Raw genomic sequence first — 144,179 nt, forward strand, 5'->3', positions numbered from 1 at the left:
ATTACTAGTGCTGCACAAATAGGAAAATGTCTTTTTTCAGCAGATGAAACACCTGGAGTACCAATATGTCTGAGAACTCTTTTTAAAAGGTTGTAGCGGTTCGATGTCTCTGCTCTCTCTGCTTGTCTTCACTCAGTCTCATGATAAGATGAAGCCCCTGTGTTCTCACGTGGAAGTGGAGGGCAATGCCAGTTTCTGTTAAAGGAGTAACATGGTGGTTGAACGTGACACTTCCCAGTTGTCTTTAGGCAACAACAAAACAAATGTGCATAATTTTTTTTATTATTCAGTCATTTCAATGTACTTTAAAACGTATTTTTCTAAGATTAAATTTCCCACTATAAAAGTTCACCCGAACCGTCTGGGCGTGGTAATGAGAACTGTCAGTTAGCTATGATTGACAGACCGTGCCCCGTTACCATAGCTACCCCCATGATAAGCACTCTTTTTGGGAGACTTTTCACAAGCTAGCTAGCTTAGTAGTATATCAAGTATCGATAGATAGCTAAGATAAGGACGTTGACTTATATCCAGCTATAATTTTTGCTATCTAGCTAGCCAAGTTAAGATAAAAGCACAACTATAACGTCCTCATAAAAGCAAACTAGCTAGCTAACGTTATCGATAACATTGCCTTATGAAAGCAAACTACCTAGTTAGCTAACATTAGCTAGCTAGCTAGCAAAATGAATATAACCAGAAATAATCTAATAGTCCTTAAAAGGCACTCTAATTTAAGTGAACCTACGTTAGTCAAATATTTGCATTGTCTTGCCCGTAAGCCAGAGGCGCAAACTATGGGTCTTGAGTTATCCATGGGTTTACGGGGCGTGGAAAGGGGAGTGGTTACTGTGTTCGTGACGCACCAAGTTGACAACTTTCTCAACCGGTTGAAAATAGGACGATAAATTTAAAACGCATATTTCTCCAAAAATACAGAACGGACATATTTAATACTTTACTCATTGTGTTTCTTCAATGCCTCTTGTGCAAATAGCACATAAAACCGAGAAAGTGTGAAAATCACCATGGTACTCCTTTAAACTGCACCTTTCTTGGAATGGAACACACATTCCAGCAGGAGGAAATGTATGCTCATGGCAAAGGTGAAAGTTCACAAGTTCAAAGGAGGCCATTTGTAATTATGCTGGAAAACTCCACAACACATGACATTTTTCCACCCGTTTAATATTTGACTGTATTTTGTGTACAGTAGTTATAAATCCTAATTAGTTTCTGATGTATTATTTAAAAAGAGAAAAGTCTCACTACCAGATGAACAGGAAAGCTGCCATGTTGTGTGATGCATGACACATCAATCGTGCATAGCTTATGTTCACATTTTTGTGACAAATTCATGTAATATTTGTCACACTGAATGTTTTCAGATCATTAGACAAAATTTTATATTAGACAAATGGAAACTGAGTAAACACAAAATACATGTTTTATTATTGTTTCTTTTTTTTAATGAAAGTGAAAATGATCAGACACCCATATCACCCACGTGAAAAATTAGTTACTTACTATAGTTATTTTGTTGATCGAGTACCTAACTGAATTGATCATTAGATTCAGCTGATTGAACACAGCCAGGATTGATTGCAGCCAGCCCTGTTGAATCTAAACCTCACTCACCTTGATCCTTACCATCAGAGTGAAGATGTCATCACAAGGTTCCTACAAGAACACTATGCCACAATCAAAAGAAATTCCAGAAGAGTTGAGAAATTGTTGAAATACATCAGTCTGGAAAGGGTTATAAAGTCATTTCTAAGTCTCTCTGACTCCACCAAACCACAGTGAGAGACAAATATACAATAATAGTGGAAATTCCGGAAGGGGGGGGGGCAAATACTTTTTCACAGCTCTGTAATTATAATTCTGTTTTCCCCTCTGATTTAATATAAATCTTTCTATGATTCTACAAAGTCAAGGTTCGATCCCGGAGGGATCTAAAGTTTCCAGCGCATCCTCAGACAGTTAAGCCTCATTGTCCACGTGATGGGACTTGGCTAATTCTTGTGATGCAGTATTTGTTTCCAGAGAAAACACCAGGGTGTCATTACAGTGTGTGATGACGCTCGATGTCTCCGAACATTTTATCTTTCCCAGTTTCCCAAAGGACAAACAGCAATGAGCTTTCGACAAACATTTCTACAGTTTTTCCCCTCTTTTATCTGGCCTGCGTTAGTTATTATTTGGCAGACAGTGAAATCGGGCCTGTTTTAGACAAAGTGCCATTTTCATTAAGATGGCTCCCTCAGACTCCTTTAAAAGATGGTATTAGAGGAAAAATCAGCAAGAGGAAGGAATGTCTTCGCATCTACAGAACACATTGAAGGTTATGTGCTTAGTTTTCTTTATTACATTTATGGGGAAATAGACACCAGTCAACAATGAGTTAATTGGAACTGCCATCTTTAGCATTACATTACAGGCATTTAGCAGACGCTCTTCTCCAGAGCGACTTGCACAATGTTTTACATAGCATTTATTTATTTATATTGCATCCATTTATACAGCTGGATATATACTGAAGCAATGCAGGTTAAGTACCTTGCTCAAGGGTACAACGACACTGCCCGACCCGGGAATCAAACCTGCGACCTTCAGATTACAAGACCAGTTTCTTACCCATTATACTACACTGCCGCCCTGATATTTCCAGACCTGATCATAGAAATTTGGGGTTCTGTCTGTCTGCGGTTGCAAATGCAGCGTGGACATTTGTCAAAAGCGATTGTTTAATTTTGCTCACAGTACGATTTCAGAGACTGGATGCCCTGGTGGCCGACCCCATGGTCTGTCCCATCTAACAGTGGGACCCCTGTGTATGTCTGCTAGGAGCTGAAGTGGGGGGGGGGGGGGTCACTGTTTAAAACCTAATGCGGGTCATCCTGTGGAAACAACTCGCCCCCCTCCCCCCCCCCCCCCCCCCCCAGAGGGAGCCGTTCTGAGACCGTTTTCTCTTTTTTCCTTGAACTTTAAACTGGAGTTCATCCGAGGTCAGCATTGCATTACATTTATTTGGCAGACGCTTTTATCCAAAGCGACGTACAATAAGTGTGCATGCCAAAGGTCGTTGGAACGACTTCAAAACACGTCTTTGTTTTGGGATACCAGCCTTATCGTTTATATGTGGATGTGCGGGAAGTACTGAGCTCCTTTTAAGGACAGAAACGAACTACCATACTGGAATCAATAATAATAATAATAATAATAATAATAAACTATGGTTATAATTACTTATAATTACATGAATTTGGAATTGTTCTATTTCCCTTTATTGTCCAAAATGTACTGTCCTGCACAGGGTCACTGCAGTAAAATCATATGCGTGATGATCTCTGTGTGAACTGACTATCAGCAGATCATGAATCCTTGAGTAAACAGGAAGTAACGGCCGAGGGTATTCTACAAGGGGGAAGAAGAAGGAAAAATCTTTAAATTTTTTTAGTCCCCCTTTGTGTGGGGCGAAGCAGGATGCGCCGCCCAGCGGAGCCCCCGATTCTGCGCGCGGTCCATAAGTAACGTCCCGCGCCTCGCCTTTCGGTGGCGCTGGAGTTAATGCACTCGCCTTTCTCCGGCGCGAGAATGGGTCTGAGGAAGAGAAACAAGGCCAGGTCAACACCCTAGTGTATGGCTGGACCAGGCCGACCAATGGCGTAACTTCATAACTCGGCCGACCAATGGCGTAACTTCATAACTCGGCCGACCAATGGCGTAACTTCATAACTCGGCCGACCAATGGCGTAACTTCATAACTCGGCCGACCAATGGCGTAACTTCATAACTCGGCCGGCCAATGGTGTAACTTCATAACTCGGCTGACCAATGGTGTAACTTCATAACTCGGCCGACCAATGGCGTAACTTCATAACTCAGCCGACCAATGGCGTAACTTCATAACTCGGCCGACCAATGGTGTAACTTCATAACTCGGCCGACCAATGGTGTAACTTCATAACTCGGCCGACCAATGGTGTAACTTCATCACTCAGTCACTCAGTCAGTCAGTCACAGACATTCACGTTTGTAGGGCCGGCCCCGCTGTTGCGGTCCAGCCAAAAAAGAGCAGACGTTGTGACAGCGAATGTAGCACCGCCCACTGTTTAACCCACTATCGCGTCTCTAACTGCTGTTGACCCGCGAGGCGGTGGCTGAGACGGGATTTCCATAGTGTTTACCGCTGGTACGCTGAGTACAGAAAGTCATTCAGCAACGCGCTGCTCTTTAGCAATGAGCTAATGGTTCCCACCATAAATAAACGCTCGCATAAACCAACCCAGCTGGGGTACTGTTCCCACAGGAATGTCTGGATGTAACTTGTAACTAATGAATATTTTACCAATGATGCTCCAGCCTTCTGGGAACAACAAATCCTCTCTACTGCCCAAACACACTCACCACCCCCCTCCCAAATAAAAAAATAAAAAATAGGAGAACCCTAAGTCAATGTGAATTGCTGCAGTACGTAGGTACAAGATTTGAGTTTCTGTTACCAGAAACTGGTTTCATTCGATACAGCAGGTGTCTAGCTTCCAGAGTACTGGACAAAGACTAACACTAAGTCAACAATGTGTGTGTGTGTGTGTGTGTGTGTGTGTCAGGTGTATGTAAGAAAAGCCACTGCCCATAGGAACTTGGGTTTAGCTACAGCGCAGGGCAACGAACTCACACACATGCCCATACACAAACACACACACACACACATATGCACATACACAAAACATACACGCACGCACACATACACACACACGCACACATGCACACAGAAAGACAGGCTCACGCACAGAACTCATTTCGGCAATTATACATTCTTTGAGGCCCATGTGCATCTATTTAATCTCCTGCGTTCGCATGCAAAACTGGAGGAGAGGACACCAAACGGTGCTGTCACTCAGAGAGAGCGGAGGGCAAGGAAAGCTCCGCCCCTCCCCCAAAGCCCCGCCCCTCCCCCACAGCTCCGCCCCCCCCCCCCCCCCCCCCCCCCCCCTCCCCTCGGCAGGCAGCGGCACAGTCGGCCCATTTCCGCTGATTCTTCACCCCCCGCCCTGGGAAAGGAGCCGGCATCCTTCCTGCGGTCGGGCCTCCGATACAGCGGGGACCCTCGGGGTCATCCTGTGGGGGCACCGAGCAGGGTCCCTGCTATTCCAAAAAAACCCGCTATTGTCTCCTGTGTTTGTCTCTCCGCAATGTTTACAGAACCGAGCCACTTCTCTGCTCTCTGTGGCGCTTTTTTGTTTTCTTTTTTTTAACCCCCCCCCATGTAATTGAAAAAGATCTTTAGGATTTTTTTTTTTTTTTTTTTTTTTTTGCATTTCCCTCAATTTTTTCCCCCGCATTCCAATCCTTAAGAGAATTCACAGAATGTTGGGAGTTGGTGTGTCAATGAGAGCTGATAAAGATTTAATTCCCTTAAAAGCAGTGACCATAAAAATTTAAATGTTCCTTTATCGTTCATCGGGAGCTACTTTCTCCTGGCGGTAACAGGGATGGTGAGGGAGAAAACATCCTTTCACTGCCATGGATTGTGACTTTGTTTTTCTTAAGCAAACCCCCTTTTCCATGGAAAGCCTATTAAAGATGCCTGGGCTTGCATATCTCCTAAACGTTGCATGTTCTTGACCTTACATTTAACATATAAAGTTTTCCTTGGTTAGGTCTGCAATTCAGCATGATACACATTGGGTAATTAAGAACTTGTTCGGTTGGATGCCCCTTGCGCACCATATAGATCACCCTAAAGGGTGTGCTTCATGAATGCTAATAACTTTCACTTGTTTTGCAGATTTCATATGCCCCTGAAGCAATTCTACAACGAGGAATTACTTCCTTATAATACAATTTGCAGCACTCATGAATTTTCAGGAACTGCAGTGACGTTTTTCATTTTATTTAATTTTGAAGAATTACAGTCAAATGTAAATACACTGTTCTCGACGCTGAAGATCGCACTTTGATACAAAGCTTTGATTTTTTTTCTGTTTTGATTGCGCACACAAATATTTATATTAATTGCATTTCTACAGGCTTTTAGTGTGCACACTTTTGCTATATCTGAATGTAACTACTAGTACTGTTTCGATAAACCTCCTTGTCCTATTCTGTTAACTCTGAGCATGCTCCATGATCTATGACCTCTAGTGCCATTATGTCACTGTACACTAGGGTGGGGGGGCCAAAATTTGGCCCCTTTGATCAGAGAAATTCAGATGTATCCTTGTGACTATTGAGACTATATCCAGATCTGTATCTGCATCATGTTAACATACCTCCCACTAGTGACAGAATAGTAAGTATTAACTATGCATATTTTAACTATGGTTTTACTTTGTATACACACATATACAAAACATCTTGTTCATATATTGTTTTATAAACAGCATATGAAAAATGTTTGGCCCGTTTGCACAGTTTAAAAAAAAAAAAAATACAACCTCTGGAAGAAAGAGTTGAAAACCCTGCTCTACAAAATTTACTCATAAGAGAAATACGGTACTAGGTTACACAGTGACATCCCTTATATAACTCTGCAATACAGCAGCATTGTAGCATAACAGACAGGCTATCCATCAGTGCCCTGAAGCAAACTTCAGTGGGAACTCAGATTCCATTGGGTGGTGACATCAGTCCTGTCCTGTCAAATTTTAAGTCCCCAATGTGCAGAGCCGAATCTAGGATTTTGGTGGGCCTAAACGAGAACGAACTGGGGGGAAAGGGGGGGAGGGGGGGGCGGCGAAAGCAATCGCAAACCATTTTGTGGACTGGACCCCCCCCCCCCCCCCCCCCGTGTTGCTAGTCATGTACACTGTCTGGGATCGTGCTGCGTCCTGGCAAAGTTTGGTTAAACTTTAAAAAGTGACAGCCATTTTGTTTCATAACCCATAACCATGGACCATGCTCTTATTTTAAAACATGGGGAACACATTTTCTCTTGCTCTTCTGGTCAATTCTAACCTCTGGTTTACCTTTCCCTGCATGCACTCTGTCCGAGCGTTTGTTTGAGTGTTTGGAGGCATGGAAAGTTTATTATTCTAACACTAATATTTCAGAGTGTGTCCAGAGTCAGAGTAGTTTGATAAGAGTACTTGAAATTTTAGGATGTATGACCCCCCCCTCCCCCCCACCTCCCCCAGATGTACAAATACTGGAATGGAACAGCCCAGATGTACAGAAACCCAGAGAAACCTCGTCAGCCTCGATTCATATTTCTTGGGAGTGGGTAATCACGTTGCACTACATCATTAAATACCGATACAAAGCATGACTCAATGCCATATCATCCGTTACTGCCGCCGGCGCACGTTCGAAATGAGTCCTCGTGACGCTGACTGCCGTTCCACGCTGCGTTCCTCCGCACGTCTCCCGGTGGAGACGTTCCTGATGCGTACGCTCACGCAGCGCTGCAGGTTACAGTCATTATTGGAATGGTTCTTGCGGTGCAGTCTTTTATGTGGGCGAGCAAAGCGCTAAAGTTCCAGGTCGGTTACGGTCGAGAATGTTCCGGAACATTCAGGTTTCCCGGTTGCCCCCGGCATCACCGTTGTGGATGTCAGAACTTACGAACACAAAGCTGCAGATTCCAATTCGCTGGTGAGGGCATGCTAACCTGTTTCAGTAAGAGAGTCCATCTAAATAAATGTACAAAATCTGGTACAACCCAACCTGGAAACGAGGAAATAAATAACGACAGATTAAATAATGTTGGTGAATAAATGTTGGATGTTGGTCTGATACATCTGGTCAAAGCAGGTCTGGCAGAGTCAGTATAATGTCTTCATTTTGTCTTTTTTTTGGGATGTGTACTGAAAGGGTCACTGACCATCAGCTGGAGCACAGAGGAGACTCAGAGAGGGGTCATGGTTCAGAGGTCATGGTTCAGAGGTTATGGTTCCCTCGTCTCACAGGACCGAACAGCTCAGATCAGGAGTGTGTGGTGACATCAACTGGTCTCATCTCTCTTGTACAGACACACAGACACCCCCACACACACACACACTACACACCCACCCCCACACAAACACACACACACTACACACCCACACACACACACACACACACACACCACACATACACACACACCCACACACCCACACACACACACCCCGCCCCACACCCCTACACACACACACTACACACCCACCCACACACAAACACACACACCCCCCCCACCCCACCCACTCCCCCCCCCCCACACACACACACACACACACACCACAAATGCACACACACCCACACACACACACACACACACACCCCGCCCCACACCCCCACACACACACACACTACACACCCCCCACCCCACCCACTCCCCCCCACACAAACACACACACACACACACACACACACACTACACTCCCCCCCCCACACACACACCCCCCCACCCCACCCACTCCCCCCCCCACACACACTACACACCCACCCACACACATACCCCTACACACACACACTACACACCCACCCACTCCTCCCCCCACACACACACACACACACACACCCCCCACCCCACCCACTCCCCCCCACACACACACACACACACACACTCTCTCTCTCAGGCCAGGATGTCGCTGCGCTTGCTGCGCCACACCACCAGGGTGATCATGAGCAGCGTGAGCAGCACGGGCACGGCGATGAGGACGGTGAGCGTGTCGTCGGGCGGGTCCACCAGGACCGCGTGGTCCACCGTGCAGTTGGAGAAGAACCGCCGGTGCACGTGGATGATGTAGCCCTCCACCTGCGGGTTGGGCCAATAGCAGCCCATGAGCACCGCCTTGGTCTCCGTGCAGGCGGAGAAGTAGTTGTACTCCCTGTGTGATTGAATGGAGAGAGAGAGAGAGAGAGAGAGAGAGGGGGGAGAGAGAAAGAGAGAAAGAGAGAGAGAGGGGAGAGAGAGAGAGAGAGAGAAAGAGGGAGGGAGAGATAGAGTTTTTACCCATCCTTCATTTCTGCAGTCAATACACCAATGACATTACATAAATGACATTACATAAACAATAAAACAAAATTCAAATATCAAAAAAATATGAAAAACACAGAAAAATCAGATTGAATTCCCTCATCCTATTCCATGTGCAAACAGTGCCTCATTTCCCTCCACTGAAACATGAAACACCCTTAAGACACCGCACACTTCGAAACACATTCAAACTCTCATTACTTTGTGATACTGAAACATCTGCTAACACTCTGAGAGAGAGATAGAGAGAGAGAGAGGGAGAGAAAGAGATCAAGCTTATTTATCCTGAAGATATATTCTAAAAAGCATAGCAAAAGAACCGTGATGGTTTTACTGAACGTCCTCTCCATTATTCCAAAGTTTTTTTTTCCCCCAACATCAGCAGTTTCCATTAAACTCTTCAGCAGACTCATATGACCTTTGAAACGGGGCCATTGCAAGCTTTCCCATTAGCATTTACCCAGTGACAAGCCTCAAAGCAAGGCAAAACAATCCCGACACATTCCAATTAACACAAGTCAGACAATAAACCAGCGGCTTGCTGACAAATAGTCTTCATTTCATCTTTCACTCCACATACTTTAGCGAGAGCTCAGTTCCTTCGCATCCACTGCTTCCGCTGAAAATTCACTCCCCCGGCCCCAAGTTTGTCTAATCAGACGAGGCCCAATATCTGTGTTTCCCTGCAGCTGTCAATCAGCGGTACTGCAGCCACAGGACGAGGTTACTGTGACACACACCACTGACTCCCAGAGGGCTCTGTAATCCAGTCCAGTGTTAACTCAACTCTACTAGAGTGCACATAAGTCCAACTGGGACTGTATGTACTAGATAAGAGTTGATTTAACACTGTGACACTTTACTGTTCGCCGTCAGTGCCAATGCTAATATTGTTTTCAGAACACTGAATGCGTTTACATTCTAGGAAATAACTCTAGGGCACCATATTCCACAAGACTGTAGTAAAGAAGTCGAGAGATGGTTACTTCACTCAGGAAATCTCTGGTGGCCTTATGTTTTTTTTGGGGGGGTTTTTTTGGCTTTAAGTTAAAGAAAGCCCCCCCCTTATCCCCGACAGACCGCCAAATTAACTGTCGTTCGCTTTCTTATTATTCCTGGCCTAGTCCCAATGACTTTTGCGTAAAAAAGTGCTTCACAGAACTGACGCAAAAAAAATCACAGGAATGTTACAGAATCCTGGGAAAGGGAGCGCAGCCTTTCGAAACCCCCATTTCAAATTTACAGCCGAGAATTTCATCATCATCATCATCATCATCATCATCATCATCAAAAAAAAAAACTAAAAAAAAAACTTCATACTGCCCTGGGAATCTCCATTACGGGCTCTCCACACAGGGACAGGTGCTGAGCGCTCAGAGGAAACTTCAAGGGTTAATTGCAGCCTGCTTTTAAAAAACCCCCAGACCACATAATTGTATTACGACTGGAAAGCGTAATCCTTATTTCACAGATTCGGTCAGCAGTTCTGCGGTTCCAGGGGTTTAAATGCGAGGTTTAATATCCAGCTAAGCAACGCTGCTTTTGACCCCCAAATGCCCAGCGCTTGGACGTCATGTACAAGGGCTCAAACTACTCTCGCTTAAAATTTACGGCATCCCACAAATCACGCGCATGTTTATATTTCTCAAGCCAAAATTGATTACTGCTTATCAATCAGCGATGCCAAAGATTCATGTAAATTGCTTGGCTTGGGACAGCGCCAAAGATAACACCCCCTCCCCCAGATAAAAATAAAAACTGGTTTAAAATGTTCCCTTGCTCCCCCCCCCCCCCCCCCCCCCACCCACCACGGAACTTTCGGTACTGTGATCCCATCTGTTTCTGTAACCTTCTCCGCTTTCGCCCCATCTTAATAAAAGTAAAACAAATAATAACAATAATAATAATAATAATAATAATAATACATGAAAGGAACAGACTGTCCGTTTTCCTCTCTTTAAAAAAAAAAAAAAAAAAACAATGTTCCCTTGAAGTCGTCATAAATTAGTTTGCTCCTTGTCTGGCCTCCAGGCTCTGTCACTCCCTCTTACGCTCACGCATCAGTCCAGGGAGAGTACACTCCAGCCTCGTTTCTCATATGGGAACTCGGGCTCTGGGCCTCGAGGACGGATCGCTCTCTAGCAGGGAGGGCAGATGGGTCAGGCCATTGCATTCCTCAGTAAAGCGTTCGTTTAAAACAAGAGCCAGAGTCCGCCCTGGCAGTCATCCTACTGGGCTCTGCGGCCTAGCTCCGCAGTTTCATTGTGGAATCTGATTTGTCCAATTGCTCTGTTGAGCGTGAAATGCTAACACGCTGAATCCTGCCCCACCGCAGTAGATCATAGGGGCGATATATGGGGCGATATAGCTCAGGAGGTAAGACCGATTGTCTGGCAGTCGGAGGGTTGCCGGTTCAAACCCCGCCCTGGGCATGTCGAAGTGTCCTTGAGCAAGACACCTAACCCCTAACCTCTAACTGCTCTGGCGAATGAGAGGCATCAGTTGTAAAGAGCTTTGGATAAAAGCGCTATATAAATGCAGCCCATTTACCATTTACCATCATAGAGGGGGGCAGTGTAGCATTATGGGTAAGGAGCTGGTCTTGTAACCTAAAAGGCATTGGTTTGATTCTCAGGTAGGACATTGCCGTTGTACCATTAAGCAAGGTACTTAACCCGCATTGCTTCAGCATAGCACGTGTAAACGGATGCAATGTAAATGCTGTGTAAAAGTTGTGTAAGTCGTCGCCCTGCTTCTGCCGAACGCCTGTAATGTAATCCCTTCTTTGGCACAAAGACAAACTGCAGGGACTGGACTGTTCAGGGACTCTGGCACTTTTAGGATGATAATCCACAAACAGGGTTATGTGACACATAAAATGCGTGCGGAGTTTGGTGGGGCCCGCAAGAGATTGAACCCCCCCCCCAGTCTTCATTAATTTGCAGAGCCCGTACTGAAGCAGCGATTGGCTGCTGCTATCTGTGAGCTGCCAGACGAAATCAATACAACAGAAAGTCCATTCGAAGAAAGCTTAGAACTGGGGTCATGGAATAATCCACTTTATTTAGACGGAGACCAAGGCTCTCTAATACTAATATTAAATGTAGCTCAAGAATGAGGAAAGATTTTGGGAGGACATTCTTCAGAGGACAATGACCCAGAGAGTGATCCCATTAGGAGGAGATGAAAGTGGCATTATCTATTTTCCAGTTTGGCAGAAATTAGAAAAACAATAATGTATTTCATTTAATGAGATTTACAATAAATCTTCCTTTTCAAATTCGGGGGGGGGGGGGGGGGGTGACTAAATTAAAAATGGTGCGGGTGATCCTTTTTCACATACATTTTTAACGACCGCAATTCTGCAACGAAGCATACAAATATGTCTGCACTTTCATGTTTCGCAGCCAAACAAAAACAAGCTCGCTCCATGTTGCAAACTGCAACGCCGAGCCGGAGGAGTCGTTCTTGCGCAACGACGCGTCGGCGACGGCGGGCGGGCGAATCCCCCCACCCCCCCGAAGGAAAAAGGCATTCGCCAGGCTGTCAGCCACGATTGGTACCGCCCGCGATCGGGAGCTTAAAAAAAAAACGGCCCGCAGGCTGCTTCGTCACCGAGAAATCCGGAATCTTCCAGCCGGCCCCCGTCGTCAAGCTTAATTTGATTAGCACAACGCACGGTTCTCCTTGGTCGTCCGTCAGATTTTCTAAAACGTGGCCCTTGGGCATTGTCGGCCCATGAAGAGCGTTGTGCAATCGCAAGATTGCAGTCTACTTCTGTAGTGAACTTTTCCTTGTATTATAGAATAAGCTAAGAAAGAAAAGAAAAAAAACCCTTGAAATTGGGAGTGGTTGTGATATACGAATAAACAGAAGGCAATATTTCAAAGCTCCGCGTTTCATCATTTGCCTTGGGCCTTTAATCCAAAGCAATATTACTTTCACAAGCGCATTTTTCACTCCACCCACTGCTCTCAATTTAAATTCATAAACCAGCACAAGCTGGAAGTTACTTTAAAAAGTTCCCCGGAAACATTAATCATTTGGTAAGTATTGCAGACGTGCAGATTGCAGACTGTAGACACGAAGTGTCTAATTGGATGCACAACGCCAACACTAAAGAAAAAGGGACCTTAAAAAGCCAATTTGTAAACGATGTTTGGAACATGAAACCAAGCACTTTCTCTCATTTTAATGAAGCCTCTGAAGAACAGGTTTTCTGAAATGTTAGTGTTATAGAACTCCATTGCTTTCAGTTTGCCAGCAGCGATTGTGACTTCAGCATTAGAATGTTCAGTTTAAGAGCATTCTGATCACACATTTGCGATCTCACAGCTTATAAAGGGTTAAAAGACAGGAGGGTTGTAAAGGAACAGCAGGGACTGTGACAGCTTTGGTGTCGCTCCAGTTGACTAAACACAGGGGCCAATGTAGCCCAAAGCCACGAACTGAGGAAAGTCAAGATGGCACCCCCTCTGCCATCCTCCCCCCTCCCCCTCCTGTCCTCCCCATCATGTGATGTCATAGACTTCTACGCGACAGCTTGTAAACATGGGGTGACACATTTGGTTTTTATTTTTTTTAATTTTTTTTATTTAAAATCTTTTACGCCAGGCCAAATAAATGCTCTCCTCTGGTCCTCCTGTGCAGTTCCAGGTAAGAATTTAAAATTTAGACACCTGGGGTTTCTCTCCTGTCATGCAGCATCATACATTCCTATCCAAATCCATATCCTCTGAAGACCTGGCAGTTCATTTTTGTCCTCTGTAGGGGACAAGAGCATCCGGTCTTAATATCAAGAGCCAAATATTCAGCTATGCTGAAACATACACTATAAGAAACACTCAATAAAAAAACATTTTTGAAAATCGTACGAAGGATGTATACACTCTCAAACAGCATTGTTTTTGTGCATATGAACATCTGTGGTTGCAGACGATTGGCCATTCCAAATTGGGGTGGAGATTGCATATACTCTCCCACATACTGGGCCCCAAATTACAAAAAAATTAAAAATTTAAATTAAAATCCTTAAACTTTTTTTCTTCTGGGTCTGAGGAGGATACACATTTGCTAAAGATTTAAAATGGTCACTGTTAAATCAACTCTAACTGAGTTCACCTGAGTCCACTGGGGTTCAAATGTAGGCCCCTACTCTCCCAGAATTCATTGTAAATCAAGCTTGATTTAAAACTGAACTTTTTGCTCTGTATATATAAAGCATGCATGGTTATTTGGAAATTGCTGGTTCTTCGTCTTTGCCGAAAGATATTTTGGCATGTTTTGTTTCTCGCGGACGAAATAAAAAAAGAGATAGTTTATGAAGCGATTAATATCTTTTTGAATAAAGAAAGTAATGTTTTATAGTAACGTAAATTCCCACTTGACATTATCTGAAAAATCCAATACATACCACATTGAATAAGAGAAACTCTACATAGCAAGGGAGGTGTGAAATTCAACAGAAACACAGATAAACTGGGGAAAAAACGATGTTCCAAGAAATGTAATGCATTTGTGTGGTTTTCTGCCAACACATATTTGTTTGAAATATATGTGCCACATGAGCACAGCTCTACGGTTACAGCTTATGAAATTACTGCAACAGAAGATATTGCTCATATGAGTTTTCATATAGATTTCTTTTCGATGTATATATTTATGTGTATATATTAATGTATGCTCCTTATTTTACTGCAACCTTTATTAGAACTAATATTAATCATACCTGAGTACTATGCCAATAATCTGAACACATCTCATTTGCAGGAGTAGTGGATGTTTCTCTACACATGCGTAACCGAAAGGTCATAGGTTCGATTCCTGGGTAGGAACTGCTGTTGTACCCTTGAGCAAGGTATTTAACCTGAATTGCTTCTGTATATATTCAGCTGCAATGTAAATCCTATGTTTTAAAAAATCCTGTGTAAGTCGCTCTGGATAAGAGCGTCTGCTAAATGCCTGTAATGTAATGTTTCTCTACACCAATACATTTCTGCACTGTCTAATACTTCTGGTGTTCAGGTCCAATTGACAGACTTGTTATTTGCACTTGGTGTACTTTGCTATGATAGCTTTATGGCTACACAGCTGGGATGCAGTAATCCCAGTTCATAGTGCACACTCATTTGATTTTCCAACCATGAAAGAGTCACATTCGTCCTCAGGAGGTTGTCTGCGCCGGTTGTTAAATATCCAGTGAAGTGGTTCTGTCTCTATGGTTTTGAATCGTGCAGCGCGCGCGCGCGGAAAGCTCTCGCAGTAGGGACCGTTCAGAATAGCGTGGGGGATTCCGTTAAAAGACAAGAAATACCATGTGGTACAGTGTCGAAACGCAGTTATGTAATTGTTCTTCTTAAGTACTCCGTGGGCAACGGAACAGTTGCCGGTTTATCTGAAGCAGTGAAGAGCGTTATACGTGACAACTGGGGCGGAATGCAGATGAACTCTACCGCGATAGTGGAATACGTTATCTTTGGTTTTGGTGGAAAGGGGCAAGGGGAGTCTTTACCTGATGAAGTGCGTGAGGTTGCACCAGTTCCGCGGATCGATCAGCGCCATGTCGCCCTTGAAATCATCCGCGCACTTCTCCATGTCGCCCAGCAGAGCCGACTCGTTGCACCGGTCAGCTGGAGCCCTCGCCGGGTCCTCTATCTTCGTGTTCTCTGTGGCTGGTTTAGGCAAATAAATAAATAAATAAATAAAGTACTTTTAAAAATGCCTTATGTGGAGAAAACACATAAATTGTCTATAGCAGTGTCAAGATCAGAATTATTGTCACTGAATTAACTCAGTCTAAAGTAAAGAATTCATACAGTGCATAGTAACAAAAACACAATTTCATAATTTTATTAAATAGTAGAATGGAACATAAGAGGTACATAAAAACATGACTATAATGCAATGAAGAAAATGTAATGTGTTCAGTATTACTGCAATAATATTTCTTGGCTGAAATTCGTGTTGGACAAATAACTATTGTAAAATGGTATAATACTGTAAAAAAAAAAGAAGTTTTAGAAAAATGTGATACTTGATAAAACTACATTACAAAGAGGATCTATGCAGCTGAGACTGACAGCTTATTTTATAATGCTTACCTGACAACCCACTTGTCATCACAGTAGTAACTGAAAAGAAAGAGTACAGAATCAGCCTGTAATTAACATTAAAGAGTACAGAATCAATCTGTAATCAACATTAAAGAGTACAGAATCAGTCTGAAATCAACATTAAAGCCGCTGTGTTTGAGGTTTAATGCACACAATGTAGTTGCACGATAACTATTACTTAGTAACTATTTTTCTGTAATAGATTGATTCAATGATTCTTTAAAATGAATTTCTGTGAATGAATCTTGGTATTGAGATACAGAGTAGGGTATGAGTTGCCAAGAAGAGATTATCATTTTCATTGTAACTGAATTACAGAATGTTAAATCTGTATTGGGATCAAACATACTGCTAACATGCATTTCTCCATCTAAAATATGCATGTCTGTGACATATAGGCTAATGCATTTAAAAAGCAGGGGCATCATATTGTAGAGTTGTGATTCTGTATATTTACAGATTAATTTCATTATCAGCATCCTTCTTTTCTGAGTGGACAAAAAAACACACAGCACATACTGTAATATGCTGTGTCTAGGGGATATCTATAAACCAGGCCATCTTGTGGATTTTTTTACTCCAACCCTAACAAAGCACATCTCATTCGACAGCTAGGGATCTCGCTGAGCTGCTAATTAATAGAACCAGGTGTAAAATTAGGGTTGAAATGAAAACCTGCAGTTTTGTAGATCTCTAGTAACAGGGCTGGGCAGCCCTGCTGTAAACAGACAAACAGCTTATTGATAGGCCTACTATACTGTGTGCACAAAGGGTAAATATACATTCAGCTCAGGAAGGTTTGTGTGAACAGCACCCCATAGGGGTCCCAGTGTTCCAGGGGTGTGATTGGTGTGGGAGGGGGGGTCCCAGTGTTCCAGACACTGGGGGGGGGGGGTGATTGGTGTGGAAGGGTGAAGGTGATTATAAATGGGAGTGACTGCATTGGAGCATGACAGTGTTGGCCTAGCATGTCTGGGAGTGTGTGAGCAGGGTACAGAATATTTGGCTGTGAGGGTGAGGGTGGTGCAGGAGATGTGTTGAGGGGGTAGGGGGAGGGGATGGTTAGTTTGACTGGCAGTGGAATGTTGGTGGTCAGAACGGTTGGGATTGGGAATGCTCTGGACTGCAGGGAATGATCTGAGCCACAGCTCGGGACCTATCACAGCTGGCCAATCTCCCCCCTCCTCTGTCTGCATTAACCCTTTTGAAGGGGGTAGGGTTTTTTTTTTGTTTGTTTGTTTGGAATGTTTTTCAAAATTCTGAGTCAGGGTTCTAGAGCTCCACTGCTTTCGCTTTCAATCACCAGCTGTGATTGTTACATCAGAATTAGAACGTTCAACTACGAGCATTCTAATCACATATCCGACACCTTGAAGGGTTAACGAAGTAATTTTTAAAGTTAATTCCCACTAATATTGACACCATTATGCATAGCAGATGTGCAGCGTACGCTACCTCACAGAAGCCCAGGCTGGTGGAGCGCTTATACCAGCCGTGGACTGGCATGGAGAGGCTGGTATAAAAGCTCTAATCCACAGGCACGGGCTCCAAACGGAAGCAGGAGTCGCACCGCGACCCACGATGCTCCTGGTGCAAATCAGCCATTACGAGGTCTGACAGGTGTCTTTGTGCAACAGCGGGAATAATAACGTCACCCCCAATATCGTCACTGCGCCGCCCAACGGGCAGACGTGGGGTGGGGTTCGTTTTTTTTCTGATTCGTTTTCAACAGCGCACGGTGACGGTGGTGGGAGGGGCTAGGGGTGCGTGTTGCTTGGCCCAGACCCAGTGGCCAATGAGAAAGCTTTTAAATCTCCTTCCTGGTACTCTGATGAAAATGCGTCTTTCCCATTCTTCCAATGCTGGCAGCACTTTAAGCCAAGAGAGGGCGTTTTCCCCGAATACAAAAACTAGCCAGACTAGCCAGGGTGTCAAAATCAAACATAGGAAATGCACAATCCCAAAACAAGACAGTCAGTTCTACGCCCTGGAGGACTAGCCGCTACTGTGACGCGCTAAATATAGTAGCATCCTGTGTCAGGATGCGGGGCCGTTCAAAGCAGAAGCCCCTGTTATCCTGCAGCTCCATAAGGTTCAAACGCTTCTGCCTTGACGCTCCATTGGGAAGAGGTTGGGAATATAGGCTCCCCAGAGACGGTTTCCCAGAATTCCCAGAGATCCCCCCCCCCCGATCATCCCTGCCTGATGAAGGGCATTGATGGCATCTGTAATTTCAGCTTTCAATGAATTAGAATTTTTTTTTTTAAGGAATGCATTTGTATTTTGCATTAATAAGAATAATAAATAAGTTTTTTTTTTTTTTAATTGACCTCCTGGAAGCTGGCAGTACATAAGCAGATGTAAAACCTATATTTAACCAGCCAGATCGACTGAGGTTCAATTTGTCTTCACACTGACAACTTGAGAAATAAAACTGCACAGGGAATGCATGTGATTGTGCAGCCAGTCTGATGTAGGGGACGATTAGGCAGCCACATGTACAGAGCCAGGTTGTGGGAAAAGGGCCACAAGATCGTTTATGACCACAGAGAGTCGGGAACTGTTTAAGATCTCACCTGAAGTACAGCACCCTCTGCAGCACAGTGCTGACACCTCAGTACCATGGCAGTGGGTTTAATGGGGTCTGAAGGGAACCTGAGCCGCTGCTGTCCCACTGTCCCGTCTCCCCTGTGATCATGGGGGTGTGGACGTTCTGTGGTGCATCATGGCCTTGAACTTTAACCCTTTTTTTTTTTTTTTTCAAAATTCTAAGTCAGTGTTCTAGAGCTCCATTGCTCTACGTTACCAGTGGTGATTGTGACATCAGCATTAGAATGCTCAGTTAAGAACATTCTGATCACGTTTGTGATCTCACACCCTTATGCCTGATTTAAAGGGTTAATAAACAGCCTCACTGTGAAATGTCAGTGTTCTGCTGCCGTTAAAGACCTGTAGCGCTTCTGCTGGGTCAGAGGTTAACCAGTGAGTGACTACAGCCTCGGTCAAGACTAAGGAGAGGGGACACAAAACCTAAAAAAGTGCAATACGTTCATAAGTATTTTTTGTCGGGCATTAATTGGATGAGAAAACTCAATCAAAATTGTTATTATTGCTTTGAAGATAAATTCATGTTCTTGCACAGTACGGGCTCTAGTGAAACTCATAAATTTAATAACCAGGATTAATCTCCAGTAAACCGCCTTCATTAAGCTTGCTGTTATTCTAGATTTGCCATTAGGCCACAGATCTCAAATGGGGTTTGAAGAATAAAAATAAGTAAAATCAGGCCACTGGGTACGTGGGGTGATCTAGTGTCCAGCAGCCCAGCAGGGAAGCATGCAATTCACCACATTGAGACATGCTGTTTTTCCAACCATAACATGTACAGTAACAATGCAAAAATCAACCTGGTCCCATTAGAAACCGACAGGCACCTAGAGTGATCTATGTCGAAGTCTGATGTGATTGTTATGCAATGTAATGTAATTGTATACAATAATGCATTAGTGCGCATTTACATTACACTAATGCACTTTTGTGTACATTTTCATTACATTAAGAGGAAACTAGGCAGTTGCATACGCTTGGAATTAAAACATTTGCTTTTGCAAGCGAGTTGACTTATGTGTTCCTTCTGCATGGCTTCTACTTTGGCTTAGTTCTAATACATTTCATAGCACTAAAGTGCATTAACAACGGAGTAAATTCATAATAATAGATTGTGTCCTTACCAATGAATGATGTGAACCACATGGGCTGTAGATCAGTGTCACGGTCAAGATATTCCCAATCCATAAACGATTCAACGGTTAAGTATATACTGTACAATATCCCTTTCACAAACTATGGCCCACTTCTGCTCTGACAGAAAAATGTGTCACATTACAATTATATAAACAGTAGCATTAAAACTGCATTACACAAATACAATTTTTCACATAATTAGCTCAAGATACTCTTTAAAACATGCCAATGAGCAACTGAGAAAACACATGACATAGATGCAATGGGGTCCATCCATCCATCCATCCATCCATCTGTAGCCTGTAAGAATTCTCTACTCGTCTCTGATTCACCAGCTTGCAAATATGTATATTCATCCACCTATCATTCATTCATTCATTTATTCATTCACTCACTCACTCAAGAATAAAATGGAGCAAATGCGGGAGGGGTGGTTGATTGACGCGTTATAAGGTGTTTGAAAGATGGGACGTAGAACCTTCTCCAGGACATGCGTCAGTCAACTGGAACTAAATGCAAATTATTAATGCTAAATAGAAATGGTTTATTTAACACTGACACTAATCAGCAGTCCATTACAGAAAGAGATGCGTGCATGAATAGCCAGCCAGGATGTGTGTTGGTGTCAGAAATCCCCCATGACTAAACTCATAACATAAGGGTTGTTACAGGCCAGATATGCTTTTTTATATATTTTATTGTTACTGGCTAGATTTGCTTTTATAATTTTCCTGGCATGAACAGTGCAGACAGAATTATATCCCTGTGTTTTAACGGTTGAAACTTGCAATATTTATATTTGATCTGATTTACTGGATGTAAAAAAAAAACATCCAGTGCAATTAAGCTTATAACAATAATTGTCACGTAATTCAAAATAAAAAGCCAAGTTGTGATAAATGACCTGTTTACATCATTACAATGTTTTAAACTGCAATTGCCTAATGCACATCACACATAAGAAACACTATTATTTATTAATGTGGGATAGCATACAATTAGAACAGAGATTTGGCATGTAATAGGCTGCCTGACAGATAAACAAGTCTTCTGAAAGTTCAAAGATGCCCCATCTTTCTGACCAACTATCTGACAACACCAATTTTCTTTAACGTAACTCTTTAATACTCTTATGACTAATTTTGGACAAACAGTGAGATATTCTGCACCTTTACACTCACAATGCCAATGACGGTTTTCAATAGCCAAGACTGATTTAACATTTTCCTTCTCCCTTGACCTAAATTTTCCAGTTTGTCAGTTCCAATGTGTGTGCAGATCATTCCAGCCAAGAGAAAACAATTAAGGTGACAACGTGTTATCCCTCGAATCAAATGTCGTCAGTCAGACCGAAAATTAGCTCACGCGGTCTGGCAAATTTGTAGGCGGGCCGTCTGCGTGTTGCAAACGAAAACCTCGCCCTGCAAACTGCTCGGCTCTAATGAAGCTTGGCTTCACTTAATTTCACATTACGCTGCGGGAGTCGTCTAACAAAGCGCTCACAGCATTAAAAGTTTACGGAAATATTAATCACAAAAAATAACTCTGAAGAGATGCTGTAATGCTTAATATTACAAAAATAAAATACTAAATAATTAATAATATAATATAAATTAATAATAATAATAATTATTAATAATAATATTAATTATTAATTATTAATTATTATTAATTATTATTAATTATTATTAATTATTATTAATTATTATTAATTATTATTATTAATAATATTAATAATAATATAAAGGTGCAGAATATCTCACTGTTTGTCCAAAATTAGTCATAAGAGTATTAAAGAGTTACGTTAAAGAAAATTGGTGTTGTCAGATAGTTGGTCAGAAAGATGGGGCATCTTTGAGCTTTCATAAGACTCATTTATCTGTCAGGCAGCCTATTACATGCCAAATCTCCATTACGTAATACTCAGTCTTCTCGTGGTGGAAGAGAAGTGAATAAAATGAGAGTATTTGTTGAGTAAAGGCATTTCCATGCGAAAAGCACTCAATCTTATTTCACAGTGCTCGTACCCCAGAGCAAGACACTGGACCTGCATAACTTCAGTATGTACAGCCACCTGAGAAAAGTCAATTTCTTTGGCTGGTCAAAACAGTGCGGGTGGCCGTTGCAACCTTGAGCAAGGTACTTAACCTGCATTGCTTCAGTACATATCCAGCTGTACAAATGGATGCAATGTAAATGCTTTGTAGAAAGGCGTGTAAGTCACTCTGGATAAGAGCGTCTCTTGAAAATGCCTGTAATGTAATGTATTGGATGGTATGCTGCATTGTGGCCTAATATTTGTAAGTCCTTCCTTCATAAGAATGTCCGATTAATTAACGTAACACAGCAATCTTCATTACTGATCCTGGGAAGCCGCAGGGTCAGCTGGCCTTAGTGTTCACCTTGATATCTGAGACCCGATTCAGACCCAAGAAACCAGGTGAGGGGAGTTACCTGAGTAATCGACTGCTCTAATCGATCAAATAAGTGTCGAGTAACAACAAAAACCAGCAGACCCTGCAGCTCTCCAGGACCAGAAATGAAGATCAGTGATGTAATGTAATGTATACCAGTTGTAATACTGAATGGCTGTCTCATTATTCAAACCATCTTTGACTAAACTGGCATCTACGCGGCATTAAACTCTGAATGCTGATTGGTTGCGAAGGCCAGCAGGGCTAACAGCAGCATACATACTGATTGTGGACGTCGTCTCTTCTGAAGGTATGGACACTATGGACATTTTTCTATGTGAAGGGCAGAAGGTGTCCGGGGCAAAATCAATCATGGCATCGCCAAAGCCGCCAGCGGGCCGTTATGATGATGTCACTGGATGGAAAGCAATTCGAGGAAATGAGCCGGAAAAAATAAAAATAAAAATCCAATCTGTACGGTTACCGCTGTCAGGTTCGCTGACGGCCAGCACCCCACTTCGCCAAATGAAGTGTATCAATTCATCTTTCTATTTCCAGACAGTAGTCTGTCGACAAACAAAACTAGACAAAAAAAAAAAAAAACGGGACCTCTTAGCCTCACCGGGGAGAGCAGCATTTTCCATTTTAAACAGACACGCTGAAAGCTCGGCTTGGCAGTCAGGAGGAATTCGGCTAGCCAGCAAACAGTAAACAATGGGAGCTCGCTTTCTACGTCAAAAGACAAGATTATGTGATCAGACTGCATGATCTGTTTTGAATAGCATACGCAAAATTGATCCACAAATGTAAATGTGATTTTATATAAACACTTCTATGCATATGAATTAAATGAAAACGTAATTTTTGAAAACATATTTAGGATACTAGGCTACTTGAATGCTGGACTATAATAATAATAATAATCATCATCATCATCATCATAATCATAATTATTATTACTATTATTATAAATACATTTTTATTTGTTAAACATATGCTAAATACGCTAAATAAAGGTGATAGCATACAGTTAAGAGCAGAAATGAAAAAGGTGTTGAGGAGACGGGTTTTTGGATGGGAGTTAATTGCAGAGGTTCGTATGGCTGAGACATCCTCAGGCAGTGAGCTCCACAGGGCAGGACATGCGAGCACTAAAGAAAGCCGGGTGACCTTTTCTTTACGAACCGGCCGTCAAAGAAGACTATCATTTAAGGACTGGGGATTATTCAACAGATTTCGTTAATTCTAATGAACTGGCCATAGAATACTTTAAAAGTATCACACAAGGTTAATGCAATTAATATCAGTTTTATATCGTACTAGTGGCCGGTTGAACAATGGCCAGATCGGAGTGAAAAGCGTCCTTTTTTTGTGTTTAATTAACTGCGGTTGTGTTTAATTAACTGTCTCGCAGTGGCTTTCTGTACCAGCTGCAGACGCTGAGATGGGCCAATACAAGGCCAATTAGGCAAAAACTAGTGAAAAGCCTTACAGTTGTCTTTTCCTGCAGATAATGCTGCCTCAGTGACTTTATCTGAATCCGCAAATTATGATAGTGCAGTGTTTTGTAAGGGGCAATGAGAGGTAAGAAAAACATGCTTTTTTTAAAGGCTAGGAAAGGTATCAAAAGTTGCAGCAAGTTTTTTCATTTGAGATTTAGACTGGTATGACTGTTTGATGAGTGTTTCCTTTCAATTAGCAGCCAGTTAGTAGCACCCTGAGAACAACCAATGATTTAAATGAATCACCCGAGCTGAAATTCACCCAGCAGACACTGCAGTCCCCTAAGGACTGGAGTATCACACCCGTGCTATAGAGTGTGGTGAGTGACTCCCTTTTTATTTAAATAATGGGAATTATCTGCATGATGAAAAACTATGTGTTTTTTTTTCTGACCTGGAAAAGGGTCGACGTATTCCAGAAATACCTGCAGATGCCGCAGCCCTCCAAGTCTTGAGTCTCTGGTACCACTGCTCTATGGTATGGCAGCATCTAAATTTTATGTATGAATAGTAGCCTATAAATACTTCATTTTTATCAATAAAGGTCAATAATGAACTGTGTGAATATACACTCCCTCCACCATCAACATTAAATCAACAAACCAGCAGCCACCCATGCATTTTTTATTATTACCAACTAAACAGAATCACTGCAAGACTGCATTCTGTTTAACCCATTACCCCTTTAAGGGGTCACTAAGATCACAGATACGTGATTAGAACGTTCTTAACTGAACATTCTAATGCTGATGTCACAATCACTGCTGGTGATTGACAGCAATGGAGTTCTAGAACACTGATTTAGACCGTTGAAAAAAAGCACTTGGATAAACCTACTCTTCAGAGGGCTAATAAACGAATCGCCATGCTGTGACTGTTAATTAACTGTGGCATGAAGCTGTTTCTCCTCCTCTGTGTCCCCCTCTCCCCCCCTCTCTCTCTCTCTCCATAAAAACAGCTGTTCAAAAAGAGGGGGGTGGGATTCTGAACAGACCAGGCTACGTGGGGCATCTGTCCTTGGATGCACCGCGAGGAAAAGGGAGAAAATCCCGTGGGAATCGGCCTCTACAGCTGGAAAGGCTTTACTCCCTCTCCTCCTTATTGTCTGATGACAGCACAGGCAGCCTTAGTCAATCCAGGCGGGTGAAGCAAACTTACATCATAATACACATTCACACATGAGCAGAAGGCCTGATCACGCTCGTATGTTGACAAGTGCACACGAGTCTGAATCGCAAGAGGTCTCGTGATCGCACTGAGATTTTGAGACCCACAGACTGGTTGATGCTGGCCAAACTTTCAGGAAGGCACATTTACACCAGCAAAAATCCCAGGGAAAAAAAGTGAAAGAACAGCAAGACTCAACAACAATAGCCGTTAAGCAAAGTCAAATCTATTACACATCTATATTGTTAAGATGAAGCTTCTATTGGCCAGTGTGATGTGGTAAACAAATTCAGTTATGGGTATCCTTCAAGCAGTACGTAGGCGGTCGAGAACAACCCGCATATCATATCAAGTATCCAAAAATATCTGCCACATTTCTTCGCCAAAATGATACCCAGTTCAATGATTACACTGCTCTGTGTTCCATAATCTCAGCGTGATGACTTAGCTATTGTGCCTAAGGCCCTCTGTGGGTATAAATAAATCTCTTTAAATGGCCATTTCCTTATAAATATTGCCAACCAGTCTCGTAGGATTTTTAACGAGGGAATTCACAATGTGCCAGACGATGTTTGGTTTCCACATTGCCACATTTCCACATAGCTAATCAGGCATCGTATCAACCACACCTCTCCTACAAGCGTAAGCACAGGGTGTGGGAAAGGAAACAAGAGTATGGAGGAAGTCTTGATACTGATGTGAGGTAGAACAAAAAAAAAGAAGAAAAAAAACAGCTCCACACTGACCTTGCCAGTCATAATCAACAAATGAGAATCTAGGCTGCTGCTGGTAAGTTCAATCTAACCGCAGCGCTCTCTGATATTAGCGACGAAAACAGCGCCACTGGAGGTCTCTGTAGCCAGCGCGGAGTCACCGCACTCGCTAAAAATGAAGTTCAAGCACCTGCTGGGCTAATACGGCGTTTTTTGACGCTCCGCTGTACGCGCAGCTGGGCGTAGACTAAACGAAACAATGGGATGATTCTGACGCCGCCGTGGAAACAATCCGGACTCTTCCTCACGCCGGACGCTCCCTGCGAGGAGGACGGTGACTCAGGGAGGGAGGACAGCGGTCTGTTTGTTTTTGTTTGTTTCTTCCTCCAGACACCCCCCCATCCCCCCCCCAGTCCCCATGTCCCCTCGGTTATCCCTCAGGGAAGAAGGCAGGGGGGTTGAGAAAATGGCGCCTCTCCTTCGCGGGGTGTCATGGCGGGCCCCTGCTGTGCTCTGTCCTCATTTGACTTCTCTGAGATTTATTAGGTTTTTTTTTGTTTTTCTTTCAGAGAAATAGGCCGTTTGTCACTTTCATCTGACCACACACTTAATAATAATAATAATAATAATAATAATAATAATAAGAGTGGCACTTGTGTGTTTTCATGTGTACACAAGGGTCTAGTCTGTGTATAGACTGTATGTGTTCATATTATGCTGTATGTGCATGTATTCATTTGTGGATGTACAGAGAGAAATATGATATTCAGATGTGAGTCATCTCACACTGACTTCTCCTTGGAGATTTATTTGGGTTTTTTTTGTGTGTTTTTTTTTAGAGAAATAGGCCTTTTGTCACTTTCACCTGACTACACACTTAATAATAAGAATAAGAGTGGCACTTGTGTGATTCCATGTGTACACAAGTGTATATTCATTAGATTACATTTATTTGGCAGACGATTTTATCCAAAGTGAGGTACAATATGTGCACACTGAAGGTCATTAGAGCAACTACAAAACACAGGTTTGATAAGGTACAATACTCATCATGTAACAGTTATTCATAGCCATAAACATGTTAAGCCTAGTTCACACAGTAAGCATAGGCTAGGGTAGAGAGTAATGTTAAGTCAAACTAGGAGGCGTGACAACAAGCTACAGCATCAAGATAACAATATGCAATATAAGCGCTGGATGAAGGTACATGTAACATGAAAGTGCTACAGGAGGTAAATGTGTAACATGAAAGTGTATATACTGTATGTGTTCATATGCTGTATGTGCATGTATGAATTTGTGGATGTGCACAGACAATGAACATGATTCATATATGAGTGATATCACTGATATCCCACATGTGAATGTATATTTGTGTGCAAACAGACAGTACTGTATAAGCATGTGCGTGTGTCTATGTTGTAGCTGTCCGTCCGTACTAGTGTGCATGTGTGTGCCTCCACGCATGCTGAAACATTTTTAAACTCTACAATTTTAAACAGGCTTTTCCAACGCCTCTGAGGACCAGCGGTGCTGACGCGCGTTTTTGTGACTCACGGCCCGATTCGTGAAACATTTGGAGCGAGCAGCGCAGAGCTCGTTAAGTCGTAGCGTGCTGCTAATTGACCTGGTATGCTTGAAATGCTTTCCGTGCCTCGAATTTAGTCAAGGCCAGAGACGGCATCGGCGAGAGAAAAAAAGCACGAGCGCAGAGCTGTCGTGTGGCACGCAGGCGGGTCGCAGGCCTCCTCGTGTTTTTTTTCCCAGTTATTTATTTATTTATTCATTCATTTATTCATACCGTCATTACACCACCCGGTGGCTTTCGCTCACCCGACGGTAGCAGCTAAATGAGACTTCAGCTTAGTTACTTCCTGGCTGAGAAAAAAACACCGGTGACCCACTAGGGGGCGACCTTCCCACTGGATCACCTAGGAAACCTCTTCCAATGATGGGGACACTGTGCTACGGGCAATTCTGTTCCTGGATGACCGGGGCTTAGAAAAGTTTTTGGTTGCTTCTGGTTACCCTGGTTTAGTTAGCTAATTGGCCAGATACACCAACGCCTGTTCACGTGCGGAATTATACCACAGTAGAGCCCTTCACATAACAGATGTGGGCAACGAGGGGACGTATCTGTTTCTAGTTTCAATGCCATCTTCTGGCCGTAATGACTTAATTAGCCCTTCACATTTGCACCATCTGGCATTTTAGCTGCATTTCCCGATAAGCAGCATGAATAAGAGCCGAGTTCTTGTGTGTGTCCTACAGGAAATATTTCACTCTGATCTAGTCGACAAGTGGGGCAGCGTTGGCGTGCACAGCCAATCATCTCATTTTAGCCTGGGTAATTGGCAGAAACAACAAAAAAGCTGCACGAACACCGGCCCCCCCTCCAGGACTGGAATTGCCCACTTCTGCCGTACAGGGACACAAGAGCAGTTTTCAAGTCTCGCTTAATGAGGCTGTGAAAAAATATGGATGAAATGTCATAAATGGAAGGGTTGATTAAGAGTGCAGGCTGCCGTGATCTCTAGAGAAAGAAGTGTCACTCCACAGCACCGGTGCTATAGGAGGGGCACCTTTGGAATGATTACTTCAAATAAAAGGGGGTGTACCCCGATGTCCTGGTTTAGTTACTGGTCTGGCCATGTGACGATGCCTAGATTAAGTGGATAAATAAGCTGCTTCCTTGTCCACCTGAACCAGTGCATATTAAAATTTCTGGCACAAGATGGCCACTGTGAATCCGTCAACCATGGGCCACAGAACAGCTCAAGGCAAAAGGTGGTTTAAGACGGCCAACAGATAGTAATTAAGCATGCATCTCCATCTACTTCAGCTGACAAACCAATATTCTTAAACTGTGTGTCCAATCGCGCAATCCGTATCAAAAAGTGAACACCAGTTTCACAACATCTGGGAATATGCTATTTCACAGAAGGGATTCCCGATTTCATCCTTTAAGCAGAAAGTTGAATCCAATTCCAGCTCTTCCAGTAACGTGAATTAAAGTCTCAGTTAAACAGAAGATAATCGGAGAATGGAAGAGGCTGTTATAAGGCTGTTATACCAATACGCTGCAGGCCATCTGAAACCAGTCAACTGTGATGTCACTGTATGTCTCTACTCCGACCCTAACCCCCCCCCCCCGCCCCCCCCTTTGCTTTTGCAGTTAGAGGTAGAGATCTCCTTTCTATGCTTCGCTTCCACAGACAAGAAATATTACAAGACATGCTCGGTTGGGCAGGGAAGTGAATGATATTTTGTTCATTCATTTACCTTCTAAGCAAGAGATTCACATCAGCGATGCCTCACTTTATCACAATCATAACTGCAAAGTGCTGAGAAGCAATTGAGATACTCACTCTAAAGGGAACCTTGGGGACTGACTTCTTTCTCTATTCAAACCCTTTAAGGTGTGAGATCACAAATATGTGATAAGAATGTTCTCAGCTGAGCATTCTAATGCTGATGTAACAATTATCGCTACTGGTAAATGAAAGGAATGGAGTTCTAGAACACTGACTTAGAGTTTTGAAAAGACATTCGAACAACCCCCCTCCACCCCCATTTTGTGTGTCCCATGATGTGTGTTCTGACATGCCCATAAGCACATCTTCATGCCTTTCCCCTTCAAGTTATATGTTCTGTAAATCATTTATAAAGCTGGATTTTTTTCCCCTGCAGCACTGGCCAGTCTAGTGCTTGAGCCCAGCTCTCCCACAGAGGGAGCAGTGAGTATGCGCTTCAAACAGACATGTACAGGAAGTGTTTGTATTATTGACTTTACTTACTGACCCCTCTCAACTACATTTTCACAGGGGGGGGATGGGTATTTTGCTGTGTTGCCATAGTAAACTCCTGATGGGGGGTGGGGTGGTGTTATGTTGTCCATTCCCCTCTCTGTATTTTTCTCTTACATCCACAGCTTTTCCCTAACCCCCTATCTCACTCCCACCAGTGGGGCAGCTGCCCCATTACCCGAGTCACCCCAAAGCCTGCCGCCTGCCCCCTGCCTACCCCCCGCTCCACCCTGCCACCTGACCCCAGGACCGCCACCTCCGCATGCTTCACACAACCCGCCCCTAAGTGATCAGATGCTTGCCCTGACCGTGTTTATTTAGCTTGTTCCTGTGAACCCGTATCCTAAGCTGACCAGAGGAGGATGGAGTCCCCCCTGTTGCATGGATACTCACATCTGGCCCTTATATCGAAATCCGGCCCTGGTTTTCCTTCCTTCCCAGGTGATTATCTGTACAATGAGTGCTACTGCTTGGCCAGTCTATCTTCACACCTGACTCCCAGGTAAAGGGAGGGTGGAAAACCAGCAGCTCTCGGCCCTTGGAAGACTGTGATTTCAGAAACAGAGCCCTACTGAGACCTCCCAAGGTTTCTTCCTACAGACCAGCCAGGATACCCCTGCTAGCCAAAATACCCCTGCCTTTACCTTGCAACTGTTACCCCTGCTATATAAACAAAATATGACTGACTGACTGACTGACTGATTGGTTGATGATCAATTGATCAATCATGGTCAAATGCTGATGGAAAACTCTTGCTTCTTTTTCAAATAACTTCAATAGCTATACCTTATCCTTACGTATATCTCTATAGCCTACCCCTTCAGGTACATGAGTACATACATACTGTAGTCCCTAAAATTGACACATAGTCAGATATATCGCTTTGGCTGACGTTAAACTCGCCATATTTTGCTTGACAGGAATTAATAAAACACATCAAACGTTAGGTTCCACATTTACGTGAAATGTGCGCCCCTTATAATCGGAACGTTGTAATCAGAAAATTACCGTTTGTGCCGCTATTGTTTTTGAGATGTTAAACGTTAGCTGTATTTTAGGAGCTGTTGTTTTCCACCCCAAGCAAATCTGATTTGCTTCGAAGTGGACTCTATCGTTCGGTATCGGGTTGTGCTGACTAGTGTCGTTAAAACGTACATTTGTTTTTATTTCAATTATTCAGATATCAAGCAGTGGGCTACTTTTCAGACACGTCGTTCTCCACTCCGTCATCGTCCGGATCTCCCCAAACTGGTCTCTTTCGATTGTGCGGGAGATAAATCTCTTGTAAAGACTCCTGCCTCTTTTCCATAAAGGCACATTATTCGCTTATCCCAAGAGAGCTCCGAGCAGCAGCACAGCGCTCTTTCCGAGAATCCGGCACCCACTTCGCACTTCTTAGGCTATCTATTATCTTCTGAGAAGACTTGAGTTGTGCAGCCCAGTTGCTCTAAATTGCGCGACCAACAGAAGGGTATTTTTTCCCCCCACATCAAATTGATGTGACTCGCACCATTTATTGTAAAATGGTAATGGTAACACCGTGTCATGCCTTAAATGTAACATTTCAGACATATTAACATTTTACTGACGCCTACGTTATTTGCATGATTATGAATGACACATGATTTAATGCACTTACAACGTTTAAAGCGCTATATAAGTAACCTACTTCTAGATACTGCTGCGTGCTCCGTTTTCAACACACACGCACACACACACACACATATATATATATATATATATATAGCCTATGTATATATGCACTCATTCATTCGCCGCGTCTACCTTGATTCGTGGATGCCCAATCGAAACGAACATCATTTAAAAACTATATACTTCTAAAACTCGTTCGTACAGTACATATAAGCAATAAGGGGTGACCACAACCGGTCACGGAAATATAAAGGTAACTCATATTCAATCAGATTTTTTACCACTTCATTACGAATTGCTTCAGTGGCTAAATATTGAGCTATAGGTTACAATACTGAAAGGAAGTTAACCGGCATTAAGTATTCTGTATGTTATTGGGTCTGAATGAACAACCCAGAAACCCTTTTGCTGAGAGTGATTTTACATTCATCGGGCGGTTTCTTATAATAATAATAATAATAATAATAATAATAATAATAATAATAATAATAATTACACGTTGTTGTTTTAACCTCACATGTACAAAATATATAAGAATGTTTTACTTACTTAAGATGCCCACGATGAACAGTTTGGACACAAGGAGAGCATTTTCATCCATAACGATTTGCCACGATTTGGCACTCATGCGCTGCGCTTACAATGTTGTTTCAGCTGGACAATAAATGTCTGTAGTAAAACATTATTAATTCCAAACGTCAGCCACTCCTTTATATTCCAGCTGTGGCATCGCAATCATATGCCCCTTTCCAGACGCTGATCACGAACCGATATAACCCGTTGCGCGCGGACCACAGCGGTACCCCTGGCTATCCCCCAACGAAGGAATTTCAACTGGAGATGCTGAGAATTCGCAAAATGCCTGAACGCGCGCTTTCCTCCACGCAGATGAGGTCGTCTCTCTCTCTCTCTCTCTCTCACGCGCAGAACTGAAAGAGGAAATCTCACACCTTTGTAGAACACTCCAAAGCACGTCAAATCTATTTGTATATTAAACCCATTCAATGTTTATTCAGAAGAATCTTGCGCCAGAGGATTCTGGACCCCAAGAGAAGATCGCAAATTGGGCCCTACCACCCCAGAACATCCTATGTCACGGTTTACTGAAGCGTGGACTAATAATTTGTGGTAGCAAGGCAAACAGTCGTTACGCTATCTGTTAACCATTAAAAAAAAAAAAAAAATCTAACTCTAATAACTGCGTCAGTATTTAGTCATTTAAGAACTGCAGACGACACCTGGTTGTGGATATTTTTTTTTTTTAAAGATTGAAAGATTTCATTCGGGAAGTAGCGGAGAATAAATTATCGATAGGGAATAAAAATAATTAATTATGGGGAGACGTCTTAAAAGGGGCCAATATAAGTTGGAGAAGAATACTTTTTGGGAATAAAATCCTATGCATCTGGTAACATTGCATGCATGCACAATTAACCGTTTCCAAAAAAGACAGCATTTGCAGTGCTGCTACAATTTAGCTGAGACAAAAGATGAGTTAATTTCTCCAAACTGTACATGTTTAACTCACACAAATTTACATATAAACTATTAAAAAAATATGCCCAAACTGTGTAACGACCACCCAGCAGTTCAATCTATTCAGTGAAAGAAAACAGTTTACAGACAACTCTTATCTTATGTGTATACGCACTTCTACCATTTGTTTAGCAGCGTTATCAGTACATGGTTTTGCTTTATTATTATTATTATTATTATTATTATTATTATTATTATTATTATTATTACTATTATTATTATTTTAGCACATTTTACCATTTGTTATTTGTTTTGCAACGCTCCAGTGAAGTTCCCACGATGAAATTAATTGAAAAGGTCTGCAGCACCCTCTCGTGGAGATGTTGAAAATAACGCGCTAAAACTACACGGTACGGTATAGCTAACCCATGTCTTGTTTCTTGGGGACAGTTAATGACGCCGTACTTCAAGCGCCACAGTTTGAACTTTCCTCACAACACAGTATCGGACGGAATTGTTAAAATATTAACTGAATTACAGACACAATCAACTCAAAATGAAATTCCGAGCGAAGATGGTAGACGTAGGCTGCCTTAATCACTTTACTCGTGAGTGTGATCTTTCATTTAGTCTAGCTATCTATTAGTACCTAACTTAGGTAACGTTAAGTAAGGTTCATATGATACGGTCTGATGTTATACTAGCTATTTAACGGTACTTAGCTAGCTAGCTAAGTTGGTTAACTGTCTAAGTTAATTAAAATTATCTACGTATAACCTGACGTTAGTCTATCTGTCGTGTTAAATAGCTAGTACACTTGCGCTGGTACGAGTGAGGTAAAGATCTAAATAGCACTTCCGAGTTGTCGAATTTGGCGTCAACAATCGCTGAGTACAATTCCCTGCTATGTCAGAAAAAGTAAGAGCTAGCCAAATCGCGTTTGCAAGCGTTAGTATGTCTTGTTTTGCCAACGTGAGTGACAGGTCTGTCCCTTTACTACCCAGGTGTGGTGAATACAATATCGAAATTGACGAAGACTTGCACGCTGCGACTCACCACCGACAACCTCTTTTTCATGCTTTCTGACAAAGTGGCCAATGGTGGCGTCAGTATGTGGTGCGAGTTATCTCAGGTAATGTCCATATTCATCGTGGAACGTTTTGCTAAGTTATAACTGACGTTTATTTCGAAAAGTACTTAACGCAGTGACTATACATGGTTAGTAATTCTGCTAGGTGGTTTATATTTGGCAGGTTTTTAATAAAAAACAATATCCAGAGCAGGCAGTATAATGTTAATACATGTGCTAAATCGGTTCAGTGTATTTCTACCCCGTAACACCTCTTGGATTGTAGGTCTCTATGATCCGTTATTCTAGCTCTGTTATCAATGACGTCACTCTCAAACATCTATGCAGGCGAACTTCTTTGATGAGTTTCAACTGGAGGGAGTGTCGGCGGAGGCTAACGAGATCTACCTGGAGCTCCAGCCCGAGTACATGTCCAGGGCTCTGAAAACGGCCCAGAACGCCAAGTCCCTGAAGATCAAGCTAACCAAGAAGCACTGTCCCTGTCTCACCGTGGCAGCTGAACTGGTAAGAGGGCCACATCCTTGTACTGCTTATATTTTTATTTCAGTTTTTAAAATGCATGTCCAGTGTAGAAATCGTCTGAAGCCAGTTATCATCAGAAGTGCTGCTTGACTTTTTCTGACAGACGAACACTTTAGTGTGATGGAGGCTGTGAAGAGGGTTAGGTATGGTTGGGTCAGGAGACAGAACTGAGACCCAAAACTGCTTGGAGGAGAACATTTGCTTGTCTGAGCTCTCCTGAATCAATAGCCCGGGTCCAGTTGTGTATGCCTGTACGTGACTGAAAAATTGGGAGGAAACACACATACACATACACACACACACACATACATTTGTCTGTGGTCTGTGGATCAAGAACAGCTTCTCCCACAGTACATGCAGGGGTTTGGTTGACAGAAGGCTAAATAAAAGTATACGATAAAAGGCCATGTGAATAGCCGATGGTGTTATATTTAACATTTCTCCATCTAGATATCTTTGGAATATGAAATGAGAGGCAGACATAGAACCTGACTCATTACTGATTGGTATCTGTTTTCATTAACCCGCACTCCCCCCCCCCCCCCCCCCCCCAAACTCCTGAAGCCCTCTGTGTCCAGCGTCAGTCGACTTGTCACGCACGACATTCCCGTAGACGTCATTCCCAGAAGGCTGTGGCAGGACTTCAAGGAGCCCAGCGTGCCTGACTTTGACGTGAGTCGCACGGTCCTTCCCCACTGGGCTGTGTTTGAAGCCATTAGCAGAATCTCCTTTTGATGGTGACGTCTGAGTTTTTGAAGTGAACGTCTGAGATTTCAGCGGGTGCTTTATGATGCTCTTTTGATTTAACAGCTTTGTCGTAATTTAAGACAAAACCTTAACCTGCAGGTGTAGCCACCAAGGCAACAAGGTGGGACTGAGCGAATGTCCCTTGGACAAAAAAAAAATGCTTTAAAATAAATTTTTGCCTTTGGTGGATCCCCTTTGAGTTACTCTTCAAGTCTCTCTTGTCAATTTGTCTGTGACTTTCAATAGGTTAGTATATACCTGCCACCTCTGAAGACAATGAAGAATGTGGTGGATAGAATGAAGAACCTTTCAAACCAACTGGTAAGTCGGAAGGAAGTAAAAAAGCAAGACACAGTTCATAAAGAATTCAGTCCTTAGGGGTTTTAAACTCTTAAAACTGTAGGTGATAATATTCTGCACAAAGAAAAAAACTGTAGTACACTCTTTAAAAAATGTGACTCCTTGTTATATCTTAGAAGTTAAAGTGAAATATTTGTGGAGTATGTTACGTTATGACTGTAAATGTATAATGAGGATGTCATAAATTGATTTTTTAAATTGGTTTTTAAGGTGGTGGAGGCAAATCGAAATGGTGAGATGAATCTGAAGATTGAAACGGACCTGGTGTCTGTCTCCACGCACTTCAAAGATCTTGGAAACCCTACCTGGAGTGAGTTACACTCTTTCATCCTCTGTTGTTTTTGGGGCATTCCCCTCCCCCCTCTGGGCCACAGGTGCACATGCAGACCTCTACCTGTCTACCATGAGGTCACCATGAACACCGTGATTGGCTGGGACAATGCCAGTAGCCGTTGGTGGTCAGAAATATGCCAATGTTCTTCAGCTCCCTACTGGTCAGCTGGGAATCCCCAAACCTGTACCATAGCCTGACCCTGACCCTGACCGTAACCCTGATCCAGGAAAGGCCAACCTTACAGGGTCTTTGTTTTTTTTTTCCGGTAAAATTATAAATATTTAACATTTATCTGCCTTCACTGGTTTCTTTGGGACCATTTATTTTTCCCCAAATTACCTCCAAATTCAACGTTTGCATATATATTCTGAGTGATATTTCACTGCGAGTAGTGCATCCCTCTCAGCTTAAATCTGAACTTCCCACGCAGCTCAGAATTATCGTCTCCTTACTGCAGCACCACACCTGTATCCTGATTTACTTTAGCGCCTGAAACTAGCCGTGGTGTTTGGGATTCTCTCGAAAGTAACCCCATTTGATGAACTTGCCCACTTTTTTAAAAATTCATCTTAGTTCACTCGAATATACACTTTGATATGAGGAACTTCAGCTTGAATGGATTTCAGAATCTTTTTGATGTGCACCATTTTACTCGCCCACTTACTTGCCCACTTTCCTTATTCTTTTAAATTCATCTTAGTTCACTCCACCATTTGCTCTCTGCAGGCGATGACGCTTCTCAGGGCCAAAGCCAAGGCAGGGCCCCAGAAGCCATGGCCCACGCTCGCGTCGATATCAAGAAGCTTCAGCAGCTCCTCGCCGGGCAGCAGGTCAACCCCAGCAAGGCCATGTGCAGTAAGTGCTCCTGCTCATTTGGTTCTTAAAAAAAAATATATATATATAAATTTAATATATATTTATAAATAAACTAAGGAACCAGGGTTTGTGTCTGTAGACTTTGACCCAACCAATGTGGTCAACCGCATAAAAAAAAAACCCACACAGTCTTCCAATTGAATATCATCTGTTTTTCTGATCTATTTTTCTGTGCTGAGACTGAAAATTTGGCACCCAACTTGGGGCTGAGCGTGTCCCATTTCCCACCCCACTCAGTTGCATTCGGGCGCGACTCTGGGTGTGTAGATGCTTGCGGCCCGCCTCTGAAACACATGGTGTGACCAGCTGCTTCTTTTCACACCGCAGACTCTAGCTGAGCTCACACATTAAGGTCTGCCATACGCGGCTTTAATATACAGCCGCTGGGCGCCCGGTCAACCAGCATGGGTTGCTAGATAGTGATGAAACGCTCATTTGATACATCTTATTGTCACAACTGCATTTTAATTCTTCAGAGTTTTCTTGAGTGTCCATATTCATGTACACTGCTCTCCAGTTTAGTAAGGGATTCTATCCAGAAAGTCCTTCTAAGGATACACACAGTTCATATGCCCGAAAATGAACAAGACACAGCAGATAACCAGATGGCGAGAATGAAAGAGATACCAAGAGAGCCACTATTAGACCGTGAAATGCAAGCAAGGCTGTTTAGAAAGATCAGTTAAAAAAACCCCCAAGGCCTCCCACGAACATATTAACATATACCACTTTCACAAAATTAGCAGAAAAAAAAAATTAAGAATCTGCTTATTCTGAATTTTTGGCATTTGATTTTAAGCACCGCATTAGCGTCTGGTGTTGATTTCTAATCCTTGACAAATGTCCCCTTATTTCTCCCTGCAAAAAAAATAAAACAAAACAGACATTGTCAACAAGAGGATGCTTCACTTCATTCTGCTCCATGAAGACGTATCTCTGCAGTACTTCATCCCCGCAATGGCCTGAGAAGAGGATTCTGGGATACAAAACACCTGAGAAGCACTTAAACTCTGGCTCAGTGGGTAGGAAACCATGAGAGATCTACCATCCCGCAGGTTTTCATTTCAACCCTAATTTGACACTCCTGATTTTACTAATTAGCAGCTCAAGGAGATCTTTAGCTGTTGAGTGAGGTGTGCTTTGTTACAGTTGGAGTGAAAACCTGCAGGATGGTAGATCTCCAGGGACAGGGTTGGTTATAACTGCTCTGGCTGAAGAACAGATGATGCACTTGGTACCTGTGGCCATACTGGCTGGACTTGCCTTTGTGTCTGCATGGAACCAGCAGGCAGTGTAGAAATGGCATCCATTAGAGTTTCTTAAAGGGAATTTAAAGAGGATTCTTTTTTTTTCTTGAACAACTTTGCCATCCTGATCTTGAATGGAACACTATGTTATTGAGTGGATGATTTAATGGTTGTTGTACTGTAAAGTACATTTGGATTGAAATCTTGGATCCTCTATGTAGAGCAAGGTCAATAAATGTTGTTCTTCCCCGGTTGCTTATCTGAGTTAACAGCCGTCACACCTGTGGTGTGTTTGTGTCTCTCAGGCAGGCTGTCTTTACAGTAATGGGTCCATGTCGAAAAGCTTAAAGGTGTGTGTGTGCGCTGCTTTGTGTTTTCATTTGAAATATGACTTCATTGTATGATATTTATACTGTGTAAACATTAAATAAATACAGAATTTTCATATACATACATGTACTTTTATTACACTTTTCTTCTGCCCCAAATGCTGCTACCTGCTAGCATCCAGAAGAGGGATTGTGTGTGTTTTTTTGTGTGTGTGTGGAGAGTGGGTGTTTGAATTTATCCTGACCTCTAATTGGCATTCATTAAACCTGAATAACTGTAGCACAATGAGATTAATGTAGCAGCTTGCTCCTTGGAAATGTCATGGGAAGGCTCTCCCCTTGAAACACCTCTTATTTGCTCAACAGTTCCCCTGTCTGTTTTTTAATGCTGCTCTCCAGGGCTTAGCGGCATCGCCCCCGGCTCTAGTCAAATTCTAGCCAATTACAGTTCAGCAAACCGTGTGTCACATCACTGCCATTAATCCCACAGCCCCTTGAGGTTTCCCAGTGTCTGTAACTAAGGAACCTGGGTTTGAGTCTGTAGACTTTGACCTGACCAATGTGGTCAACCTCATTAAAAAAAAAAAAAAAAAAAAAAAACCCACACAGTATCCCAATTGAGTCTCGTTGGCTTTTCTCTGATCTCTTTTTCTGTGTTGAGACTGAAAAAAAAAAATGGCAAAAGATGAGGTTGTGTTGTTCACCGGATAGGGGGTAAACTGAGGTGAATAAATGTGTAAGTGAGAGACGTGCAAGTATAATCCAAGCTTGGTCTGGTGAGTGATTCACTGAGGAGTTCATGACCAGCATAGTGAGAGCTGAACGCAACACTGAATTCAGACTGCAGCATGATTCAGACTGCTAAAAACAAAAAGGTTTCATTAGCTTTGCACAGTGTGCCACGTGTCACAAGACTATACTGTTTACTTCCCCCTGCAGTTTCTGAGTAAATATTGCCTGGATGTTTCTCATACGTGAAGGAAACGTGTGTCCTTTTTGCAAAGAGGTGTGGTAATTTGCCTACAGGGTGTAGCTCAGGTGAGTGAATTATTTTGGTGGGACTCAACTCATGCTGTTCATAACGTAAGAAAAAAATGTTATCCAAAAAATTATTTGGGATTTTAAAAAAACCCATTTTGTTGAATTGCATATCGATTGAATGTTAAGTTGTGTGATTTCCCTGTTTAGATGAACAGTGCTTTAGCTGTATTTTTTGACATGGCTATTTCAGTGAAAGATTTAGTTCCGTAAATAGAGAAAGGGCTTTTAATTTTCCATAATGCTGCAATCAGTTCATAATAAAGGGCTTTTGAGCAACAGACAAGTCAAGTAAGCTCTACAACAAAGCACAATTAAGATGTTTTTAAAAGCAGTCTGGTTCTTTAGTTAACCCAGATGTGTAACACAAGAGGGAAGTGCCTTTTCCCAAGAACAGCAACTGGTCTGAGTGGAAAACCTGAAAACAGGAAAGATATTGTCTCAGCCAAAGTGCTTACTTCTTGCTTGAATGCACATGGTTAAATGTACATGGGAAATTATACAATTAATAGTAATTAGATGTAAAATTAAGTTTAATTAAAATTAAGATAAGATATCTGTCTAAGGTCACTGACACAGTTTAAGTTACTGCACTCGCATAACGACTTTGATACACTTGTTTCCTTTTTCTCTTCCCCCCGCGGTGTTTTATGTCGTTTGCCTGAATTTGACCAATCGGAAAGAAAACGGTACTTAAATAACCAATCGCGACTTCGAACGTCCTTGATTCCACGAATTAAGTGGCAGTGTGCGATTGGTTGGAAGCAATTTTTTTAAAGCCAATGGGACCGTGGCAACTCAGACAATTTCAAGTTTAACACCCCATGTTTAAAGGAATGTTTCACATTTGTTAGAAAAGGTAGACAGTCGAGTACAATTCAACACTTTGAAAACGGGATCTGCAAGGTGTCCCAAGTTAAGAAGCTCGATAAGCTTAGATTCTGATCTGTAGGCCTGTGTAGCTTGGTTTGCACAACGGTGTCACGTCGGATTAGGAAATAGCTGCGGTGCATCCTGCAGATAGATATACTTAATACAATGAAAGGAAAGACAGCATTTTGGCTGCTTATGTTGCTGGGTTTAACGCAGCTTCTTGTAGTAACGCGGTGCGAGGATGGTAAGTCATTGTTCAACGCACTACCATTTAAACTCGGCTTTATTTGCAGTTGCCTATTCTTTTGTATCCTTTTCGTCCACAAATGTACGTTAGCCGAGTTAGCTCAGCTGAGCTAACGCTATCCGAAATTGGCATGCTTCGCTGCTGCGTTGGGCTTTAGACGTGCTTGATCAATGACGAAATGCTGTGCAATTTGCTCAGTTTTAACGTTAGGATGCATGTAAGGTTAATTGGATGTAGCCTACGATATGCATTTGGGTCGTTGACGAAGAAGCGGCCTTGGTAAGTGCAAGCTAGCCATCTCGCCTATGTTAACAGGAAAGATAAGATTTGATTATATGTAGCTGGCTAGAGACCGTTCGTCTCAAGGTGCCATTGACCTTTTAAAAATTCTCGTGACATTTAACAGCAATCAAGTAAGTTCTTGGCCACATGAGAACACTACATAGCGCTGGTGGCTGTCCAATATATATATATATATATATTTTTTTTTTTTCCGGTTTCTGCTGTTTTGCATGTGAATGTCCGGCCAGGTGTGTGTAATTGGTCGTATTCCAATTCTCTGCGTTCTAGATGAAGTGGTAGAAGAGGCTGACAGTGATGATGAGAGTGACGATGAGGATGATGACGACGACAACGAAGGTGATGGCACAGAGGTCAAAGAAGAAAATGGGGTGTTGATACTTACAGACAAAAACTTTGACACCTTTATTGAAGATAAGGATACTGTCTTGGTGGAGTTCTATGCACCATGGTGAGATCCTAAGTTGATAAGTACTGCAGCTAATATTCCTCATAACTCTAAGAACAATATAAAATAAAAAAAGACTTTTCCTTCACCTGTTGTCTCCTATTTTGGAATGCCCAATATTATTTTGTTAAGGCTCACAGCAATCTTCAACCACAATGAGATGCAGTTAAATTCTACTCTGATTCTTTGTATGGCCATGGCACTAAAATATCACCCTGCCTCCTCCTAGGTGTGGACATTGTAAGCAGTTTGCGCCTGAATATGAGAAAATAGCTGAGGTGCTTAAAGAAAACGACCCACCAATTCCAGTGGCGAAGGTCGATGCCACTAAAGAAAGTTCTCTCGGGAGCAAATTCGAGGTCAGTGGATATCCCACCATCAAAATCCTGAAGAAAGGAGAGCCGGTGGATTACGATGGAGACCGTACGGAGCAAGGTATTCTTCAGGATTTACGGAAAACATTTCTCAAAGACAAAGGAATGTAGGAACATAGAATACACTAGATGTGAAATGACCGCCAATGAGTTGCTCACATGAATCAAATGTTCTAATGTGGAGCTGTTACTGGACGTTTGTTTTGCAGCGATTGTGTCCAAAGTGAAAGAGGTGGCCCAGCCAGACTGGAAGCCTCCACCAGAGGCCACCATGGTGTTGACCAAGGACAACTTCGACGATGTGGTCAATAACGCTGACATTATACTCGTGGAGTTTTACGCACCTTGGTAAGAAGCCGTCGCATTTGCAGGAAGATTTCCCCCCCCCCCTGCAGGCAAAAACACCGTACTCTTCAACTCCCTGTTTTGTCCAGTTTTATGACCGAGGTACTTGGTGGTCAGTGGTGCTGTTGGTGGGAGGAATAGTGGAACTGATTACCCAGGACCCAAAGGCAGGGGGGTTGGGTGTGAGGGTGGGGGGGCAGGGGTGTTTAAAAACTAAAAAGTTATAGTCTTTTTAGTTTTCACGGGTTCACGGAGACTATATTGACACAGGGACCAGAATTTCCTGCTGCTGCCCTGTCTGTTGGTGGCTTTCAAAGGTAGTTGCTTCATTAGCTTCGTGCTCATTCCCCGTTGAACTCTGGCACTGGCATCCAGGTGTGGCCACTGCAAGAAGCTCGCCCCAGAGTACGAGAAGGCCGCAAAAGAGCTGAGCCAGCGCACGCCCCCCATTCCCCTGGCGAAGGTGGACGCCACGACGGAGAGCGAGGTCGCGTCCAGGTTTGAGGTTTCCGGGTACCCGACCCTCAAAATCTTCAGGAAGGGCAAACCTTACGAGTACAACGGACCACGAGAGCAGTATGGTACGTCTTAGACTGGTGATCTTTTTAACGAAAACTTTCAGTTCAGTAGGCATTTAGTTTTAGTTTGCAGGAGACTGAAATGTTTTCACTTCTGAAATGCAAGACTTCTCCAGTAAACATAGGTCTTTGAAAGTCATAAACCCATTGTCACTTCTTCATCTAGCTTTACCCTCTAGTGCTTATTGGCTTGTTAAAATTAGTCATAACCCAGATATATATTCTAATTTTTTTTTTTGAAATGGCAGGAACAAGTATTGGCATCTTTTACAGAAAAGGTTTGATTAATTTTTACTCTGTAATTGCATTCCATTACCTGGGAGCCAGCCTGCATTCTAGTAAGGACAAACTGGTTTACACAAAATCACCTTTTTTGTAGATCCTGTCAAACAGCTTCTGTGTGGCACTTCCAGTGAATATTTTGCTGACAGTGCATGGGAAAAATAGAGCTGGTTGTTTCTGAAAATCTAAATTGAAGGTCACTTTTTGTCTTCCTCTCTCCAGGCATTGTTGACTATATGAGCGAGCAGGCGGGTCCCCCGTCGAAGCTAGTCCAAACACTGAAACAAGCCCAGGAATTTGTCAAGGATGGAGACGATGTTGTCATCTTCGGAATTTTCTCCAGTGACCAGGATGCCGCATATGAAGTCTACCAAGAAGCTTGTAAGCACCTGTCCTGTATACCTTCTCCAGCAGGGGTTTTAAACCTTCTCCAGCAGGGGTTTTAAACCTTTTCTAATCCACGGACCCCCACACAGACTCAAAGGCATCAAGGGGACCCCCTTTACAAGTTAGAGTTTCATTAAAAAAAAAAAAAAAATATATATATATATATAGAATTATTCTTACACATCTATATAGTAATTGCATATCAAGTCTGGGCAGGGACCCCCTACAGTACCTTTAAGAAACCCCCAGGGGTCTGTGCACCCCCCCCCCCCTTGAAAACTCTAGCCATATGCAGTACTGTTTGATAAATTTCTCAATCGTTGACCTGAGACAAATTATTCTGACTGCACGTACAGGGATTTGGCTCACCTGACTTGTTTGCTTCCTAGGCAATGTCTTAAGGGAGGATTTCAAGTTCCGGCACTCGTTCGACAGCGACGTGGCCAAATTTTTCAAAGCTTCCCCTGGACAAGTGGTCATGATGCACCCGGAAAAATTCCAGTCTAAATATGAAGCAAACTCGTATACATTAACAATTAAAGTAAGTTATGTTTCATACATGGATGCTAATGAATTTCAAGCATGAGAAATTATGAAGCTGTACGGGCCAGATTAATTCCAAATGCAGTGCAATCTATCTACTTTTAATAACCATATGACGTAAACATTTTAAAATGGAAACTGGAAAACATTTCTATTAAAAAATAATATTAGTAATTGTGGTTATTCAGAGTAACAGTCATTAAAATAATTGGTAATGAGCATCACTCTAAGGTAGGGATTTGAATAATTGGATCTCAGTCTAAGTCATATTAATTGTATGGTATAATGTTTGCTGTCAATCTAGTGTTTTATTTTAATTTAAAAAAAAAAAAAAAAAAAAAATTATTTCTGTTTCAACAGGATTCCACTTCTCCTTCTGAACTGCAAGAGTTCTTTGCCAAACATGCTATTCCTTTAGTTGGACACAGAAAGCAAGGCAATGATGCCAAGAGGTACAAAGATCGCCCTCTGGTGGTTGTGTACTATGGAGTTGACTTCAGCTTTGACTACAGAGTTGGTATGTGATCATTGCCCAACCTGATCCTCATACCACATTTATTAGTACAGTGTTTAAATCACTATATTGAATTTAATATTTAAAAAAAAATTTTTTTGTTGTTGAAGTACACTTTAACTATTATTACATAAATGCCTGTTTCACTGTAGCAACCCAGTTTTGGAGGAGCAAAGTTCTGGAGGTGGCCAAGGATTTCCCAGAATACACTTTTGCGATCGCCGATGAGGAAGACTACGCTGACGAGCTGAAGACACTGGGTCTGAGCGACAGTGGAGAAGAGGTGAATGCTGGGATTTTTGGAGAAGGAGGCAAGAAGTTTGCCATGGAGCCTGAGGAATTTGACTCCGATGTTCTGAGGGAGTTTGTCCAGGCCTTCAAGAAAGGTGAGGATCTATTAAGGTAGCCATCTATGGAGGGGCAGAAAGAATGGGCTGTGTATAGTTTTTGTGTGGTTATAAGGTATGTTGTACTCACTGGTATTTTTTGGCTGTATGTGAAACTAACAAAAGTGGTGGAAATGAAAATCAAGGATTTAATTTAGGATGGACAAAGTGAATTTTTCTTACAGATTACTGCATACTTTTCCCAGATGTGTGAACGGGAAAATAAAATGTCCTGTTTGATGTGAAGTATGTAATTTCTGAGCACAAGACTTGTTTGTTCTGCAATCAGCATTATCTTCAAGTTCACTTCTGATTAGCAGCACAGTTGACTGCTGATAATTTGAATAGTCTCATTTATGCAACAAACGTGGTCTTTAATGAATCGCTACTGTAGTATGTAGTACAAGAACTTTGCTTTTGGAAAAAAAAGCCTTTAGTTGAAAAAAATCTTTTAATTCATTGTTCTACACTCCAGCATAGTACCTTGCACAAACTTATATTAAATACCAAAAATGTTTCGGAAATGTTTTCTGAAACATTTGTGGTATTCAATAAGTTTTTGCATGATAGTGTGCGAGAACATAACTTATGCATTTACTTTTTTCTCCTAGCACCTGTTTTTTTTAATACTTTTGCCAGGTGTGCAGACCTCATCTTTTGAAGTTGCACATTTCCTTTTTGTGAAATTCATGGCCTGAAGCACTGAATTTAGATTTTTTTTTTCTCCCCCACTCGTACAGGCAAATTGAAACCAGTCATTAAATCTCAGCCGCTTCCTAAGAGTAACAAAGGACCAGTGAAGGTGGTGGTCGGCAAGACTTTCGACGATATCGTCATGGATCCAAAGAAGGATGTCCTCATCGAGTTCTACGCTCCGTGGTGTGGCCATTGCAAAAAGATGGAGCCTGACTATCTGGCCCTCGGGAAGAAGTACAAGCACGAGAAGAACTTGGTAATCGCCAAGATGGACGCCACCGCCAACGACGTGCCCCACGACAGCTACAAAGTAGAGGGATTTCCCACCATCTACCTGGCCCCCAGTAAAAACAAGCAGAATCCCATCAAATTTGAAGGTGGAAACAGAGACTTGGAGGGCTTAAGCAAATTTGTGGAAAAGCACGTGTCAAAATTGTCCCAGAAAGATGAACTTTAATACCTTTTGAAAGTAACTGAGGACTTTAAAAGAGAAACATGGGAAGATGGGCAGCATTCCATAGGAGTTTCCTCAAGGTCTTTGCCTCCAGGTAGACCAGGGGAAATTCCATGTAACAGGGTGTTACTGACCTTTTTTTAGTGCAACTTCTGTTGTAGCGACTTATTTGTGTCCCAAAATCATGAGATTTAAAATCTTGCACTGTTGCACAGCTGAGTATATTTTGTTAAATCTTTTTAAATAAAAGATTGTAAAATTATTCCAAGGTGGTGATCGGTGTTGCAATGCTTGCCTCAGCACTTATTTTAAGAGACTGGAGTGCTGATCTTCAGCTGGCTTTCTACAATCTCAAAACTCGCAATCTCAGTATTTAAAAAATATTGGGCACTTTATGTGATGATAAATGGAATTTGGCTAATATTCTAGGTCAAAATCATGTGAATTGGAAATATTAAAGTTGAATGTGTCTAGCTAATGCAGTCTGAAAGCTTAAAGGTTTGTTTTCCTATTATTTTCCAATATCAAACATTAAAATTTGAATTATGTTCGGGAAATTGGAAATGAAGGTGTAGCGCGAATTCATTTGAAAAAAATGTGTCATTGCACTTTAAAAGGGGGTGGGTTTAAGTAAACCCGTTGACCAGAGACATGGCTGCATGCCAGCGATCGTTACCAACAGGCAACAACATAGCTAATGCCCACCATTGTAGCAAGACAGAAAGGAATCGATAATGGTTTTACAACCGTACAGCTAGCTAGCTAACCGGTTACTTCTGTAAGCATGTTGGCACGCTTGGTGTTTTGGCCAAAAAGAGCAGACTAGCCACGACTGTTGTAATGTGCCTTGTAGCAATAAGTTAAATAGTCGGGTCTAACAATAACAGCGGTGGCAACGACCAAGAGCTGTAGTTCGTGTAAAAGACGGGGTAAAATAGCGCGTGCGTCGTTTTAAAAACTAAAATATGTTCAAAAAAATACACGAACAAAGAGAACTTCACCACATGTCCCCATTCCTGGGCCCCCATTGTAGAAATCCCTATGATTGGGCCGCACCTTTGTAGCGTCCAAGCAGTCTCGGCCAATAACACAAAGCATATTAAAGGTAGGCCCCTCTGATTGGCCAATATGTTTGGCGCTCGTCGAGTCTGTCGTTTCTCCGAAGTAAGAGGCGGATATTATTGGGGAGAAAGGAGGAATTGAGTTGCCCAAGCGAGCACGAGCGATAGAAATATAAATACTGGATGGTATAAGGCCGACAACTGCAGCTTTAATATCTGCTGTATAGATATTTATGTGTTTGTACAAGCTTTTATTGAAGCAATCAAGGTATAGAACGAGGTGCCCCTTTGTAAGATCCGAGTTTGCCGGTATTCGCGGTCGCCGGGAGGTGCACAGCAACCCCTTCTCATTAATCCTGTGCTGTTCGTTGAATGATTTTCTTTTATCAGTGGATGTGAACTGGACAATCGCGTTAACAGGTAGGAAACGTGGTATTCTGCAACCACATTTATCAACAGCAATCACTTTTAAAAAAATTACTGTATTTTGTTCTACAGCCTAGGCTTGGTCTGGCCGGATGTCTCAACTGAAATTGAGATACCCGGGAAAACTGTCTGCTAGCTTGCCAGGTTTTTTAGCTAGCTATAGCCTGACATTATTTGACTTCAGTCTGCACGTTCACTGTATAATAGCTAAGTAGGTAGCTAGTCGCCCAAAAACAATGCCAGTAAGCTAACGTCCGCTTAGATCAATACTTGACATTTAGATGCAGAAAGAATGTTACATTATCATACCTATTTGGTAGTGAAGAACCCGAAGTTTTCTTCCCTCCTGTCTCTGACCTCGATGTGATGCAGCGTGACGGTTTAAATGTTACCAAGCATTGGCTAACTTATTTAACTAGCTAGCTACTGCTATCTAAATAACTTACCGCTAGAGTAGCTATCGACCCGGTACAATAAAATGACAAATGAGGTCAAACTGTCTAGCCCGTTTTTGCACCCACATTTCTGTCTCGAGGTCGGCATAATTGAACATTAGTACAGTACAGATACATATCAGTCATTCTTTACAGTTAGTGAGCTAGCCTCTTATCGATTTTATCGAAACTTGGTAACTTAACACAACCCCATTGGCTAGCCAACTTGCTTAAACTGTGCGTTTGAGTGGTTCTATTGTTAGAATTCGCTTCTGATATTACTTTAAAACCCACCGTAGCTAGCTAGATACATTAGCGTGTGTAGATGGTTATTTTAAAACAACTTATTCGGGAAGTAATATATATTTGCATATCGTCATTTAAGTTGCATAGTCTACAGACTTTATGGTACCGCGAACATTTTCCCGAGGAAAAACAGGAATCCCACAAATTAGTCAGTGTTGGCAAGTCATTCCTCGATCCATTTACTAGCGAGGTAGCTACCTTGTACCAGCTTGGTAGAAGTTACTGTAAGCATTATAACGTCATTGGTGACATTTGAAATCACCAACTGTGTAGCTAACTACAGTAGCAACGTTAGCCTGCATTTACACTTGTTTCATTCAAAGTGGAGAACTTGGCAAATTTTATGTTCAGCAAGGTAAGAATTTCGAAATTTAAGTTGCATCAGGTTTTCATACTAGTTTTTTTACTCGTAACGACTCAAGAGTTTTCCATTCGTAGCTACTAATAAAAATCTTGTTGGTTAATTTGTGCGTTTTACTGCCAATACTGTTGAGTGATGTTTTGATATGTTTGTTCGTTATATTTGAAAAATAAATATTTGTGTAATTGACATCTTTAGGCAGCATACAGGTAGTGACCAAAAATGAACAACCGTGAAGGATTCTGGTGGTTTGGGTCAGGTGGTTAAAGGTCGGTCGGTACGCCAGGAGGGAACTTTTATGTCTGTCATTACTTCATGATTTCGAGTCATAGTTTTCATGACATTTAAAGTAATTTCCCCAACGGAGGAGCGTGTTTCAATATGACAGTGCTTAGCAATAACATTTTTCATATACCACAATGACCAGATCTGAAGCCAGATGGTATGGAACACTGCCTGAGTCACTTCCATCAGTTTTTTTTTTATATGAGAAAAAAATATACAAAACAGGTATTAGAGATATAGATCCATAACTCAGATACAAAAAGAAAAACAAAAAGGTGACAATCGTAGGGAACCAAATACATCTGCATAATACAAATTTCAACCGAAATGGAACAAGCAAGATAATTACCTGCCCAGCAGAAATACTGCAAGTTCAACATCACTTTTGAAGACCTTTAAGTCCCTAAGAAAACCCAAACCAAGTGTCGTCTCTCACTTGATTAATTTCCTTTTGATTGTAATCTTTTCTTCGACAGTCTTTGTTTTCTTGGTTTTTTCTCAGTATATGCGCCTTTGTAGTCAAAAGTGGAACTGGTATTTTTGGCAGTTTTTTCTCTGCCATTCTTGTTTTTTTTTTTGCCACTAGCTAGCTATCGCACAATATCTATGGTTTCTCTGCTCTGACAGCGCTGTGAACGCGCGACATGATTGTCCGACAGAGAGCTGTCCTGATTGGTTGTTAAGATTCAGGTGTGGTGACGTTTTTGAGTGGCTGATTTCTGGGCCTGGGACAGTCAGAGAGACCAGAATTTTTTTCTTAGAGCTTTTAATTTATTGCTATCTGTTGGTATGTCATGGAAATTTTAACTAAATGTGAACAAAAGTGTTTTTTTTTTTTTAAACTTACAAACTGCACCGTTAATAGTAAAGTAAGAAATGTGCAATATATTGTTATGCAAATAAAGTTGTTTATTTGTCGTTTGAAGTAGTGAGGTATTGAAGTAGTTTGAAGTACTCATTTGCTTCTTCCATGAATGTGAAAGCTTGCGTTAAATGTAGGATGGGCGGTGTTGCCATCATCCAACTTAGCCAAACAAACAGTGGCTACTGACATTGTCCTACAATTTCTGTCTTTCGTTCCCCTGTAATGAGTAGTCTGCACTCATGGTAATGATATGCTCTTCAGGAAAGCAATGCAAATGATTTTACATTCTAAAAAAAAGAAGAAAAAAAAAATTCAGTGGGCCAAAAATTTTGCTAGTTTATTATAGAATACTTACACATTATAGTTTGACCATGTTTGCTGATTTTTATTTATTTATTTATTTATTTCTTTTTTAGTTCTGGTATTTCGACTGTGCTGAAGGGTGTGAAGAAAACACGGCATAGCTCGCTGTAATAAAACTGCACTTGATGTTCTTTGCAGGTTCTGTGGTAACCAGCTGAGCCACCTGTTCTCAGTACTCGGAGTCCTGCCGGGTAGCCGTGATTGGCCGCGGTGTTACCTAGCAAAGCTTAACCGGCAGGGTATTCCCTGCCGCATTGTGCTGTAGCCCCGCCCCCCCGGGCTGTTGGGTGCTTGCGGTCTGCCACGGTCCTCTCCTGTGCAGTAGACTGGCAGCTCTGCTGATGGTCTGTGACATCAGAAGGAGCTCCGGCTGGTAGTCTTCTGCAGGATAAGTGCAGCTTGTGTGTGTGTGTGTGTCTGTGTCTGTGTCTGTGTCTGTGTCTGTGTCTGTGTCTGTGTCTGTGCATACGGGTGTGTGTGTGTGCGTGCACGCGTGTGTGAGAAGCCAGGGAATGTTTCTACCCTAGAACGAGCCTGAAATTTTCAACTGGCTTTTTTAAATCAGTGAAGATGATGAAAATGAGGAAAAATTAAGCCATGCTTGTGAAAACTCTCAGGTTCATCAAGTTGCTTCCACATCCCTTTTAATTTGCTGCAATAAACAAAAAAAGCTGTTTGATTAATCTATAACGTGAAAATGATAAACAATTGGAAGTGATTTTTACATTTCCATTTAAGCAAAAAGACTCTATTTCCCATAGTGACTTGCATAGATCACATTTCTTATGTACATTCCTTTTTTTTTTTACCGCCAGATATTTACAATGGTACACCTGCTGCCGCCCAGCTAGAGAAATGAACTGGCAGCCTTTGAGCTGTAGGCCCTGGTTACCTAATTGTTACACTACACTTCCAGCCCCTTTCCCCCCCCCCTCTTTGTCAGATAATGATCTTCATACCTTTCCAAAGGAGGGTGTGTAAGTGTGTTTTTCTTTGGCTGTGCTGGTGGACAGTGTCAATGAGTAGCAGGATCCCTGTGAGACACAGATCCATTGAATGAGACCTGTGGTCCAGTTCAGGAAAGTGGAACGCACCGTTTCACCGTAAGATCCAGCTGCGAATGTGTATCTCCATATTTATAGCAACAGAATGAGCTTAGTATTATTATTATTATTTTATTTTTTGTTCCGCTGGTACGGCATGTTCTTGTGAAAGTGTGCTGAACGATACGCTGAGCAAAAGGTGGGGAGGAAGAGAGTCTAGGAGCGAGCCTTCAAAGTGTAAACCCACCCCCCCCTCCCCCCTTCACCATCATGTATGTTATCATTCATCTGATTGGTCGTCTTCCCTGGCAGCGTGAAAGCTGATTGGTAGCTTTCCCCGGGCTGTATCCGGCAGTCTCGGAGGCTGGCTCGGCTGGGTAATCTCCAGCCGTCTGGCGCTCAGACGGAGAGAGCACGATCTGTCTGATGCAGCGTCTGACTTCAGCTGAAATAAAGGAGCGTGTTTTAAGCAGAAAACCATGTGCGATTTTTTAAAGTGTTGATACAGATGGGGGGGGGGGGTGTTTTTTTGCGTATAAACAGGCTGCATGGTTAAGGGGCGGGCAATGCTTGGAATGCGTTCAGCCAGATTGAGTTTTGCGCGTCTGATGTCAGTTTCACGCAGGGCAAGGTTTAGGCTACTTTTACTTCGAGATGCCAGATCGCCAAACGGTCGCCGGTGTTGAAAATGGCGAAGCGAGCGGCTTTAACGCTTAGCTGTGGGAACTGTGTGTGTGCACTGCTTCAGGTAACAGAGCCCCCCCCAGGTTTCAGAGTTCCCTGGGCCTCGGGGGGGAGGGGGGCGGGGCTTCGGCGCACGAGGCCCCCGTGATTGGCCGGACTGACCCGGCGCTGGCTGTGTCCCGCAGGGCGGCCATGGGCTTGACCGGTAAGCGGTGGGAGAAAGGGCCGGTGTGCTGGCGGCGGAGGGTGAAGTCCGAGTACATGCGGCTGCGGCAGCTCAAGAGGTTCCGGAGAGCGGACGAGGTCAAGGTGAGGTGGGCGGGGCGGGGGTAGGGGCGGGCTCGGGGGGGGGGGGGGGGGGAGTAAGGGTTCTCACCCCTTCATTCAATGCTACGGCAGCTTAAGAGGTTATGGAGAGCAGACGAGGTCCTCACTGCTTCATTCGACCAGCCCATAGCCAGGACACCCTCATTTCCATATCACTCTTTAAGTCCCTATGTTAAAAGGAATATGGCTCTCCATGCTGACTGTAGAGTTAGTCCAAGATCTCCACACTGAGATTACATGCATTTGAACTAAGTAGAGTAAATGGCCACGGAGGTCATTATGAAGTCTCATTTTAACACTCATTTAATCACTGCCCTGTCTCTGAAAGTATTTATTTATTCTAATAATAATAATACTAATAATTCCCTGCATTTGTTTTCTCACACTCAGAGTGCTTTAGTGATTAGGGAGAAACTGAGCTCTAACACCACCAGTGTGCAACATCCACCTGGGTGATGCATGGCAGCCATTTTGTGCCAGAAAGCTCACCACACATCAGCTGAGGTGGGCTGGGAGTGAATGATATTCAGCCAATTAAACTGAGGGATGATTGGGTGGCAGGTTGCAAGAGCCAGGTTGTAAATGTAGCCAGGACACCGGGGAACCCCCCTGCTCTTCATCCACTGCACTGAACCGTGGAGTCCTAGATTGGCGGTGCTAGATCTTGCTTGGTATTTAGATGAAATGTTCCATTGCAGCTGATCCACTTCTCCCTTTGCTAACTCCCGTTTCCTGTTTACTTTTCCCCGACATTTCCGGCTTCCTTCCCCCCCTCCCCCTCCCCTTTCCGTTTCCTGTTTCCTGTTTCCTGTGGCTCAGAGCATGTTCAACTCCAATCGGCAGAAGATAGCGGAGCGCACCGACATCCTGAACCAGGAGTGGAAGCTTCGCCGGATCCAGCCCGTCAGCATCATGGCACCCGTAAGCTCCTTGCGAGGGACCAGAGAGGTCAGCACTCACACTGCTAGGTCATCCACAACCCCCCCGCCCCCCCGCCCCGCCCCCCCACCGCACAACACACTCCATATGCCCCCCCCCCCACCCCACCGCACAACACGCTCCATACGCCGACCCCCCCCCCCTCCCTCGCGCAGCCTACCTGGAGTCACAGCTTCTAACCGAATATCGAAAGAACGAATGCACAGTTTTTCACTTGGAAATGTTTTTCAACATGTCAAAATGTTGTGAAGCCAAAGGCTGATTCACGTGTCTATTTACAGTACGGTACAGTAGAATGCTCTTTGTTGATTAAATTGGCTGACTGATTTGTCTGCTCGAGGTTTTGTTTACGAAGATTTTTCATGGATTGCCTCAGTATCATCACATGGGTTCTGGGGGGCCAATCAGAACTCGGTGTGTTCCGTGTACTTGAAGAGAGGAACAACGATGTATATGCAACTGAAAAATGAGAACTGTGTGCGGGCAGCTGCAGATTACCTGTACTTTGTGTCCATTTCAGAAAATTTGAATCTGAACTGTAACTCTTGATTTAGCTGTCCTACAAAAGGTGACCATTCTTTTGGATTTGGCTGCAAATTAATTGGATTTTAAAAAATCCTTGTAGGTTCAAAGAAGGACGGTTGAGATGTAGACTATGGCAGACTTTGAGAAGTGGCCATGAGAAAACAAGAGGAAATACATTTTTCCTCGTATCTGTACTTTTGTGTTGCATATCCACAATTAAGTTCACGCATTTAAAATGCATGTGAACCTTTCCCACATCTCGCTGCTTTAAGTGCGTATGTGTGTGTCTGACGTTTAACGCTAGCAGCCTTTCCGTGTGTATACAGTGTGTTGTCTGATTATACACACACACGCCAGTGCATGTGGAGCTCAGAGCTAGGTGCGATGTGTTAAACGCGTCATTACCTAGCGGCAGCCCGATTCATTATCAGTTTCTTTGAGCTCGGTACACACACACACACCCGGTTTGCCTGCCCTGTGTGAAATGTACCGGCACCAGAACCCAGTTTTCTATAGATGGATGGACTGCATTTATATAGCGCTTTTATCCAAAGCGCTTTACAATTGATGCCTCTCATTCACCTAGAGCAGTTAGGGGTTAGGTGTAATAGTATTTGAATGGACTGCATTTATATCGCTTTTATCCATCTCATTGGGAGCAATTAGGAGTTAGGTGTCTTGCTCAGGGACACTTCGACACGCCCAGGGCGGGGGATCGAACCGGCAACCCTCCGACTGCCAGACGACCGCTCTTACCTCCTGAGCTATGTCTGAACCCTATCAGAGGTGAAACCGTCTGCAAGGACCCCGCGATCGCGGACGAAATGAAGAGTCGGTTCCCCCCTTTGAAAAGGCCGCCGAATTCGGCGGTAAGGCGGGGGAAGGCAGAAGTCGCGCACAGGAGTGCATCGGAGCGCTCGGCCGGGCCCGCGAGCCCGTTTCGTCCGCCCCCGGTTTCTCCGCACCTGTCGTGCCGTCGCTCGACCCCCGACTGTTTGTTCCCGTGCTGCCGTTCGGGGGAAACGGAGAGAGAGGCAGCCGCGTCTGTTCCTGCACAGAGTTCCCGCCCCCTCCTAAAGAGTTCAGTCGAACGATCAGCTGGACGGATGAGAACTACATCCAGCTTTTTCCCACTGCTGTTCCTTTTGCTCCTCGGGAATCAGACTGCATTTGTAGTATGTAGATATTTTGCTTCTTTCGCACAGCCTGATGGCGTTTTTTTTATAAGCACCGCGTGGTCCTCGATGGAAAAGCATCCACGCATTTTCCTGATGGGAAGTCATGATTTCAGGAATTTAAAAAGGGGGAGGGGCCAATGCTGCACGCTAGCAATCTTTCAAAGGCGCAATTACACTCCTAATTTGAAAATTTTAGGAGCACGCTAATGTCTTAGTTAGCAGATGTGCTCCTGAATGATTTTTTCCGGTTAGTGCACATCAATTTTCGGGAGCAAAAGGCTCCTAAAGTGGAGCTCTGCAGAGCCCTGGGGGAGTCTCCTCTGCGGCGAGTGGAGATATGGGTGTGAACGATAATAAACGGGCGTCGGCTCACACGGCATTCACAAACTTTCCCCCCCCTCCTCCCCCTGCAGTGCTCTGTGGGCAGTGGCTTCTCCGAATTTTCCAAGCAAGTGATTCCCCTGAAGACCCTGAACGCCGTGGCCTCCATACCTGTGATGTACTCCTGGTCCCCCCTGCAGCAGAACTTCATGGTAACGGAAATTTCTCACTCTTCTGGTTTTGCCTGTTTGACATAAATGGTGCCATAACCCTCTGAAGAGCAGGTTTGTTTTGAATGTCTTAAAAAGTCTAAGTCGGTGTTCTAGAACTCCATTGCTGTCAATCACCGGCAGTGATTGTGACATCAGCATTAGAATGTTGAGTTGAGAGCATTACTAATCGCACATTTGATCTCACAACGTAAAGGGTTAATACTAAATTTGAATTGATTTTGGACCAAAATGAATAGTAAAAGGGGGATGGTGGGTAAGAAGAGGAGGTCTCACAGCTTTTTTGTTTTCCGGTGGGAAAAAGGTGGAGGACGAGACGGTCCTGCACAACATCCCCTACATGGGCGACGAGATCCTGGACCAGGACGGGACCTTCATCGAGGAGCTGATCAAAAACTACGATGGAAAGGTCCACGGGGACAGAGGTGAGGAGCGGGTCAAAGCCCCTGTCACACTGTCACTGTCAGGGTCACGACCCACACCACGCTGGGGCTCAGAGTCAGGGTCACGACCCACACCACGCTGGGGCTCAGAGTCAGGGTCACGACCCACACCACGCTGGGGCTCAGAGGCACGGTCACGACCCACACCACGCTGGGGCTCAGAGTCACGGTCACGACCCACACCACGCTGGGGCTCAGAGTCAGGGTCACGACCCACACCACGCTGGGGCTCAGAGTCACGGTCACGACCCACACCACGCTGGGGCTGAGCAGCTGTTCGCCTGCGCTGCCGTTGGTGGCTCCCAGCTGGGTATTTTACTCTAAGTGCCTGCCACTTACGGGCTGGGTTTTCTATTAAGCAGGGTTTTGGGAAATGGAAAAATAAAATCTATTTCTATTAAAAATACGGCAGCCAAGCATCATTTGAATTAGTCTACCAATATTGCTGTAATGCTGGTAGTACTACCACTATTACTACTGCTTCTTATAATAATAAAATTCTGAAAGAATTAACACATATTCTGAAGGTGTAAAACCAAGTGGGTATTTTGGGGGATGTTTCAAACTTACGGAGATAATGAAGTTCATTTGTGAACTTCAAAGGCTGTTGTTTTCCAGAAATGCATTCTCAGCCGTTTGGGGCTCTTCTAACAATGAGTCCCTATAAACCACCAGGACGTCCCCTCCTGACTCTCGTCCTCTTCTGTGTGTTTGTTTGTCCGCGCTGAAGAGTGCGGCTTCATCAACGACGAGATCTTCGTGGAGCTGGTGAGCGCCCTCACGCAGTACAGCGACGACGAGGACGACGAGGAGGAGGAAGAGCGCCCGGACTACCGGGTGGAGAGGGTGGACCTGTGCGACGGCGGGGACGACGCGGACGACGGCAGGAAGGACCGCCTCTGCTCTGAGGGTGCGACAGGTGGCTCCCCGTGGCCACGCCCCCTTAACGCTGGACTGCCCAATAGGATTTGAGGCAGTCTGGTGTCGCATTTATTATGGTGCTAAAACGGCCGATTCAGCCGAATCAAATGCACTTACAGTGTGGACTGTTCCTCATGGCCACGCCCCCCAACACTGGGCTGTCCAATAGGATTTGAGGCAGTAGAGTGTTGCTTTCATTATGGTGCTAAAACACCAGATTCAACGAATCAAACGATTGCGACGGGGCCTACTCGACCCACAGGTTGCTGTGGCCTGATGAAGTCGCAGCAGTTTGTAAGGAAGAAGGTGGAAATTGGGCTCAGACATGCAGTCCCATGTAATTATATGGATGCTAAATGAAGTTGTGGGACCGGTAAAGCGGTGCTGTGGCATCGCTGCGTCCAATTGGCCATGATTTTGTATTTTAATGGTTAGTGGGCATTGTGGCCCTGTAGATGCTGAGGCTGTGTCCAAATCAGCACACTTGCCTACTATTGAGTATACAAATCGTATATAATTTGTATGCGACTTGTATACTCATTAGTAGGCAAGTGCGCTGATTTGAATCCGGCCTGAGTCTCGTCAGGACAAGGGTTCAGAACCAGTTTACCTGCTTCAGGAGGTAAAGCTGATACATTTTTGTATTATAATGATTTTTATTATTTAAAAAAAAATCACAATTGAAGCTGAGCAAAACATTTTGAGCGTTGGTCAGCCATGATTCTCAATGTTCCTCCTCTGCTTTCAGGCAGGGACAGTGAGGGCTCCAAGAAGTTCCCCTCCGACAAGATATTCGAGGCGATCTCGTCGATGTTCCCGGACAAAGGATCGCCTGAGGAACTCAGAGAAAAGTACGTTCATCCACGCGTTTCCAAAATCCCCTCCCCCGAAATCTCCCCATACTGCTGATCGAATGTACGTTTCCAATTAGTCAAGTTAAATTGGTTTCATTAGCTTAAGGCTCAGTTTGCTAATTAACAGCAATGTTGAGTCTCATCATCGTCATCATCATCACCTCTGCTCTGGTGGAAGGTCCCTGTAGGAGAGGAAGTAGGTTCAGTGCGATTTGAAATCTAAATGGCTTTACCGACAGTGACTAGGTTATAGAATTAAGGTCAAATTTGGAATAGTGTTGGAATTGGGACGTATGTGCAGTTTTAGGTGCGTTTTGTTGATGTTGGCGGGTGGTGTCTCTGCAGATACAAAGAGCTGACGGAGCAGCAGCTGCCTGGGGCGCTCCCCCCAGAGTGCACCCCGAACATCGACGGCCCCAACGCCAAGTCCGTGCAGCGGGAGCAGAGCCTGCACTCCTTCCACACCCTCTTCTGCCGGCGCTGCTTCAAATACGACTGCTTCCTGCACCGTGAGTGTCCCGCCAGCACTGTCCACTGCACGCCGCCCGCCCCGTTACTCTGTCCTTACAGTTTACTTACCTTACTTACCTTATCCGTTTATTCTGACTCTACAGTTTACTTACCTTACTTACCTTATCCATGCCTTTATTCTGTCCTTACAGTTTACTTACCTTATTTACCTTATCCATGCCTTTATTCTGTCTTTACAGTTTACTTACCTTACTTACCTTATCCGTTTATTCTGACTTTACAGTTTACTTACCTTACTTACCTTATCCATGCCTTTATTCTGACTACACAGTTTACTTACCTTACTTACCTTATCCATGCCTTTATTCTGTCTTTACAGTTTACTTACCTTACTTACCTTATCCGTTTATTCTGACTTTACAGTTTACTTGCCTTACTTACCTTATCCATGCCTTTATTCTGACTACACAGTTTACTTACCTTACTTACCTTATCCATGCCTTTATTCTGTCTTTACAGTTTACTTACCTTACTTACCTTATCCATGCCTTTATTCTGTCTTTACAGTTTACTTACCTTACTTACCTTATCCATGCCTTTATTCTGTCCTTACAGTTTACTTACCTTACTTACCTTATCCGTTTATTCTGACTTTACAGTTTACTTACCTTACTTACCTTATCCATGCCTTTATTCTGTCTTTACAGTTTACTTACCTTACTTACCTTATCCATGCCTTTATTCTGTCTTTACAGTTTACTTACCTTACTTACCTTATCCATGCTTTTATTCTATCTTTACAGTTTACTTACCTTACTTACCTTATCTATGCTTTTACTCTGATTCTGTACAGTTTACTTACCTTACCAATTTATTGTGTCTTTTCAGTTTACTTACCTTACTTATCTATGCCTTTACTCTGATTCTGTACAGTTTACTTACCTTATCCATTTATTCTGTCTTTACAGTTTACTTACCTTACTTACCTTATCCACACTTTATTCTGCTTCTGTACAGTTTACTTACCTTATCAATGCCTTTATTCTGCTTCTGTTCAGTTTACTTACCTTTCACACACCTTTATCTGTCTCTGTAGTTTACTTACCTTATCCACACCTTTCTTCTGTCTCTGTACAGTTTACCTACCTTATCCGCGCCTACATTCTGTCTCTACACTTTACTTAGCTTGTCCAAACCTTTATTCTGTCTCGGTACAGTTTACTTGCCTTATACTGACGTTTATTGTGTCTCGGTGCAGTTTATTTATCTTATTCATACCTTTAGTTTGTCTTGGTACAGTTTTACTTACGTTATACTCAACTTTATTGTGCCTCAGTATAGTTTACTTACCTCATACAGACCTTTATTCTGCCTTTGTAGTTTACTTACCTTGTACACACCTTTATCTGTCTATACAGTTTACTTATCGTATACTCACCTTTATCTGTCTCTGTAGTTTACTTACCGTATCCACAGCTTTATTCTGTCTGTAGTTTACTTGTCTTATCCAACCCTCTATTCTCTCTCTGTAGTTTACTTACCTTATCCACACTTTTATTCTGTCTGTAGCTTACTCGCCTTATCCACATCTCTATTCTGTCAGTAATTTACTTACCTTATACACACCTCTATCCTGTCTGTAGTTTACTTGCCTTATCCACACCTCTATTGTGTCTGTAGTATACTTACCTTATTCACAGCTTTATTCTGTCTGTAGTATACTTACCTTATTCACAACTTTATTCGGTATGTAGCATACTTACATTATTCACAGCTTTATTCTGTCTGTAGTTTACTTGCTTTATCCACCCCTCTATTCTGCCCTGTAGCTTACTTGCCTTATCCATGCCTTTATTTGTCTGTGCAGTTTGCTTACCTTACCCACACATTTACTGGTTCTCTGGTTCTGTGCAATTCATCCACCTTATCCTCGCCTTTATTCTCTTTCTATAGAGCGTACCCACACCCACTCTACAGGTAATCCAGATTTACGTTCCAACTCTGTACCGTTGATCCGCCGTGTCCACCCCACGGCGCCCAGCCTTATTTCTTCTTGTTTAAATGGTAAACGTGTGGGCCTTTGTGGTACCTGTGCATCTGTTCCTGTTGAAATACTGAGGGGGGGGGGGGGGGTTGATCGCTTTCAGGTGGGGCGTGTCTCTTAGCACAGCCTGCATGACTGGCCCACCTGTCGTGCTTGTTTTCTTTCTCTCCAACCGGAGTTCTATTTCTTTCTCTCTCTTTTTTTTTTTTTTCTTTTTTTCTTCTTGTTCCAGCTTTCCACGCGACGCCGAACACGTACAAGCGGAAGAACATGGAGAACCTGGTGAACCGCAAGCCCTGCGGCGCCAGCTGCTACATGAATCTGGTGCAGGCAAGTGTTACTGTGTGTACTCCTCCGCTCAGTGCGTGTGTGTGTGTGTGTGTGTGTGCGTGTGTGAGAGAGAGTGTGCGTGTGTGTGTGTGTGTGAGAGTGTGTGTGTGTGCGTGCGTTTGTGAGAGAGAGTGTGCGTGTGTGTGTGTGTGTGTGAACTCATCCTCTCAGGGGTGTGTGTGTGCGTGCGTGCGTGTGTGTGTGAACTCATCCTCTCAGGCGTGTGTGCATGTGTGTGTGTGTGTGTGAACTCATCCTCTCAGGCGCGTGTGCGTGTGTGCGTGCGTGCGTGCGTGCGTGCGTGCGTGTGTGTGTGAACTCATCCTCCGTGATGCCAGATTGTGATCTCTCTCTCCCCGCACATGCATTGGCTGTAATGGCAGGAGCCGGTATTAATCCCACCTCAGAGCCGGTGGATAGAGGCTGACTGTGAGAACAGGTGTGGGTCTGGATCTTATCGCCCTTCGCCGCAGGGATTTGGAACGGATCCCTGTTGGTGGAAAGATAAGCCGTGTTATATTTGCAGAACACGTTTTTGAGGTCTGCGCTTGGGGTTTCTGTACACATTTGGTGACTGGAAAGAAAACGGAGGAGCCTTTCTTTTATGTTAATTTATTCATTTATTATTCTCTTTCTGAAGAATAACAAATGAATAAATGTATTATTCTTCTGAAGCAAGTGTGCTGTTGGTGCCAAGAGCAATGTCAAAAGATTTATGTATGAGGTGGGGGGTGGGGTGACATATCGGCTGTAGTTCGTTCTTTCCCAGGTCTATTTCACGTATATGTTTCACACGCATTTATCAGTGGGAGTTTGTATGAGTTTCCTGGGTTCACTTTAACAATGGCTTCTACAAGGCAGGTTAACAAATCTATAGTTTGTCCCAACCAAACACTTTCCCTGGGTTTGTTCCTGCCTAACCTCGTCCCCCCCCCCCCCCCCCGCGCTGCAGGACGGCATGGTGAGGGAGTACCCGCCCAGCGCGGCTGCCGCAGAGAGGGAGAGGGAGCGGGACAGGGAGAGAGAGAGGGCGAAGACGCCCTCCAAGCGGCCGGCGGGGCGACGCAGGGGGAGGCTCCCCAACGGCGGGAGCCGCCCCGGCACGCCCACCGTCAGCGCCGACACCAAGGACACGGACAGCGACCGGGACGCCGCCGGGGACGACGACGACAAGAGGGACGAGACCACCAGCTCCTCGGGTGAGCAGTCTACCCCCTCCCCTCCACCCATCCACCACCTTTTAAATCTGCCGCTTGGGAAGCGCTTGTGTATAATGTATTTGTTTTGATGGAGTGGGAGTTTGGCTGAAAGCAGGAACAGGATCGGACAGTCAAGGGTAGACCTGAGAGGGTGGTGCTGGGAATTGGAGTTGTGGCTGTGAATCACATCGCACTGGGTTCTGCTTCAGTGTCATATGTGTGTTTAAATGTATTTGTCCCAAAAGTATACAGGAATAAAGGGGCAGGGGGGTACTCTAATCTGGCCCCTGGAGGCCAGTTGTGCTGATGATTTTCTTTTCTGTCTCACGGATCGATTAATGGCACTGATTGGCCAGAGCGTTAACTAACCCAGTGTCCTGATTGGAGGGGAAGAATGAAAAGCGGCAGCACTGCTGTACCGCTGGCCTGGAGGGCCCGTTTGGGGTGTCCCTGCAGTAGACAGGGAGGGGTACAGGGCTGATGGCGTTTGGTTGTGTTTTGTTTTGGGCAGAGGCTAACTCGCGCTGCCAGACCCCCGTGCTGAAGCTGAGCTCGGAGCCTCCGGAGCCGGTGGACTGGAGCGGGGCCGAGGCCTCCCTCTTCAGGGTGCTGATCGGCACGTACTACGACAACTACTGCGCCATCGCCCGGCTCATCGGCACCAAGACCTGCAGACAGGTGAGCGTAGCGCACAGGTGAGACCTGCAGACAGGTGAGCGTAGTGCACAGGTGAGAGAGACACACAGGTGAGACCTGCAGACAGGTGAGCCCAGCGCACCGGTGAGAGAGACACACAGGTGAGACCTGCAGACAGGTGAGCGTAGCGCACAGGTGAGAGAGACACACAGGTGAGACCTGCAGACAGGTGAGCGTAGTGCACAGGTGAGAGATACATACAGGTAAGACCTGCAGACAGGTGAGCGTAGTGCACAGGTGAGAAATACATACAGGTAAGACCTGCAGACAGGTGAGCGTAGTGCACAGGTGAGACCTACAGACAGGTGAGCCCAGTGCACAGGTGAGAGAGACACACAGGTGAGACCTGCAGAAAGGTGACACCAGCATACAGGTGAGACCTGCACACAGGTGAGACGTGCAGACAGGTGAGCCCTGCACACAGGTGAGACGTGCAGACAGGTGAGCCCTGCACACAGGTGAGACGTGCAGACAGGTGAGCCCTGCACACAGGTGAGACGTGCAGACAGGTGAGCCCTGCACACAGGTGAGATGTGCACACAGGTGAGCCAAACGGAGGGGTCTTATGCAGCCCCAATGCTCATCAAAGAGATGAGTCACTGAACGCCTGGCTTTCAATGTTCATTTAGGGGAATAACACCCACACACATAAGGCACTGCATGTTTGAATAAGATTATTTTAAAAAGTTCCCCTTCTTAAAAAATTTTTGTGGCGGTATAGCATAATTATTAGGGAACTTGGTTTGAAAAAGGGAATAATGCAGCCGCAGATTATTCATGAGGAAATCGAGGGTAATTTCACACGCCTGGTGTGCTCTTCCATGGCCAGGTTTACGAGTTCCGGGTGAAGGAGTCCAGTATTATCGCCCGCGCCCCCGCAGAAGACGTGGACACCCCGCCCAGGAAGAAGAAACGGAAACACAGGTAAGGACCATAAAATAGACCCCTTCTGTCTAACCACAGAAACACACTCCACCCTGCAGTCTTTATAAAATATAGACCCCTTCTCTCTGAACAAAACACACTCCACCCTGCAGTCTTTATAAAATAGACCCCTTCTGTCTAACCACAGAAATACACTCCACCCTGCAGTCTTTATATAATAGACCCCTTCTCTCTGAACACAACGACACACTCCACCCTGCAGTCTTTATAAAATAGACCCCTTCTGTCTAACCACAGAAACACACTCCACCCTGCAGTCTTTATAAAATAGACCCCTTCTGTCTAACCACAGAAATACACTCCACCCTGCAGTCTTTATAAAATAGACCCCTTCTGTCTAACCACAGAAACACACTCCACCCTGCAGTCTTTATAAAATAGACCCCTTCTCTCTGAACACAACACACTCAACCCTGCAGTCTTTATAAAATAGACCCCTTCTCTCTAATCACAATAACACACTCAACCCTGTGGTCTTTATAAAATAGACCCCTTCTGTCTAACCACAGAAACACACTCAACCCTGTGGTCTTTATAAAATAGACCCCTTCTCTCTGAACACAATAACACACTCAACCCTGTGGTCTTTATAAAATAGACCCCTTCTGTCTGACCACAGAAACACACTCCACCCTGCAGTCTTTATAAAATAGACCCCTTCTCTCTAATCACAATAAAACACTCAACCCTGCAGTCTTTATAAAATAGACCCCTTCTCTCTAATCACAATAACACACTCAACCCTGTGGTCTTTATAAAATAGACCCCTTCTGTCTGAACACAACGACACACTCAACCCTGTGGTCTTTATATAATAGACCTGATCTATCTGATCGCAGTAATACACTCAAGCCTATGGCATTATCATTTCCACTGGATTCATTTTATTATTGATATTTCTTTTTCCTGTTGCTGTTGCAGAACCCCGGAAGAGTAGCACGGAGATGTAATTTTGTTTTCTCTTCATACTGTTGTAGGTTGTGGGCCACGCATTGTAGGAAAATCCAGCTGAAAAAAGGTTGGTACCTTTTACTACGTTTAGGCTTTGTTCACTTAACACAGCACAGTGTTAACTGGAGGAAAAAAAGATTTGTTTCAATTACCCAGGCAAGCTCTAACAGGCTACAGTAACATTTAAAATGCGTGAACTGGATTGCATTGTTGGTTGTTGCTAAGTGTTGGTACAGTCGAACTTTGTCCAACAGTGTTAAGAACTGTGCTGTACTGTTACTTCCACAGACGGCTCCTCCAATCACGTGTACAACTACCAGCCATGTGACCACCCCCGCCAGCCCTGCGACAGCTCCTGCCCCTGCGTCATCGCCCAGAATTTCTGCGAGAAGTTCTGCCAGTGCAGCTCTGAGTGTGAGTACAATCGCCAGAAAGGGACGACGGGGCACGTGGGAAATGTAGTTCTTTCACACTCATTGTCTGAGAGCCGTTACGCCAGTGGTGTCAAACTCGTTGCCATGGAGGGCCGTGTGTATGCAGGTTTTCATTCCAGCCTCAGATCTTGATTATATAATTAGTTAAATTATTTGCTGAATTAGGGATGCAGGTTTGTGCACAATGGTGACCCGACGTCTATGGTGACCCGCATTGTCTAAATAAAAATTTTCTTATATTCTGTGCTTCAATGCAGTTAAACGCATATGGCTGAATGAGTAATTGGACTCAATTAAGGCAGCATTAATTGGTTGGAATGAAAACCTGCATACACACGGCCCTCCATGGCAACGAGTTCGACACCACTGCGTTACGCTGAGCGCGTATGTGTCCCGCACGCAGGTCAGAACCGCTTCCCCGGCTGCCGCTGCAAGGCGCAGTGCAACACCAAGCAGTGCCCGTGCTACCTGGCGGTGCGCGAGTGCGACCCCGACCTCTGCCTGACCTGCGGCGCCGCCGAGCACTGGGACAGCAAGAACGTCTCCTGCAAGAACTGCAGCATCCAGCGGGGCGCCAAGAAGGTGAGGGAGCGCCACGCCTGGGCGGGACACAAGAGGACAAAAACGGTACACACGGGGGGGGGGCCTCAAGATACGAAAAACAGTCCACACAGGGGGCCACAAGAGAGACCAAAAAGAGTTCACACAGGGGGCCACAAAAGAGACCAAAAAGAGTTCACACAGGGGGCCTCGAGAGACAAAAAACAGTCCACACAGGGGGCCACAAGAGAGACCAAAAAGAGTTCACACAGGGGGCCTCGAGAGACAAAAAACAGTACACATGGGGGACCTTGAGAGATACCAAAAATGGTACACACAAGGGGCCACAAGACAGACACAGGGGGCCATGAGAGAGACCAAAAATGGTACACACAAGGGGCCACAAGACAGACACAGGGGGCCATGAGAGAGACCAAAAATGGTACACATGGGGGGCCAAAGAAATTAAGGTAACAGGACACATGAGAGGCCAAGAATTTCACTGAGAGGAGAGCAAATTAAATGGGCCAAGAAAGTGTGAGAGAGAACAGCAAACACAGGGCGCCAAAACGTTGAAAGACAACGACATTCAGGGCTCTACAGTGCTCCCATTTCAGAAGCATTTGTTCCTGAAAATGTGATGTGTGCTGAGTGGAAATGATTTTGGAGCACATCTACTAATTGGAATGCAGATTTTTCAACTTGGGAACACACGTGCTCCATGGAAGAAAAAAAAATGTTACCATGGAGACCCCTGACATACAGAGGAAGGCCGAGGTGGTGAAGGTGGGTGAGAGAGCTATGAGAGCGGGGTCCTATGCAAGGCTTGCAGGATTTACACAGACAGGATGTGACCTGGGTTTTCCTTCCAGCTTCCGCAGATGATCTGGAAACGAGCCGTAGCGTGCACAGTCAGCTGCTCCAATCAGCGATTCCGTTGCTTCGGTGGTTCCATTTCATCCGTCTAATGAGTTTAACCCCCTTGTCCCCCGATCCCCCCTCCCCCCTCAGCACTTACTGCTGGCCCCCTCTGACGTGGCCGGCTGGGGCATCTTCATCAAAGAGCCGGTCCAGAAGAATGAGTTCATCTCGGAGTACTGTGGAGAGGTGAGCCCATCGCCCGAGTGGACTTCATGTTTTTTTTTCCTCCTTTCTGAACGCAGTGACGACGATGACTGCGGTCACGATGTCTTCAGTTTCTGTGAACCTGACTCGGCTGCGTTCCCCAGTTGTGACACGCGTTCTGGTTTTAACCCCAAGAGCCGTGGTTTCCAGCCCTGTTCCTGGAGATCTACCGTCCTGCAGGTTTTCACTCCAGCCCTAACAATGGCAAACCTCATGCGACAGCTAGAGATCCTGTTGAGCTGCTAATTAGCAGGATCGCGGGAGCCAAATTTGGGTTGAAATGAAAACCCTCAGGACGGTAGATCTCCAGGAACAGGGTTGGGCAGGGGGTGGACCTGGGCAGACCTGGCCTGGAGCGGTGTTTCTCAACCCCGGTCTGGGGTACCCACTGTGTATGCTAGGTTTATGTCAAAGTCAACCTCTTGATCAGTTCAGGTTGTTGAAAATGTGTTTAAGTTCTGCCATAGCTTGCATAGTTCATGCAAGTTTGGCTTGTTGCCATTTGAATCCATTCAAAATGGAACCTCTTTCAGCTGGAATTATTTGCCCTATTGTACGTACAGCATAGTAAATGAAAAGATAGGTCGGTCTGACTGATTGACATGCCTGTGATGTGAATACAGGATATTTATTTATAGGGCATGCATAGCTATTTCTGGCATACTGCGGCTTTTATGAGAGTAAATTGCCCTTCAGTAGAAGTAAAAAGTCTAATTAAGGACAATCACTGCATAATTAAGGCCAATTAACAGCAGAATTAACAGCTCATTACAATGCAGAGCTTGTTACATCCAGCTATAGTTGCAACAAAAACCAGGATAGGACCAGGGATGAGTCAACATCCTAGTCTAGAGGATTATAATAATAATAATAATAATAATTATTATTATTATTAAAGGCAACCTGAAGCTGCTGCACATATAGAGTACAGTTGTAGTGGGATACGCGGTCAGTGGTACTCTTTTCCAGTGAAGAGAAGACTGATTGGCAGGCAGACAGTGAGTGGCAGACGGTGATTGGCTGCGTGTCTGGTAAGGCACAGTCAGGCGACAGACAGTCGAGGACCCAGGGCTCCTGTTTCGCACCGCTCTCTCCATCATCTCCGCCTCCACCACCCCCCCCCCCGCGCTCGTCCGCTCACAGATGGGCCGGCTTTGCACCTAATGTTTCTCATCTCGGCTCGCTTACAGCTCTCAAATTAGATCGAAAAAAAAGGAAGACAAAATACAAGTATCGTTTTCATGACTTTTTTTTTTTTTTCCCCCTGTTGCCAGATAATCTCCCAGGACGAAGCGGATCGCAGGGGCAAGGTGTACGATAAGTACATGTGCAGCTTCCTCTTCAACCTGAACAACGGTGAGCACACGCACACATGAACACACACACGCACAACGCTCTCTGACCTACAGTGTTAATTACGGTATGTTATGTATCAGACAGTGTGTATCCTAAAGGTTTCACTGTGCTCAAATACAGGAGTGAACCAGCGTAGTTTATATAGCTCTCAGACCACCGAAACTAAGCTAAACGGTTGGTATAAAAACCAGCACTCAAACCGGGCCTCCAGGACAGGAGTTGTGCACCTCTGCCCAACACAGACTAGCAGAGGGAATCTGACTGGGTGACCATTCTGCGAACTACAAGTGACCCTGGTGATTCAAAAACGGCATTTATTTTAAAATGTGACATCAGCTGGATGCGTGCTGAATCGGTTCTGATTGGCTCGTCTGGCTGTGACGCGCATGAGGTTACCGATCGGCCACGCGGTGGGTCGGCATAGCAACCGCGGCTTGTTTAGCTGGAAATAAATCGCGGAACAGGTGACCGAACTTCAGACGAGAAAGACGACACGAGTCCGCTTCTCTCCCCGCAGACTTCGTGGTGGACGCCACTCGGAAAGGCAACAAGATCCGCTTCGCCAATCACTCAGTCAACCCCAACTGCTATGCAAAAGGTGAGAATGCCGTCGGCTGTGTCCTTAACCCTTTGCAGAGTAAGGTCATTCGGAATGCCAGTGTTCTAGAACTCCACTGCCTTCAGTCACCAGTGACGATTGTGACATCAGCATTAGAATGTTCGGTTATGAACGTTCTGATCACACATTTGTGACCTCACACATTAAAGGGTGTGCTTGTTTTGCACATGGCAGTGTGGTGTGCTGACTCACTTATTCTCCATGGCGCAGTAATGATGGTGAACGGAGACCACAGGATCGGCATCTTTGCAAAGAGGGCCATACAAACGGGCGAGGAGCTTTTCTTCGACTACAGGTGAGACCATTTCAAGTGCTTTTTCACACAGTCACCCGCCTCACTTGCCTCTTCATCACAGCTAGCATTATGAGCATAAATAACCCCATCAATTTCAGTTCGCACTGCCTTGCATTGACAGATTTCTCATGTTACTAATATCAAATTCTAAACCGGCTAACCTAATTTAACAGTTAATTCAACAGAATTGTCTTTGATATCCCAATAATGTTATAAAGGTTGTAAAAATAAAATACACCTGGTGTCTAGTTTAAAAAAGGAATATAATAATAAATTATATTTTAACATAATGCATGCTAGTTTGATTATTTTATAATGATTATTATATAGCTAACAGCCCTCTAGCGTACATTAAGACGAAGCATGCGTCCGCTCTGACACACCCCACTTGTGTAATAATCACATGGTTTGTAGACAAACACATTACAGCTGAATCCACAGAAGCAGGGCAGTATTTAGCCTTTTTTTAAAAAACATTTTTTAAACGGACTCCCGTTTTCCTCTCTGTGACCCTCAGGTACAGTCAGGCGGACGCTCTGAAGTACGTGGGCATCGAGCGGGAGATGGAGATGCCCTGATCCTCCCTCACACCAGCGCCTTCTCTCTTCAGGATGTTTATACTACCCACACACACGCGTTTCTAAAACCTTTTCTGTACACAGGTCCTTTTCTGAGGCAACAGAGATTAAATACGATCACGCTTGGTAGAACCGTTATTCTGTCAGTGTTTCTGCTGCCCTTTTCACTTTTTAGAACGGCTGAGCTTCTTTTGTTCGTCTTTTTCGAATAGCACGTTACCAGCAACGAAACCGTTGAACACAATCTGCAATACTTGAACAGTCATCACCACCCCCCTTGTGCTTACGGCTGGAAATAAAACAGGCTTCAAACGGGTTTAATGTTCATGTGATGTCATTCGTAAGGTTATCAGAACCAGAGGACCGTTTTTTGGGGCTTTTCCCGCTGGGTTTGTGACTCGAACTGTGAATTTGTTGCACCCCGACTCATGTACTGCAAGAATGTATGAAAATTGCCAATGCTTTCGTTGTACACATTCTCCATGAATCTAACATGTGTGAAGATTTATTTGTCAAAACCAAACAGTTTTTGTAAACCCCTAACGCTTCCAGGAAAAGTCAAACCCAAAATTCCAAATCCCCAGTATTCATGCAAAAGTCATTAGGAAACTTGTTGGTGATTAAAATGTGGAGTTCTTCAGTAAGCAGATGGATCGCTGTGTGTACTATAAGTATTGCATCAGTGCATACAAAATCTAGACCAGGGCTACCAAACTGAGGATCTACCGTCCTGTAGATTTTCATTTCAACTCTAATTTGGCACTCCTGATTCCACTAATTAGCAGCTCAACAGGAATCTCTATGGGTTTGAAATAAGTGGTTGGAAATGTTGAATGTTGTCAGGGTTGGAGTAAAAACCTACAGGACAGTAGATCTCCAGGAACAGGGTCGGGCAGCCCTGGACTACACTCAACACTATGAAAGTGTATTTGATGGTGGTAAAATATTAACTAAATCTTAAATGAGACTGTGTGAGAAATGCAAGCTGTGAGTGTGGGGGGGGGGGGGGGGCATTCTACCCCTGTCTCTCTCCCCCCCCCCCCATCCACTTATTGCTCTTCATTTAACTCTCCAAGACTTGCATGGCCCTTTACAATGAGTAACCGACCATTTTCTGTCTTCGCTTATTCAGGGGTGTGACTATAATCAAATATTTTTTTGAAAGCACATCAGCTGATAGATTTCCACACTGTCTAGATGAAAACAAGGACCAAACCTACGTGTAATGGCAAAATCCTGCCAGTGAGTATCTGTGATGTGTAACATTTAAAATCAGCTGTCTGAACTAGCTCTCGAGTATGTTAATTTATTGAAAACCACTGTTCTCGTTATCGTTTTAGCAATACCAAGTAATCAAAGACTTACCCTCACCAATGACATTTGAACTTAGCTCTAGTTTTTGGTTGTATGGTCTCTTTTTTTACATTTCAGAAACGAGGCCTGATTTTTATATCAAAACCGGTTTTTGGGAGGGTGATAGTCTTATCCTAGCTAGTTTTTTGGGGAACTGGGGGCTGTATTTCTACCCCATCCCACCGTGGTAATGGTTTTGAATTATAAAGGTGCTCAATTACACACTGTTGATGGGGAAATGTTCAAATCATTTGTCAATAAATGCTGGAATGCAAAGCCTTTGGGCTGATACCTGGTCCAGTGTGAACTGTCCATTACCATAAAGCTACCAATCACATCCCTACCGGGATGGAAAAGAAAGAATATCATTATACGATTAGCCAATGAACCAGCTCTGGTCTTCGTCTGATCGTTTCAGTTTCGATATAAACGGCCAGAAAACCCTCAGCGTCACGCTAGGAAATTAAATTAGCCGACTACGTACCTTAGCAACAGGACAATAAAAGCGGAGCCTTTAAAATCCGCAGGGAGGTAGGGACGGGGGCTCGGCTGAAGATTCGGGAGCGCCCCGATACCACAAAGCCGACCGCACCTCACAGAGGATCCCCCCAAAAGCGTCTTCACGCACCTCAAAAGTAATCCAGAACCTTCCAGAGAGGGCGTACAGAAACCTCTCATTTTTATTCGTCACACATTTAAAAAATGAACCACACTATACAAATGGTTTTCTGGTGGCGGACAACGATGCGGGTTACAGAGTTCTTTTCGGGCCCGGTTCACGCGCGCGTTCCCGGAGTTCGCCGCCGCCGTCGCGTTCGTTCCGCCACGCTTTCCCCTCTCCTCCATTTTAAAACCATTTCCTCAAACCGCGACCAGAGGTCTCGCCGTAGCCACTTTCCCCCCATTTCCTTTTTTTTGTTTGTTTGTTTTGTTTTGCTTAAAATTCAGGTGGGCAGTAGCATGCGAGGTCCCCCTGATTGCTGGAGGGGAGGAGGAGGAGGGGGGGGGTTCGGGTCGATTCGGGTTTGAGACGTTAGCTTCTCTAGGCGTGGGGGGTAGAGGTCCGTGTCCGTATTTACAGGTGGGAGGGCTTCCGTTGACCCCCCCCCCCCAAAATGAGTCCGGGGACGCTGGCTCGGCCGTCACCAACCCCCCCGCCATCTCGTATTTGAGTTTAAAGGAGGCCCCGCTCTGTTGGGGGGGGGGGGGGGGGGGGGTTCGAGTGCGTCCTGCTCCTTTATCCTCCATGGCCCGCATTCCTCACAACATCAGCAGAGCGTCAGAAGGAATGATGTCGGGTTCGGGGGAGACACATTGACCCAAAAAATAAAAAATAAAAATTGGGGAGGGGGGGGTGGTGGGGTGGGGGTGGGGGGGGTAATGCTTATGCCAAGTAGCTGTATGTATCCTTCTCCCCGTCCACACGCTCGAGGTACTCCTTCTCTATCAGGATATCGATGCACTTCTGGAAGACAAAACCCAGGCGGATAACACGTCAGCAACACGTCGCGAACGAAACAAGCGGTTCAGGTTAACGAGCGGAACGACGCGCTACGTCCGTCCCTTTCAAAGACAGTGCAAGAAAACACACCTAACCGCCACAAAAGCCTGCATTTGAACAAAGACGGTGGAATGAACGTTCAGGGCATTACAGGGTGTGCAGTAGGGGTCTAACGATACATCAATCTGGATCGAACACGGCTGTGTATGGTTGTGTGTGTACACTGCAACGGGATTGCGTCAGCATGATCACATACATTGATTCTTTCTTATTATATAGGATCGTTTTAGACCACATCGTAGCAAAATTTGTGATGTTGCCAAATACCGAACGATTGCCTGGAGAATCGGAACCGTTCTGCACCACGTGGTCTGAGGTTCGCATCCCCTGGCGTGTGACTCACCTTGATGACAGGAACCCTGGGCTTGAAGCGGGAGGACAGCTGGTTCAGGACCTCTGCCAGGAGCTGCTGGTGTTTGAGGACTTTCCTCATCTTCATGATCCTGACTATGGCAGCCTGTGTGTGTGCGCGTGCGAACAGAAGAGGAGAGTTTCAGAACCAACCACGAGCGAGACAACCTACTAATCACAGCGGCGTTTCCGGACCAATCACGAGCGAGACAAACTAATCACAGCAGTTTCAGAGCCAACCGCTGGGGAGCCAAAGCACAGAAGCGTTTCAGAACCCACCACGAGTGAAACTGTCTGTGTGATGACGTTCTTTTGTGTGATGTTTTTTTTTTGCGTGAACGCGTCTGCACCTGTATGAGCAGCTTCCTGTCCTCCTCGATGTTTTTGTGTGTGGTTTCCTGCTCTTGCTTCTGCTCCGTCTTCATGGGCACGTTGATGTTGACTCTCAGCTTCTTGCTGCGAACAGGACACACACGCAAATGGCCTGGGGTGAACGCTACCTCACGCACCGCCGCACATCAGCGACCGTGTAATTCTACGCTCGACGGCGCGGCCATCTTGCGTTTACAGCCCCAAACTCACTTTTTATAACCCAGGAAGAGCTTTATCAAGGTGTCGGGCTTGTAGTCCATCTCGTCTACATTCGCGTTCTCGTCTTCCAGGACCTGTTCGGGAGGAACAGTGCGTTCAGTTCCGAAGCAGCCACACGGAAAACACGCACACACAAAACCCGGAAGAGCTCGGCAGATCACGATTGTTTGGCACAAAGGCGACCTCTTGTGGAAAGACAAAAAATTGCACCCTTCCGTAACACCATTGATTGAAAGCAGAGATGAAGCACGTACCCCTAATTCTGCAGGGCTACCAATGTTCCTTCCAATTACTCCTTACTTTCAACCAGTAATAGTGTTGTGCTAAGGGGAAGTCTTGACTAGTTCATAAGAATCCGACTCCACTTCAGAACAGGATATATTAAGACTCGCTCAGCCACCCCAATACTAATTGAACTGATGTGTCTAAAATACTCATTGTTGGATATTACATGCAGACGGGGGGGAAAAACACTTACCAGCAATTTGGATTTTAACAAAATTTGCAAAACCTGCACCAATATGTCCTGTAATAAAATAAAAATAAGCGAATGTTAACAAACCATTTACTTCTTAAAGTATTATTCATGTAATACTTTAACCTGCGATCAAGAAATTATTGTGCGATCCACTAGACTCATTAATGTCACCTGGGTAGAAAGGCCAGGTTGAGTTACAATATTATAAATAAATATTATGATTGTGATTTCAGCAACACAATTCAAAAGCCACCTCCATTAACAAGACAGAGTGGAGACTATTCCACCCCAGTCACCTCACATCACCTGGCCTTTAGCTCATAAAGATTAAAGAGTTGGCTTTGTTGTTAAATTAAATTAGATTAAATTAAACACAGACCCCAGAAGTTATTTAGAGGGTGACAGAACAGATTCAGATGCGAGTGGATTTCCCCTATAGCAGGGCCTCAATTATGACTTTGCCTCAGAGAATTTAACTGTAGAAGGGTGGCCTCCGTTAACACCGCGCACTGGACCCCCCCTCGCCCCCCCCCGCCCCCCCCAGTCTCACTATTTTGATCTGTGTGCTGTCTGTCAGCTGCTGCACGGTGTAGATGTCCTCTGTGTTGTACTGCAGCAGAATGGCCATCTGGAACGTGGAGGCCTGGAGAGACACACTGGAGTCACTCACCATATACAGCGCTACTGACACAGGATGGACAGACACACAGACACAGGATGGACAGAGACACTGGCAGCGTGTACTGACACACCGAGACAGCATGTACTGAAAGGATGGGCAGACACACTGACAATGCATACTGACAGGATGGACAGACACACAGACAGGATGCACAGACACACTGACATAGTGCACTGACAAAGGGTGTACAGACACACTGAAGCAAGTTTTACTGACAGAGCTAGAGAAATGGTAGATTGACAGACACACTAAGGCAGCATATACTGACAGAGAGCGAGAGAAAGACACTCACAGCTGACACATACAGACACAATGAGCCGCAGGACAGACTGACAGACAGTGGCACAGGATACTGAAAAACAGGCCACACTCACACACAGGGAATATCACATTATCTAGCACAGCACACACCTTTATCCAAGACGAACAAGAGCTCAAACTTTCACTACATCCACTTAAACAGCTCGGCATTTACTGGAAAAATTCTGCTTAGTTATTCTCGCTCAAAGGGAAAACAACAGTGCCACACCTGGGATTCCAACTGGCTGGCACAAGGAGGATTATTACACTCCAGCTAATCACACCCATTCTATTACAGAGCCGAGGACACTGGGGGCTGCAGATGTGATGGAACAAAGCAACGGAAATCCACATATTCAGCACTGCCTTCCCGATGTCTCTCTCAGCTTTAGCCCTCTGAAGAGTAGGCCTTCTGGAATGTTCTAGAACTCTGTCGCTTTCAGTTCCCAGCAGTGATTGTGACATCAGCATTAGAATGTTCAGCTTAGCCTTAGAACATCAGCTAAGAACATCGTGTTCACGCTATGACCTCACTCCTTAAAGGGCCCCTTTTAACGCTGCGGACTCCACGTCTCCCCCTGCTGGCGGACAGGCTCACCTGCAGGGTGTATCTGTTCTTGAAGCAGTTGGTGACCAGCTCCCCTTTGGACAGGTGGTAGAGCCAGGTGAGCTTGCGGCCGCTGTGTCTGCTGGCGTAGAAGGCGGTGAATCTTTGGTAACTCCTCTCCAGCTGCAGCGGGGAGGGGGGGGGGGAAGCGCAGGGTTAGAGAGAGGAACGGGCGCGGTCCGCACGGTCATACGCGGTCAGGTTAAACGTCTCGAACCGCCGCGATGGCTGAAGAGGACCGCTGGGCCTCACCTCTGAGGGTAACGCGAAGGTGCAGGACTGCTGGAAAGGCCAGGACCCAGAGCTGAGCACCTGGATGCTGAAATCCACTGGAACACAAACAGGCCACCATCACTGTTAACAACACAGGAGCAACACATTCCCTCCTGCACAAATCCCCATTCTTAAACTGATTAATGCACCATCAGTACACTGCAAGGTACAATCAGAATTTTTTATCCCTAATTTTTCAGTTTTTTTGGGGGGGGGGGGGGGGGCTGCTGGGTGGCTCATCCTGTTAAGGCACCGTTCCCTGTTGCGCATGGACGGGCCCCACGCTCTGGCATCGTATCCGAGCCGAAAGGGTCTTCCCGACTCGGCGTCTGTGTGAGCGTGACGCGCGTGTGGCGGTGCGATGAGAGGCGGAGGCTGACGTCACGCGCGCTCCGGGCGAGAGACACGGGCTCGTCCGCCCTCTCCGTAACCCCGCGGGGCGTTTGGGGCGAGCGTCGTGGCGCGATCGCGATCGAGCGCTCCAAACGAGGGGAGGAACAGGAGAGAACAGACGATAAATAAATGGGGCGATCGCTTGTCTGATGAGGCGGAGAGCGCGCCGTCAGCCGAAACTCTCCGGCCCTCGGCGAGGCCGCGGTACATTACCGCTAACTCGGGAGCGAGGGACGCACCGCTGCACTGAGCATGTGCAGAACCACACGGCCCCGGGGGGACGGTATTTTACATCTACTATTTAGCAGAATATTAAACCTGAAACATAAGCATTGGCTGTTTCTCCATAGGTCAGTGTTATCTGTTATTTATTATAATTGCTCAGTTCCTTAAACACTGGTAAAAAAAAAAAAAAAAGTTCGCTTTTTCAGGGAAGAAATCAATGTGATAATTTTTGCGTGGAGAAACACCGTTTCAAATGTGAGACCGTATAGCAGGAATTGTAATCCAGTAAATTTAAAGATCCGGAGAACTGGAGTGCAAGCCAGATCGCAGGCAGTAAACAAGTCCTGAACAAACTCACGTCCACCTGAGAGAACAGAAATGAAACCTGAACAAACTCACGTCCACCTGAGAGGACAGAAACGAAACATGAACAAACTGACGTCCACCTGAGAGGACGCAGACTTACGGTCCAGGGGCTCGGAGATGGAGAGGTGCTTCTTGAACTGCTCGTTGAGGTCTTTGCTGACGCCGATGTCCTGGAACATGCGCTGCAGCTTGGAGGTGTACTCAAAGCCGCACGCTTGCTGAGGGGGCGGAGACAGAGAAACGGACACGCTCAACAACCAATCCTGGAGAAGGACACATGCTCAACAACCAATCCTGGAGAAGAGGCGGAGCTTACTGAAAGCTCTGTGTCTTTGAAATGCAACTGACATTTTATAGAGCATTTGAGTGATCTGAAATATATTTTAACCTTGTGTGCCTGCATTTAAATGCTTCAAATACAAAATATTGTTTTCCCTTTGCAAACACAAGACTAAAAATACATTACAGACATAAATACTTTTATTCTTGTGATTATAGATAATAGCATGGGTTTGACTCCACCAAGGCCAATGAGTCTGACTTCAGAACACTGCAGTACAGGAACAGAGGCAGGAAGATGTGAACTGAGGAGAAGAGAAGGGGTGTGTGAACAAGGGGGCGTGGAGCGAGAGCGCCACCTTCAGTTTGGAGATCATGCTGGCCTCGGCGTCGTCACTGGCGCTGTTCTGGTGGACCAGCCGCTTGGCCAGCATCTTGGCGTAGAACTTTTGGAACACGTCCTTATCCTCGATGTACTTGAACACCACCATCTGGAGTCAGGCAAATACAGGGACAGACTGTCAACAATCAGCAGCACAGAGGCCTGGTACAGTCTGTGAACGACAAAATTTAACCCTGTGACCTACCACTTTAACCGTCATTGTCTTACAGACAAGAGGAAAGGCAACGCCCCTTTATGCAGGTGGGCCAATAGAAAAGCCTCCCTCAGTGACTGCTCAAAGTCTGCTTCATTCTAACTGGACCCAAATCTCAACAATCCCACGTTTGAGATCTAAACTGTATCTGGCTCTTCTGCAGCAGGCTTTGGCCGCTCATGCCCGGACCATAAATCTGAGTGACAAGTTCATATTTACGCACCAAACATAGATTTATGGACTTACAGGGTTCTGACATTTATATATTAAAGTACTAAATGTAGTTTTACAAGCTCAATGCTCAACAATAACCTGGCATTACCATCACACACAGAGTTCATGTGGCCAGGTAAAATGGGTGTGGAGGCCATATAACAAAAACCCTAACTACTCTGTTGATAAGACGGAACTGCTGTAGTACACGGACTAGGGCAAAGCAGAAGGAACAGAGAGTCGTTGACATTTTATTATTTCTCTAAAAGAGACTGGCCTCTTTTTCACTGACTGGCTGAGCTGCAGCGTTTCAGCTGAACACTGATGAAATTAGTGGACTGTGTAACAGCACTGTGGCTAATGTGTGGCTGATGTGCCTGTGGTGTTCTGCACACTGTAAGGATACCTGCTCTGCTCTGCTGCGTGTTTATGATGAAGGGGGTGGAGCTGAGAGAGGGAAGCAGGAAGCAGAGCAAGCTGTTCAGGTGTCAATCACTCACCACTTGGTTAAGGGTGTCCTCTAGCTCCGCCTCCTCAGGGTTCTTAGAACTGCAGGTGAGGGAGAGGCAATGTCAGTGTAACATACTACACACATTCTCTCACACACACACAGACACACACAGACGCACACACATGCACAGACACACACAGAATGAGAATTACAGACGGAGTCACTTGCACAGTCATGACACAGGACTTGCGCTTCAGGCCCAGTCATTACTCACAGCCACAACACGTCTGTGCAGCCAGAAGGTGCGATTACAACGACATGCAGACGACTGCATCACCCCAGAGACGATGCAACACTGCACAGCAGACAGGCGAGGTGTGGGCACACGTGTACGCTCCTGTTTAAAACCCCGACCTGCTCACCTCTTCTTCAGCAGGGAGTCACAGTATCGGGCCAGCAGCTCGGGGGACTTGCTGGAGGACTGCGCCATCTTGGTCACCGCGTTGTTGTTGATGAAGCGTCCGCAGGCCTATCGGAGAGAGGAGACGAGGAGAAGGGGCGGAGTCAGAGAGGGGGGGGCGGAGTCACCACACGCAAAAACCCTTGTGTGCTAAGGCAGGACCCGTGTTGCGTGCGTGTTATCGTGTTGCAGACGTGCTATCGCGTTACACACACACACACCAGAGGGCGGAACGCAGAGACAGAAGAGCGGTGTTCCTGATGCGGCAGACGGAGGGAAAGATGGCGCCCGTACCTTGTCCAGTGCGGCCACGAAGCCCGCGTCGTTGTTGAACGCCGACATCACCAGTGCATTGTACTTCTTGTGCACGTCCAAGATCGTCTGCACGTACACTTTGGGGTCCTGAGGGAAGAAAGGCAAAATAAAACAACATTAACTGCTCTTTTACTGATCAATCAAGCACATTCTCAGATATTTCAGTCACACACTCTGCTACTTATTCACTAAGCTCAATACATCACTCAATGAATGCTAAATAAATATCAGCTGAATCGATCTGTTCAGCCAACATTACATGAACCACAGAACAAACAGCTTCTTTCTTCATTTTCAGGTTTTTTAACACTTTAAAATGGTGCTTTTCTGAAGACACAATCCATTAATCACAGACTGTAACCTTCTTGGCAGGAGCATAAACAAAACGATGACCAAATTTGGGCGTTCCCCCCTCAGTAGCACACCATAGCAGAATCGGGTAAGATTCCCAAAGACAAACTGATCAGAACCACATCCTCCAGGCCTGAAACGCTCCAGCATCCGCCAATGTGCCAAAACCCCTGTGCCCAGCAGGACGGAAGGACCAGCAGAGCATTTATCTGTGAAAGACCATTCATCTGTGAAAGCCCATCCCACAGGGCAGCGGGACAGGTGGCGGTGTGGAGCTCTTGATTTAGTAATTAGTTACAGAGCGGAGAGAGCTGCACCCGGGACCTCAGGTTTGGGGTCCCGGGGGGGGGGTGTTAATTACCCTCAAACCGCTCCCTCACGCTGTAATTAAGGCCCCCGCAGCTAAAACACGGCCCCCCGTGGGTCAGGCCGGAGCGCAGCAGCGTGTCTGTGTGCGACCCCGGCCCAGCCCCGAAAAGCTTAGCAATCGATTATTCCACCGACCATAACGCACAAAGATGGGATCAAAGGTTTATGGAACCTCTTAACTGGAAATTTAATAAGCATAAATTCAACGTCGTCCTTCGCCGTTTAAATGTAGCCCCGCGCAGCTGAAACGGTTTTCCAATGCTAAAGTACGTTAGCATCTGAGCTTTATTCCACACAGGGTCCATTTATACCGCTGGGTATTTGACAGGAGCTGATGAGGTTAAGTGTCTCTCTCGTTAAGTAAACCGCAGTGGCCTCTCTGGATGTGAAGCTAAGGACTCGGGTTCTAAACTCAGCTCTAAGCCTATTCTGTCCCTGCTGTGGAGCCCTGAACCAGAAAGGGTCAGGGTCCAAACCCGGCCCAGTACACCCCCCCACGCCGCAGCCCCCCCATCCCACCCCACCCCACCCCACCCCACCCCTCCGCGCTCACGTTCAGCGCCGCCTCGCCGCACTTCTCGATGGCTGCCAGCCCCTGGTTGTGGATGTGCGTCTCCAGAAGCTTCTTCAGCTCCCCCAGCCCGTCCGTGATCCGCGACACCAGGTTATACATGCGGCCCAAATCTGCAATGTACAGGATCACATCAACATGGGCATGAGTAAACATACACACACACTCACACACACTCTCACACAGGGACACATACACACACACACACACACACACACACACACTCACCTCACTCAATCACTGACACACACACACACACACACACACACACACACACACACTCACTAGCTTATTCAGGAACAGCACAGAAAAAATAAATAGAGGAGGTAAACTTCACCTCTGAATTGACAGCAAACACAAACGTTTATATCAACGTTTTCACCCTCAGCCCATCGACCCGGGGAGCAGCGACTGCGGTGTGTGTGTGAAAGCCCAAACGGGCTCCAGCGGGACCGCGGAGGGGCGGGGCGTCTCACCTTCGTTCTTGTCGGCGTCCAGAAGGTTCTGGAACTCCGTGTGGAAGATCTCCAGGTGCTTCTCGATGAGGACCTGCTCGCACTTGCGCGCCAGCTCGTCCTGCGTGCTCTCGTGCAGGTACACCTGCACCCGCCGCTGCTCCTCCAGCAGCCGGGCCTCCGCCTGCCACACACACACACGCGCACGCACACACGCGCGCACACACAGACACACGCGCGCACGCACACACGCACGCACGCACACACATTACACGCACGCACACACACACAGACACGCAAGCACAACATACACACACCCACACACACACACGCACACACACACACACACACACACACACATTACACGCACGCACACACATGCAAGCACAATACACACACACACGCACACACACACACACATTACACGCACGCACACACATGCAAGCACAATACACACACACACACACACACACACACACATTACACGCACGCACACACATGCAAGCACAATACACACACACACGCACACACACACACACACACACACACACACACACACACACACATTACACGCACACACACACACGCGCACGCACACACACAGACACACGCAAGCACAACATACACACACCCACACACACACGCGCGCACGCACACACATGCAAGCACAATACACACCCACACACACACACACATTACACGCACACAGACACACGCAAGCACAACATACACACACCCACACACACAAGCACAATACATACACACACACAGTACACATACGCACGCATGGACACACGCATGCACGCACAGTACGCACGCACACCACACACGCGCACGCACACACAAAAAATACACACACAAAACACACATGCACACACACAGCAGGAGAGCGGTGATGAGAGAGAGAATCCGTCAAGAGATTCACAGCCCTCCATCCGAACCCAGCCCACAAAGAGGCGAAGCTCCGCCTCTCCCTCCGCCCCGGTATCCAATCAGAACCGCGGCGACGGCGCGCTGTCATCACGCACCTTCTTCATGTACTCCGTGACGGGGTTCTGCTGCAGGAACTCGGTGCTCTCCCGGGTGTAGAAGCGCTCCGTGTCCACCAGGAACTGCGTCTCGAAGTACTCCTTGTACACGGAGAGCGTGGGGCCCTTGGCGAAGGCGTCGTCCTCGTTCAGCCCCAGTTCCACTGAGGAGGGGGGGGGGAAGAAAACACTGTCACGTCTACCTCTTCCTCAGAGACTACGTATCCCATGCTGCCGAGGGAGGGGGGCGGGTGTACCGTAGGACTGGACCACCCCGCTGATCAGCCGGGTGTTGATTGGCTCCCCGTTTCGCTCCTTGTCGATGAGCTTCAGAACGGCGTTTGTCACCTGGGACGGGAACGCCAGAACAGAAAACACGCGCTGATTGGTTTAAAACCTTCATCCACAAACAGGCCCCTCCCCTCCCCCCCCCCCCCCAAGACACTCAGACACACACACAGTCTAAACTCACCTGTTTGTTTAAGGGTCTGAATAAGCACTCTCTCCACGTAACCAGGGCCAGCTGGAGACAGGGAGGGAAAAAAACCCAAATTTAGTCCAGTTAGGCAGGGTGAAACATTCGACCAAAGGTGTGTTAGACCAGGGGAGTTTAATCTAATCGAAAAAGGGTGCAAAGGTTTTTGTTTTAGCCCAGCACTGCGACCCATGGGTCAAACAAATGAACCAATCACGGCCTTCAATCAAGACCTTGATCAGTACCAGGTGTCTTAGTGATGAGCTAGAACAAAAACCTGCACCCACAGACGAGACTGAACACAGCTGTGCTAGACTGAACTATATACCATCAGCATTAACAGTTCTGTCTCCCTAGAGTTGAAAGCCAAAACATTCCAATCTGATGCGCCTTCTGGAAAGTCATTGAGCAGCATGACGTTGCAACTAGGTAGCCGTTTCGTAGGTGATTTAGTTAACGCACTTGTCTTAACTACTGCTTGTATTTTTGCATAGACTGTGTTGTTGCTGTTCTCGTTTGTGTTAGTGTTAAACAGCTTAACCTTCAGGGTCCAAGTTGAACTATGCGGTTGTTCCCTGCACTTGGACCGGTACTTCTCTCTAGGGTTTTCGACACACTTGTTCCTGGTTATGGTTATACACTTTGTTGTACGTCGCTCTGGATAAGAGCGTCTGCCAAATGCCTGTAATGTAATGTAATGTGATGACTAAGGACAATGCCATGCAACGGACGCTCTGTAAACAGCGGTCTATGGTGCAGTGTTACGGTGCAAACCGGAACCTGCGGCAGTTCGGAAACGGGCAGAGAACAACAGAGAGGACGCCGGAGGCGGGGACGCGGAGAGCGAAAAGCGAGACGTGGCACTGGGAGTGGAGGGGAGGGGGGGGAGGGAGGGGGAGGGGCGGGGCGGGCGCGGGCCGTACCGAGTAGATTTCGTAGATGCCCTTGCGCCCCTCGTCGCACTCGCGGCGCACCCAGTGGCGGTTGAGGTAGGCGCAGATGCCGTTGAGCACCTTGCTGGAGAAGCGGTAGTCCTCCCACTGCTGCGTGTAGAACTTGAGCACGCTCTCGTCCATCAGGTCTTCCCCGTCCTGAGGGGAGGGGGGGGGGGAGGGAGGGAGAGATGGAGGGGGAGAGGGCGAGAGAGGGAGGGATGGAGGGAGGGAGGGAGAGCGAGGAAGAGGGGGAGAGAGAGGGAGAGAGAGAGAGAAAGAGGGAGGGGGGGGAGAGATGGGGAGAGATAGAGAGAGAGAGGGAGAGAGAGAGAGAAAGAGGGAGGGGGGGAGAGATGGGGAGAGAGAGGGAGAGAGAGGGAGAGTGAGAGAGAGAGGGAGAGTGAGAGAGAGAGGGAGAGAGAGGGTGAATGGAGGTAGAAGAGAGATTAACAGTAGCAGAGATGAGTGGAAAAAAAATTAACGAATACATTGAAGCATGGAACACAACGGAAACAAACTGAAAAATATTATAATTCTCATAAAAATGTCTAACTGAACCACACAGGAGTCTGACGAAAGAATGCTTCAGGTACCACTGGACCATGTTCGTCTCATAATTACACAACTCGTCTCCACGGAAACGCTAGGAAACGAAGCGAGCTGTACCTTGAGGAGGTTGGTCAGGTAGTTCTTGAGGAATTCTTTCAGTCGTTTGTAGAGCTCCAGGCCCACAAACTGGGCCCCCCCGGGTGTGGGCGTCTTCTTGGAGGGCTTGGAGGGGGGGGGCCCCGCCCCCCCGGGCCTGGCTGGACTGGTGGACGCTGGTGCAGTAGTTATAAACATGTCTGCGTGGCGGGTTAAGGTTGGAAAAAAAACGACTTGCGTGGAAAGATAAAAGGATACAAAAACACTGGTGATATCCATTAACACAAGTGTTAGTACGCCACTTTCTTCTCACATTTTCTCCCCAATTTAGTCTTTATACCAATTCCCCATGTGTGTATCACAGTCCCGGTCAATGCGCTATCCTCTGTTGGTCTGGGGAGGGTGTAGACCGCCACATGCCTCCTCCGATACATGTGGAGTCACCAGCCGCTTCTTTTCACCTGACAGCGAGGAGTTTCACTGGAGCGCGCCACTTTCAGGATGGGCTGAAAGTTATATGGCAGTTTGGGAAAAAAAAAAAAAAAAACATGTCCTACTTTACGGCAAACTTTCAAAGTCAAAAATAACTGCGCACACAAAGGAGCTGCTGCTTTCCCCAGAAACAAATATTTTAGGGAATATAAATAAACGCTTTCAGTTGTACACAGGAAGGCATGGAACTGAACTGGTCTGCTGTCTTACTCATCGTCCATTAGAGTGACTTTGTTAAGCACGTTTTATATCCTTAAGCCACTGACATGTTTGGACAGAAGAAAGAAAAAAAAAAAAAAAAAACAGATCCCATTTATCCACACTTGTCCACCCAAGCAGAAGTGGTCCGTATTAGACGGAGTCCTGGACTGCAGTACTTAATGCACAAAGGCAGCTATTTTTAAAATCGCTGCCAAGCTACGCATGTGCACTCAATTACCTTTCCACAAGCACATCTGCAGCAGAGCGGCATTCAAAACAGCAGCTAACCGCTCAATATAAACAGAAATCAACAAGGAGCGTGCAATAGGCTTCACAGAAACTACTGTTCTCGCCCTCAGTACCTCTCTCTCTCTCTCTCGCTGTGTGTGTGTGTGTGTGTGCGTGCGTGTGTGTGTGTGAGGGTGTGTGTGTGTGTGTCTGTTTAGAGAGAAAGAGAGCGAGAGAATGCGTCTGAGAGAAGTCGCTACAGTTTAAAAGGTGACGAGCCGGTAAATAATTCAGCAGTTTAAACTGAGCCGTGAGGGGAATGAAGCAGTAACCGGATGAGTCACTCTCTGGCGGTCTGCGTGATCCGCGCGATCGGACGAGCCCGGGCCTCGGCGCGATTCGCTTTCCCCCGGCGCCGGTAGCCTGATACGCCCTCGCGTTTTAACGCTCACGCAAACGAGAGGAGGCTCCTGGCGGTTCAGAGTCAGTCTCCAGGTGAAACCGCACCGCAAATAAAAGATGACGAGTTCGGTAAATGAAGATGACCGGGCTTACGGTGAAGACGAGGCCATTTTTCGGACGGGCGGCCAGCGGCGATTAGAACGCCTCCGTCTCCGCGCTTTGGAGAGCGCACGCACGTCTTCTGCAGCTCTGTAGCGTGTAGCCGCGTAGCACGTAGCCGTGTAGCACGGTGCTCAGGGAACTGGGCCTGAAGCTCCATGGTTATAGGTTTGAGTCGCAGGAGGAGCCACTGCAGGGGTACCCGCGAGCAGGGTGCCGAACCTGGACAGCTTCAGCGAATACGCAGCAGTGTAAAACTCACTCTGGATAAGAATGGCCCGCTAAGCGGCTAAAATGTGGCAAATCGCGTGCGACCGAAACCGAGGTTCACTTGAATGGAACTCAAACATTCTAAGCATTGTGGAGTTCTGTTGGGTGTGTGCACGTTATATTGTGGGACCATTTACGTGAGTTACTAATGATGAAGTAACATTAGTATTGAGGTAGATACAGACCAGTACTTGAATGGTACACAAAATTTCCAGCTGGTCACTTTCCATCGTCTGTTTGTTCCAGACTCAAGGGGCTAGGTGTAAACAGGCCTGAGAGCACAGGCGTCTAGTGCAGCTCTGGTCTAAACGGCTTTGAGAAGACCGAGGAAAGGCTCAAGTGCTGCCGGGTCTTCAGGTTTGAGTGTTTCTGAAGTCGACCAGTCTGGACCGGCTTTGGGAATGCAGCCGTGTCTCCAGCTTCAGACAGTACAAACACATCTGAGGAGAGGACTTCCTGCCGCCGGTGTTAAGTCTAAAGGGCTTGGGCTTGGTCTAGGGTTCGAGTGAACAGATGCTGCTCATCAGTCTGCTCGCACCCACTCAAAACACAGCAGCTCCCACAGACTCAACCATGGGATTCCGGAAGAGTTAGATTAACCCTTAAAGGTGTGAGATCACAAACAGTTGATCAGAATGTTATTTACTGAACATTCTAATGCGGTTATAACAGACCCTACTTGCAACTGGAAGCAATGGAGTTCTAGAACACGGACTTGAAATGTTGAAAAAAACATTCCAAAAAACCTACTCTACAAGGTTAAGGGGTCGTACATTAGTGCAGCCAGTGGGAAGCTGGACTTGGTTCCAGAAGATTCCGCCACATTCTACTAAACACTGCACAATCCCAAGAGTTTAAAATAAATGTAAAGCAGGCCGAGCTGTACTTTGTTTCTTCTGTAAAAACTTTGATGCTAATGCGAACGAATAAGAAACAGCTGTAACCACAGTAGCCGTTGGCTACGGCTATGAAACCAAGCACACTGAAAAGACTGCGGCTCTACCACATTCCCAGGGATTCACAGTCCATACATTAACTTTAGACTTTTCTCAAAGACATGACCAACAAACCAAATGATTATTGTACCCTGCATATAATGCTTTAGACAACAGACCTGCAATTTTCTACTAAATCCCTCCTGACGCTTATTTGAGATGCAGTCCTGATTTCTGCAGATTTGCCCAAATTGGGGTAATTCGTGAGCCATCGCGAGCGCATGCCGACTGGCTAATCGTTGTCGGCCGCGCGGTTCAGATACCCGTCCCTCGATGCATCGTCTTCAAGCACGACCTTACAGCGGATAAGTCTCTGGACTTCGATGTAGGAGTCTAGACTTCGGCTCAATGAATTCAGTCCAGTCACTTGCTGTCCTGAACTCAATGTCATTTAGTGGCTCTAGATCGGGGTCAGTAACCCTGGTTCAGGACAGGTGCAGGACCTGCTCTATTTGCTTGCTCATCACTGATTATTTAATCAATTCAAACAGTCGATGAACTCACTTAAAAGACAATGAGCTCACCTCACCTGACTTCTGGAGTCTAAAATGGTGGCTGATTTTAAGGTGAAACGCTTGCAGATTCTCCAGACCCGGGGGGCTGCAGACCCCCCAGCTTTATTAGTGCTGTTGACTGACCCTTATAACCCCCTCCCCCCACCACATTACATTACATTACATTACATTACAGGCATTTAGCAGACGCTCTTATCCAGAGCGACTTACACAACTTTTACATAGCATTTTTACATTGTATCCATTTATACAGCTGGATATATACTGAAGCAATTCTGGTTAAGTACCTTGCTCAAGGGGTACAACGGCAGTGTCCTTACCCGGGAATCGAACCTGCGACCTTTCGGTTACAAGCCCAGTTCCTTACCCACTGTGCTACACTCCGTCCCCACCCCCCCAGGACGGAAGGATACGTGTAGAGCTCCATGTAGCGGGACTTGGCCATGCTCTGGCGGGTGTAGACCTGCTGTATCCCCGCCCGCAGGTCGTCCCAGATCTGGTCCAGGCCGATCTGCTTCAGCCCGTGCGGGTTCTGGCTCCTGCTGGACGACATGGCCTCTTCGGCTCGTTCGTCTTCCTCCTCTCTGCCCTCCCTTCCTTTTCCTTTTCCTTTCGATTTTTAAAAAAAAACTTTATTTAAAAGGAAAAGGGGTTCAAAAGCTGCTACTCCTCCATAAGGTGGCGGAGTTTAAGAAAGCGGGGGGGGGGGTCCCCTCTCCTTGAGAAAGCGTCCCGGACGGCTCCGCCAGCACCCCCCTCAGACGGAGATCAGAAGCCCAGAGCGCCAAAAAACCTGAAAAACACAAAGACACTTTGTTATCGTCCTTATATGGACATGCCCAGGCTTTACAGTAACTGACCAGTTTCAGACAGGTGATTGACAGGTGATGAAAAACACAAAGACACTAAGTGAGCATCCTTATAAGGACAATAGAAACTAACCAGTATCAGAGAGTTTTGATCCAGTTTTTCAGGTGTCTTTTACATATGAAAGACTTTTCATGAAAGTCTAACTGGACACATCCAGAACAACTGCACAGCTTGCATTCACTATATCCAATCTATTTATACATCTGGAAATTTACTGAAGCAATACAGGCTCTTGAGAGCACAGCGACAGTGCCACACCTGGGATTCAAACCCGCAACCTTGGACTTGCAAACCGAGTTCCCGAACCGTCAATCTAATCTTACAAGATGCCACAGCCCTGCGAGCCAATCCACTCTAAACCCAACGCTCACATCAAGATCGATAACACAAGGCCAGTACGCTCAATAACCTTCTCAGAGTCATCTCAATTACCTGGCCAAAATAAGACATGACAAACACACGCGCTGAATGTGTAAGATGTCTGACCTACGTATTGACGGTTACCACGGTGACATTTCAGTTTGGACTTTGACAGGTGTGGAAACGTCACCGTCTGTTTAAACGCTAAGGATCCCTGCATTTTCTCCTCTACAGGTCCCCCCCCCACCCCTCCATAGGGTGAGAGCCCAGCTGAAGGGGGAGGAGCTGAGGACAGAACAGGGTTGGGGTTGGGCCCAGCAGAAGGGGGGGTTGAGGACAGGGGGGGTGGGGGGGGTTGAGGACGGGGGGGGGCGGGGGGGGGTTGAGGACGGGGGGGGGGCGGGGAGCTTGTGACAGAGCTGGCGGGTCGGGGCTCCGGTCCACCTTTAGGGTGGCGAGTGAGCATGGGGTCCGCTGAGCAGGGTCTGGGACGGGGCCTTAACCACTTCGGTTCCGCGCTCCCTGCTGTGGGCGTTCGCGGGACAGCGCAGGGACCTGGGGGGGGGCGGGGGGTGATGCGGCAGCTCTGCTGAAGCGGGCTTTCCTCGAGCTAAACTTAGGGAGCGGCGCGCGCTGGAGGCGGGTGGGCGGGAATAACTCAGTGCCCGTGAATAACGCATAGAGACAGCACACAGTGTGCAGAGAGATACTGCGGGCGGGGCGGGGTGAGCACATCCTGCACAGAGCACACTGAAATGAAAATACAACAAACAAACAAACACAAAAATTGTAGCCCGCATCAATCCACCAGTTTCCTGCAATAAGCGGTTCTCTTATTTATTTAAAGTATGCTACATCGGCTAGCAGTTCAAAACCAGGTCAAAGGTCAACCCTACAGGTATACTTCATATTGAGGGGGGGGAAAAAAAGCTGCTGTTCTACCAGCCATATGAAATATGTGCTTTAGCCCAGTACTGGCTTGTTTCACAGCTGCACTCCCTCAATTTATTATGCTTCAGGCCATGACTTTTTTTTATTTTTTTGGTAGAAACTAAAAAAAGAACAAAACACAATGTTCTATTTCCAGCCTGTCCATCTGCGCTCAAGCACAACAACCACGACCAGAACACACCCGCCCGCCACCTCTCGAACGCAGCGGCCAGTGGGCGGGGCTTCCACTCCCCGTGCAGTCGTGCGTGTGCGTGCACACGTGTGCGGGTGGGAGCGTATGCACACATGCGGGCTAGTTTGTACAAGCGAATGTGTGTGCGAGACGCAGCTTAGAGTGCGGTCTCAGGGAACATGGGTACAGACCGAAGCTCTGCGATGCACCATGGGAAAAACACAGCCACAGTGCCACAGGTGAACCCACTGTATTCTGCGATGATAAAAATTAAAAAACCTCAGACGCCCAAACTTCCAGAGTCCAAGTGAGATACTGCAGCCCTAATTACACACATACTGCTGCTTTACACAGCCATAATGCAGGGCACTGATAATGATGTTCAGTACATAATCCCCCCTTTACAGGGCTGTTAACATTTACGCACACAGCAGAACTGCAGATCCCGTCGCACACAAGGCAATAAAAACCTACGATCCGCATTACCGATCTGAACGCGGCGACCGTTTCTGACAACAGGGTTTCTCTCGTGTCCAGACAGACAGCTAGAGCTGAAGGGCACAGCTGGTTTAACAGAGTGGCTCTGGAGTGCTGTTCTACATGGGACACTGTATCTGCCAGGTGTTACGTGTACCTTTGCTTTTTCTTACTTTCAGCAATTCCCTGTGACTTTTTTTTTGGAGGAATGCGGGACATAAAACTTTTCCGTAACTGTCCTAGATGGAGACTTACATTTTAACACTTAATATGATTGGCTGAAAAAAAAAAAAAAAAGTCTTCAGCCAATCAGAAAGCAGAATTTAGACTACCGTGTCCCACAGCAGGAGAATGGAGGATAAAGATGAGGGGGGGGGGCAGGTGTGAAAAGGACCCGTGACTGGCAGCACTCTCAGAGGAAGGGGGGGGGCGTGAGAGAGAGAGAGAGAGAGAGAGCCATGCTGAGCTGACAGATGATAATGCACTGATGGGACGGCTGGTCCTTTCAGTCACCTGTCTCCTCCAAATCAGCGAATAAAGTAAAAGACAGATCGGTCTTTAAAAAAAACCCGGCACTTTAAAGAACCGAAGAATCTCCTCTTTATCTCTCTTCTGTTTACGTGACCTTTACGATGTTCAGGAAGAGGCTTTAAAAGCAGAATCACCAGAAGGGCTCTGTTAAACAGGAAGGAGGCGCCTGGCGGCTTCTGCAGTTTCATCCACAAGCAGGCGACCTCAGCGTTTCTGTCAAATAAACTGAAGCTGAACCGCATCCCTGCAACCCGAAAGAGAAACAAAACTAACGCAATTAGCTGAATATCTTCAAACTGCACTGCTGAAAGGCCAGAACAGCACTGATATAACGAACAGACGACAAGATGAAGAATAAAGATATTAAAGAGATTCTTAGCATTGCCGTGACAAACTTGTTTTTTGAAACGTTTTTTTTTTTTAAATGTACAAAGTGAGGTGGTGTCAATGACTGAACAAGATTTATTTTAAAAAATGATAATGTTACTGCTGAGCTGAGAAAGACAGCATTAATGTGTTGTTCAGTGTCAAAGTGGCAAGACCAAAAGGCCATATTTTCATGGTTCAATCCCTTGGGGGGCCAGGAAGGTGTCAGTCCAGTGCAAAATGTGCAGACACACAATGGATTAATGGCAGCGTGTTGCAAAGCCTTATTTTCCTCAGCCAATCACAACGCGGACAAATCACACGCTGAACCGAAAACAAGGTTATTGTGCCAAACTCTGCACAGGGTAAGAGAACTTAATGAGATCAGACGCCAGGGTAAACAAACAGCCCAGCCATGACACCTGGTCAAAATGAGCTACCAAAGCCAGAACATCCCCACAAAACAGTGAGAGAGAGAGACACAGGGAGAGAGAGGGGGAAAGAGCGAGGGAGATGGAGAGAGAATGAAGGAGGGGTAGAGAGACAGACAGAGAAGGAGGGGGAGAATTTCCAGTGACGACAAAGGAAATGACAGGTGGTTTGCTAAAATTCTCCAAAACCGATGTCAAACCTCCTACGTGCCGTGGTCACAGTCAGCGTCACAGTGAAGTGGTCACAGTCAGAGTCACAGTGCTGAGGGACAGTCAGTCACAGTACTGAGGGCCAGTCAGAGTCACAGTGCTGAGGGCCAATCAGACTCACAGTGCTGTGGTCAGAGTCACAGTGCCGTGGGCCAGTCAGAGTCACAGTGCTGTGGGCCAGTCAGAGTCACAGTGCTGTGGGCCAGTCAGAATCACAGTGCTTACGGTCAGTCAGAGTCACAGTGCTGAGGGCCAGTCAGAGTCACAGTCTGGGAGTCAGTCACAGTGAAGTGGTCACAGTCAGAGTCACAGTGAAGTGGGCCAGTCAGAGTCACAGTGCTGTGGGCCAGTCAGAGTCACAGTGCTGAGGGACAGTCAGAGTCACAGTGCTTATGGTCAGTCAGAGTCACAGTGCTGAGGGCCAGTCAGAGTCACAGTGCTGTGGTCACAGTCAGAGTCACAGTGAGGTGGTCACAGTCAGAGTCACAGTGCTGTGGTCAGAGTCACAGTGCTGTGGGCCAGTCACAGTGCTGAGGGCCAGTCAGAGTCACAGTGCTGAGGGCCAGTCAGAGTCACAGTGCTGAGGGCCAGTCAGAGTCACAGTGCTGTGGTCAGAGTCAGTGCTGTGGGCCAGTCAGTCATGGTTCTGTACTCCCTACCCTTACAGGAGCTAAAACTGTAGAAAGGACAATGAAACAGAAGGCAGCGGTTTAAACAAACTAAACAAGAGGCTTGGCTTTTTCCCCATCCCCAGCTTTTCATAGCCTGTCAATTGACTCTTTATTCTAACAAAATGCCATTTGCCCATCAAAGAGTTCACTTTCCTTTATAACGGCCACTTCAGAATGACCCGTTTCCTCTTTGAAGTGGCAAAACCAACATCTCACTCCCACTCTTACCGACCGCCTGTCCCCAAACCACACTGCAATCTCCTGCTGTCCCCACCCTGTGGAAAGAACCCACGCGCCAGGCCAGAAACTGCTTTCCGTACGCACGCCTAGGATCACGGATGCGTGATGCTAATTTCCGTGGCCGTGGCAAACCTTTACGCACAGACCGGAGGAAACTAACGGGACCTACTCAGCTAACCCTGGACAGAGAGCTCAGACCAGTACAGTGGGTGAGCGAAAGCATGAACCATAATTACTGCCGTGAAGGAACTCTAGCCTCGCAGCGGACACGATTTCCTGTCTAAGGTGTGAAGTCTTGTACCGCACCTCAAACAGACTCCCTACACTAACCAGTCATGGCAGAATGATCAGCTAGTGTTGGGGATGACTCAGCCACAACTAATAAAAACAACCAAAGCATCAGGCCTGTTCATTTCCTAAAATATAACCTTATGTGCAATTCAATTAGCTCCAAGTGCCTGCACTATACTGTACAGCTAGCTTAGCTGGCTAATGAAACACTTAATATACAGAGTCTTTTAAAAAAGCAGGCAATTCATTAGCAACGTGCATAAACATGCTGCCGATTTCAAAGCCAAAAGGAGAGATGGGGGATGATGGAAGCAGTCGGTACCAGGCCCGTCTTCAGCCAGCTCACAACGGCAAGGCCACCTCCACAGCCAACAGGTAAACGTGCTGCGCGCGTACCCGGCCAACACGAAACATTCTGACAATGTTATCGAAACGTTTTTCGTCAATGTTGTAACGTTGTCGCAACGCTGCGGGCAACGTTGTGAGAGCCATTTTGTGCTACCTGGTTATGGATCTGGAAAATAAAGAGAAAATGAAACGGATTCTCAGAGAACTGAGGGTGGGGGGGTTGAGGGCCAACCGAACCACTAGTAAAGGCGGCTGTCTTTGAATCCATGAGCGCCATTTATTTTTGTAATGTCAAAAATGCTTTCCCCCGTGGAGGCTGGGAAGCTCGCCCGGTTAAAAGCGCACGGTTCGAACCCGGGCCTGGGCCAGTGCCGACTGTGGCCCGGCAGAAAAGGCAAGTGTACATTCAGTTTAAGTAAACGACTAATTTAACTTACTCCAGCCTGTTCTAGCAGAGGTCCACTCCACTCAGATACAAAAACAAACACATAATTGCATGCGAATGAAGTGGAGGGTGAGCCTCCTGAGCGCGCGCGCGCGCACACACACACACGTCACACACACACACATCAGGAGGTTTGCTCTTTTTACTTCCTGGAACATAAACGCCACACCCAGGTTGCAGAGCCCCTGCCCAAGACTCTGAGCTCCACCTGCGCCCGAGCCTTTAGGCTAAATGCGCAACATAGCGGAAAAACTGGGTCACTGCGGGGTTCTGGGGGCCCAAAAAGGAGAGCCAGGGGGCGGGGCTACACGTGGTGAGAAGTGGGCAGGGCTGAGAAACAGAAGCAAACCAAACACAAGCTTGAGAAACGTCAATGAGATTGGGATGGACTGCAAATCCGTGGTTTTTTTTTTTATGGTGCATGAAATATAGCAAGCAGCCCGGTTTGAAAACCAAGAAGCAGATTCAGCCTTCTAGACTTATTTTTATGTCGCTTTGGATAAAAGCGTCTGCCAAATAAATGTCATGCAATGTAATGGATTTAAAGGCACATAAGAGTGCCTCACTGAGTAAGCTAAGTGTCTACAAACCTAGATGGACCAACAGGGCCAAAGGTGAAGTTTACAGAGGAACAGCCACAGCTGTTAACATACCCCCCAGAGGTGTTGACTTAGCCAGGACAAGTGCATCAGGTATGAGACCTGGGACTGCTTACACAGCTTACGCAGTCAACGCTGAACAGTATCACCAAGCACTGGAGAACACTATCCAAGGGACTCCATCAAGCTTTTGCGTCACTTCAGATGTGAGTAAAGGAATAAGCACTAACAGCTGGCAGCAGGTTCTAAAGACATGATAAAGAAAAAAATAAAGTGTGTTTGAGGCTGCATTTGTGAATGCTTAAGTAACAGTGTCAAGTTTCTGGCAACAGAACAACTGTAATTAGATACAAAGAGCTCCGATGTAGCATATTCAGCTGCCTGCCATCACTGAAACCTTTGGCCCAATTGTAAGATATGCAGAGATAACGACAAAAAGAGAGAAAATGACAGGATCCAATCCCCAGGCACTTAGAATAACCCATTTGAGGAGCCTGAATGCCATTCAGTTCAAAGTGCAGGCATCTGTGAGTAGGTACATGTAAAACAAATCCAAACACTGATGGTTGCTTATTTCTGTGGTAGCGAATTTGTGTCAACGAAAACAGAGCTCATAGCTGAATAATATCAAAGTTCCCTTTCCACCCTTATTGGCTCAACTTCACAACTTGTGGTTTACACAGGTATCCATATGAACGGTCACTGCAGGATGAAATTAAATTTACGGTATATGCCTTTCTGAATGACACAGCAGGAACGCCCCGTTTGGGATCTGAACCCATGACCTTTAAAGATACGACCGGCTCTCAAACTAAGCTACATTGCTGACCTCAGCAACGTTTGCAGTAGGGGATTGCCCACGATTCTGATTCAATTCCATTGACAACCTGATGTTCAAAATTCCTTCTTAGCTAACAGCCACGTTTGGAGATTTGAACGTTCACGTATGCTATTCACCTCACCGGTACATCAAACACTTGCTACTTAGAATACCGTGTGGTTAAAAGCGATGATCAAACTATACCGGATCTTTACATATTTGAGAAAGCTATCTCGTTGGCTTATTCTACAAGACGTAGTCCATTAACTGGCCTGCGTCCAATAACACGCATACAGACGCTAGGCTTTGCACTGTCAGGCAACGACTGAAACAGATTGAATAAAACTGCTAAATGGGCTTTCCCCGCTGTAGCGATGAACCTTAGCCATAGCCATGTAATTGTATTGCCTTAGCTAACTTTGCGCAACTGAGGAGGCCAGCACCAAAATCTCAAGTAACCTTAACTTACTCAATTCGAGGGGAAATTTGGTAAACGGAATTCCGCCAAACAAGTCGCCCCGATGGGTAAAAATGATTTAAAACAACCCCAGTCTGATCCACAGCGGGCTAGCTAACACTATATAAAGGTTCCCAACCCGCACCGCCACCGGTTAAACGTTCGCAGCACGACCATGTCAAAATAAACCTGCGTCATAAGCTTAGCCAACAGAAACAACCCCAGATATAAGGCCGTCTCAGTCCAACCAAGCCTCCAGTCGCTAACATTAGAACCATGGAACAGCCAAGATAGCTTGTTGTTAGCATCAGCTCCGCTTTTCCGCTCTAGACAACCTCATACTTGTTATCGGACATTAAATGGAATTTAGTCTGTAGAACACTTAGAATATGGGAAGACAGTTAGTGACGTTAACTGTGGTAACAAGGCGACAGCACCTACCTAGCTAGACTAAATAAGTTACTGCAGCTGAACATAGCTCACGTTCCACTTTTGACCTTTTAATGTTAATTTAGCTAACATCGCGAATGACACTGAAAAGATGTGGTAGCCAAGAAACAACTGGTTATGATACCCATCTATAATAGCGCCTGTAATAATCCAACTAAATATGTACCAATTCCAGTTGATGATTACAATTTATTTAGCATACAGCTAACTTTTATATTAGCAGACACGAGGGTCGTTTTCCCACATCCTTACTTTGTTAACATTAGCTACGATGCAGGATAAGAACCAATCAGCTAGCGGGCAAGCTTTATAGTTAAGTTATATATTTTAAGATGCACATCTGATCCCACTCGCGAACAGTTAGCAAAGATAGCCGTGCGTAAATTCCAATTACACTAGCCAGTGGTCCTGGAGATATATAGCCATCATGTTATCAAGTTAACTATCCTACGTAGGACTGTATAGGACTATATACGTTCGGTGTTTAGATATGTTACGTTAGTCAGCTAAGTTTCACAATTTCAAATGCAACTTAGCTAGGTAGGTTAACTATTGATGTAACTTGTCCCAACTAATAGGCTCGCCAGCAGGCTAGATCTGACAATTTAGGTAGTAATATAGCAACCAGGCGACTAACGTAATGATAGCTAGCTAGCTAGTCTAGATGGTGGGCTATAAATACTGTTAAGACATTTAGCTTGCTACCCAGGTTACTAGGTAAGTCACTATAAATTCTGAAACACGCAAACCTTTCCTAACCAAAAAATATCACGAGGAACCTAGCTATCATAGGTACTAATGTTATTGAAATTACAATAGCTAAGTACAAGTACATTAGCTAAGATTACTTGCTAGCCTCGGGTTAGCCAGACAACATTAGCCTACGGTTAATAAATTCGGTAGTCTAGCTATTTACTCAGTATTTCGGGCCTACAATTCCCGTCAGGAGAACCCTGAGCAAGCTATTTTTTTTCTGTGACTGATTTGGCTAGATGAATTGCTAGCCTAATGGTACATCGCAACATGGCCTTCTGATCCACTGAGTGAGTCAGGATTATTCACAAAACGTTTCCCACCAAACACCAAAACGACAGCAAAAGGAACTAACAAGCCACATAGAAAACTACAACTGAAAATACTGATGAATAGATTTTACCATCGCTGAGACGTCGCCTGTCCTTCACTCCATACCATGGAAAGCCGTATCGTTTCGATTACTTTTGTGTTTTCTCCACTCGATTGTTGGTGGACAGGACTGGGATTCCGTTTCCTACTTAAAGAAAAAAACCCTGAATCCCCCTCTGTCCCCCCACTGTAGCTAACCGACGCGTTGAACTCGCCTCCGTTGCTTCTGCAGTAAAGGGGAAACATAAATTAGCTACGTCGCAAGAAAGTGTCCGGAGAAACATGTTCCAATGCAACCACGAGTACGGAGCTAAAGGGTTCCGGAGAGGACAGTACCTGCACTGTTCGTGCTTGGTCATTACAAAAATATTGTTGAAGCTGAACATAATTCTCTGTGTATAATAGGCCTATAATTTGAAGGCCTTGGATTTTCCTTCTTGAACAAAACTATGAGCCCTAGCAATGCATAAAATAATGATGGTTTTTCGAATTCAATTTTAATTCACATTTTCAGTGTGGACTGTATAAAATGCTTAGCCTGACTGTGGAACTGGTAGGTAAAATACTTCATATTTCCATCATTTTAAGTAAACTGTAATATAACATTTGTATTTCTGTTTCCGATAAGGTGATGTGAGACACAAATAAAGGCCTGCATGCTCTGGTTTGAATTTGCACAGATGGAAATTGTGAAGGGAGAAATTCTGTGCTGTGCTGCCACCAAGTGGGGGAAAAAAAAATCTACATAAGACTACAGATTAGACAAAAATAAAAAATCGAAAATAATATACTGTATTTTCCGCACACACCTGTACAAAAATAACGGGGACTATGAGCGCAAAAAGAAATGACGCTGTCCTTAATGAATCAATAGTTTCCTTTATGATTTACTGAATTGCAATCTAAGTAATGCATTTCCGTTTAAGGAAACCACTCGTGTAGACATTAATCATTTTCACAATGGTCATATTTTTTACGGAAAGGGGAATAGAGGCGTGGGCAGACTGTTCCTTGGCAACATATACTCACGAAAATGATATACTACTTTCCATTGACAAATCGATACATATCATATAAAATACGTGTGAAGATTGTGTCCAGCGAGCAGCTATAAAACTGTAATGTAGCCAACACTTCATCTGAACTATGTGCAGTTACATTATTTGGTCACAAGGTAACTATAGCCGATGCGCACAATCACTCTATTTCAGTCTAAATGTATCATACATACACATACACGTACGCTTATATCTGCATTCCAGTTGAAGAGAATGCCAGAGGAATTGGCACAAACGAATCGTTAAAACATCGATTTTGTAGAAAATTAAACCAGTAACATAAAATTGTCTCGGGCAGCACTCTTTTTCGCCCATGGATAATGTAATAAAACGTTTCATTCATCCTCAATCAACCTTTAATCCCTCTGATCACTTTTTTCCCTCATGATATTTGTAAGCCTGTCAACCTGCTGTCAGGTTCCCCATAAATTTGAGAGAGAGATAGCTGGATCGAGCGAGAGAGAGCGAGAGAGAGCAGACTGGCACATGTCCTTTGAAGTGTTTCCATAAGCCACTGCGTCTTTTCATTCTGCAGTTTACCAGCAGAACTATGTGGCCATTGTGCTGGATGTCTACTCATCATGCACAGCTGCCACAGGCCCAGAATGCCCACACCACAGAAGCAACTGTTATTGTACAAAGAGGTGATGGAAAAGCTAATAATAATAATAATAATAATACTAATAATATCTTTAGAAAATGTAGCATTTTTGTCTATCCAGTAAAAAAAAAAGGTTATAGGCGTAATGAACTGATATTGTACAGGGTGGAGATGCATAAAGGCCTGTATTCAATAAACATTTGTCCTTGGCATTGACGTACAGAAGCATTGCTTTTTTTCTTCACAAACTGTTTGGAGAGTCGGTTTTAGCGATGGCTTAACTCAACAACCGGATTTTGAAGAACAAATTAAATCTTGCTTTTTAATTCTTAGTCAAAGTTAAGGAGAAATATTGATTGAATCCCAACCAAAGTAGCAACTGGATTTTGATTGGCTTATAACTGCACTTACAGTACATAAAAATCTACCGCATAGTAAGTCCTGCACTTCTAAAACAGTGCCCATGTTTGCTGACTGCGCAAAGAAGGAAAATAGCAGTGATAATAAAATCTGTCTTTCCCATTGGTGACTATGACATTTTTAGTCAGCAATACATAAGGTGACTGCCAGTGTTAACAAAGGTAACCTACTGGCTTCAACTTCTCATTAAACATCTGCATTTTCAGCTAGGTTACACTAAGTAGGATGGCAAGTGTGCATTACATTACATGAGAAGGTGTACGTATGTTGTAGACAACAGAAATATCCTTCACTGTATCTAGACTGGCGAATGCCAAGATAAAGTGTGTATGGTACTGGGCACCATTTCAACAATAAACTGCACATTCATTTAAATACAAGAAAACTGGTCACAATTCATTGCAAGGCTCTTTTTAATGTTGATACATTATACCAAATCACATAACATACTTCAAATAAGGCCAGACAGATTATGTAAACTCTTTAAACAAGGAAGAAAAATAAAAATGACAAATAACGCTCTTTTTTAAAGAGACAGTGATCCCCCTTTTAAAGGCTAATATTTCAAGAATTTTGGATTTATTAATCTCAGCCTACCATAAAACTGACCATTACAAATTTTTAAAAAATCTGCAGATTTTTTTCTTTTAGATTGTCAGTTTACCTCCTGCGTCTCGTTCCCTCTTAGCATGAAACCAGGCTGTTTGCTGTCATTTCCCCCTCGCAGCCATTATTCATTTCTCAAACATAAATTAATAATGAGCACATGGGACATTTGAAATATGATTCTTTGTGTTGCATTATAAAAAAAGTGTATCACTTTTCCAGCCTTGTCCCTAATTTAAGAAAGTTAGAAAATATCTTTCCAAGAGTATATCGCAATATATGATATCTCCACAGTAGTCTACATTACAGTATGTACAGTCTCCATAGAGTGATCATGCTACCATTGAAGTAAAATGCACAAGCAATAGGCATAAAGTCATAAAAATATACAGATGAGATTCATACTTCGTAGATTCAGGGCTGAATACCTAAATCAATAAACCTATTGCCCTCTCCCATTTGTAATTAAAACAACTTTGCAGTTATGGTTTTTAAAATTTTATTATTTTACGCAGCAAGGTCATAGCATATATGTACATCGATGTAAATGTTTCCTTTTCAATAAGTTCATATTTACACGTCATTTTAAGTGTATATATATGTATGAATAATTCACTGGGCCATTTTATGTGAAATGCGAGGAGAGAAAGGAAGAGGGGTTCTGTTCAGAAATAATGACTAAAGGGACCACTGTCTCTGTCTTTCGCTTGTGACTGGCTAAACAATCACTATCGAAACTAAAAAAAAAAAAAAAAAAAAAAAAAAAAACAAATAAATAAATAAGAAGTTAAAAATGCAACACTTTGCTGTTGGGGCATTTGTTCTCAATCCCTGATAACACAATTAAAAAACACAGAGGAAACCAAACATACATTGAAAAAACGATTGAAAACATCACATTTCTGTTCCACTGCAATAAGCAGTTAATTACAGCATATGTTTACAAAAAAAAAAAAAAAAAGACCTTCGCTCAGGGTATATAGTGGTCTTCCTCAGCTGGCCGTCGCTCATCCTATCCTCACCCAACGAAAGAGGCAAAACAACAAACAGGTCTATGATCGACTATAAAATATATCCATAAAAATATATATACATTGTGAAATAATCTGCAACTTCTACCTAACGTTCCACGGTACAAAACAATCATTTAGCTTTAGTTGTATTATTTTTCCGCCTGTTGTGTGTGTGTGAGAATATGTGAGAGGGTGTATCTGTGCATGAACCGTAGAAAAATTAAGTGAGGACAGGCACATGAATATAGTGCCACACAGCAAGGGTAAATTCCGTGATGTCATTCTTATGACATCCTATGAATGTTCTCACACCCCTAGAAACTGCTCCCTCCATTTTAAAGGCAAACAGGAAATAATGCTCATAAACATTACGTGTTCCACGAGCTAGCCAGCATTTTTTTTTTATAAACAAAGGAAAGTTAGCTACAATTGTTTTCCATTACAACAGTTCATACGTCTGTCCAAAACTTTAACAATAACACATCAGTGGCGGGGGGGGGGGGGGGGGGGGGGGGGGGGGAGTGTGGTGATACCACTTAAAGGCGAACAATAAATAGTTAAGCTAAGGAAATTCCCAAGCTACTCCAGAATTAATCAAAGCAGTCTACCAACAGTCTAAGTGACTTTAGAAAACAACCAGGTCACTGACTGTAACTAGGCCTACATGACACTAGGCTATTGCCCACAGAATACAGAAGTTTATGTTAGAATATTGTATGCACAAATCAAAGGTATATTTACATATATGTCAAAATATATTTAAAATACTGGATAATATAATTGACCCTTTCCCTATTTGTAACTTTGTATGTATATTGTAGAATTAAGCAAATTTTACAATATACAGTTTATATATTGTATATATGGTTCCATATGGTTGTGTATAACCAACCATATGAATGTGGCAATAATTGTTGTATTTTGCCATATATGAAAATATATCCCTCATATTTTGTTTCATAGTGGATCATATATCTTAACATATACACCTGTATTACTTTTTATGTTGGGATCTGTACTTAGTGTTATCAACAACTTTCTAGGCGATGAAAAGAAACAACAGTTCATATGACCAATAGTCATGACACCCTCCCTTGTTGTGCGTGTGATTTACTCTCCTCAGGAAGGTAAACTATAGCCAGGGTAATCCCAGTACCAACCTTTTCTCCTCCATCTCGCTCTAATAATCTGGTCAAGGCAAACATACCTGATACAAAAGCATTATGAAATAACTGTGCTTTAATTTAATAATTGTGTATAATGTAACAAAAAAATGTTATAAAAGCTTGTGATGTAATAATCTACCTATAATGTAATTAAAATGTTGAAAGCATTTTTGCATGTAATGTAACAACTGTAACAACTAGAGTATAACGTCATAACTCATATTACTAAAACTCATTAAAGCCCACAAAGAAAAAGCCACTGTGAATATGTAAATATAAGATACGGAACTCGCACACTTATGAAAGCATGCTGGGATGGATGAGAGTGACATAGTCTTTGATGGAAGGTAGGGAAATGATCTCATAGCCCAGCCGCAGTGTTACAGTCAGCCATTTTATTTATGGAGAAATATTCCATTAAGCCAGAGAACACCACATTGAGGGAACAGTGGGATTCCACACTGGACGTGACCAGGGAAGATGGCCGTTCAGTAAGGCTCACCCACGGTGCAAAGCCTCAGCTGTATTTTTCCGCCTGTGTACGTGTGAGTGCCTAAGAGAGTGTATCGGCGTGAGGCCACAGTAAAAAATAGCGAGGCCAGAGTGACATGGTCTTTGAGGGAAGGCAGGTAAATTTGTCAAAACCTAGCCACGGCAGGGGTCAGCCATTTTGGGGAGAAATATTCCAGTTAGCTGAACACCACCTTGACAGAAAAGCCAGAAACCAACTGTGGGTCTGAAATTTTTTTTTTTTTTTTTTTTTGCAGCTGATATTACCTACAGAACTTCCAACTGCTGCAGCCACTTTGGGACGCTAAATTCTAAACTGAGATCATATTTAACAGAAAAGTGAAACTTTTAAAGAGATTTAACACGGGATTTTATAAAAGAATGACAGTACGCATTAGATCTAGTTTTTCAATATTTCTGTTATTAGGAATCGGCAATTCTCAAGGTCCACATTAATATCCCAAAGTCTCCAAGCTGTTCAGTGTAAAATGTATGGATCAGATCATTCTGCTGCCCATCAAGTCCCATTCCCTTCAAAAATGCAATTATCAGCCCTGCTCTGCAAGCCTCAAACTCCGTGCTATTTTGATATATTATTCCATTACGGTTAGTATTAGATCACCAGGATATCGAATTAGGCTGCATCAAACTGCTAAATAGCTACGGCTGCAAAACATTTAGGGGAAGCAAAAAAAAAAAAAAAAAAAAAAACGTTTCAGACTTCTGAGCATCTGAGTCATCACTTTTTTTTTTAAACCACCACAAGTTCCTACAGTTCTGCAAACTACCTGACGAGCGACCACTTGACTAACGTGTGCGCGCGCGGTCATACCTCCGTCCCCAGGGACTACGGACCACCCTCTTCCTCACACTGACGCGCAAAGTTCCTTCGCGGCGGCCATCTTACATTCAGAGTCTGTGGTTTTGTGGAGCGGTGATACAGGCAGACAGACACATACAGGCCCACACACGCACACACTGGCCTCTGCCTGAGGGATTCTGGGAGATTACAGCCTATCCTTGTCTGTCAGCCTATCAGCATGACAGACTCATTCAATAACACACCGAAAAACCCCACAACACAAGTCAAATGGTTAACTACCATTACACACACTCCCAAATCAGTAGACAATGACATTCAATACTAACCCACACCCCCACCCCCCACCCCCACTCAAAGACAGTGGTTAAAAGATTTACCAACAATACTTTCACTTCTGCTACACTTCTTCAGCTTGTAGACAATGCTGATCTGCATGCAGCCCAACCAAGCCACAGTGCCTCCTACAAGGTACATGAGATATGGCACCATGCTGGTACCATGGAAACAAAAAGGGTACCAAGGAAAAAGCAGGCCTGTGTTCCCTTGATCACATGAACAAATACAAACTGAGGAATGAAATGACTGGTCACCTGACTGAATTGAATGCAGCTGATTGGTTACAGGAAAACAAGGCTGCTGGGGACCAACCAAAAACTCTTGTCTGTAACACTCTGGTGTATGGTCAAATAATCACACACATCCCCAATAAGGCTGAACTTCACCAAACCGAAAAAGAAAATGTGCATACATTCCTGGAAGCGACATTCAATGCAGTGTGCAGTAGTACATAACATATTATTTTGTTGAACTACTGTGACATTACATACTGTTGAGTGAACAATCCTAAATCTTGAAAAAATAAATTAAATCTAAATAAATAATAAAAAAATAACATCAGGCAACCTAAAATCTGAACACATGTTCCTTGAGTTGTTTCTAAAAAAAAAAAAAACATTAAATGACAAAAAGTTGTACTCTATTGACATTGCAAGTTTAATGCATACAATCAGACAAAACAGAAGGCTATATGACTGAATGCCGAAGAGACCGTAGCACAAGAGCACAGTGACACTGCTGTCTCCTCAGCCGTGGTACAGTACAGGTAACACTGCTCCAAGGACCCCCAAAAAAAACTCAGCTAGCACTTCGCACAAAGCCGTTATCCAAGCCCAGCACACAAGCGGTTAGAAAGCGCTAACCCCAATCACACAGAGAAGAGCAGGGTGCGGGTCACTGCCTCTGAATCTGCTCAAAAGCAACAGTTACAGACAGAAGAAACGTCCCCCCACAGTGTGATGTTTGGCAACCAAATAAATAAATAAATAAATAAATAAATAAAAAATATTTGGTGAGAGTGAAGCGAAATGAAAGAGCAGTTACTCTTTCTGAGGCGAAAGAGCAGGTTGTAAACAGACATAAGGATAAAAAATACGGTGCTGCAGTGTGTTGAAGGTCCGACACATTCATGAAACGCTCCTCTATCTTCCTGCCCAGAGCAGCTGCGTACAGCACACACAGAAGCACAATCAAACGTCACGGTTTCTGAAGTGAGCCTCCCTCACGTACACGTATCAGTGCCACATTAATGGAAATTCTGTTCGCCAGCTAGAGAGAGAGACAGAGGGAGAGAGAGAAAGAACGAGAGACAGAGAAAAGAGAAAATGCTGGCCAATCACTGAACTGTACTGTTCAGGCAAATGAAACGGATGCAGTAAAATCAAAAGCTAAAAATCGTACAGGGCAGATTTAGTGTTTTGGCTTTCGCGTTTTGAACTTCGCTTTAAAGGAAATCTCGGTGGTAATGTTCGCTGCTTTGAGTGCGTAAAATACTGACAGGACTCCTCAAAACTCGGAACACCATTTAAATACATCAGAGACGGGCCAGTCACTGTACACAGTTCCTTCCAAATGGGGTGTCTTCCTGTTCTCCACCCTCCTTGCTTTTGTCCTGGTCTTCCAAAATCTGGCCCAGGTGGAGTAGAAACTCCCCCATCCCACCCCCACCCACGCCCCTCGACCACAGCCTCTCCCAGATATTTGTCCCGTTAAATGAACCACTCTTTTTTGCTCTCGTCGATGGTCTCCGTGAAGTTGGGGTCGTTGACGATGATGGCGGCGTCTGCGTTGTCCGCCGACTCCGCCCCCTTGGCCTCGTTGGTGTGGTAGGTGCCCTTGTGACGGAACATGTGGCGAATCAAGAACACGAGCGTGCAGAGGATGGTGAAGATCACCACGGCGATGATACCTGCGGCGGGAACAGACACGTTGATGGGTGAGAAGAGACTGACAGGATCCTCAAACATCATTGGTTCCCTGGCTGAGGGTGCTTCCCACTGCACCTTTTTGCACCAATCACAGCTCGGTTCTGAGTCAGTCCTTTCAGAAACATTATAGAACATTCCTTTTGGAGAGTCAGTTTCAGATTTTGCTAAAACGTAACCCCTCTGTGACCCCCACTCACCTTGAAAAATTTTGGAATAAATAATGTATATTTATACTTGTAATAATGCTGTCACCCAGGTAAAAACATAGGTGACATAAGTAAAAATACTGAAATAGCACATAGCTGGAAGTTTACTGAGGTAATTCAGGTAACGTATGATGTTTAAGGGCAAAACCGCTGTGCTAGATCCAAGACTCAATTCTGTTTGTTTAGGGTCCGCGAATCAGAAAATGCGTCTCACCTCCAATTATTGCAGAGTTCCGGTTAACCCCATCTGGCACCCTCTCCTCGTTGAATGGGAACTCGGCACCTGCTGCACAGAAAGTAAGCACCACTGAAATATGCACTCGCTACAACAAAGCACTCGGCATGTTCACTCATATTCAGTGAAAACACGACAGCATCACGAAAACTCACTCAAGTTCTAGTGGTGTTCACTCATGGTTAGCAACAAAAACAACGCACTTTTACCACCGACTCTCATGTTGCCGACCATCACGGACGCAACGCATGGATTAAATTTTTCTCCCCTGTATTTGGCGTCCCCCCAGATATGGCACCCTAGGTGACCACCTCTGCCTATAACCGACCCTGCTGGCTACAGTCGGAGGTTCTCAAACTCCCGGGGCCTCCTCTGTGCTGGTTCCTGCTGCAGCCAATCTCTTGACTCTCGGCCCGAGCTCGAGAAGAACTCTGTTTTCGGTTTCTGGCACTTCTCACGAGAAACGTCCCATCGGGGAATCTCGTTTGCGCTGATGCAGCGTTTTCCTCCAGGGCTTTCATCTCCCGATTGGACGGACTCCAGCGAGAGGGGCCGTCACAGCCCGACTGGCAACGTCAGCCCTTTCCTTTAATCAGCGTTTCCACGGCGACGGCGTTTTTTTAATCGACGTGCTTTGATCTTAGCGGAATGAGGGATCCGTCTTACAGCTGCCAGAGGAGAACACGCCCGCTACCCGAAGAAGATTAAGCTAGCCGGTTATTCAGGCCAGGGGCACCTCTGCCTTTCTGCGTAATTTTAAACAGAACAATAGCGGCGGGGGTCTCTTGATTGATGCCCTTCCTCTTTAGCTATAGTTCATTAGTCGGGAAGAAATTTAATTACCGGCAATATCCAGTCATTGTGCATTTAAAAAAAAAAAAAAAAAAAAAAACGGATTTTTAAACGAGGTACGGTCGCACTTCACGCACGATTACGTGGTAATCACCCGTGCGAACTGTTTCGCAGAACGAGCTTTCCGGGAATTAAACGGCGCTATTTTATCGGGGTTCCCGGCGTAGCTTGGCGGACGGCGTGCTAGTGGTTAGCCGAGACAGCGACGAGGCGTTTTCCTGCCGGTTCCGTTCGGAGCACGCAGAAAGATGAAGCGGGAAGGCAGACCAACGCACGTCGTTGATCACGTTAACGCTCTTCAGTGGCGGGAATGGGAAGGACGGGAGGTCCGGCTTGGAGAGATTTAATTTCAACGATCAGTATCCACCTCTGCAGCCTCAATGGCGGCGTGCCTCAGGTCACGTATGCAATAATCAGTCTGCACACATATAAATATTAACGTATAATGAGACACTTACAGCTAAACTGAAGCGCCATATTCATTAAGGCTGCCTTCAGCCATTTTGGAAAGCAAGTGAACTACTATGTCTACATTACAGAAAAAAATAATAAAAAAATCACCTTGAATGATGATGGTAGTTACCCAAATGTCTATCTCGAGGGCGGGTAACCTTGGTCCCACCGTCCCAGAGTGCCAGCGATGTTTTCGGTTTTTGTTTGACGTCTGGGTTGTCGTCTGCTATGCTCGGTTATCAAATTTGGTTTATAGTAACTGATGTCATTGTCAGTGTGACTGGGTCATAAGAGTGCCTCTTCGGACCTATGATTCAGCCCTGTAGAAATGCCATCTTGGAACGTGGGGTAGAGTGCAGTGTTTTTGGCCGTAAAAACAACAGTGTTTTGCAGGGAATGGCGAAACTCGGTGGGGCGTGGGGAGGGATATAGATCTCCTGTCTCACAAGACTGCTTGGTGTGCATCTAAAGCAGGCCCTGAATCGATAAGCAGTGCTTCTGAACTCAATGCCCGCCCCACCTTTACACTGCACAATCCTCAGGAGCAAAGCAGAGCTAACGTCTGGTTTAGATCAATAGACAGACAGACAGACATAGTTAGTTAGATAGATAGATAGATAGATAGACAGACAGACAGACAGACAGACATAGTTAGTTAGATAGATAGATAGATAGATAGATAGATAGACAGACAGACAGATAGATACATAGATAGATAGATAGATAGACAGACAGACAGATACATAGATAGATAGATGGATAGATAGATAAATAGATAGACAGATCTGCCATCGCTTCAGGATTGTTTATTTGTTTATTTATTTATTTATCATTTTAAAAAAATGTTTTTGTCCAGCCTACTTGTAAAAACCTTAATTCGAAAAAGAATTTCATAAACAGAATCTGACTAAATCTCTTTCAGCGTAAAACAAAGCCGCTCTCTAGCCGCTGGGCTCTTAATGCTAATGCAGCGTAATGGCACCCAATGCAGTTAGCCTCCGCTATTTCCGCTCAGCGAAATGTCACATTTTAATGGTGTGAAAATGGGGCCGGCTTATAATATCGCCGCCGAGCTGAGACCAGTTAATGGCGGGCGGTGGAACGTGATTTAAACACTCAGGCAATGAGAAGAAAGAAGAAATGGAGGAATGGGCCCGTTTTGTCAGGCGATAAATAACACAGAGGCAGCCAGAGACAGACAGGCCACTTCAACCAAGAGATGTGAATCCACATCTTCCCTTAAAACACAGAGTGTTAGATTAGCTGAGTCCTGGCCGTGGTCTGTGAATGTTTACGACCGACAGAGACCAAGAGAGAATTTTGTAACGAACAGTTTTAACCGGAGAGAGGGTAATTTATTCATGGGTGGCACAGTGGTGCAGTGAATACGACTGTCGCTTCAGAGCAAGAAGGTACCAAGTCTGAGTCCGGGCTAAGGGGCCCTTCTGTATGGGGTATGCATGTTCTCCCCCTATGTCGACATGGTTTCCGATTTCCTCCCATAGTCCAAAAACATGCAGGTTAGGTTAACTAGAGAATCTAAGTCGCCCCTAGGTATGAGTGTGTGAGTGAATGATGTGTGTGCGCCTTGTGATGGATTGGTGACCTGTCCAGGGTGTATTCCTTTCTCTCCCCCAATGCATGCTGGGATAGACTCCAGCTCCCCCCCCCCACCACTCTGACCAGCTTAAGAAAATGGACGGATTGATTTATTCATTAAACTTTGCACCCGGACTACATTCCTATGTTCCACTCTTCATGTGCATCTTTATGCAAATGAGGTACAGACTACAGACGCCTGTACAGGTGTGTGTAATAAGGCAGCCGTACGGTCACGGTTGGGTTATAGAGCAGGGGTCAGGGGTTGGGTCACGGCTGGGTTACTCTGCATCGCCGCGGCCTACCGGAGTCCAGGTGCCAGGGGTCGGTGGCGGCAGACATGGGCGGGATGGTGAGGGGGGAGGCGCCGCAGTTGGACTCCACCAGCTTGCCCTGGACGGAGACGGGCGCGGCGACGCGCGACCTCAGCGCGGCCTTCAGGGGGGCGACGCCGTTGAACTGCACGCGCGAGAGGCAGCCCACGAAGCCCGGCGTGTTGTACTGCTCGATCAGCACCCGGTCGATCTGACCCGTCTCTGCAAAAAAAAAACAAGACCGGCGACAACCACACGGTCAGCGCCCACAGGCAAACTGTACTGGGGGCACCTCTGTTACTGCAAATAGAAAAACACCACACAACAGAACAATCCAGCGAACAGTTTTGAGGTGAAAGGTCAGTTGGTTAAACACCGTCTAGGCATTCCACAGTGAAAACCTGGCCACATTTTGTTGAGAAGTGAAAGTTTGCTAGCCAGCTAGGACGTAGCAAGGCTATATCTGGATCTAGAACGTGGGCTATATTGAGGTTAGCCATGTCTGTTTACACAAAAACACCTCTCAACGTAGATTTCCAGCCCTTGAGATGTTTAGATTATTATGGCTTCTTGCTCACTGGGAAATGGGTGAAAGTATATGAAGTCACAGCGTGTTATAAAATGGAACAGAACCGAATAAAGAAATAGAACTCTCTGAATCTACTGCTCTTAAGGCACTGATTCTATTGCATGTAGCTGAGCACAGAATTACGAAAGTAATAGAACAAAAGAGTACAACAACTTAATGGCTTAGCATATCATAGAATGAAACAGAATAATGTCAAGAATCTACAGTATGTAATTTCCCAAATCTACTTAATGTGGATTAGCACAGGACAGTGTAAAAGAATACAAAAAAAGAGAAAACACTATAAAAGGTAGATCATGATGTTACAGAATATAATACAGGAACATTTTTTAAAATTACCCCTCCACCCCAGTATGTGCGAACCACGCTTGCCAACAACCCCATTAGAAAGTGAACAGGGGGTCCGGTAGCTTTAATGGAGAAGAGAGGGCTCTGAGGCGTAAGTGGATTTGGTAAAGAAAGGCATTATTACATTCCCCTTCGCTCGGAGCTGTGGGCTAACGAGCGTGATTTAATAACCAGCGCATTTCCCTCTGTCCGTCCGTCGCCCACACGCAGTGCCAAGTGCACTTCCTGGAAAGAAGAGGCCAGAGTTATGCCAACCGCACATCCCCGTCTGGGTTCTCTGGCACGTTCCTTGATAAGAATCCAGCCCTCAGGCAACTTTCATTACGTTTACATTACATTACGTTTATTTGGCAGATGCTTTTTAATCTGAAGTGACGTGCGATACGTGCATACCGAAGGTCACTGGAACAACTACAAAACGCAGGTCCCGTAAGGTACAATACCTCATTACGTAACAGTTATTCATAGCGATGGACACACTAAGGCCAGTTCACACAGTAAGCATAAGGCTAGATCAGAGAGTAAAGTAGGCCAGGAAGAACATGGCTGAGTTCAGTGTTCAGTGCCTGGCGACTGTGGGCAGAGGCTCACAAACATTAGCAGCGATAAAAATGTTTGCTCCCATAATCCCCAGCAGCCCATGGGAGAGATATGCCTGAGCCACTCCTAAGCTGTGTTTGCGCTGACATTTATTTATTAGCTATCGGGATAGGCCTTTGCTTTAGTTACTGAATCGTTCCTGAATCATTCCAGTATGTTATCATGGATAATTGCGAGTGTTTCGTTAACACTTGGGGCCTGATTTACTAAGACCTTTAGCATGTGCTAAACCTATTAGCACATGAAAAACCAATCATTGGTCATGGTATTTGTTGTGCACCAATCATTGGTTGTGTTATTAGATTTGCTTGTGCTAAAAGGTTTAGCATATGCTAAAGGTCTTAGTAAGTCAGGTCCTTGGTTTCATATACACAGTTTTGACCATGTTTTTCCTGTGTTCCAATAGAGACTCCCACAGCATGCGAATTAGGCAGGTGCACCTTTTTCCCCCAGACACATAAATAACCTTTCACCGGCTACAGGGCGACATCCTCTCTCTCCCTCTCGCTGCTAAAAGGGGGCACGCTTCAACCCCAAGACCCCCCCTCAAGGCTGCTCGCGCGGATGCCCTGCGTATGACAGCACTCAACTCAGCAGCTTGTCTGGAGCAGCAATATCTGACGTGTTCTATAGGGTCACCGTCGGACGAGCCTTCACCTCAAAGCCAGGACTTCCGACATAGGGGGGGCGACATAGCTCAGGAGGTAAGAGCGGTTGTCTGGCAGTCAGAGGGTTGCCGGTTCGATCCCCGCCCTGGGCATGTCGAAGTGTCCCTGAGCAAGACACCTAACCCCTAACTGCTCTGGTGAATGAGAGGCATCAATTGTGAAGCGCTTTGGATAAAAGCGCTATATAAATGCAGTCCATTTACTTCCAGGAAGTTCCACAGCCGGCTAATCCATAACCCAGAAATGTGTGCGTCTCAGGCCACAAGCTACTGTACCTCTGCCACCCCCCCCCCCTTTTAGACACTGCGGATTCGATCACAACTAGCCTGTCTTTAGCTATTCACAGTGAAGCTTTTAGAGAGGCACGCCACTGCAGCGTTTGTCATTAGCAAGAGATGAAGCCAGTCTTGCTGTGCTAATGTTGAGACGTCTGGCTGCTTCTTAAAGAGGCTTTTTGTGTCTGGGGGGGGGGGGGGGGGGGGTGTACTCTTCAAGGCTGGCGAGGCTCGACAAAGCTTGATGAAGCCCTGTCACATTCAAATAGATGTTTAGCCTTGAAAGACAAAGGTTTTCTCTTTCCCTTTTTTTTGGTGAGACAATATCGTGACTGAATACGCAACGATGACTGAAGACTCACCTCTTCAGGCTGCACCTCTCCCCATCCCTCCCTTCCCCCTGTAAATGACTAAACTTAGGGTTGTAACTAGGCAGCTGTTTTGTAGGTGACTAGGTGCATTAACTGTCTTAACGACTACTTGTATTTTTTCCATAGACTGCGTTGTTGCCGTTCTCGTTGTTTAGTGTTAATCAGTTTAACCATCAGGGTCCAAGTTGAACTATGCGGTTGTTCCCTGTACTTGGACCGGTACTTCTCTCTAGGGGTTTCGTCATACTTGTTCCTGGTTATGGTTATACACTTTGTTGTATGTCGCTCTGGATAAGAGCGTCTGCCAAATGCCTGTAATGTAATGTAAAAGTTAATTTTAGAAAAATGAATCTTCAATGAACAGGGGGGTGGAGTGGTTCAGTGTGACCACAGCGAATATGTGTTGTAGCCCCCGTCTGAGCGATAAAGGGTAGCCATTTTGTCTCAAAATTCACAACACACCTGAGATAAGGTGGAGAAAAGTGACATTTTTAACATGGACTCTAAAATCCTGGGCTCTGAACTGAGAGACTGTCACACCATGTGTCAGTGTGAAGCCAGACAGCAGAGTCTCTCACACACTCTCTGGGTGGGTGTAAACTCAAAACACACTTCTCCTCCTTGGCTTCAGAGAGGCTGGTGACACCCGAAATCTAGATCTGCACCGACAAGACGTCGGATCTGAAGGAAGTGTGATGGTAGAGAAAATGTGTCCGTCATGGACATACATTTTCTGTTAAAAAATTATTCTAAAAACCCTTACGAGCTTCAAACATTTCTTTAGTGTTATCATCTCTGCCAATCTGGTTTTTATTTTTATCTTGTCGGCAACAAAAATAATACATTTTCCAAAAGGAAAATTCACTTCATATGCAAGACCTTGAAGTCTTTTTTGCTGAAATGTATTTTTTATTTTCTGACACAAATACAACACACGCACGGACACACACACAGACAGAGACACACACACACACACACACACACACACACACACACACTTACACCACCAGTAACTGGCTTACTCCATCATATAAATGATCCAAGCACTTTCGTAATGAAGTAATGTTCATTAAGACTAACCCCGCCCCCTCTCAATGCCCATCTCCCCTATCCATCCTTCAGGCCTAATTAAAATGGCCGTGCGGTGAGCCGCACTGTCACTCACAGCATGCATTACTGTACAGCGTCTCCCCCCCTAATGAGATTCTCATAGCCAAGGCGGAGACTGGTAGTCAATACCACAGACTTTAGTTCCTGCATTGCTAAGTACCACTGAGGGTCTGCATTACACCTGTCTTAGTGAGCAGGGGAGTGACTTGAACTTGGAGGGCAAGTGACTTGGTGACTGGTTCATTCCACTCTGCCACTCCGTTTCTACTTCTCCTTGACTTTCTGTTCTTTACAGTACATCTTTATGACCTGAAACTCAAGGCAGCTACATTTAAAGGTAGTGTGTGTGTGTGTGTGTGTGTGTGTGTGTGTGTGTGTGTGTGTGGATGTATGTGTATGTGTGTGTGTGAGTGTGTGTGCTTGTGTGCGCGTACTCTACGTGTTTGGGTGTATATGTGTCTTTGCATGAGACACACAGACACACACACCCAAAAATTCTCAGTTTTTCTGGGAACTGGCTGCATGGTGCTTATGTGGCTCTTAACAAAACATTAATCATCCTAATAGTACAGATTCCACTCTCTGAGCAGTCTCCTGTGCTGAACACTGTGAGCAGGCTGAACAGGCTCTCATGTACTTAACACTGTGTGAGCACTGAGCACACTGAGCAGGCTGTATGGTGTGAGAAGGGGCTGCTCTCTCTCTCTCTCTCTCTCTCTCTCTGCTGCATCGTGTTACTAAGCGATAATTAACCGCTCCTCGGTGAAGACGGGTGTCAGGCACCGTGCGGCAATAAAGACGACCGGAGCACAAACACTACCGGCGAAAGAGAGAGAGAGAGAGAGAGAGAGAGGGGGGGGAGAGAGAGGGAGACAGAGAGAGAGAGAGAGGGAGAGAGAGAGCGAGAGAAAGAGAGAGGGAGAGAGAGAGAGAGAGAGAGGGAGAGAGAGAGAGACAGAGAGCAAAAGAGGCAGAAAAAAGAACTGAGGAAAAGGGAAAAAAGGGGGTGAGAGAGAACTCAAGTCAAGGGGGAGAGAAAGAAAGAGGGAGTGAGAGAGCGGTAGGGAAATGGCAGTCATAAAAGGAAATAAATGGGAATAGAATGAGAGTGGAAAAAAAAGGATTCTTCCACTGACGACCTGGCAAACACAAGCCTCATACCACACACATACACGAATCCATACGCTGCATTTCTGATTACTGCACAGTGCACATCCAGGAAGGGCCCCAGCAATGCTGACCTCCCCCTGAGTCAGACTCCCCAACATGCTGACAACAAAGAGCACCTCACATCAACTGCACCCAGAGCAACAAGACAACAAAGCCATTTCCCCCCAATAATTCTGCAGTTACGGATGCTGAAAAGAGCAGTTAAAGTGTGAGTATATACACATATACACACACGTGCACACAAATATGCTATCTCTCTTAATTACTCACACACACACAAACACTCACACATACACTGACACAAATACAAACACGGACACGCACAAAGACAAACACATACACTGACACAAATACAAACATGGACACGCACAAACACAAACACATACACTGACACAAATACAAACACGGACACACACACAAAAACACGGACACACACACACACACACACACACACACACACAAGCACCTTACCAGAGTTCTCAGAGCTGGTCCGGTGTGTAGAGTAAGAGAAATGTCGGACTCTCTCTCTCTCTCCTGCTCTCTCTCCCTCTCTCTCGCCCTCTCTCTTTCTCTCTCTCTCTGCGGAGCAATGGACTAATTCCACCCCTCCACTGCCACTGTCTGACTGACTGTGAGCTCACCACATGCTGCCTTTTCCCTCCCCACTACAGGGAAAACACGGAGACCGGACTCTGGATCGGGAGCCGTCACTGACCAATGGGAGCGTCGGAAACCTCACGGAACTGTAAACGCAAAGCCCGGCCGGCTCTGTGCTGGCTTTACTGGCAGTGATGGAGGAGCAGGGGTCTCCAGCCAATCGCACTGCAGCACAACACCTAAAAACAGCACATGACACAACCTGCGCAGACACAGCGCTGACATCATAATGCACACACAACAGCTACTGCAGGCTTCCGGAAGCTTACAGCACAAGTGTATGTGTGGGTGATAGCCTCCTGGCCCACACATTTAAACACTGAACCTCCACACCCAGTTGTGAATGCCCATCTAAGTAGTTCTGGCCCACCTAGTTCTATGCAGACCCAAACCTTTTGAATATTTATGGGTATGCTGCTGGCTTATAGTCAATATACAAAAAGGCAATATTGAGCTCAAACCCCCCCCTCTCCCCCGTAAAACTTTTTAAAGTGCAGGAGGTGTCACTGTAATGCATGTAAAACGTCCTGGGTACCCCTTAAATTCAGGGAGGTGCCCGTTCTGATGACAGCTGGGCTGCAGAGATCTAATTCTCTGGTTTGGACTGAGAGTGGCTGAGAGAAAGCCACTCAGGAACACAGAATAAGGAACCAAACCTTCAGTGCAACAGCTCCCAGCCAGCGGACGGCAATAAAATGCTTACAAATGCCAGTCATACTGTCCTATCTGTGATTGATAAGTGCAATATTGTTCTTAGTGGGCAAAACCTATAATGTGAACTCTCATATCCTACTAAATTTACATTATTTAATGTCTGACATAGCTTTGCACCAAGTATTACATTATTTACTCAACTGTTGGAACTTCCTTTGTGCTGAAACCTAAATTCAGCACCACGGACAGGTCCGAATGAACAAATTCTAGGATTACGGTCTCACCTGTGTGCAAAATGTTTCTTTGTCACTTATTATCTTTAATTTCCCATAGAATGAGTTTGACACAATAAATGTGTGGAACACATGGACCTGGAATGTGCACTGTACTGTCTGATATTGACAGATTAGAAGTGAAAGATGTAATGCAGAAATATTATTCCTGAGCCCCGTAGCCAGATACAAAATTACATGCTGAGACCGTATTGATTTCCACTGACCCGGCGTCCGCGCTCATATCGACGGGACGGGCTAATCCACTGGGCTCCGGTCTGCTGCGGCTACGGCTACGCGGTTTGGAGGGAGGGAGGCGCACATTTGAGCACGTATCTCGCAGTCGCGCGGCCACTAATCATCGCAGAAGAGTATTTATCGATCGCGCGGGGACGATGCCGTCTTCCAGGTCCTCCCCTCCTGCTGCAGTGTGTCTGTGATCTCTGCCCTCATTCCCTGGCCTTGGACGCATCAGACAAGCTGCTAATGAACCCTTTAAATATTGAAGGCGTGATGTCACAAATGCGTGATCGGAATGTTCTTAACTGAACATTCTAACGCTGATGTCACAGTCGCTGCTGGTGACTGAAAGCAGTGGAGTTCTAGAACACAGCTTAAAAACATTCCAAAAAACCTACTCTTCAAAGTGCCAATAAAACTCATAGTCTCTACCCATCGGGGAGCTGTGTTTGTCTACTGCCAACACAGTAGTTATGAAGTTCTGAGCTTGCTAGACTGCACAGCTGCCTTTCCACATAAGTCAGAAGTTCACCACGGATATATTAAGTTAATCTATAGACCACAATGGTTTTCCACAGAGACGGACTCATTCTATCCTCCTGAATCACTCAAGGCTAAGCTTACTGTCCTGTGAGTTCCTCAACCAATCACATTCCTCCACAGTATCCTCTATGTCTTTCAGGAAGAACATGCAAACAGAGACAAAGTCTTATTGTTTATAGGCTGGTGTGTAAGTTCTCTGGTTCTTGCTCTGTATGTAAATGGGAAAGTGAGGAACAGTAGGTCTGCAGAGAACTTAACACAATACAAACATTCCATTGTGCTTCGGTTTGCAGTAACAATTCCACTGTGGTACACTGCAGCAAAGCGTCAAAATCCAAGAGACAATATGTTACCTCTCTCTCTCTCTCTCTCTCTATCTCTATCTCTTTCTCTCTCATTCTCCTTTCCTTCTTCCTCTCACTCTCTCGTTCCTTTTATTTCTTTATTCCTTTCTCCTCTATCTTTCTTCTTTCTCTCTCCATTCGTTCTCTCTCTTCTCTCTTGCTCTCTCCATCTCTGTCACACATACACACACACACACGCTGCACCACTAGGAAACCCTGAGACCCATAATTCCATTAGTGACTGGAAGCGGTTGCTTTCCAACCCAGAAATGATCTCCAGCAGAATCACACACTTACACCCATAAGCAGCTAAATCAATAATATCCAGGGCTTTCATTAGAAAATGCTTCTCAAAATGGCATTAGGCTCAGAAAAGGATAGCCTTGTTGAAATAAAGGAAAATCCTGTACAAGAAAACAGGCCAAATGCTACATAACGCTACAGTAAGCTAGCATGCTTTATATAACGTTTCTGTTAGGAGAGGCACACATTTGCCATATGTGAAAACACTAGGAAACGAGTCTCATGAACATAATTATATAACAACTATAAAATTAAATGAATATCTAAAACAACCTGACTGTGACAGTGTCATTGTGATAACAGCTGTAACAATGGCATTGTTCCAGTGACATTCTCTCTTGTTTTGAAAGATCGAAGCCACGACTAGGGAACACTATGAGAACAATATTACTTTGGCTCCCCCTAGTGACGGCATTACAATATGACACATTTTCCCACTGATTACTTGTATGGCAGCTGTGCACTGTAAGTGAAGCATGACCATTATTCTACATTATAATGCACCAGACCTAACCATGCACTATAAAACAGGAAGAAGAACAGAATGTTAGAAATATCCATTTCGGTTTTATGTCTATGACAAAGCAATCGTATTCAGCAAGAGATGATCAAAAGCTTGAGTACATCAGTCACAAATTCACACAGTACTGCATACATAACAGGCACAAAGATGACTGCTTAGCCTTTGAGGGCAAGAAATAAAACTATTTCTTTGTGTTGCGCACCTATCTTTCACACTAATGGGATCTGTCTTCCCAAAATCTGGCAGGTGCTGATAAACTCTACAGAGCCTATGGGCTTGAGGAATTCTCAGCCTGACATCTTACCCCACAGCAATAGATACGGCTCAATTTATTAAATCATAACAGATTATATATCTCCTCTCCAATCCACTTAAGCTTTGGAAACCTTATCAGTATCAATCAACCGACAGCATCGACGGGCATACCCAAGGTGTCACGGCTGCAATTGGTTGGGATTCAGTAACTCACACAGAACGCAAATCACACAGTAAGAGTCGTATCTCCCCCATGATTAACACCAAGGGGAAAAAGGTGTCACAAACACGGCTTTCAGTATTGTTTATTGACTTATTCTGTATTGTTATTCTGTAACATGGAAATGCTCAGTTCCAACAGCCGTTTGTCCAACAGGGAAAGCAGCATATTGAATGAAAGGTCTGGAGGAAAAGCTTCTTCATGAGAGGAGGAGTTGCACCAGGGATTTGTACCACCATGTCATTTTAATGATTAACAAGGACCCCCCCCCCCCCCCCCTAAAAAAAAAAAAAAAATCTTGAACAGTATATAAGCAAGACACACCGATGACACTGCTGGATTCTGTTTTGCCGGAACTCACCATAGACTTTTCCCAGGAAGAGGGCCTTGATGAGGTTGAAAGTGGTGTCGGATGCATCGGGAAGTGTGTAGCTGACTGGAGGATAGTGGTCCAGCTGAGACAGACAGACAGACAGACAAATGGAGACACAGGTCAAAGGTCAAAATATTGCCCCACCTATAAAATGAATGACATGTCATTTACGTGCATTTCCCTCAGGAAAAGGCAGTAATTTCTACGGACTCAACATTTCTAAATAGATCAAGTTCCTTTAGTTGTTTTATCGAAAGGAAAAAAGGGAATTGTGTACACTGCATAATATAAATCTAAGCAAAGTTGTCATTTCAATATCCTTTGAACTTGTTGAAATGTGTCTATTTTTCCAACTGTTTAGCACAGAAGAAAGGAATTTGAAAACAATAGCTGTACAATTTAAACCAGCCTGAGGAGCGTAATTTTGTGGACGTTAAGTAATGGTGTTCATTGCCTCCGGAAGGTATCAGTGTTACTGCACCTTGCAGAGGATGAACATTCCATTAAGAATGTTAAAGGTAACTTGAGCTGCTGGGCTTTTTACCAATAACAAAGACGACCATTTAATACAGCATTCATGTATTAAGTCTTATCCTGTATCGAGTCTCATTCTGTTTATTGAAGGGTCATTACCTTTATATTTTACTGGAGGTAACATCACAAGAATGATGGTAGCAATTAGAATGGGTTAGGCGCATCAGTATGTAAATTAAATAAAATTTTCCAGAGTTTACTTTGTTTAATAGAAATGCTAGCGGCAGTTTGCATTCAGGCCGCTGTGACTTTGGCCAGATGGGACCGTGGGACAGAACGGGTCGTGCTAATTTTCGGGGGACACTCATTAGGCGGTTGTTGTTGTTGTTGCCGTTTTTAAAAAAAATCAGATACCGCATCGCCACTGCAACTCTCAGCCAGCCAGTATTCATATCCGAGAATAAGTCCCGCGGAATTACCTCCAGAGCTCGAGGACACGTCTCCCCGCCTCGCCCGCTTAGCGCCGTGAATACAAATCGCCCGCCTCAGCCCGAGCGAGGATCGAGAAATAATCACTCCTAGTTCCTTCCCCATTACGGGCCCGATTCGTCCGTTAGATCGGGCGATAACGCGATCTTTTTATTTCAATGGCTCCCTGATGAATCAAAAAAAAAAAACCCCCCACCGGAATTCCCCCTTCCCCTTTCCTGGCCTTTAAATGAAATGTAATTTCGTCACACTGTTTCGCATGGTTTCAACCTCCCTGTTTCTTTTTTTCATCACGTTGATACCAGTGATGAGGATGAGGGAGAGAAATCAGATTTTGATTCGCTTACAGACTCTGTCTCACTTTCTGGATTCACCCTGCAAACAATGAGATTGCAGCGGGCGGCGTCATTTTTGACTCTCTCTGCAGCAGTGTCTGCCACTTACACTCACACAATCACACACACGCACTCATACACACACTCACACACACACACACACACACTCATACACAAACAAACACCAAACACTCACTCACTCACTCACTCACACTCATACACAAACAAACACCAAACACTCACTCACTCACTCACACACACTCACTCACCCACTCACACTCACTCAAACACACACACACACTCACTCACTCACTCACTCACTCACTCACTCACTCACTCACTCACTCACTCACTCAAACACACACACACACACACACACTCTCACTCACTCACACAGACACACTCACTCTCGCACACACACACACACACACACACACACACTCAAACACACACTCTCTCACACACACACCCCAGCGGCTCACCTGCAGCTGGATGCTGCGCTCGTGGCGGGAGATGTTGACGCTGTGGGGCTGGCCGTTGGTCATGTTGCGCTGGTCCACGTTGATGGTGAACGGCTCTTTCAGCCCCCCCAGGCTGTAACGCACCTGCAGGGTTCCTGTCAGGGAGAGAGACATCAAGACAAAATCCGGTCACACACACAGGCTCGCTCACACACACACACACACACACACTCACCCATGCACACGTGAAGGCACACACACACACGTACGCCCATGCACACATGCACACACTCACCCATGCACACACACATGCACTCACACATGCACACACACACGCACACACACGCCCATGCATACTCACCAAGCACACACACACACGCACGCCCAAGCACACGCACGCAAACACACACACACAGATGCAATGATACAGTGTATACAAGTACATAAATCACCTGCTGTTACAATTGAGTCAATTTAAATCAAATTGGTACCTACTGGGTGCAGAATGATGGGTGAAATTGCTGCAATTTCCTCGGCATTTCATGCGATACAAATACATCTTTAGAATACTATTTTTGAGTTAAACAGGGAAACAGCAAGTGTGTTAAGTGTGTTATACTGTATACAACTTTATGAAGCACGACACAGTCGGTACGGTCTAAATTAATATTGTACAGCAGTGTATCACCTCCAACCATCAGGAACACACACACCAAAATATAATTACCCATTACGCTCTCCGAATTCATCTATTGGAAATATATAAATAAATAAAAACTATGCTTGTTCAGGGTAATGAACATTATCTTCCACTTCCACTGGTGGAACTATATTAGCTTCACTGACTTATGCAAAAACACCAACAAATCCTTTGCTTTGCAGGAAATTAGGCTGACTGTGACAAGCAAAAGTGCCTGTGCATTTATTTCACTGCTTTATTTTTAATGAAAACATTGTTCTCATGAAAAAAGATAAAAAGATCAAACGAAAACATTTAAAAACCGCCCCCTCTCCTCCCCTGCCCCCCCCCCCCCCCCACCCCCACCCCGTTGAGCATAATGTCATTTCTGAGTCTGAATGTGAAAGTTTGTGTAAAATCCGTCAAACGAAAAAGTAATTTAAAGAACAAAAGTTATTTCTCCTGCATAATTCATGGAGCAGGAGGAATAATCAAACCTTTTTGAACGGTTATTTTTTTGTGGCATTGGATGTTTCAAGGAAGTGAAATTCAAATTGTTTCATTGTGTAAACAGCACAGTATATCAAATCAATAATTCAGGGTCATTTTGGATTTAACAGAGATGAGGGGCATGTTTGCAAGCTGTAAATCCAGCACGGCCAATCATGGCAATGGTGTAACTACAAGAAAGAGTGTCAGTGGTTGCCTTGACCACTGAACCGCTGTCCATCAGTAGTTCACTGTTTGAACCAACACAGCATTTGCAAACATGGCGACACCCGTGTGGACCTGACAGTCTCTCAACCACATCAGAAAAAGAAACACTTGCTTTCAGATTTTACACGTTTCAATTATTACACAAAGAAAGGGTTTTCTTCATCTCTGTTGAGTGGGACGAAGGTTGCAAACAACATTTCGCCTTTGAAACAGACGTAAAGGAAAAGAAGAGAAAGGGTTTTTGTCATTATTGTGAAAGCACAGGGAACCGTTTGACTATTCCGAAATTTAAAAAATGAATTACAGCAGAGCCTGGGCTGGGGTTGCAAAGGGTCGGAAAAGTTCCGGAAAATTCCCAGAAAGTTTCCGGAAACCTTCCACGGGAAGTTAAGCTAGGAAATCTTGGCCAATTTATAATGGGGGGTCCCCTGGCTGCCTGTCAGCCTGGGTGGGGGTGGGGGGGGGGTTCCCTGGACCAGGAGAGGTTGACAGCCCCCTGAGCTAGACCGGGAGCCCAAACCCGGCCAAGCCTCTTCCGGAACAGCACGTCCCCCCTCCCGCGCATCGCCGCGGCGACCGCCGTAACCCTCGGTAACCGCGGCGACCGGCTGGCGCTCCTCACCATCCTGCCGCAGCACCACCGCCAGGTAGTCCTGCGTGCGCGAGCTGACGTAGAGCAGGATGCCGGGCCCGCTGGACGTGCTGAAGCTGAGCGACACCTCCTCCCGGGTCAGGTTGGTCTCCAGGGGCGGAGCCAGGGACAGCCCCTTCGCCTCCTTCACCGCCGCCGCCGCCGCCGCTGCCGTGGCCTCCGGCAGGAAGCTGTACTTCAGGAAGGTTCCGGCCTCAAAGAACCCGCCCACGTCTGCGAAACGCAAATACAGGAAGTGATGCGTTTTACCTATAGAGTGATGTGTTTCCTACTGTAACTGGCCCATACTGGTACAGTCATGTACACACAAACGCACACACAAGCACACATACACACATACACTCACACCCACATGCGCCCACACACACACACACACAGACACCCACAAACAGTACTAACACACACGACGCTCCTCACATTCTGATGTGCATTTAAAAAGAGCAAAACAAATCCGTCAGAGACATCTGTTCAGTGTGAACGGGTAGGAAGGCTGTGTCTTTCAGCGGGGTGCACAGGTAAGACAGCGTGACAGAGGACAGACAGTGCTGACAGGCCTAAAGGCACCCCTCAGCCAGCAACCCCCCCCCCCACCTCCCCACCCCAGCATCTCTGAAGAACGAGGTTAACATTTCACACGTTCTTTTAACGCCAGAGAAAACGCACGTCCTGATCTTCGCCACGGCAACCGTGTTCCAGGACGGGAGGCCTTTTAACGTCGCTGTCACAGCGAACAGAGCGCCGGGGGGGGGGGGGCGGAGAGAGGGGGGGCAACGGGACACAGAAAACATCGTTCCTCGCTGTCGGACCAGCGTCTTACCGAGCGAGCGCTCGCTAAAGGATAAGAGGCCACAAGCAGCGGGGGGGGGAGAGGGGGCAGGGTTATGGGTGGAGGTCGCGGTATCGATCCGAACGCCACGGGCCCCCCCCCCGGCGGCGGCGGCGGCGGCGGCGGCGGCGGCGGCGGCTCCTCACCCTTGGTGCAGAAGGGCCCATCGTACGCCGTGGAGACGCAGTCGCAGGAGTAGCCGTTGTACTTCTCCACGCACTTGCCGCCGTTGCGGCAGTACATCCCGTAGCTGGTGCAGTGCCCCGAGCAGCCCGGCTTCACCCCCGGGGTGACCTTCGCCCTCTCCTCCAGGTCAAGGGTCACGCCGTTCATCCGCAGGGCGCGGATGCACCCCAGGAACCCCCTCTGGCCCCCGGCCGCACCTGTGAAGAAAACAGAGATTGTGCTGAATATATACACTATTTGACGCAAGCCACTATTCTAGTTTTCTTGTGAGTCACATGTTTGAAGTGTTAATTGTGGTTTTGAGAGCTCACATTTGCCACCTGGTGGTGGTTTTGCAAACAACAAGTAGTTCCTGGGGAAATACAAAAAAAATATATGCAAATTTGCCTTGCGGGAAGATGTCTCACTGCAGCAGTACCAACTGAAACCCTAAACCACTGTAAGCAGTGCCGTGGAAAAGTACAAGCCCACCTTCCTGATTTACTGTACTGTTGCATATCTGTCACACTGAATGGCTGCATATCTTTAGACAAAATGTAGTATTAGGCAAATGGATACTGTGCAAACACAATGATTAAATGATCATTTGATTTATTTAATGCAAAAAATAAATGAAATAATTACTTTTTGCCTAAAGGTGAAACCATTCAGTGTGACAATTATGCAATAATAGAGGAAAATCGGGAAAGGTGCAAATACTTTTTCACGGCACTGCAATGTAGCAGAAAATACTTTGGTTCCAGTTTAAAATAACGATCAGATGTCTGCATATGACTTGTGAAAGACGGCGGTTTATTCACAATCTATCCATTTTGCCAGAGAAAAACGAACGAAGGTTCTGATATCGGGCAGAAGCGAAACATTCAGAGCACTGAACACAGACATTGTGTTGCGCTAAAAAAATAAATAAATAAAAAAACCACAAGTACCTGCCTGAATGCAATGCAAGGACAGAGCAGCTCGTGAACAGCAGTCCAGTGAAAACTCATTAAACGTCAGCACGCTCAGAGACTCTATTAACCTGCTCCTCTGGGAACGGGCTCTTTGATTAGAGCTACACGGTCCCGCGTGTTAGGTCAGGTTGCCTTTGACCTAAATGGCCGTTAAAGGCAGTTCTGATTGGTCCAAGCCGTCTTGCCGGACGGAACGCGGTCAAACCGTCACCAACCGAATCCGATTAGAATGTTTGCGTGTAGCGATAATGCCGCATTTGTCAACCCAGCAAACAAACTGTCAAAGCCCGGCTGTTAATTCTCACCCACACTCCACGGCAGTCTTTAATTAAACTTGACGACGCAGCTGTTGAAACTCCTCTTCGCTCCTCGTTATTGGTCAAGTGTTCAAGCGTTCAAAGACGCGAAAAAAAAGGAAACTTTCAAAACATTCATTTGTGCCCGCTTATTATGACAGCGTGCCAAGATGTGTAAGCTTGCTGTTCGTTTTCATGTTTGCTACTTATGGAGTTCCATTTTTTGTCGCCTAATGATTCAAAGTGCTTTTATTAAATTATCCCTTTAAGCAAGGAATAGGCCTACACGTAGCCTATCTACAGTTAACGGAATACCCAAATTCAAATAAATTCAAATGGGTGTTAATATAAATTCAGATTAATTTGCCCAAGGGTAAACCTGTTGGGACCAGTCGGTGTTCTCTCCTGTCACACAAATGCCCAGATTTACATTCCCAGATTTTTTCTAAAAGTCCGACAATGTCCAAACATAGTAGGTCACAGTGACCTTGACCTTTGACCACCAAAATCAAAACAGCTCATCCTTGAGTCCAAGTGGACCTTTGTGCCAAATTTGAAATTCCCTCAAGGCGTTCCTGTTCACGAGAGAATGGGATGGACGTGAGGTCACAGTGACCTTTACCTTTCACCACCAAAATCTAATCAGTTTATCCTTGAGTCCAAGTGGACGTTTGTGCCAAATTTGAAGAAATTCCCTCAAGGCGTTCCTGTTCACGAGAGAATGGGATGGACGTGAGGTCACAGTGACCTTTACCTTTCACCACCAAAATCTAATCAGTTTATCCTTGAGTCCAAGTGGACGTTTGTGCCAAATTTGAAGAAATTCCCTCCAGGCGTTCCTGAGATGTGTTCACGAGAATCGGGACGGACGGACGAACGGATGGACGGACAGACGAACAACCCGAAAACATAATGCGTCCGGTCGCTGCTGTGCCGTCGCGGAGGCATAAAAACAGTTGCATAAACTGTTATCATATGGAAATATGTGTAATAAAGGTGTCTACTAAGCAAAATACAGAGCAATATAACCGCAACTGCTAGATGATGAGAGTCGTGATGGAGTAAACGAGCCAACCGTGCCGAAACGACGCCGGGATTCCCCGCGGGAGCGACGCGTACAAGGCAGGAGCCAGAACGGAGAACACACTTTAACAAGCGGGCGAACCAGGGGGAGAGCAACGGCAGACGAAACCGAATGAAAAATTAAGAAGTTTCACTTCCAGAATAATGAGGCAGAGCAACGGCGGACAGATTAAGTGAGAGAGAGAGCAGTCTTCAATTTCATTTCGCGCTGCCGCGGTGTTTTAAGCGTGCTATGTAAACGCTGCGAGCGCGAACAACGACAAATTACACTTGCGAGAAAGAAAGCCAGAAGAAGAAAAAAACATTGTACAAATGAAGCGTTAACAAAATTCAGGGAAACACATTTCCTCATGCGAAAAATACTACAATAACAAGAAGACAACATTGATCAATTAAGAATACAAACCTGAAAATGTAACGAGCGCGAGGAAATAAATGAGGCGACGGTGGAAATAAAATAAACTGGAAATGAAAAAATCGCAAACAGACATTTTAATGCCAGCAGGGAGGTTAAGGGGCACCTTGGGGTTGAGTGTGGAAACACTGAACCAAAGTTTAGCTCACAATTATCACCTATTGCGGACTAATCTAATTGGAGATAAAAGTTAGTTTACTGGGAAATTAAAACAACAATCCGGCGATAAACCCCGGGATTGAACCAAGTGGGCAGTGACAATGCGCGTGCCCTGTGAACTGTCCTTACAAAGAGAAGCGCTGTAGCCATTAGTTCAGCAGTTTAGAAGACTTGATCTGAAACCAGATAAAGGAAACAGTTTCATGGAGCCTTTTATTAGAAGCATTGTCGCATTTGGCTCACACTTCTAGTGAAAGCGTTTTTGATGAAAAACAAAAAACAAAAAAAAACAAGGAATCAAGCTTTCAATCACAGCAAAAAATAATTTAACACCCTTTCTGAGTCATAAACCTTTGTCGACAAGCGTCGTGTAAATATGGAAAACCTTAACAGATGAAAAATAAAGAGAAGGTTGGAAAGCCTTTCTAAAGGTTTAAAGTTTTCCAAAGGCAAGAACACAATGAAATTATTATTTACCTGCGGAGTGACCTTTGACCTCACCTGGACTGCTTTGTCTGCTGTTCATATACCGTGCCAGTGCCACACTCCAAGGGGATTATTTTAAGAATGCGGGGAGTAGACAGATGATCGCATCCTTCCAAAGGTTGTAAGGATGTATTCTCAAGTATGGTCGAATGAGTACAGTCGTACAGGTAAAATTTGTTTAGCAAAACTACTTTTTGTTTAATTTTGTAACATGCAATGCCTACTGTAGTGCTGTATATTCTACTATATCAGACATTTATATAGAATGTTTCAATATGGATTTTTATTCCATAAGTTCCACTGTTTAACTGTTAATGTGTAGCTACTTTCCATAAGAATAGCCTGAATCGCACTGTTATTGTGTGTTATTTTAACACCATTATTTTGAACCTCTCTCTGCCACATTATTTCACAATATTTACCAACATTATCCACTTTGCCTTGAGAGAAAACCTCATTATATCAGTTTAAGTCAAGCCAAAGTGGTATTTCAAGAGATTCCCCTTGGGTATTATGCTGGCATTAAGGTCTTAAAGAATATTAGTTTTTGGCATTTCCAGCAAAGCAAGAAATCATGCCTGCATATTTTCTATAAGCTTGAAAGAACAAGTCTCAATGAACATGCATCAAAAATGAAGACTGCTGCATAAATTTCTCCATTAATATACATAAATATACATAATTCCCTTTCTGTGAGGTACTGTCAACATAACAAATGTTTATTCGTCATGGTTACGGTATCCCATTAGCTGTTTTTGTACAGTACCCATAAAATTGCAATTATGTAATGGCTACAGAAGGACAATAATGAAAATTAATTTCAGCCATCATTTATGTAAAAGCCAGATGGATTAAGAAACGAATAAGCATTCTTTTACTCTAAACCACCTGCTCATTCACTGCTATACATTGTCTCTGCTGTGGGGGAAAAAAACAGTAATGCGTATTGTGGGGAAAAAAAGAAGTTATTTTCCCTTATTAATAACGTAATCTCCACAGTTAAAAATAAATGACGACTGTAAGCGAGAGCGCGCGCTTTGCATAAACGGAGCTATTTGGATGTAATTACCGCAAACCGCTTTATTACCATACATTACGGCGTTCCGCTCGGATAAACTCGCATCCCGTGTAGGACATGATTCATCATTCAAAGGGAGACTTCAAAGACTCCACTAAGTTACTATAATTACGCCACACTGCGCGTTGTGTGTCTATTTACAGACATAAACACCCTCACGAAACTGGCATGCCCTTGATTTGTGTAATTCATTTTTGATTGTGTACCCTGCATACATTCCATCTCTCTCTCTTTCTCTCCCTCTTTCACTCTCTCTACACCTCTCTCCCTGGTTCTCTCTCTCCTCTCTCTTCCTGGATTTGTGTAATTCATTCCTGTTTGACGTCAAAGTATACATTCTCTCTCTCTCTCTCTTTCTTTTGCTCTCCCTCTCTCTGCATTTCAAATTCAAATTCACACTTTATTGGCATGAAATACATATGTAAACACTGCAAAACGTACATACAGAAATTACACTAGACATGAATGCAAATTAATCATAATAATTACTGCATCTAACTGTAGTAACAAGCACTACATCAGAGCAGTAATAATAACAATCAATAATAATGATAATTATTATTATTAATAAATTAATGAATTTTTTGTGGTCAACCACTGTCCATCAGTTTATGACAGGCAAAGCTGTATTTTACTGCTAGTGTTGTAATGTGCTCTAACTTCTGAATATTTTCTACAATTCCTCTCTGGGAGGATTCACATCTGTTCGGGAGAATTTGTGGATTTATGGCATACTACCCATCATTGCCTCTGCAATCATAACTAGGCTAGATTTTCTGGTTTTATGATCAGCTCATCTGTCTCTCGCTCTCTCTCTCACTCACTCTGTCTCTGTCTGTCTCTCTCTCTTTTTCTCTCTCTCTCCCCCCTGCTGCCATGTTAACAGCAGCAATCAAATTTATTGATTTATTGGCATGACGTATGCAGATACATATTGCCAAAGCATGAGTACAACAAACATAGAATAAACATATCAACCAAATACAAATTTCTACGTGTGTATGTGTGTTTGGGTGTGTGTGTATATGTGTGTGTGTGTGTGTGTTTGGGTGTGTGTGTGTATGTGTGTTTGTATATGCAAGCTTGTGTAATATATCATGTCATGTGTAAATAAGCTGAAACAGCGACTGTAGCATCACACAGTAGTGAAGGACAGAACGAAGCTGTCCCACGGTGTGTTGTGGGACGTCCCGCACGCGCGCTCTTACCCACGTAGAGCTGGCTGTAGAGCTCCAGGCGGGTGTGGCCCTGGGGGGGCGCGGGCCGCACCTCCCTGTGCTGCTGGTCCAGGACCAGGATGGCCTCCTTCACGTTGCGCTCGGCGCTGACCCGGTGCCACTGGTCGTCGCTCAGCTCCGAGGGCGAGCGCACGCTCAGCTCCACCGGCCCGTTCCCCACGTCGAAGGAGAAGGACACCACCGAGGGGGCTTCAGGGGGGAGACACACACACACACACGCACGCACGCACGCACGCACGCACGCACGCACGCACGCACACACACACGCACACACACACGCACGCACACACACACACACACACACACACACACACGCACACCACACACACACACACACACACCACATACACACACACACACACCCACACACACCACATACACACACACACACACCACACACACGCACACACAGACACACACCACATACACGCATGCACGCACACACACACACACACACATACACACGTACATTACACACACACATACACACACATACACACGTACATTACACACACACATACACCACATACACACGCACACACACACACCAACACACACACAAATAGACTGTTAAACAGAGCTGGCTGCTGGCACAAACACTCTATTCAGTCATTTAGGGCCACACAACCATCCCTGCGCAACACAATTACATTTTTTTGTTGTTGAGTACTTTGTGGCCACGACAATATTCTTGTTCAGGGCCACTAAAACCCCAGGGCCAGCACTGCTGTTAAATATGAAAATGTTTCACCCAGTGAATGTACGCTGGGTAAATCACAAACATTATGATCCCACAATCTTTTTAATAAACATTCTTTACATCCCGACCCGCTTCGGTCATTAGCATTCTTTGGGGGAACACGTGTCTTTCCTTCCCCCTTTTGAGCAGCTAGAAAAAAAGGCAAAAACGAATAACATGCCATCGTATACGAACAAACGCTCCCAAATGACAGGTAACAGAATCACCAGCTGACTGTAATTTTAGTTTACAGATTGGGTGAGATCCAGATTCGTGACACAAAAAAACCACTGAGCAAAGCAGCAGACGTGTTTATAAAATCTCAGTGCTCAACTCAGGGGGTTAATCTGGTCTCCTCCTCGGCACGCTTGAGATCTGTTTCAGAGGCCGATCACAGCCCCCTGAATGTTAAACCCAAAGACACGTCCCCTCCTCACCCCCCCCCCCCCCCCCACCTCCCCCACCTGCAAATTTAGTCATGCAAATTCTCGCTGAGCTCGGCGTCTGAGCAGTCAGGCTCTGGCAAATTGGTTTTTCACCTCAGCCCGTGAAAACCGCGCGACGCGGGTTTTTCTCTTTCTGCCGGGCGTTTCGAGCGACGGAGACGGCTCGCCGCTCGAAGGGGCGGCGGTGCGAGATGTCGCACGCTGTCAGCTGTCGCTTCCTGCCGCGGGGCGCTGTATGGCGGTAAAGCGGCAGACTTAGCGAGGTGTTTTTACCGGGAAGCGGAGGGAGGGAGGGGGGGAGGGAGGGAGGGGGAGAGCGTTTGCTACCTGCAGAGACACTGCAAAGGGCATAATAACACACAATTATATTTAACCCTTTGAAGAGGAGGTATTTTTGAATGTTTTTTTTTTTCCTTCAAAAATTCCAAGTCAGTGTTCTAGAACTCCACTGCTTTCAGTCACCGGTAGCGACTGTGACATCATCATTAGAATGTTCAGCTGAAGAACATTCCAGTCACACATTTGCGATCTTACATTTTAATGACGAGATGCACTGGCTGTTCGGCGTCAGATAAAAGGGAATATTCTGATGAAAGGGAACGCACTTTTGTGCTCAGCTGTCTTGCAGATTGGGGCTTTCTCATTGGATGGTTACAGATATAGTTTGGAATAGTATATATTTTGCATAGAACTGGAAAGAATTAATGAGTTTCAGAGAACCAGCAGTGCATGTATTGAATTGAGTATGAATGTAATGTGAAGTAATGCTGTACATTTATGCTATACCTTTGATACATTAGTTTGACATGAACATTTCAAAGTTTTTAAAAAATTAGACATACTTTTTTCAAACATGATGAACTGTGCATTTCAGTTGAAACTCTGTTAGAAGGATCTGACACAAACACTAATTAACGAGAGTTTAACCTGCTCACAAGCCTGCTCTTAGCTGTCACTTTGCAGAGAGCGGCAGTCAAAGGTGTGAAAAAGGCATACAGGGCCCCACACTATCGGAAACATGGGACACCTTCCTGCCATTTTTTTGAGTGCACTTAAAAGTGCCTTTGAAAAGTAGGGTTGTTTGAACATTTTTTTGAGTGTTCTAGAACTCCATTGCTTTCCAATTTCCAGCAGCATTAATTGTGACATCAGCATTAGAATGTTCAGTTAAGAATCACATATTTGTGATCTCACACCCTTAAAGGGTTAAGCAAGGAAGAAGGCCGTCATTACTTAACGAGCGATCCTATCCTGAGCACGGGCAGAGACACACCCAGTTTTTCACTGGTACCCCCAAAAATACCCCCCTCTCCCTTGCCCCCGGTCTACGATTGCAACCTGCCCCTCTTGCCCACCAGGTGTGTGACTGCACACCCACAGATTTCTCCAGTACACCCACGAATGGAACTCTGGTGGCGCTGATGTGGAACAGTACTGTTCTTTCTCTGCCTGTCCTCCTGCAGAATTCCAGATGCTGGTAGAATCTACAGCAAGGTGTGAAAAGGCTGTGCTGTGACCCAGCACCCTATTTTTAAAAAAAAACTGCCTCTTCCCCTTCATTACCTGTATGTCAAGTAGAGTGTGATTCCAGCTCCACACTGATCAATGATCAGTCACACAGGACCAGCCAACGCTACCCAAATCCCAACCTAAACACCGTGTAGGAAGAGAAAGGCCCTTGGAGATTGTCTTTGGACCCGCGCTCACACAAAGCTTCCGGCCTAAACTAATAAGTGCTTAATTAGCTTCAATTATTCGATTTGTCACACCAGTCCAAAGCCAGGCAGGCTGCCACTCTAATGGGATAAGTCAGGCCAATTGCCGCATCATTAGCCGGAGTTTAAACCTCAGGTTCAAAGCCCTGGACCACAGAACAACTATCCAAATCTGAGCAATAAGGATTAGCTGTACCTGCTGTGAAGTTCCAAGTGTCTAGGGGTATAAACCTGGGGCCTAGTATAAATAATCTTCTTGGAATTTCTCCTAAATTCCGACAGTGTTCCTAGGACCCACACGCACAAATAAATATTCCTATGGACGGTACATTTATGAATCAGAAATCGTCCTGAAATTGTGCACATATGAATAAGCATTATCAACTGCACCCACTGAACTGCACCCACTCCAATATCCTGATACGGTCAGATTTTCTGCTTTATACTCCCTGCGAAACTTGATATGTAACTTATATATGGCCATTTTAAAATTGCACATTTAATTTGCACATCGATTTCAAATTAGAAAACCATAAAGTTTGTTCTATTTTACATGAAGGTTTGCACACTTGATAGTGCTAACAGCAAGTGCTGCAATCATAGGCAGAGGATTCATTTCAACTTTCGGGGAGACACACTAGTGGACCACTAAGTCTAGCATCATCAAACATAAAACCTCACAAGCATACAAGCTAGTCTAGCAATTAATTCATATGAAAAGATTGTGGGTCACCCTGTCTAACCCAAACCTATGTGTATGGCTGCAACAGCAATGTTAATGACCCATAACATTGCATTTGAAGCTTATCACAAAAATAAAGCTGACACACATGTGGCCTGTTACCCTGTACACATCTCCAAACGTGGCAAAATATTCCCACCACTGCATTGATCCTGCAACACAGCTGCATAACCACAAGCAAAAGGTCAGGAAAATCCTCTGAAGTTTGTGTTCTGATGCTTTCAAATAAGAGCTTCTTTTTAAAAAATAAAAAAGTTTTATAAATCTCAATTTGTGCATCGATTTTCCCATAAAAACCAAACCCATTGAATTCAGGATCAAATCTGTGCACACAAGCCTTTTTATAAGTGAGGCCCCCAGTGGTACACGTTCCAGCGAAGCACACAGAAATGGGCCTGCCCAGTTTTTCCGATCACCAGCGTCTGTCTGCAGAATATTAGTTTGTGTTATTTCAGCAGGGAAACAATTCGGTAGATTTAATGTAGATTAGATCCCAATGCTGTCCCATCGCTGCGAAGCTTCTCGGCAGAAATTCAGAGCAAGGGTTGCTTGTCTCATCAAAAAAAAGTTTCTAATTTCAGATGATCGAGCTGGAGCATAACCTTCAGAGGTGTTCATCGGCAGTTTGGTGGTGTTTCTTGTACTTTCTGTCTGTTTCAAACTTTCAGCACGTAGGCACGGATTTAATCAATACTTGTCCTTAACTTTAACTCGCATTTAAATTCGAAAGTTTAGATTTTTTTTTTCCTTGAGAAACAGTTTTTCATCAAATTGACTCAACAAGCAACTAACAAGAAAAAAAAAAACACATCAATTTATTTGTGACATATTTCAATTAAATTCAGCCAGTCTACTTCAGAGTGTATATTAATAAGGGAAGGAGAATAGAAAGTGTGGATATTTAAACAGATGGCTGATTTAATTTACATAATTATTAAGTATGATTCGCACTAAAAAAAGAAACTTTTAAGTGATGTGACACTGAGGGAAGGTGCCACAAATCACCAGGTTCCAACCCTGTTACCTGTACAAGCATTTATCTCCTCGTTTGCAGAATGCATCTATATTAATGGTGACATCTTTTCAGTCTTACTCTGATACTTACGTGTTTGCACAGGGACTCAAAATAGTCACAAACCGTAATTTGACTTTTTTTTTTTCTCTCTAAAATAACAACACAGGAAGGGATAATTGATATGCAAGCCTGTAACAGGCTTATCAAATATTTGAAATGACAACTAAGGACACAGCAACTGACTCCCTCTCTGAATGGCTGGGTGCAGCGTGATTTATAAAGGATTTCTTATCCAATTTAACTACCTGGGGAAATTAAAAATGACTATATGACTTATATATGACCTGTCATCATACACAATGACTATATGGAGTGTAGCACAGTGGGTAAGGAACTAGACTTGTAACCGAAAGGTCGCAGGTTCGATTCCCGGGTAGGACACTGCCGTTGTACCCTTGAGCAAGGTACTTAACCTGCATTGCTTCAGTATATATCCAGCTGTATAAATGGATACAATGTAAAATGCTATGTAAAAAAGATGTGTAAGTCGCTCTGGATAAGAGCGTCTGCTAAATGCCTGTAATGTAATATATAAAATATGAATATATGACTTACTATATGAATTGACATCATGCACAATAAGAATATAGGAATCTTTTAAAGAAGTTGTATACCTAACCGAACCTGTAAATGGAGAGCAATGTCCTCGTTCATCCTACTTAAAGTGGCATTTGGTAGAGCGTAGCTTAGAGGCCGGGTAATATTGTCCTCGCTAAGATTCGAGTGACACCTGTCAGTCACTGAATGGCAGGTCTGCAGGCAGGGTCGCACGGAAGAAGGCGGGGCAGTTAGAGGTCACCGGCTCGAGCAGCAGCTGCCTGTTGATGGTCTCAAACGGGGGGGGGGGGGGGGGAGGTCCCCAGGGGGGCTGCGGTTTGGCGCGGTTGCCTCTGGAATCGGCAGGAAGTGTAAGGGGAGTGGGGGGGGGGGGGGGGGGGGGGGAATTCCCAAATGGCTCCGTTCACCTTTCCGAAGCGCCGCTGTTTCTTCATTACACGCCTGCCAGTCACGCCTCGCCCCGTCCCGTCCCGCTGCCCTCGCACCCGCGACCCGGATGAAGTTTGTTCATTGACTCAGCAACTTTTAGCCAGGCTTTGTTCTGGAACAGGGCAACCCAATCCTGTCCCTGGGGATATACCGTCCTGTAGGTTTTCATTTCAACTTTAACAAAGCGCACCTCATTCAACAGAGCTGCTAATTAGTAGAATCAGGGGTGCCAAATTGGGGTTGAAATGAAACCCCACAGGACGGTAGATCTCCACAAACAGGGTTGGGCAGCCCTGCTCTTGCTGTTGAATGAGGTGTGCTTTGTTTGGGCTGGAGTGAAAGCCTACAGGACAGTAGATCTCCAGGAACAGGGTTGGGCAGCCCTGCTCTAGCTGTTGAATGAGGTGTGCTTTGTTAGGGTTGGAGTGAAAGCCTACAGGACTGTAGATCTGCAGGAACAGGGTTGGGCAGCCCTGCTCTAGCTGTTGATTGAGGTGTGCTTTGTTAGGGCTGGAGTGAAAGCCTACAGGACGGTAGATCTGCAGGAACAGGGTTGGGCAGCCCTTGTTCTGAAGGGTTACCAGCACCGGCTCTTGTGAAGCTGCGATCGATAATTCCGAGTCAGAGCCCGGTGCCGTACTCACAGCGCGTCTGGCACGATTAATTCTGTCTCTTCAGGGGAGCTGGCACGCTCCCAGAATCCCCCGAGAGCTGTTAACGACGACCCCCCCCACCCCCCCAACCCCCCAACCCCCCCACTGAGCCCGTCCAACTGCGACACCGCCTGCCACCCACTCTGATTGGCCGACGCGAAACGTGTGCGGTCTGACCTGAGGTAGAAAAACACACGGACATCCCCAGTCTGCGTATAGGTGCTGGAGTTATAGGGGGATTCAACTGTAAAAAGAAGTAAAAACCCTGCACACTGCTCTTCGATGCTCCCTTTTATTGAGCAGTGTTACAAACAACACTTCGATCAGCGGGGCGACATAGCTCAGGGGGTAAGTCTGGCAGTTGGAGGGTTGCCGGTTCGATCCCCGGCCCTGGGCATGTCAGTGTCCCTGAGCAAGACGCCTAACCCCTACAAAAAAAAAAAAAACTGATTGGTACCTTGCATGGCAGCCTTTCACCGTTGGTGTGAGTGTGTGTGTGAAAGGGTGAATGAGAGGCATCAATTGTAAAGCGCTTTGGATAAAAGCGCTATATAAACGCTGTCCATTTTACCATTTTTATCAGGTCCTCGTCGGGGCGGGTACAGACGTTTCCCTTCATTTTTCACGGCCTGACCAGAAACGCAGGCCGCAAATCATACAAACCGGGCCGGCCAAACGAGGACAGAGCTCTTCCCCGTCTGCGCGAAACAGACGATGAGCAGTTAAGCGTTATTATAGGAGCCGTAACCACGCCGCTCGCTTCCATTTATAATTTCAGCAGAGGCTCTTTCCCAGGATTAACTTTCGCAGCACGCGCCTTCACAAACGATTCAATTACACAGCTGGGTGTTTACTGAAGCTCTGCAGGTGCGGGGTCGCGCTCCGGGGGTGAGGGGGAGTCGTATCGCACGCCGGCTGCAAAATCCAAAAAAACCTTTTTTTCTTCCCCGCGATCCTGTTTCCGGAACCTCTGCAGCTCAGCATTCAGAGCAAGGCAGGAAAAAAGGGCACAAGGGTTGTGACAAATAGGCACGCACGCACGCACACACACACACACGCACACACACACACACACACACGCACGCACGCACGCACACACACACCCACACACACGCACACGCACACACTCACATACACGTACGCACGCACACACACACACACACTCACGCACACGCACCCCCAAACCCACACACATACACGTATGCACCCACACACACACAAACACACACACATACGCACACACACACACACACACACCCCCAAACCCACACACACACTCACACAAACACACACACACACCCACACACACACTCACACAAACACACACACATACACACACACACTCACACACACCCCCAAACCCACACACACACTCACACAAACACACACACACACCCACGCACACTGAAGAAAAGGGGTGTAATCTTTATGGCGTAATGAAAAGTCCTGGAAAACAGCACTTCAGTGCAAAAGAAATAATTTTAGCCTCGTCTTCTGCGAAAGCATCCTTCTCTTGGCACGGGCCAATGAATAAGCAACGAGCAACGCGGGGCATAAATACTTAACAGGTATCAGTGGAGGACTCGTAGTCTCGCTCTCCCCGAAGGGTCTTTAAAGCTCACGCAATAAATCCCCCCCCCCCGCCCCCCACCCCGCCGGCTCCTCTGTCATAAGAACCCGCTCCCAGAGAAGCCAGGGAAACGATCGGTTATGCTAAATGTGACAGATATCGGCCCAAAACCCAACACAATACATCAGACCCCAATCCCAGCTCCTCTCAAGGACTCATAACTCCCCCCTTCACGCTCCGCCCCCACCCCCGCCCCCCCGCCCCCCCGCCCCCCCGTCCCTCCTCCTTCCCTTCAAAAGAAAACTCCCGTGGAGGAAAATCTGCATTTGCTTTGCCCAGCCGAATACCCTCACTGCTTTATGCTATATTGGTGTTCTGGCTGAGTGGATTACAACTAATGTCTCCGTACAATCTAATCCCAGAGTGCTTTGTCATTATCTTTAGGCAAGGCGCTTCAGCGGGAGGAACTCTTGTTATAAATATATATATATATATATATGTACATATATATATATATATTACAAGGTTCTTCTCTGTCGGAAAAGCCAAACACATTCACGCGCTACGTTCTGCCTGAAGCTTATGAGATGACTGATGATGCTGTCATCAGGTCTTCCATTGAGCCCCAGCCTGTGTCTAAAACAGATTTGGGGTGGGGTGGGGTGTGGGGGTGGGGGGGAGGTGCCCCAAAGACATTCACAGCCAATTTGGGGGAAATCGTGCAAAACAGGAAAGGATGGAGCTGATTGTATCATTTCTTATCCCAAACAGCTGAAGCTCCGTCGAATATTGAACAGCTGAAGCTCTGCATGAGTATCCACAACACCTCAAATTCTTCTGTATCAAGGACATCCCGAGTTTTCTGTACACACACACACTCAAGCATTTCATTCTCTAATTTTAAGTTTATACACATAAAAATACGTCTGAATATATTAGTGAACTCGAGAATGTGAATAAAGGCTTGGATCCAATCAAACTTTGGCCTGAAATTTGACTCACCCTTATAACTGCAAGCATTAAGCTTATTCACAAATTCAGCTATTTATGAAAAGTAACTTGCCAATCTGTGCTTATGAAGAAAAGAAGAAAAGAAAAACAGTCTTGTTTAATCATGAATCAAAGATAAGGACAAATGTTGATCGAATCCAGGTCATAGTATATTATAGATACGTATGCATTGATCCACTGTCTTGTGAACATTATTAATGTAATGTAATCTTGCAGTGAGATGTATTTCCATGTGAGGGATTTCTTTTCTTTTTTTTTCAATTTGGTAGAGGTTTCCCAGAGTGCAATGTGCCTTCAGTAAGATAAATCCCTGACCTCTCGCTGACCTCACCGGGAACAATGTACCATTGTTGCTTTAGATCGAGGGTGTCCAGTCTTATCTGAAAAGGGCCGATGTGTGTGAAAGGTTTTTGTTTAAGCCCAGCACTACGACATCTCGTTCAGCTAATTAACTAATTACTCAATCAAGACCTTGATAAGTAGAATCAGGCATCTCGGTGCCAGGCTAAAACAAAAAACCTGCAGCCACAACTGGCCCTTTTCAGATAAGACTGGACACCCTTGCTTTAATTAAATTCTCTGCTGTGGCTAACTGCCACCACAAGAGGGCGCCATTACAACTTTTTAAACAAGAGAGAAAAGAAAAGACTAAATTGCAGAGGTATATTTAAGAGATTCAAAACAGTGGAATTAGTCATTATGTGTAATAAATTAAGAGCCGGGCTGCCAACAAAGTTCACGTTAAGATTTCAGTCACTTCTGGTAGGAATAAAACAAAGGCACTTATCAAAGAAAAACAAACCTTACTGGATTGATCCTGTGCCCTATCATAGTTAAGTCAGTTTTATTTAGTTCATACCTTTCTCTGTTTGTTCAATTTGTTTTTATCAGCATAAGTCTCACGCTTATGACCAAAAAGGTTTGTTTGATGGAATCTAAAAAAAAAAATGTCTTTCAAGCAGATTACCTTCATGTCATTAGCTAATGTGAGGAAAACAAGCGACATGCTCTACTCTGGCCACCTGCTTTATCTTGTGCACTTGTCTCTTTAATGTTCAGTAAAGCAATACAGTAGAACACTGCATGTGTTGCTCCACTTATATTTTCCAATATTTACATTCTACTATTTTCCAGTCGTTCAATTTGTTAGGCTATGAAGAGATTGGGGGAAACGTTTGGCTTAATTGTGGTTTTTCAGTTTGTTTGTTTGTTTTTTCCCCCTCTAGAAAATATTCACCATGAGAAACTCCATCGACAGCCGGCTTGAAAATGGCGTTATGAAAGAGACGCATTGATTGATCGGAACAAGCGATGAACAGCGAGGCGTGTTCGAGCAGAAACGGAACACAGGAGAGAGAAAAGTGAGAAGCGCCGAAGGTCACAGGTCTGTTTGCAGTCTTGGAAACCAGGCGCTGTTATCAATGCAGGTCGGACATGAAAGAGTTAGTGGTAGCATCCATTTCACCAAGTGAATACTTTCTCCCTTGCCTAAATGTTAGTGTGGTTTATATATACATATTTTGTGGTTTTAAAACATGTAGGGGCCTACAGGAGAAATTCAGGGAAAGGAGGATCATTTAGAAGGCTTTAAATCAACAGTTACAGGAGAACGCAGAAGGGGAGGGGCTTGACAACTGTCTGTGGTGATTAAACGGATAAAGCCTCACCCAATAACACACTTTGGTTTTCTATCACCCAATAACATTCTTTGGTTTTCTATCACCCAATAACGTTCTTTGGTCTTCTAACGCCCAATAACATTCTTTGGTGTTTTACCACCCAATAACATTCTTTGGTTTTCTACAGTACCACCCAATAACATTCTTTCATGACCTTGTATCTGCATTTGACCTTGGGTGTTACGGTCCAGTTCATTTGGTACACAGGCCTCGGTCAGCATCCGCCCGGCAACAAGTCGATGCGTGCATTATTATACGCTGCTTGTGGCTCCTCCCCTTACACTGTCTGAGTGACAGCTTGTTGCCCCGCCCACCTCTGTACCCATTTCTACTGCCCTTTTCTTCCGAATTCCAAACCCTGTCTTTCGTTTGCTCTATTCCAAACGGCACTGGGCAAACCCCCCCGAAGTGGATGAATACAATCAAAGTTTTCTTTTTTATTTGGCGCGCCCACACACGTAGGGAACACAGTCGATCGGTCAGGGTGAAACCCGAGCCAGTAACTGCTCCGGTAACCACTCCCCTCCTCACCCTCCATTGCCGATGTCAAAGAGCCGCTAATCCTCAAGTGCCAAGAAAGGGTGGGGGGGTGGGGGGGGGGCTGGTTTCCAGGACGAACCCTACCCAACACCCCCACCCCCCCTCCCCATGCGAGATTCGATTGGTGGGGTGGGGCATTGCATCTACGCTCTCCCAGGTCTGGGAATGCTGTTAGCCAGCCCCAACACCACAGCTCACGATCGCTCGCATAATCAGGTGAATGCACTTACGTTCTCTGACTCTGTAATTCACTCCGAATAAGAGACAGCAAAATGAACGTAATGCAGCGGAGTGGTTACAGGAAAGGAGACCTGAAGCGTTGAGGAAAGGGTGTGTAGGTGCCTTTCCCGGTCTGTAATCCCGTGCTTCTCTTATTCCCGTCTGTCCGTAGCTCATTTAACGAGCAACAGACACGGCATAAATGCAGAAACGCTGAAAACAGAAACGCCTAGTGGAAAAGCATGCGAATACTTAAAAAAAAATGCTGATAAAATATTTATCAAATATTTCCACCTCCTTTTTTTGGGAGCAAACTCCCGAGCCCTTTCGGGCGGTCCCAGTGTGGAGGCGTTACCGTACGCGTGACTTCAGGGCCTTCCGAAACATAAGCACCTGAGTGGTGTGGCGTAGCGTAGTGGAGCAGGGGAGCAGGGGGATTTATAACCGGCTAAGTTAGTTTTTTGTGTTTGGGATTATCTCCCAACCCTGTGAATGGCGGGGAAGGAAGCTGAATTGAATGTGGAGGAGCGCTGGGACAGCTGTGTGGTGGAGATAGTTCTCAGAAACTCCCTTTTCTGTCTCACACTCGCATTCGTGTCATAATATTCCGGGTGCGCTAAGTCCCCCCCGACACTGCAAAAAGCGCGTGTGTGAAGCCTCCTTCCTTAAGCGTCTTACCTCTTAAGAGCAACAGAAAAGGAAATGCATGCAACGGTTTCCCGTTCGCCGTTTGTTTGCCAAGCTTAAAGCCGCGTGTCTGGCGAACTCTGATTTCGAAAGGGGCCGGCCGCGTGAAGTCATTGCTGTTAGCCCGTTAAGCAGTTGCAAGAAAAAAAAAAAAGTATCTGAAAAGTGGAGAAAAAAAAAAAGTTTTGTTTTGTTAAACGTAGAACTTCAAAAACAAGATGAATGTACTGGGCCTCTGAGCCTGTGGCAGGGAAACTTTGAACCCATGGAAACACGCCTGCCATATTCAGGTTTGCTGCCTGAGGGGGCTGGGAGTGGGTGGGGAGGAGCGGGAGGGGGGGTGGGGGGGTGAACTTGGGCTGGAAATCACCAATCAAAAACTCTCCCGGGTCATGTTCATGTTTTCATTACAGTTCCTGTCATAAACCCCCCCCCCCCCCACCTCCCCCCCCACCCCCCTGGCTCTCAGGGAGAGAGATTGAGAGGTATTACATCAAAAGAGGAGAGAATGACACGGGATTCGGAGATTCAGAATGCGAGTCACGTCGCGAGACGCTCGAATGGTCCTGCTGCCGCGTGGCGTTTTTCAGACAGCGCCGATTCTTTCACTCCGCAAGGCTCAGCGGACAGGTGAAAACCGCCAAAAATTCTGTGCGCCGGCCTGTTGCAACAGGAGGGAACCGTAAAATTTTAATATATTTTTTTTGTACACCACAGTTAAATGCCTAATGTTACCCTGCTCAACAAAAACCCACCAAACCCTAGTATCTTAGCAACGATTTTCCCTTTTCTTGGTGCCTACGCGGTGAAACGTCCAACGTTAATTCAACTCTGACAGAGTGCATATCATTCCAACGGGGACCTTATGCAACCCAAGCATTGATTTCGCACTGAAAATTTTTACTGTGCAGGATGTATTTTTAGTACGTCCTTTGCTTGAAAAGTCGGTCCTCAACTTTTCAAGATTTTCCAAAAGTTCTTACTTTGAGAATTTTTTTTTTTTTTAGTTCTGCTCTCCATATTCCCCGAATATGTCACTCCAGTTCAGAAGAAAATGCCAGAGTGCTCCGCATAATGTGAGCCTGGAACAGAGCACGGCAGCAGTCCCGGCTTCCCTTCATTAGGAACCTGGGTCGTGAGCTCGGTGAACTATAAGGGCCACGGTGCCGCTGGATTTAACGAGAGTTGATTTACCACTGATTTAACACCAACTTTACTGGGCAGCCAGTAAAGCTCTGATTAATCCGAAGGCGGCATTTCGAACGGCAGTTTAATTGCGGGTTCGCTCCTCCCGCAGCTAGCGGTCTTAAAGGGACGGGCGACTCACACTTCAGCTCCTCCCGCAGCTAGCGGTCTTAAAGGGACGGGCGACTCACACTTCAGCTCCTCCCGCAGCTAGCGGTCTTAAAGGGACGGGCGACTCACACTTCAGCTCCTCCCGCAGCTAGCGGTCTTAAAGGGACGGGCGACTCACACTTCAGCTCCTCCCGCAGCTAGCGGTCTTAAAGGGACGGGCAACTCACACTTCAGCTCCTCCCGCAGCTAGCGGTCTTAAAGGGACGGGCGACTCACACTTCAGCTCCTCCCGCAGCTAGCGGTCTTAAAGGGACGGGCGACTCACACTTCAGCTCCTCCCGCAGCTAGCGGTCTTAAAGGGACGGGCGACTCACACTTCAGCTCCTCCCGCAGCTAGCGGTCTTAAAGGGACGGGCGACTCACACTTCAGCTCCTCCCGCAGCTAGCAGTCTTAAAGGGACGGGCGACTCACACTTCAGCTCCTCCCGCAGCTAGCGGTCTTAAAGGGACGGGCGACTCACACTTCAGCTCCTCCCACAGCTAGCGGTCTTAAAGGGACGGGCGACTCACACTTCAGCTCCTCCCGCAGCTAGCGGTCTTAAAGGGACGGGCGACTCACACTTCGGCTCCTCCCGCAGCTAGCGGTCTTAAAGGGACGGGCGACTCACACTTCAGCTCCTCCCGCAGCTAGCGGTCTTAAAGGGACGGGCGACTCACACTTCAGCTCCTCCCGCAGCTAGCGGTCTTAAAGGGACGGGCGACTCACACTTCAGCTCCAGGCGGATGAAGTCGGTGTTGCCCAGGTTCTCCAGGAAGACGCCGTACGGGGCGGAGGTCTTGAAGAAGAAGGAGATGTCGGCGCTCGTCTCCCCCTCGAAGGTGGGGAAGTGGAGGTAGGACGAGGGCGTGGTGAAGGACGCGGCGTTCCAGTAGTTACCTGTGGAGCAAAACAGACAGGAAACGCCCCAGAGAAAAACGGTCAACTGCTGTGCCTCTGCTTCCTGTGACGTCTTACAGGTCCTCGTACCCACAGTTGGCAGAGGAAAAACTAACACTGGCCTGTTTTTGCTGGATAAAGATCTGTCCTCTGAACTCTCCCCAACAACCATGCGGCACACTGACGTTGTCGGGTTTTTGCACACAACACGCTTGGTTACTTATCTATGTTACCCTTTATCAAGGGCAACAAAGAAAGTGCACATTTTACAGTATCGATTCATGCATTACATTACAGGATTTTTATTTGCTGTTTTTTTAATTTTTTTACACAGTATCCATTTATACTGCTGGTTATATACTGAAGTGCCTTGCTCAATGCCTCACATAGGAATCAAACCTGCAACCTTCAGGCTCCCGAATCATTACGCTACACTGCTGCCCTATATTGCAACTGAATGATTGCTGAAACGACACAGTCAAGGCCACAAGACCATCATCCTGCCTGGGATTCAAACCTGCAACCTTCTGGCTGCACAAGCAGCTCCTTTTATTACAGTGCATATCATCATACAGTTCTGCATGTGTGATAAGACCCTGATTATACGGGTGCTATGACAACATACACGCGCTCTCCAGAAATACTCCAGTACTGTCCAGTACTCCAGAGTCAACTGTCGTTGTCATACCCCATGTTGTTTGCTTGCTTAATCCAGAATAACCCACTCTGTCTACTCTAGATCCATTCCCGAGCCTGTGATTTAGGAGCTCTGGGGATCCCATGCATGAGGAAGTGAGTCTCTCATCTTTCCCATCAGGAAAAAAAAACAAAAAACGACCGTTGGGCTTTTTTTTTTGTTTTTTTTTTTTGTTAAAACACCGACGCACGCAGCGCGCGCGCGGTCAGGAATGACACGGCAGCTGGTGACCCGGGCAAGGTCGCGCACGGCGACGGGAGAGAGCGCGGGACGCAACGGAACACACGCGAAATATTGAGCCGCGTTCCCCGCGGGACCGGATGGTGGGGAGGCTCGGCGCCGTCTCGTAACTTCTTAACGAGCGAGCGCATCCGCATTCCAGGGAATCGCCTTCCTTTTTTTTTTTCTTCTTTTTTTCCTTTTTTTTTTTTTTTACAAGGTCACCTCGTTTTCGGTTAAAACCTGTTACTCCGATCACCGGCAGCTTCCTCCACGTGAAAACGACATCCTCCTGTATGTCCCTTTTTGTTTACAGATCATAATAATTTCACCGTGGTCTAATCTATGAGTATACAGGCATTGATAAATGCAGCTAATTAGCTCAATGAGTCGAGGGTAACCAGAGAAAACAAAAACCAGCTAAAACGACAGCCCTTCAGGACTGGAACTGGCCGACCCCTGCGCTACAAAATCTTTTTTTTTTTTTTCAGACAAAAAAAAAAACCCCAGTTTCTCTCAACAGTCATGCACACGAAATAACCTCCATAGCTTTGTCCCTTTACAAAAGACCTACCGTAATACTCGGGTAAAAATGCTCCAGCTGTCCAGCGGTTTGCAGGTCAATGTAGCTTTTGTGTCTTCCACAACCTACAGTATATGAATATATCTGAATTCACAACCCACGCCAGGAAAAAAAAAAAAAAACACTTCTCCATTCATTATGTTCTGTACAAGGTG

The 144,179-nt window shown here is 45.2% G+C and overlaps 6 protein-coding genes across 16 annotated transcripts in view; 3 read left to right on the forward strand and 3 right to left on the reverse strand.

The window, feature by feature from the left end:
• Positions 1–8,526: 8,526 nt before the first annotated feature.
• LOC118233141 (receptor activity-modifying protein 3-like) lies at positions 8,527–31,990 on the reverse strand. Its single transcript, XM_035428519.1, has 4 exons — positions 31,623–31,990; positions 16,063–16,092; positions 15,474–15,633; positions 8,527–8,813 (listed from the first exon to the last, which is right to left on the reverse strand). The coding sequence occupies exons 1-4, from the start codon at positions 31,699–31,701 to the stop codon at positions 8,558–8,560; spliced, it is 525 nt and encodes a 174-aa protein (XP_035284410.1). The 5' UTR covers positions 31,702–31,990; the 3' UTR covers positions 8,527–8,557.
• Positions 31,991–32,993: 1,003 nt separating this feature from the next.
• hus1 (HUS1 checkpoint clamp component) lies at positions 32,994–38,144 on the forward strand. Of its 2 annotated transcripts, none has more exons than XM_035428331.1 (8): positions 32,994–33,157; positions 33,554–33,681; positions 33,967–34,143; positions 34,726–34,833; positions 35,155–35,229; positions 35,479–35,578; positions 36,329–36,457; positions 37,362–38,144. In XM_035428331.1, the coding sequence occupies exons 1-8, from the start codon at positions 33,106–33,108 to the stop codon at positions 37,442–37,444; spliced, it is 852 nt and encodes a 283-aa protein (XP_035284222.1). In that variant the 5' UTR covers positions 32,994–33,105; the 3' UTR covers positions 37,445–38,144. The 2 variants fall into 2 exon arrangements, with proteins under 2 accessions (XP_035284222.1, XP_035284223.1); XM_035428332.1 differs by lacking the exon at positions 32,994–33,157 and adding an exon at positions 33,230–33,467.
• A 1,737-nt stretch (positions 38,145–39,881) lies between these two features.
• Positions 39,882–45,787, forward strand: LOC118233045 (protein disulfide-isomerase A4-like). Its single transcript, XM_035428365.1, has 10 exons — positions 39,882–40,209; positions 40,783–40,963; positions 41,190–41,395; positions 41,544–41,682; positions 42,055–42,260; positions 42,762–42,920; positions 43,316–43,467; positions 43,830–43,986; positions 44,136–44,369; positions 45,110–45,787. Exons 1-10 carry the CDS (start codon positions 40,131–40,133, stop codon positions 45,520–45,522), a joined length of 1,926 nt encoding a protein of 641 aa, XP_035284256.1. The 5' UTR covers positions 39,882–40,130; the 3' UTR covers positions 45,523–45,787.
• A 508-nt stretch (positions 45,788–46,295) lies between these two features.
• LOC118233043 (histone-lysine N-methyltransferase EZH2-like) lies at positions 46,296–68,984 on the forward strand. Of its 8 annotated transcripts, none has more exons than XM_035428355.1 (21): positions 46,296–47,000; positions 51,533–51,656; positions 52,494–52,622; positions 54,730–54,849; positions 55,172–55,292; positions 56,041–56,220; positions 56,980–57,082; positions 57,431–57,594; positions 59,510–59,533; positions 59,833–59,930; positions 60,883–61,129; positions 61,641–61,807; positions 62,655–62,749; positions 63,745–63,788; positions 64,010–64,135; positions 64,559–64,782; positions 65,707–65,802; positions 67,095–67,176; positions 67,694–67,774; positions 68,006–68,090; positions 68,608–68,984. In XM_035428355.1, the coding sequence occupies exons 2-21, from the start codon at positions 51,540–51,542 to the stop codon at positions 68,666–68,668; spliced, it is 2,364 nt and encodes a 787-aa protein (XP_035284246.1). In that variant the 5' UTR covers positions 46,296–47,000; positions 51,533–51,539; the 3' UTR covers positions 68,669–68,984. The 8 variants fall into 8 exon arrangements, with proteins under 8 accessions (XP_035284246.1, XP_035284248.1, XP_035284247.1 ...); XM_035428356.1 differs by having other exon boundaries at positions 46,560–47,000; positions 63,748–63,788; XM_035428359.1 differs by having other exon boundaries at positions 46,632–47,000; positions 52,494–52,595.
• A 1,699-nt stretch (positions 68,985–70,683) lies between these two features.
• On the reverse strand, positions 70,684–96,339 carry LOC118233044 (cullin-1-like). The gene is given in 23 exon segments (XM_035428364.1): positions 70,684–71,486; positions 71,926–72,039; positions 72,284–72,389; positions 72,516–72,598; positions 73,003–73,050; positions 73,553–73,645; positions 74,583–74,714; positions 74,844–74,920; positions 75,949–76,066; positions 76,487–76,618; positions 77,437–77,485; positions 77,810–77,916; positions 78,142–78,249; positions 79,436–79,566; positions 79,930–80,092; positions 80,937–81,100; positions 81,194–81,284; positions 81,409–81,459; positions 82,335–82,502; positions 83,013–83,141; positions 83,143–83,191; positions 86,667–87,046; positions 96,099–96,339. Coding segments are annotated over 22 exon segments (2,334 nt in total). The 5' UTR covers positions 86,807–87,046; positions 96,099–96,339; the 3' UTR covers positions 70,684–71,405.
• Positions 96,340–101,311: 4,972 nt separating this feature from the next.
• LOC118233893 (contactin-associated protein-like 2) overlaps positions 101,312–144,179 on the reverse strand; it is a 243,500-nt gene continuing 200,632 nt past the window's right edge. For 2 of the 3 annotated variants that reach the window (XM_035429968.1, XM_035429970.1), the window contains 9 exons: positions 142,355–142,525; positions 128,200–128,418; positions 122,482–122,718; positions 121,480–121,722; positions 119,483–119,616; positions 117,691–117,784; positions 108,179–108,409; positions 104,949–105,020; positions 101,312–104,509 (listed from right to left, as the gene is read on the reverse strand). In XM_035429968.1, coding sequence (XP_035285859.1) covers positions 104,310–104,509; positions 104,949–105,020; positions 108,179–108,409; positions 117,691–117,784; positions 119,483–119,616; positions 121,480–121,722; positions 122,482–122,718; positions 128,200–128,418; positions 142,355–142,525 — 1,601 coding nt within the window. In that variant the 3' untranslated portion in view covers positions 101,312–104,309. The remainder of the gene's footprint in view (positions 104,510–104,948; positions 105,021–108,178; positions 108,410–117,690; positions 117,785–119,482; positions 119,617–121,479; positions 121,723–122,481; positions 122,719–128,199; positions 128,419–142,354; positions 142,526–144,179) is intronic. The other variant, XM_035429969.1, reaches the window with a different exon arrangement.

Source organism: Anguilla anguilla, chromosome 8, assembly GCF_013347855.1.
Source record: "Anguilla anguilla isolate fAngAng1 chromosome 8, fAngAng1.pri, whole genome shotgun sequence".
Classification (NCBI taxonomy): Eukaryota; Metazoa; Chordata; class Actinopteri; order Anguilliformes; family Anguillidae; genus Anguilla; species Anguilla anguilla.

What these genes read in the sequence shown, in the direction of transcription:
- LOC118233141 (XM_035428519.1), bottom strand. Translation starts at nt 31,701, where the DNA reads ATGAGTGCCAAATCGTGGCAAATCGTTATGGATGAAAATGCTCTCCTT. An exon ending in GATGACAAGTGGGTTGTCAG is followed by an intron (nt 15,634 to 16,062) that starts GTAAGCATTATA and finishes TGCCTAAACCAG; the next exon opens with CCACAGAGAACACGAAGATA. An exon ending in AACCTCACGCACTTCATCAG is followed by an intron (nt 8,814 to 15,473) that starts GTAAAGACTCCC and finishes TCAATCACACAG; the next exon opens with GGAGTACAACTACTTCTCCG.
- hus1 (XM_035428331.1), top strand. Translation starts at nt 33,106, where the DNA reads ATGAAATTCCGAGCGAAGATGGTAGACGTAGGCTGCCTTAATCACTTT. An exon ending in TCACCGTGGCAGCTGAACTG is followed by an intron (nt 34,144 to 34,725) that starts GTAAGAGGGCCA and finishes AAACTCCTGAAG; the next exon opens with CCCTCTGTGTCCAGCGTCAG. An exon ending in AGAACCTTTCAAACCAACTG is followed by an intron (nt 35,230 to 35,478) that starts GTAAGTCGGAAG and finishes TTGGTTTTTAAG; the next exon opens with GTGGTGGAGGCAAATCGAAA.
- LOC118233045 (XM_035428365.1), top strand. Translation starts at nt 40,131, where the DNA reads ATGAAAGGAAAGACAGCATTTTGGCTGCTTATGTTGCTGGGTTTAACG. An exon ending in GTGGAGTTTTACGCACCTTG is followed by an intron (nt 41,683 to 42,054) that starts GTAAGAAGCCGT and finishes ACTGGCATCCAG; the next exon opens with GTGTGGCCACTGCAAGAAGC. An exon ending in TGTCCAGGCCTTCAAGAAAG is followed by an intron (nt 44,370 to 45,109) that starts GTGAGGATCTAT and finishes CCACTCGTACAG; the next exon opens with GCAAATTGAAACCAGTCATT.
- LOC118233043 (XM_035428355.1), top strand. Translation starts at nt 51,540, where the DNA reads ATGGGCTTGACCGGTAAGCGGTGGGAGAAAGGGCCGGTGTGCTGGCGG. An exon ending in AAGAAGAAACGGAAACACAG is followed by an intron (nt 62,750 to 63,744) that starts GTAAGGACCATA and finishes TTCATACTGTTG; the next exon opens with TAGGTTGTGGGCCACGCATT. An exon ending in CCTCTTCAACCTGAACAACG is followed by an intron (nt 67,177 to 67,693) that starts GTGAGCACACGC and finishes CTCTCCCCGCAG; the next exon opens with ACTTCGTGGTGGACGCCACT.